Source organism: Mus musculus, chromosome 17 (genome assembly GCF_000001635.26).
Source record: "Mus musculus strain C57BL/6J chromosome 17, GRCm38.p6 C57BL/6J".
In the NCBI taxonomy this organism is placed as follows: Eukaryota; Metazoa; Chordata; class Mammalia; order Rodentia; family Muridae; genus Mus; species Mus musculus.
In genome coordinates, this window is record NC_000083.6 from 21,877,078 (window position 1) to 22,014,120 (window position 137,043).

The following is a 137,043-nucleotide window of genomic DNA, read 5'->3' on the forward strand; positions in this document are numbered from 1 at the left end:
ATTTAATCATGTCAAAGATTGAAGCTTGCCCATGGGATGGGTTTCCAATTGGACTAGCTATTGACTGGCCATTCTTTCAGTCTCTGGGTCCAAAGATTGTGAAAGGGATGGTGTCATTACTCTTCTACTGGGGGTCCTGCCTGGCTACTTGAAGTTGCCTCTTCAGGTTTGTGTCCCCACTGTTAGGCATCTTGGCTAAGGGCACCCACATTGACTACTGGGAATCTTCACCATTCCCAGGACTCTGGGACTTCCTAGAGATTCCTTCACTTCCAACCTCTCCACCTCCAGCAACTGCAGATTTCCATTCATTCTCCTGGCTCTCTCTAGTCTGTCCTCACACCTTATCCTGACTCTCCATTCCCCTCCCCATCCCCTCTTTCAAGCAGTTTCCTCCCTCCCTCTGCCTCCTATGACTATTTTATTCCCCCTTCTAATATATATTAAAATATTCTTCCTTGGACCTTCTTTCTTGTTTAACTTCTTTGCGTCTGTGAGATATATCATGGGTATTTTGTACTTGGTGGGTAGTATTCACTTATCACTGAGTATATAACAAGCATGCCATTTTGGGACTGTGTTATATCACACAGGGTATTTTCTAGTTCCTTTCACTTGTAGTCTGAATTTATTATCAATATTCTAAGACTTTTTGGCCTGGCCAAACGACTTTCGGTTCTTTCTTTTAGTTCTTCAAAATGACTTTTTAGGACACTTTGGGAGTTTTAAACTTTACTTGAACATGTACCTCATCTATTCTTCATAGGTTAGCTCTTTAAGGCTTCATGGTGTCATGGTATTTGTAGGAATGGAGTCACATCTGAAATTAAGATGAAGATACTACCTGAGTAATGCCAGTAATTCGGTTTTGTTTCAGGATGAATGTTCTGGGATGTGTATGGTATTAGCATGCTGGAAATTACTTAACAAAGTAAACTCAAATCTAATTCATTACTTGATGCATATAGAAATGAGTGTTAAAGTACAATAGGACAGAAGGACTCGACAATGGTTTGTAGTATTTGCCCATGGATACCTTTGTTCTGAGGGTTGAATTCAAGGAAGAGAGCAGCATTATTGCTCAGGCTCCCAAGGCATCTACATTCTGTCTGTGGGGAGCCATTTTAACTGGAACTAATACAACTATGGCAGAAAGCTTTAAACACTGAATAAAATCTTCCCTAATTTATTTAACAAAAATGGATTCTCTTTAGAACCCTGGCTCCAACTCTCCTAATTCTACATCACTTTCATATAATTTAAAGTACTCTTATGCAAGCAGACTCATGTGGAGACAAAAGAATGGTGTCTCACTCCTGAGACCACTGAAAATACATTTTCTTATGGTTTTTAACAACCCTTCTGAGACGTTCATTCCACCTATTAAGGTGTGGCTACCCAAGGTTTAAAAACATTTCTCTAATATTCATTTTATGTTACAAGTTTACAGACAATAATAATGGGTTCAGCGAACAACAATATGAACTAACCAGTACCCCGGAGCTCTTGTCTCTAGCTGCATATGTATCAAAAGATGGCCTAGTCGGCCATCACTGCAAAGAGAGGCCCATTGGACTTGCAAACTTTATATGCCCCAGTACAGGGGAACGCCAGGGCCAAAAAGGGGGAGTGGGTGGGAAGGGAATGGGGGGGGTGGGTATGGGGGGGCTTTTGGGATAGCATTGAAAATGTAAATGAGGAAAATACCTAATAAAAAATTATTTAAAAAAAACAATGGGTTCAGCACACTTTTGCCAGAAACATTTTCTTGGGAGATGCCACATATATATTCATCTACCCATCCCAAGTGGAAAATGGAAACAACGAAGTTCAACTTGTTAAACCAATGAGATTTATTGGAATTACATACAGGACTTAGGGGAAGCAGTTAGCAAAATGAGAGCACAAGGGACTCAAAGACAATTGCTATCCTGAAACTTAAAACCAGCATATAATGCAGATAATGAATACTAGACATTGGGAGCAAACCACATATCTGTAGGCACCTCTACAGGATAAAAAGCATCCTATCTTTGTAGCTCAGTTTGTCAAATCCTCTTTTTAGAAGTATAATTTGAGTATGTTCATTTGAGTTAAACATACAGAATGCTGTCAGTTTCATTAGCTATTTTGAGGCATGTATTTCACAGCTTCTCTTTGAAATAGATCATTTCAGTCTCTAGGAAAGCTTACACAACTCCATATTCTTCTAGCTTCTCCATCATGACATATTTGAAAGTGAACAAGTAAAAACTTTTAATGAAAGATTTCCTTCATTGTCGCATTTTCAGCTTCTCTCAGCATAAACACTGGGTAGTTCCTAAGATTTGAGGATTATTTAAATGTGTTCCCAACTTCCTCACACATATAATAATTCTCTAGTGTGGAGCTTCAAGTGTTGCAAACAATACCGCTTGGATAACGCACATGCCATTTTTTTTTCCAGTGGACACTTTTTTCTGAATATAAATAACCAGGTATTTTCTTAGGTCTGAAATTTGGGTAAAGTCCTTTCCTTATATATCACATTCATAAGTTTTTTTTTTTTTTATCCTGGATGCATTCTTTGATGTATTTTAAGTGGTGAACCAACAGTAAAGGATTTGAACATTTACTATACTTATAAGTTCCTTCTCCTATATGTAGTCTCTGATGAATTCTAAGATGATCTTCCTTGGAAACAGATTTTTCTCATTCTCTTCATTTGTGAAGGTGTCTACTGTGTGCATTCTCTGATAAGAGCTAATATTGTTTCTGGCTAAAGCATTTGTCACATTCAGTATATTTGTAAGGCTTCTCTCCTGTATGAATTCTCAAATGAAGATGACGATTGAATTTTTGGGTAAAGCACATGTCACATTCACATTTGTAAGGTTCTTTCTCCTGTATGAATTCTCTGATGTTTTCTAAGATCTCCTTTATAGGAAAAGCATTTGTCACATTCACTACATTTGTAAGGTTTCTCTCCTGTATGAACTCTCTGGTGGACATTAAGACTGCCTTTTTGGGTAAAGAATTTGTCACACTCACTACATTTGTAAGGTTTCTCTCCTGTATGAATTCTCTGATGAATACTAAGACTGCCTTTGTGGGAAAAGTATTTTTCACATTCACTACATTTGTAAGGCTTCTCTCCTGTATGAATTCTCTGATGACTTCTAAGGCTGCTTTTGTACCTAAAGCATTTGTCACATTCATTACATTTGTAAGGTTTCTCTCCTGTATGAATTCTCTCATGTCTTCTAAGATCACCAACTTGAATAAAACATTTCTCACATTCACTACATTTGTAAGGTTTCTTGCCTGTATGATACATCTGATGAATACTAAGACTGCCTTTTTGGGTAAAGGATTTGCCACATTCACTACATTTGTAAGGTTTCTCTCCTGTATGAATTCTCTGATGTTTTCTAAACCAGCATTTCTGGGCAAAACATTTGGAACATTCACTACATTTGTAAGGTTCCTTGCCTGTATGATACATCTGATGAATACTAAGACTGCCTTTTTGCGTAAAGGATTTGTCACATTCACTACATTTGTAAGGTTTCTCTCCTGTATGAATTCTCTGATGTTTTCTAAACCAGCATTTCTGGGCAAAACATTTGGCACATTCACTACATTTGTAAGGTTTCTTTCCACTTTTGGTTTGTTTCAACATGAGGACTTCTTTAGATTCAAAAACCTTATCAAGCTTTGTACCATTGTATTCTTTCTTTCCTATGTTGATTCCTTGATTTAGACTAATGGTAGAGCACAAATTTAAACAGTTTGCATGGTTTTTATATTTGCAAGTTAATCTGTTGTTTTCAGTTTCATGTCTGCTTAGGTTTGATGATTCAACAGATGTAGCCCTGAGGTTAGTTTTAGAAGGTGTACTTTCAGTGGATTCATGAATGATTTTGCCAAGCTCATGACATTCATAAGATTTCACTTGGATATTTACATGCTCGTGGACAATATGCTGTAGGTCTTGATCCAACATGTCCTCAAATTTAGGACACATGCAATGATTCTCTGAAAAAAAAAATGCATTTAGAGATGACAGGGATTAGTGGATGAGTAAGACAAAATGTCATGTTTCCTGAAGTTTTCTAATGTAAATTAGTGATTCTCAAGGATGGAACTCTCAAAAGTGGACTTTCTTGTTTCACAATCATTACATGGATACTTAGAACAATCTCAAAATTCATGCATCAAATGACAGGAAACAATAGCCTTCTATTTCTTATTTACCACTATGCTTGGCAGAAAGTAAAAAGAATAGGTGATGTAGAAGTAAAGGACTTTGAGAATGGACCTCCCTGAATGACCATGTAAAGAAAGTTTCTCTATTTTCTTGTTTATGTTTTGTGATCGAGTAACAAAGTATAGCTTGGGTCAGCTAGGAATTCATTATGTAATCCACATTGGCATGGAACTCATGATGTAAAAGCCATGCTGTACCAGGACTAAACATAGAAACCACAAGTCAAAAACTAAATAAATAAGTAACAACAAAATTCACACAAGCAACAGCTCTTTCTCTATTTAGAACTTTCCTGATTTTAAAAATTCATAAACAACTGAAGACTTTAATGAAACAGTAAAATTACTACAGTTGTAGCAATATATTTTCTTGCTCTGACTATTCAGTGGTTTTTATATTTTGAAGTTTTGATTAAAAGTAGATACTATGTTTTGAGAGATTACACAGAATATAATACTGGATCCTCTTCCAAAGAATGAAGAGAAATGTAAAGGAAAAGCAATGAAGACCTTCTGTTGGTAACCAGGATTTCCTTTATTCTGGGAGTCTTTAGATATGTCAGAGGGTTTATATAAGCCAATAGTAGGTAAATTCAAAGAATGAGTCAGGAATTCTACAAAAATATTCTTACCCACAAAAAATAGATTGTTATAATTCTCCAACATCACATCCATGTACAATGCCCTCTGAGCACAGTCAAGACATTCCCATTCCTCCTGTGAGAAGTCCACAGCCACATCCTTGAATGTTATCTGAGTCTGTAATAGAAAATTACCTGTTCATCATATGCTGCTGGACAAAAGTGTTTTCCTAGATAGAAACGACCAAAAGAATAAGAGGCACATTGTGATAAAAATGAGTCATGGGAAATTTTTGAGGACAAACAACATCTTCTAGAAGTGCTATAGACATGTATCAGAAGTTAAGCATTGTTGCTTTATGAGACAATGCATAGGATGACATACTATACTGAGTCCATTCCTAAGGTCTCTCTCCTTCATGAATTTTCTGGTGTTTCCTAAGACCTTAGCAACAGATAAAGATGCCACTATTACTTCATTTGGAAATTTGTGTCCAGTTGGGATTCTATAATTCTAAATTGTTTCCAAGCACACACACAAACTACACAGCAAACTTTTATTTCTAATCCTTCAAAATCTAATACTGTCTTCTGAACTCAACGAGATGGAGTAAAACATAGCAACATATGCATACATCAGGGAAATGTACCAATATACATAAAAGAAAACTGAAATTTAATTTTTAAAAAGGATGTTACTTATAAGAGTTATAGTCTATTGTACTCTCATTTTTTCTGGAACACGATTACATGAGGGAGTCATAAACAGCAAACTTTCAGGTAATATAACATACACATGTGAGGTCCACATGGAAGAATGTACCATTATGAAGTATGGGTTTCTATCAAACAGAATCCCAGTGTCACATCACAGATGGTCAAGTTACAAGGAGTAAAACTGTGCTTCTAAATTCTACAGCTGTCAGCCTTGCTCAACTATGAACACTGTATCACTCTTGTCTTCAGCTGGGTCTCACCTGACTCTATTCTAAAATGCTTAGGTGCAATGCAGCCTAGGTGCAATGCTGTACTCTTTCTAGAACAAAGAGGTAGAATGTGAATGCAGAATTGTCAGATAAATTAAGAACCACAGTTTTTTTTTAAACTGAAAGTGTAATATCAGTAAACCATTCAACAGTCCAAAGGACACACAGATTCAAGTACTTTGTAAAGCTATTTTATGAAACTATATCCATAACAATAAAGATGTAAAAGAAAAACAGATTTAGACAGATTTAAAATTATTTAAAATTTTCTCTAAGTTGACATATGTAATACCGATAATAACAATTTGATAACTTCCATATGGTCTTTTAATACAGAATAATTAGACATGTATGTATAAATAAATGGTATATGTGATGATACACTCAGATGAAGTAGAATAATTTTTTTTATCAAATTGTGTTTTGAAATTGAGAGAATTATACTAAATCTTTTATTTTTATTTTTTTTATATTTATTTATTTATTTATTTATTTATTTATTTATTTATCTATATTAGATATTTTCTTTACATACATTTCAAATGCTATCCCGAAAGTTCCCTATAACCTCCCTCAATTCTGCACCCCTACCCACCGACTCCCGCTTCTTGACCCTGGCATTCCCCTTTATTGGGGCATATAAAGTTTGCAATACCTAGGGGCCTCTCTTCCCAGTGATGGCCGACTAGGCCATCTTTTGCTACATATGCAGCTAGAAACATAAGCTCTGGGGATACTGGTTAGTTCATATTGTTGTTCCACCTATAGGGTTGCAGACCCCTTTAGCTCCTTGGGTGCTTTCTCTAGCTTCTCCATTGGGGGCCCTGTGTTCCATCTTATAGATGACTGTGAGCATCCACTTCTGTACTTGCCAGGCACTTGCAAAGCCTCATACAAGACAGCTATACCAGGGTCCCTTCATCAAAATCTTGCTGGCATATGCAATAGTGTCTGGGTTTGGTGGCTGATTATGGGATGGATCCCTGGGTAGGGTAGTCTCTGGATAGTCCATTCTTTCGTCTTAGCTCCAAACTTTGTCTCTGTAACTCCTTACATGGGTATTTTGTTCCCTATTCTAAGGAGGAATGATGTATCCACCCATTGGTCGTCCCTCTTCTTGATTGTCTTGTGTTTTGCAAATTGTATCTTGGGTGTTCTATGTTTCTGGGCTAATATCCACTTATCTAATGACTTCTTTTGTGATTGGATTACCTCACTAAGGTAATCTGTGTGTCCTCACAAACAAATCAATGTTACGGTCAGAGAAAGCTACATATTCCTTCCATCATCTGTGCCTCTATAGAGTTGAAATATTTACTGTTAGGATTCAAGACAGTGATTATATTCTAATTCTACTTCCCCATAAACTCTACTCATCCATATATCCATATCCTCCAGGTACTTCCATTTGTCCAAGAATTTCATAAATCCATTGTTTTTAATTGCTGAGTAGTACTTCATTGTGTTAATGTACCAAAAATGTGTCTATTCTTCTGTTGAGGGACATCTGGGTTCTTTCCAGCTTCTGGCTATTATAAATAAGGCTGCTATGAACATAGTGGAACAGGTGTTAATATTACCCATTGGAACTTCTTCTGGGTATATGCCAAGGAGAGGTATTACTGGATCTTCCGGTAGTATTATGTCCAGTTTTCTGAGGAACCTCCAGACTGACTACCAGAGTGGTTGTACAAGCTTCCAATTGCACCAGCAGTGGAGAAGTGTTTCTCTTTCTCCACATCCTTGCCAGCAACTGCTGTCACCTAAATTTTGAATCTTAGCCATTCTGACTGGTGTGAGGTGGAATCTCAGGGTTGTTTTGGTTTGCATTTCCCTGATGATAAAGGATGTTGAACATTTTTTCAGATGCTTCTCAGCCATTCGATATTACTCAGTTGGGAATTCTTTGTTTATCTCTGTACCCCATTTTTGATGGGGTTATTTGAATTTCTGGAGTTCAGCTTCTTGAGCTCTTTGTATATATTGGATATTAGTCCCTTTTCATATTTAGGGTTGGTAAAAATCCTTTCCCAATCTGTTGGTGACCTTTTGTCTTATTGACTGTGTCTTTTGCCTTACAGAAGCTTTGCAATTTTATGAGGTCCCATTTTTCAATTCTTGATCTTATCGTGCAAGCCATTGCTGTTCTGTTTAAGAATTTTTCCCCTGTGCCCATATCTTTGAGGCTTTTTCCTACTTTCTCCTCTATTAATTTCAGTGTCTCTGGTCTTATGTGGAGGTCTTTGATCCACTTAGAATTGAGCTTTGTACAAGGAGATAAGAATGGATCAATTCGCATTCTTCTATGTGGTAACTGCCAGTTGTGCCAACACCATTTGTTGAAAATGCTGTCTTTTTTCCACTGGATGGTTTTAGCTCCCTTGTGAAAGATCAAATGACTATAGGATGTGTGGATTCATTTCTAGGTCTTCAATTCTATTCCATTGATCTACCTGTCTGTCATTGTATCAGTACCATGTAGTTTTTATCACAATTTGTTCTGTAGTACAGCTTGATGTCAGGCATAGTGATCTTTATTGTTCTTTTATTGTCGAGAATAGTTTTTGCTGCACTAAGTTTTTTTTTTTTCAGATGAATTTGCAAATTGCCCTTTCTATCTCAGTGAAGAATTGAGTTGGAATTTTGATGGGGATTGCATTGACTCTATAGATTGCTTTTGGCAGGATAGCCATGCCGATCCATGAGCATGGGATATCTTTCCATCTTCTGACATCTTCCTCAATTTCTTTCTCCAGAGACTTGAAGTTCTTATCATACAGATCTTTCACTTCCTTAGTTAGAGTCACACCATGGTATTTTGTATTATTTGTGACTACTGTGAAGGGTATTGTTTGCCTAATTTCTTTCTCAGTCTATTTATCCTTTGTGTAGAGAAAGGCTATTGACTTATTTGAGTCAATTTCAAATCCAGCTACTGCACTAAAGCTGTTTATCAGGCTTAGGAGTTCTCTGGTGGAATTTTTGGGGTCACTTTTATATACTATCATATCATCTGCAAATAGTGATATTTTGACTTCTTTCTTTTCAATTTGAATCCCCTTGATGTCCTTTTGTTGTCTGATTGCTCTGGCTAGAACTTCAAGTACTATATTGAATAGGTAGGGCGAAAGTGGGTAGCCTTGTCTAGTCCCTGATTTTACTGGGATTACTTTTAAACACATTATTGCTAATAAGAGTGACTTTTCTGAAAACTTACATCATCTAGTTTTAACTTTCTTTTCCTTCCTTTCTACACACATTGCTGCTAACTAGCATGGCTGTCTTCAGTGTCAAGAGACTGATGCTGAATTCAGGATTTCACAGGCATGTCACTCACTATACATAAAAACATACAGACGACCACTTATATACTTAAACACTTAAATAAAACATTATTGTAAAGAAGCAGTGCCATAACTCCTCAGAGTTTTTCCCTATGCAATACATAGCTTGGAAGAGAGGGAAAACATATCAATATGGTGGATGGAGCATTCTTCCCATTTAAGAAAAAAGAGAACAAATTAAGAGGAACATTCATTCATGATTGAAATTACATGGCTTATAGGAAGTAATAAGGTAATACTCCAAGAAAAATCCTACTAATATATTCTATAAATAAAAAGGTACACACAGTAGTGCTTACACTACTTCTAAAAAATGAAACAAAGGAGAAAAAGAAAATATTCATCTGTATATTGAGAACTGACCACACTGAGCACTGTGCAGCCTCTTAGAGACAAACAGATTTCATTTGTCACCAGTGATCACTGTGTAACACGAAATGCCAAAAAGAGATGCCAGAATACTGCAATCTGCATGTCCTCACAAACACATCAATGTTACGGTCAGGGAAAGCTACATATTCCTTCCATCATCTGTGCCTCTATGGAGTTGAAATATTTACTGTTAGGATTCAAGACAGTGAATATATTCTAATTCTACTTCCCCATAAACTCTACTCATCCATATATTGCTCCGTGATGTCAGCGACCATGTATTTGAAGATCTACATTCAGAAAGATGTTTCTAGAAACCTTACTATTCTTGCAATGCAACTTATGTAGCATCTGAGACCTCCCCTCCCCACTAATATAAAAGGGCACCAATGTAGAAATTAGTCATCAAATTATTATTTGAGCATCATCTACAATACTTTCTCTACCAGAACTGCAGGTCTTCATTCCTTGGAAATTTATGTTCTCATAGTATAAAATCCAGTGAAAATAGAACAGCACAAGGCTGTGCTTGTCCCATTTGAAGTGAAAGATCTAAAGGCTTAATTTTGACCATTGGTGAGGAACAAAGATAAATTAAAGAAGCCAAACACTTTTGGCAGCATTACCAGAGGTAGAGAACTAAAGTTTCAAATGGTTTAAATAATAAGAGGAATTTTTAAGAAATGTAGACAGGACACTGACCTGAGGAGCATTTATGAGAGAAGCATTCATTCTTTTTGTTACTCTCACCTGAAAAATTAAAAGTGAAAATAAATACACCTCCGTTATGAACAATGCTAAACCATATAAAAAAACATAAAAATGAAAATGATACCAGAAAACTTGTCAACATTCCTACAGAAAGGAGAACATGGAATGATATATTTAATGTGGCAAGGAAAATGAATACAATCTGAGGCCTTTTTCTAACCTCAGCAGGCAGCAGGCACAAACAGAGCACAGAAACACTTGCTATAAAACACTACTACTCAGAGTGATTACTTTCAAGGAAACTTTCAAGGACTAGAGTCATAGGCAAATGGCTAGTGGGGACTAACATGGATGCTGAGCATTAAATAGAGGTTCATTAGTCATCACACTAGAACACAATATTTGATCCTTTGGTCACATTTCATGTCATTCTACGTTGCAGATACAGTACATGTTTTCCATGTGTGTCCTGCTGTCCTGCTGTACAGACACAGATTCAATCCATCAAATATCATGTTTTGGGTTTTTTTTCCCAAACTGATAAATCATCTTCAGGTCGAGTTACAGCCACTTCCATCATCATCTAAGAAGGCATTACATTGTTCCTGAGGTAAAATTCATCTTTCCAATAACTCTTCCTTTCAATGTGGAATTCTTTTCTAAATTGCATGCACACCTTTGTTGGGGAATATTGATTACTAAAATGTATGTGAATGCATTTATAAGAAGGATATTACAAAGCAGGACACACCTGTCTTTAAATGGACTGTCCATGTGTTAAATGTTCTAAGCCAGTGGCTCTAGGCCTTTCTAATGCTGAAACCTTTTAATACAGTACAAGGAACTCATGAATTAATGTATGTACATGTAGTAGGCCTATCTGTAGATTGATATAAAAGGGGTGTATCAGTCCCTAAGGCAATCAGAAATATATCATTTATGGTAGCCCTAGGTGACTCCTGTGAAAGAGTCTATGCCCCAAGGCATCATGGCCCTCAGGTTGAGAACTGTTCTAGGTAATGCCAAGGCAGAATCATCAATCAAGATGCAGGTATGGCAGAAACTCTCTGAGGGCTGCTACTCATAAGAGGATATGCATGAAGATAAAGTGAATCATTTCCATAGTACACGCAGATTTATAAAGTACTCATTCTATATCATCTTTTGCCTGAGTATATTTTATTCCATATCTTATTTAATCTTCATGGCTCCATGGGAAAACATAATTTTCAGAAAAATAATACCCATTATGATAGTGCAATTTTAAAATGAAACAGAATTTAGTATTTTTTCTATTTTTATGTTTCATAGCTTTTAGCAAGGCTTTGCAGTATTTTTTCAGCATCTACCTTTTTTTTTAACTTTACCCAATATTTATTTTTTATTTACTTTTAAGGCATTTTTTATTAGATTTTTCTTTCTTTACATTTCAAATGCTATCTCCAAAGCCCCTATACCCTCCCCTGAACCCTTTTCCCCAAACCACCCACTCCTGCTTCCTGGCCCTGGCATTCCCCTGTACTGGGGCATATAATCTTTACAATACCATGGGCCTGTCCTCCCACTGATGGCCGACTAGGCCATCCTCTGCTACATATACAACTAGAGACACAGTTCTGGGGGAACTGGTTAGTTCATATTGTTGTTCCTCCTATAGGGTTGCCGACCCCTTTAACTACTTGGGTACTGTCTCTAGCTCCTTCATTAGAGGCCCTGGGTTCTACCCAATAGGTGACTGTGAGCATCTAGTCAGAATAATTATGACTAATACTTTTCTGTATTCTAAAACCAAATCAGCTCAACACAGACAACATAAAATATTGGCTAAAATATATACTTTTAGAATAACTACAAAATAGGGAATATCATGAACTTCAAATTATTTCTAAGTAGAAAAATAAATAGATTATGTGAGTGTAAATTTAGAGAGATAATATTTATTTCATGAAATATTACTATATTTTTATATTAGTGTCAAAGAAAGATTCAGTGTGAGATTATCAAGACAGTGTCTAAGCTTATATAGCAAGAGTGTAAAATTTTTTATTAAGAATAAACACATTGAGCCGGGAGTGGTGGCACATGCCTTTAATCCCAGTACTTGGAGGAAGAGGCAGGTGGATTTCTGAGTTCCAGGCCAGCCTGGTCAACAGAGTGAGTTCCAGGCCAGGGCTACGCAGAGAAACCCTATGTTGAAAAAACAAAAACAAAAACAAAAACAAAAACAAAACAAAACAACAACAACAACAACAAAAACAGATGAACAATTACAAAGCAAAAAATTATAGAGTAGTTGCAAGGATTTACATTAACAAACAGATTCTCTATAATGGATACAGAAAGGGAACAAGTTGATTTCATACCAACAATGTAAGACCGTTACAAGATCCACAACACAAACAATTCAAAGCACAAAATATGTACACCAGTGAGGGAAGACACACCACCCTGTCAACATATCCATAAAATGTCTGGGGCAAAATGTTACACTGGTTCACTATGAAAGCACTAATGAATATGAGGACAGAAGGAATATACCTCAGCATAATCAAGATATAGTCAACATTCTAACTCATCATTACATAATTTGAACACAGCCTCCATCATTCCACTGTATTCAGAAGAAAGGAAGGAACATGCAATGGCTTCACACTAACTCATAACAGTGTATCAGTGCTTACAAAGAGCAAGTAACACTTAGAACATTTTCCATGAACCAAAAAAGAAAACAAGGATGCATTTTTCCCAAATTACATAATTTATGAAACACGATTATTCAATTCAAAAACTGTAAACATTTCACAAGAAAGCTCCAATCTGATAAATACTCTTAATAAGCTATATAAAACTACAAGAAAATATCACTTGGTTTTATACATTGCCGGAGAATATGCTGAAAAATCAGCAGACCACTCATTGTGGTGTAGAATTCAAATTGCTAACAGGGCCTTGTAAGCTACTGGGCAAACAACTCATCAGGTGCTGTCCTCAGATACTGAATGCTAGTGCTGCAAAACAAACATGTCCAGCAAAGTAGGCTCAACAGCATAATAGTCCCAAGACAACTTTTAAGTAAGAGAAGACTTTCTGGTTTGGTCTGAGGTCAGCCACAAAGGAAATATATAGCTGGTACTAGAAACCAGCCAAAAGGTAATGTCTGGAAAGATCACAGGCCCAAGACAGAACCTATCCCTGATATATATATATATATATATATATAAACAAATACTGGAATTGCCTTGAAATGATTCTACTTACACCATAGCTTGGTGCTACATGAAAGCCTAAAAAAATCATAAAAACATAGTTTGCAACAAAAAAATTGTCATTTCAGAGACTACTGAGTATAATGAATGAGGTGGAGGGAGGGCCAAGGTGGTAAAAGCTGGAGGAAGGGTTATGGAAATCCATACTGTCATATACAGCACAGTTGGAATTATGGATACATGACAGCCTTGCTACCAATACAAAACCTGCTTCAAAACATACATTAAACATGAGTGGGACGAATAGGATGAAAATGTAACAAGGGATGGGAAAGGTGATTAAGATAGTGTCTTGCCCAGAGGCACTATGTGGCACTGTTGGGACTTTTTACAAATCTATGAGACACATGCCCACGTCCTCCTCTGTTCAGAACCATGGAGCTGCCTAGGTCCCACACACACTGGAGTGAGTGTGACAGTGAGAATTTCACTCAATGTGTTTGGTTTCAATGCACTTTGCATATGAACAACATGGAAGAGTTTGCTGGGTAGGACACAATTAAAACAGAACCCTTAATCCAACATATTGTACTAATGCAGATGCATTTTCCTGCATTCATTGTCTAAGAAAGTTCATGGACACTCTGGTGTAGAATTCAAATTGCTAACAGGGCTCTGTAAGCTACTGGGCAAACAACTCATCAGGTGCTGTCCTCAGATGCTGAATGCTAGCTAGTGCTGCAAAACAAACATGTCCAGTAAAGTAGGCTCACCAGTATAACAGTCCCAAGACAACTTTTAAGTAACAGAAGACTTTCTGATTTGTTAAATTACCCTAAAATTAGGATGGATCCTAATAAAACTTACTGCTACCTATCTACATCATCTATATGATAAAGCTTTGCCACATTACAATCGACATGAGATATTCGCCACTCTGGAGTCCATGTACAAAACAACTTTATTTATCACACACAGGGACCACTCTTAACTCTTCCAATGCTGACATGAGGGGGTCTGACAGCAATCCTGTTCCATATCCAGGCTCCATATTTAGTCCCACAAGAGGAGTGACAACTCTATGTTCCTTCCTTTACTGTTATCTTGACAGTTTACAATACCTCCAGATTTTATGTTGCTTCTTTTTTTAAATAAGGTTTATTATTTTAATTTGATTGGGGGAGTATTTTTTCCTCCTCGTTGGTCTGTGAACTTCATGCACACACAGCTTCCAGCAGGCAGAAGAGTGATGGAGTCTGAATTCTGAATAGATATAAAGTTTCCAGGTAAACACAGGGAACAGAACCTGGAAACTGGAAGAACAAGCACTCTTAACAGCGGAGCCACGTCATCTGCTCTTAATTATTCCTTAATTACCTGCTGTAGAGACTTAAATCAAAGAACAGTGAGATAGAATTCATGGAGCTCCAAGGACAATTTCTTACAGTGCCAGGGTGAGTGCCAGCTCAGGAAAGACAATCACACAGAAGTGATGTGACAGAGACACATTAAAAAGTTTGGCAGCTTCAAGTTTCTCTCCATTTAGTCTGATGTTGGCTATTGCTTTGCTGTATATTGCTTTTATTATTTTTAGGAATGGGCCTTGAATTACTGAGATTTCCAAGAAGTTTAATGTGAATGGTGTGTTGCATTTTGTTAAATGCTTTTTCAGCATCTAATGAGATGATCATGTGGTTTTTTTATTCCTTTGAGTTTGTTTAGCAAAAAGTTAAGGAGTTTATCCTTCAGATGTGATATCATTTACAAGCTAAAAGGATCCAATAAGGAACTGACCAACCATGGTCAGACATATAACATTTTTTAATTACATACACTTAGTTAAATTTAAAAAAATAGATGAAAGGGGTAGAATTGACTTTGTTTCTGCAGTTGCCTTCTGCATTATCTGTTCAAAAACTGTTAACCGAATTAGGAGAGGGTTCAGAGTTACAGGATCTGACAGGTACCCTATTGATATCAGGTTTCTTGATGCTGTCTATGCACCCCCTGCACCCACCCACACACATTAGAGTTAAAGTCTGAACATTCACTCACCCTTCCAATCACAGATGTGAAATTCTTTCTCCTGTTTAATGCATTTGTCTCCACATTTGCTCAATATCAACCTACATTTTTCTTTTACAAGAAACATAATGAAATGACAGATGCTGATGTACGATATCTGACAGTCAAGAACATGTGACAGCTCGTATGTGAGCAGTACTCATCATAGTTGGCTCATATTTTGTGATTCATTCTGAAATCAATCTTCTGTCTGGAATCTCCATGTTACACATCTTTAATAATAAACAACATTCTCAATTAATGTGCATGAAGAATCTCATTTCTGATAGTCAATGTCTGCACTCAAGGTTCTCTAGTAATTTATCTTTCAGGAAAAGCAACAGAAAAAGCTGAGGAACATAGAGTCAGTAGGGATCAAACTTCCTGCATTCACCTAGCAAGTCAGTGTACAGATTCTTCAATAAGGAAACAGCAAAGAATTCACATAAGTTTCAACTATCACAGGCGGTTTTGTATGAAATAATGTCTTCCTGTACATTCCTGAACTGATAAATACTCAGTGATCAGCATATACTTAACAGTAACAGCATATCAAAACAAATTACAGACATGACATGACACAAGGGTAGCATGTTCTCTTCCAAACACGGAAACACTGACAAGGTTTCTGATTTGTAAAGATTCAAAGCAATGTGTTTATGAACAAGGTAAACCTGACTACACGTAGAATTTTGAGAAAGCACATACCATTCAAGACCTTCAAAATATTAAACCAAGATTTCAAAATCAAAATTATTTCAGTTGAAACCATTAAGAAACAACAGGAGAAATCAATGGTAAGATAAGACAGTTTCCCATTCTGTAGATATACTAAACAATCCTTATCAAGGTCCTGCTAGCATTGTATCAGTAAAAGGGAAACTGACCACAAAAGAAAATATTGAAGCCTTCAAAGTTAAAAGATCAGGAAAGAAACCTTGAGGCAATAATGCTTAAATGAAGGTAATTAAATTTAGATATTATTGATATGTACACCAAAAAAGTGATACTAATGGAATAAGGATATCATCATACACATGCAGTCAAATAAAGTGTATTTTCTGTTAGTATTAATTATTACACAGAAAGTCAGTAATGTGTGCAATAGGCTAATCATGAGATGATTCACAGTAGAATATTCCAAAACCATTTCTATATAAACTGAATGGGGCAAAAACAATTTCATTTCACATTTGATCTCACTGCTTTAAAAATTGTTTACAATGTTTTTATTCTAGATTATGAGTAAGAGTGTTTTGCACCATGTATGTATGAGATCTGTGTTTGTACATGGTGGCTGATGAGGTCCAAAGAAGGCATCAGATCTCTCGGAACGGAAAGCAAAAATTGTTTGCGGACATAAAGGGGATGCTGAGAACTATACCCATGGCTCTATGAGATGAGGAAGTGCTGGTCACTACTGAGACATCTCTGCAGTGCTCCTCCCGTCCCATTTCCACTGTCACTTGAGCTCCCCACTGATTCTACCACAATTCCTCCAAAATATCCATGATCCCTTTGCTACAGTCTTTCTCTATACCTTATAGGAGTCTTTGTTCTGCTTCACAGTGGGTACAAGTTTGGCTAATCAGTTAGATCAACATATAAGAAAAACATTCTCCATCTGGTTTTCTAACATGTTACAGTGCCAGGAGACAAAGAGGATTCTATAAATGATTCTCCAACTGTGCTGTAGTGTATAAATACTGAAAATGCTCTGCAAGGATCTTGGAAACAGGAAATGACACATAGACCATGGAGGGGTGCTATTGATTTGCTTGCTTTACATGGTTTGTATCACTACATCACCTGAGCTGTCTCCACTGCTCACAACACTGTATCTAGTGTGCTCACATCACTGCTTTATCTACATGGCAGATCATAACCATGCACAATGTGATCTGATGCCCTCTTCTGGCAGGCATGTGTGCAGGTGTACACGCAGAGAGAGTGGTCATATACATAAAATAAACCTTTTTTATACTGTAAAAATAAAAATAGAATTTAAACAGATATTTCGAGGGTTATATAGAAATTAATGAAATTGACTCAAATATAATACAACCATATAGTTCAATATAACAGACATGTCTCTCTGCAGAGATTAGGTACTGACAAAGCAATACTCACCTACTTGAAACTAAAAGAGTGCCAGGCAGTGGTGGCACATGCCTTTAATTCCAGCACTTGAGAGGAAGAAGCAGGCGGATTTCTGAGTTCCAGGTCAGCCTGGTCTAAGCAGTGAGTTCCAGGACAGCCAGGGCTACACAAAGAAACCCTATCTCAAAACAAAAAACAAACAACAACAACAACAAAAACAAAAACAAAAGAAAGAAACTAAAAGAGTGATTCTCTGTATTAGAACTAGAGCTAAGAAGGGGACCTGGTAGAGAAGGTGGACAGTGTGGGAAGGGGAGTGCGAGGGAGAGGGAATCCTGATCTGATATTGGATGAGAGAAAAGACATGAAGCCATCCATGACAGCCAGCAAAAAGAATGTAAACAGGCATCCTCAGGAAATACAAGGTTGAGGGGATACCCCAGAATGTACCAGAGGCCTGGGAAGTGAGAGACTCCCAGGACTCAAAGGGATGGACTTTAGATGAAACACCCAACAGTAGGGAGAGGGAACTAGAGCACACCCCTACCAGGAAAAGAGGACATCAAGGGAGGGATGGAGTGGCCAACCCACAGTCACAACTCTGACCCATAATTCTTCCTGTCTGAAAGAATTACAGAAATGGAAAGGGAGAGGAGCCCAAGGAAAGAAGGTCTAGCAACAGGCCCAAAGTGGGGTCCAGCTCATGGGGAAGTCCCAAGGCCTGACACTATTACTGAGGCTTCAGAATGCTCACAAAAAGGGACCTATCATGACTGCCCTCCGAAAGACCCAACAATCAGCAGAAAGAATCAAATACAGATATTTTCACCCAACCAATGGAGAGAGAAGCAGCTGTCTCCTGTTGTTGAATTAGAGAAGGCAGAAAAAAGCTGAGGAGAAGGGCAATCCTCTAGAAGGAACAGCAGTCTCAATTAATCTGGACCTCTGAGATCTCTCAAACACTGGGCCACCAAACAGACACCATACACCAGCTGATATGAGGCCCCCAACACACACACACACACACACACACACACACACACACACACACACACAGTAGAGGACTTCTGGGTCTCTGTTCATTCAGAGATGATGCACCTAACCCTCAAGAGACTGGAGGCCCCAGAAAGTTAAGAGGTCAGGAGGGGTGTGGGGTGGGAGGAGGAGGTGTGGGATGTGGAGCAGACAGAGGGTGGGTGGGTGGGGGACGGGGGATAGAATTTGGAATGTAAAAAAAATAAATAAATAAAATTTAATAAAATGGGACACTGCAATGTTTGACAATGACATCAGTGTTACTATATGCAGGGCTGAGGAAGGTCTTACACAAGTGAATCAGAATTGAAGAGCTCCTAGAAATAAGTGAATAAGTCAACCTCTTACATTATAAAACTAGAACCCGCATCAAGCAAGGGCACAGACTGAACCAGGAAGGGTTTTCTCTAATGGTATCTGACAGATTAGCACAGAATTCTCCTTTCTTTAGACAAAGCTTATCCTAAACAAAAAAGCAGAATATTGCCATAAACACAAAAAAGAGGAACATTAGAAAGTCACCAAACAAAGCTGGTGTTACCTGGACACACAAAGCAGATGAGCCCAAACAAACATATGGAGAGAAAAATCTCAAACCAGTTGCCATGATTTACAGACACAGAGGCTGTTCTAAATTACACTGAAATAGAAGGAAAGCTGAGGAGCAGGTGAGGGAGCCATCTTGGGTCCCAGATCCCTCAGACTAGTCTGCATAGATGAGAGTGCAGACTACAGAAGCAACACAGCTTCTGGGACAGACCCCCATTTCGGGCTCCAGACATCCGGGCACCTTCCCTGCCAGAGGAGAGGTGTCCGCCCGGGAGGTCTCTTTCGGAGCAGGTAAGGGAGCCATCTTGGGTCCAGGATCCCTCAGAGACTAGTCTGTGCAGGTGAGAGTGCAGACTACAGAAGCAACACAGCTTCTGGGACAGGCAGAAGTGACACAGCTACTGGGACAGATTCCATTTCGGGCTCCAGACATCCTGGCACGTTCTTGGCCAGAGGAGAGGTGTCTGCCCCAAATGGTTCTGACCACCAGAGGAGGTGAGAGAGCCATCTTGTGTCCCATGTCCTTCCGAGACCAGTCTGTGCAGGTGACCTTGCAGTCTGCAGAGACAACACATATGGGACAGACCCTGTTTCAGGCCATCATCTTCAGCCAGGAGGCAGGTCTCAATGACAGATATCTGTGCATCTTCCCTGCAAGAGGAAAGCTTGCCTGCAATGAGTACTCTGACACTGAGACTCAGGAGAGAACTAGATTCCCAGGTCTGCTGACAGAGGCTAACAGAATCACAGGAAGAACAAGCTCTAGCCAGAGACAACTATAACAACTAACTCCAGAGATTACCAGATGGCGAAAGGCAAAGGTAAGAAACTTACTAACAGAAACCAAAACCACTGACTATCATCAGAACCCAGCACTCCCATCTCAGCCAATCCTGGATACCCTAACACACCTGAAAAGCAAGACTCAGATTTAAAACCATATCTCATGATGCTGGTAGAGGACATCAAAAAGGACTTTAATGACTCACTTAAAGAAATACAGGAGAACACTGCTAAAGAAGTAGAAGTTCTTAAAGAAATACAGGAAAACACAACCAAACAGGTGATGGAATTGAACAAAACCATCCAAGACCTAAAACAGGAAGTAGAAACAATGAAGAAAACCCAAAATGCGACAACGCTGGAGATAGAAACCCTAGGAAAGAAATCTGGAACCATAGATGCGAGTATCAGCAACAGAATACAAGAGATGGAAGAGAGAATCTCAGGTGCAGAAGATTCCATAGAGAACATGGGCACAACAATCAAAGAAAATGCAAAATGCAAAAAGATCCTAACTCAAAACATCCAGGAAACCCAGGACACAATGAGAAGACCAAACCTACGGATAATAGGAGTAGATGAGAATGAAGATTTTCAACTTAAAGGACCAGCAAATATCTTCAACAAAATTATAGAAGAAAACTTCCCAAATCTAAAGAAAGAGATGCCCATGAACATACAAGAAGCCTACAGAACTCCAAATAGACTGGATCAGAAAAGAAATTCCTCCTGACTCATAATAATCAGAACAACAAAGGCACGAAATAAAGATAGAATATTAAAAGCAGTAAGGGAAAAAGGTCCAGTAACATATAAAGGCAGGCCTATTAGAATTACACCAGTCTTCCCCCCTTTGAGACTATGAAAGCCAGAATATCCTGGACAGATGTTATGCAGACTCTAAGAGAACACAAATGCCAGCCCAGGCTACTATACCCAGCAAAACGCTCAATTACCGTACATGGAGAAACCAAAGTATTCCATGACAGAACCAAATTCACACAATATCTTTCCAGGAATCCAGCCCTTCAAAGGATAATAAAGGAAGAACACCAACACAAGGATGGAAACTACACCCTAGAAAAAAAGCAAGAAAGTAATCCTTCAACAAAACTAAAGGAAGAAAGCCACAAGAGAGGAATCCTAACTTTAACAACAAAAATAACAGGAAGCAACAATTACTTTTCTTTAATTTCTCTAAACATCAATGGACTCAATTCCTCAATAAAAAGACATAAACTAATAGACTGGAGACACAAACAGGACCCAACGTTTTGTTGCTTACAGGAAACCCACCCCAGGGAAAAGGATAGACACTACCTGAGAAGGAAAGGCTAGAAAACAATTTTCCAAGCAAATGGTCCCAAGAAACAAGCTGGAATAGCCATTCTAATATCGAATAAAATTGACTTCCAACCCAAAGTTATCAAAATAGACAAGGAGGTGCACTTCATACTCATCTAAGGTAAAATCTACCAAGATGAACTGTCAATTCTGAATATCTATGCTCCAAATACAAGGGCAGCCACATTCATTAAAGAAATTTTAGTAAAGTTCAAAGCACACATTGCACCTCATATAATAATAGTGGGATACTTCAACACCCCACTCTCACCAATGGACAGATCCTGGAAACAGAAACTAAACAGAGATACATGGATACTAACAGAAGTTATGAAAGAAATGTATTTAACAGTGATCTACAGAACATATTACCCTAAAACAAAAGGATATACCTTCTTCTCAGCAAAACCGGCCATATAATCAGTCACAAAACAGACCTCAACAGATACAAAAATATTGAAATTATCCCATGCATCCTATCAGATCACCATGGACTAAGGCTGATCTACAATAACAGCACAAATAATAGAAAGCCAACATTCACGTGGAAACTGAACAAACTCCAAAGATACCTTGGTCAAGGAAGAAATAAAGAAAGAAATTAAAGACTTTTTAGAGTTTAATGAAAATGAAGCCACAACATACCCAAACTTATGGGACACAATGAAGGCACTCCTAAGAGGAAAACTCACAGCCCTGAGTGCCTCCAAAAAGAAACTAGAGAGAGCATACACTAACAGTCTGACAGCATTCCTAGAAGCTCTAGAACAAAAGAAAGAAAATTCACCCAGGAGGAGTAGATGGCAGGAAATAATCAAACTTAGGGCTGAAATCAACCAAGTGGAAACAAAAAGAACTATTCAAAGAATCAACCAAACGAGGAGCTGGTTCTTTGAGAAAATCAATAAGATACATAAACCCTTAGCTAGACTGACTAGAGGGCACAGGGACAGTATCCTAATTAACAAAATCAGAAATGAAAAAGGAGACATAACAAGAGAACCTGAGGAAATCCAAAACATTATCAGATCTTACTACAAAAGGCTATACTCAAAAAAATGGAAAACCTGGATGAAATGGACAACTTCCTAGACAGATACCAGGTACCAAAGTTAAATCAGGATCAGATTAAATCTTAACAATCACTTTTCCACTAAAGAAATAGAAGCAGTCATTAATAGTCTCCCAACCAAAAAAAGCCCAGGACCAGATGGATTTAGTGAAGAGTTCTATCAGACCTTCAAAGAAGACCTAATTCCAACTCCCCTCAAACTATTCCACAAAATAGAAACAGAAGGTACTCTACCCAATTCATTATATTAAGCAACAATTACTCTGATACCTAAACCACACAAAGATCCAACAAAGAAAGAGACTTCAGACCAATTTCCCTTATGAATATCGATGCAAAAATACTCAATAAAATCCTCGAAAACCAAATGCAAGAACACATCAAAACGATCATCCATCATGACCAAGTAGGCTTCATTCTAAGGATGCAGGGATGGTTTAATATATGGAAATCCATCAACGTAATCCACTATATAAACAAACTTAAAGATTTTGCTGAAAGGACCCTGATATAGCTGTCTCTTGTGAGACTATGCCGGGGCCTAGCAAACACAGAAGTGGATGCTCACAGTCAGCTATTGGATGGATCACAGGGCCCCCAATGGAGGAGCTAGAGAAAGTACCCAAGGAGCTAAAGGGATCTGCAACCCTATAGGTGGAACAACAATATGAACTAACCAGTAGCTCCGGAGCTCGTGTCTCTAGCTGCATATGTAGCAGAAGATGGCCTAGTCAGCCATCAGTGGAGAGTCCCATTGATCATGCAAACTTTGTATGCCTCATTACAGGGGAACGCCAGGGCCAAGAAGTGGGAGTGGGTGGGTAGGGGAGTGGGGGGGAAGGGTATGGGGGACTTTTGGGATAACATTGGAAATGCAAGTGAGGAAAATACCTAATTAAGGAAAAAAAAGAAATTAGGGAAACAACACCCTTCTCAATAGTCACAAATAATATAAAATTCCTCGGTGTGACTCTAACTAAGGAAGTGAAAGGCCTGTATGATAAGAACTTCAAGTCTCTGAAGAAAGAAATTGAAGAAGATCTCAGAAGATGGAAAGATCTCCCATGCTCATGGATTGGCAGGATTAATATAGTAAAAATGGCTATCCTGCTGAAAGCAATCTACAGAGTCAATGCAATCCCCATTAAAATTCCAGTTCAATTCTTCACTGAGATAGAAAGGGCAATTTGCAAATTTTTCTGGAAAAATAAAAAACCTAGGGTAGCAAAAACTATTCTCAATGACAAAAGAACCTCTGGTAGAATCACCATGCCTGACATCAATCTGTACTACAGAGCAATTGTGGTAAAAAACTGCATGGTACTGATACAATGACAGACAGGTAGATCAATGGAATAGAAGTGAAGACCTAGAAATGAATCCACACTTCCTATGGTCACTTGATTTTCGACAAGGGAGCTAAAACCATCCAGTGGAAAAAAGACAGCATTTTCAACAAATGGTGCTGGCACAACTGGCAGTTATCATGTAGAAGAATGGGAATTGATCCATTCTTATCTCCTTGTACAAAGCTAAATTCTAAGTGGATCAAAGACCTCCACATTAAAACCAGAGACACTGTAATTAATAGAGGAGAAAGTGGGGAAAATCTTCGAATATATGGGCAGAAGGGGAAAATTCCTAAACAGAACAGCAATGCCTTGTGCTGTAAGATCAAAAATTGAAAAATGGGACCTCATAAAATTGCAAAGCTTCTGTAAGGCAAAAGACACAGTCAATAAGACAAAAGGTCACCAACAGATTGGGAAAGGATTTTTACGAACCCTAAATATGAAAAGGGACTAATATCCAATATATACAAAGAGCTCAAGAAGCTGAACTCCAGAAATTCAAATAACCCCATTAAAAATGGGGTACAGAGATAAACAAAGAATTCTCAACTGAGTAATATCGAATGGCTGAGAAGCATCTGAAAAAATGTTCAACATCCTTTATCATCAGGGAAATACAAACCAAAACAACCCTGAGATTCCACCTCACACCAGTCAGAATGGCTAAGATTCAAAATTTAGGTGACAGCAGATGCTGGTGAGGATGTGGAGAAAGAGGAACACTCCTCCACTGCTGGTAGGATTGCAAGCTTGTATAACTACTCTGGAAGTCAGTCTGGAGGTTCCTCAGAAAATTGGAGATAATACTACCGGAAGATCCAGCAATACCTCTCCTGGGCATATACCCCGAAGAAGTTCCAATTGTTAATAAGAATACATGCTCCACTATGTTCATAGCAGCCTTATTTATAATAGTCAGAAGCTGGAAAGAACCCAGATGTCCCTTCACAGAAGAATGGACACATTTTTGGTACATTTACACAATGGAGTACTACTCAGCTATTAAAAACAATGAATTCATGAAATTCTTGGGCAAATGCATGTATCTGGAGGATATCATCCTTAGTGAGGTAACCCAATCACAAAAGAAGTCAGTAGATATGCACTCACTGATAAGTGGATATTAGCCCAGAAACATAGAATACCCAAGATACAATTTGCAAAACACAAGAAAATCAAGAAGAGGGAAAACCAAAAGGTGGATACTTCATTCCTCCTTAGAATAGGGAACAAAATATCCATGAAAGGAGTTACAGAGACAAAGTTTGGAGCTAAGATGAAAGGATGGACTATCCAGAGACTACCCTACCCGGGAATCCATCCCATAATCAGCCACCAAACCCAGACACTATTGCATATGCCAGCAAGATTTTGATGAAGGGACCCTGGTATAGCTGTCTTGTATGAGGCTTTGCCAGTGCCTGGCAAATACAGAAGTGGATGCTCACAGTCATCTATAAGATGGAACACTGGGCCCCCAATGGAGAAGCTAGAGAAAGTACCCAAGGAGCTGAAGGTGTCCGCAACCCTATAGGTGGAACAACAATATGAACTAACCAGTACCGCCAGAGCTCGTGTCTCTAGCTGCATATGTAGCAGAAGATGGCCTAGTCTGCCATCACTGGGAAGAGAGGCCCCTTGGTCTTATAAACTATATATGCTTCACTACAGGGGAATGCCAGAGCCAAGAAGCGGGAGTGGGTAGGGGAGTGGGTAGGGGAGCAGGGCCGGGGCAGGGTATAGGGAAATTTCGGGATAGTATTTGAAATTTGAAATGTATAGAAAGAAAATATCTAATAAAAAATGAAAAAAGAAAAGAAAAAAAAGAGAAAGCTAAGTTCACACCAAAAATGCAAGACTGTCTGAATACTTACAAACTAATAAATGTCAGACACCAAACGAGTAGACTCAATGAGAGAAGAAAAGGGACTATGTCAAAAGACACATGAAAGCCCTGTGCTAAACTATGGCATTAGTGCAGTACAAAAGCTCTCAAGAATGTGAGGACAGAAGGAACATACCTCAGAATAATAAAGGCAAAGAGTAGACAAAGCTAAAGCAAACAGTGCAAAAAAAGGAAACTGTAATTATTCCAGTTCCAACTCAAAACAGTGCCTCAATTAGTACACAATTCCAGGACTGAGAAAACTTTAAACAGGACAATATAGTATACTCAAAAAGCCAGTGAAACTTCTTGAGGAAAAAAAAATACAGCTCAGATCAGACAATTCACATTTTCTACAAATGCCTAGGACACCCTGTCTGTAGCATTCATAATCTCAAAAAACTACTATGCAGACCTGGCCAGCGGGCAGAAATATCAATGGCCATCTCCAGATTTGGATCCTGTGTGGTACAATCCCACAATATGCCCAAGAAAGCCTATCCAGTGGAGTAATAGGGGTATCATAGATTATTTTGTGGGTTATTATTTTGTTTTCTGGTGCAATCTGAGGCCAGCTACACAGAACAAAAAAGTGTGGCCTATACTGGAAACCAGGCCAAGAGTCAATGATATCTATAGGCCTTACAAGGGAATCTACTACTGACCTTTGGAACATGTTCAAATGTTTCAGTTCACCACCATAGCCTGGTGCTGCTTCCAGTCTGGGTCAAAGACACTTTATTTAATGGGCAACAGTCATTTCAGAGCTTCAAAACTAACAAAATACCAAAAATACAGGATTACTTACTGTACAGCCTATAGCTGGAAATACATATTACCATACATAATATTATTCTCAGTGAAATTTTCTAGAATCATTAATTAAAGAGAAATGGGAAAATCTAATTTCATATCCACTTTCTCCTGTCACTTCAACCCACCCTTTGCTGAATTCTTCTATCATACCTGGTTCCTTGGCTATAGTCTCCTCTGTGTTCACCATCCAGGGCTCTTAGTCCTGATTCACAGGTGAGCAGATTGACTGAGCAGTAGGAGACCTTCTGTGGGGAATTGCAGGCTGGATTCCACTCGAGCTGAGGCCTGAACCCCGATGGTCATAATCCACCTACATGACAAGGTAGGTGTTCCCTCATGCTCCTGGAACTCTGGCCCCTGACTAAGGTACCACCTCCCATAGCCCCCACAAGAGAAGCATGGTCAGTAGTCATGTAAGCAATGGCCCAAGCTTCTGACCTTCAGGCTAAACTCCTTCCCAGTTACCTAGCAAAAGTGAAGACCATAAAAAGGAGTGCTCATCCCGCACCTCCCTCTCTTATTCCTTTGTCCTCTCACCTCTTTCTTCTCTTACTTCTCTTTCCTCTTCCCTTTCTCTTTGTCTTCTTCTTTCCTCTCTTCTCTCTTCTCTCTCTCTCCCTCCTTTCTACTTTCTCTCTTTCCCCTGAATTTCTATAATATAAGCTCTAAAACCATAGTCTCTGCTTTACTCCTTCAAGTTCCACTGCACACTCTGGTCAGTGTTGGAAACTTCTTCCGTCTTCCCTCTCTCCCACAACCATGGTGGCTTTAGCAAAATAGCTCCGGGGGCAGGGCTGCCCCTTGGCCACCCACTGAAGAGTGGGATAGAGGAATGCCCACCCAGGGATGAATGGATAGGGTAGATAGCAGCCCTCCCACGCCTGACTGACCAGAGAACAGGGACACTCTGGTGGGGGGTGAGCATCTTTTTCCTTCCATTCTTCCCAGCCCCCCCCCCTTTTTAAAATTTTGTTCCCAACAACCTGCATATAAGAAGGACATACTGCTGAAAATACCTGGAACTTTTCATGGAACAAAAATGAAAGAAGCTCACATCTGTCAAAATGATAAACACAAAGGAAAGAGAAAAATACCAGGATAAATGTTTCTGAGAGCAAGTGAAAGACTTGTAGAATAAAAACTTCAATTCTTTGAAGAACCTGAAGACAATATTAAGAGATAGAAAGATTTCCCATGCTCACAGAGCAAGAGAATTACAATACTTAAAATAAATAAATAAATAAGCCATCCTACTAAAAGCAATCTTCAGATTCAAGGCATTTCTCATCCAAATTCCAACACACGTCTTCATGAATTTTAAATGGGCAACTGCATTTTCATATACATAAACAAAAAAATGTACAATAGCTAAAACAATCCTGAACAATAATAGAACTTCTACAGTTCTCTCAACATTTCCAATTTCAAGTTTTCTACAGCACTATAGGATAAAAACCTCGAAAATATTGGCAGAAATAGCCACAGTGATTAATGAATATGAATTGAAGACCTAGACATAAATATATTTGGCCACCTTATTCTTGATAAAAAGGACAGAAATACAAATGGAAAAAATATAGCATCTTCAACAAAGATTGGTAATGGATCCATACTTATTCTTATGCCCAGATCTCGAGGTCCTCACAGATCACCAGAGACAACCAGGAATTCAACTCATTCACACAAAACCAAAGTAATTTTATTTCAGCTTGAACTTGGACCCTCCAACCTCTCCCATGCAGCAGAAGGGTGCTAAAGCCTTGCCTTCTCGTCACCCTTAGAGCAGAGTAGGAGAATTTCCAACTTTACAGTTACATGATTGATTGACTTGTGAAAATTGCAGCTTGATACATTTGTATTGGCTACTAATTATTTCGGCTAGATAAACAGTGGTTGCTAGCTTAAGCAATCTCTTTTGAGACATCTGGACCTTTTGGAACTTTGCTCCTAAGAGCTAATTGGCTATCAATAGGGAAGGAGTAGAGGATGCTATGGATGTCTCAGATCCTAGAGCAAGTTGATGTTTTTTTCAGTGGCTAAGTTCTATCTAAGGGCAAGTTAAACATAAAATGGAGCCTAAAAGTAGCACGGGTTTTGTGCAGCTAAGCAGAGCCATTCACTTATAACCCAGCACAAACCACAAGTACAAGTGTTTGGTATAATGTAAAACCAAACACATTGAATCTGACAGAAGATAGAGTGGGGAAGAAAAGTGAACATATTGTCAGAGAAGACATTATTTAAAAAACAAAAAAATCAAAACAAACAAAAAAAGACAAAACACCAATAGCATAGGCACTGAGATCAACAATTAATAAATGGGATCGCAGGAAACTGAAAAGCTTCAATAAGACAAAGGGTCCTGCTGGGTGGTGGTGGCGCACGCCTTTAATCCCAGCCCTTGGGAGGCAGAGCCAGGCAGATTTCTGAGTTTGAGGCCAGCCTGGGCTACAAAGTGAGTTCCAGGACAGCCAGGGCTATTCAGAGAAACCCTGTCTTGAAAAAACAAAACACAAACAAACAAACAAACAAACAAACAAACAAAAAAGACAAAGGACACCATTGTTGGGACAAAGCAGAAACCTATAGAGTAGGAAAAGATTGTACCAATTCTACTTCCAATAGAGAACTAATATCCAAAATACAGCAAGAACTCAAGAAACTAGATGTGAAAACAACCCAATAATCCAATTAAAAATGGGTTACAAATCTAAACAGAGGATTCTAAATGGAGAAAACTCAAGTGGCCAAGAAACACATAAAAATATTCTTCTCTCTTAGCCTTCAGGGAAATGCAAATCAAAATTACTTTGAGATTCCCGTCTTACACTTGCCAGAATTTCTAAAATCAATAAAACAAGTGACAGCTCATGGTGGAGAGGATGTGGAGCAATACAAACATCCTTCCATTGCTAGAGGGAGTGCAAACATGCACAGCCACCAAGGAAATCAGTGTAGCAATTCCTTAAATTGATGGGAATCAAACTACTTCAAGATCCACCCATAGTGCTCTAGGATGTATACCCAAAGTACACTCCAACCTACCCAAGGACCCTTGCTCAAACATGCTCACTGCATCTTTATCTATAATAGGCAGAAATTGAAATCAACCTACATGATCCTCTACAGAAGAATAAATAAAGAATATATGGTATATTTACACAAAAGAGAATTACTCTGCTATTTAAAAGAAACAGAAAAATGTGACACAATGCTTCATGTCTCCAGAGCCACCAATGCCTCTGAGGCTATCACTATGCACCATTACAACGTCAGTAACTTTATTAAAAAAATAAGGAAGACTATTAATTGGTAAGACTCAACGAAGTTTTTTAAGGACTTGCTGTTAGGAGGGTTGGAAACAATTATCGTAGGTAAGAGGAAAAGCAAAAACAATCAACTTATAAACAAAGTATATTAACAAAAGATCAAATGGTATATTTCCAGAAAACTCTATGATCAACATGAATGCATTTCACAAAAGTTTCCAAATGTATTAAACAATCATGACATGATTGTAGGAAGCAGATAGATGGTGATGCAGATAAGCTTCAATATCTACCATTTGGAAAGACAACCATGAACGGCGCTGAAAACCAGTATTGAGTAGCACAGCTCTGGAAAACCATCCACAGGACAGGAGAAGAACAATCTTCTCAAACCTCATGCAGAAGTCTCAAGTGTGGTCATGTCAGGACAAGTCAGAAAGGCCAGGTGGTGCAAGCCTTTTACCCCAGCACTGGAGAGGCTGCGGCAGCAGATGTCTCAGTTCAAGCACTGGCTTATTTTCTGAATTCCAGAACTTCCGGGACTACCTAGACAAAGTGTCTCAAAAAAGAAAAATAACAACAAAGAAAAAAATTCTTCAAACCTACTAAAGATTGCAGAGTAAAAAAATGTCTTCTCCACACCTAACCCTCAAGAGACTTGAGGCCTCAGGGAGTGGGTAGGTCTAGTGGGTGGGGATGAGAGGTGGGGATGCAAATCTTGCACAAATGATAAGAAGACAGACTACAGCGGGTATCAGTGGGAAGGTAATATAGACAGAGTTTAATACCTTGCAAAGTTACTAAACAAATCTTATCAAAATCTTGCTGGCATTATTTTAGGTAACTGAGAAACTAACCGTAAAAGATAAGACAACTTAAAGGAATTACATAATGCTCTAAAACTCTATGAGCAGAAAAAAAAAAATAACAGGCATCAAGTGTTCTGACTAAACATTACATAAGAATATAACAATAAAAATGTTTAATATTGGTAGGAAGATATGATCAGGAATGTGAATGGGAAGGGGACAATATCTCTCACATACAAACCAATGAAATTACATTTGCCTCTGTGAATTACTTCTTACATAGAAAGTCTTCTAAACCCTACAGTGGGGATATTCTGATGTTATTCTCACTGCAATTATCTAGAAATATTTAGAATGAAATAGAATCTGGCGAAACAAATCTCATGTCCTCTTTGTACTGGGATTTGAGCCCCTCCCCATCCCTTCTTCACTCCCTCTAACATACCTGGATCTTTGCTAGTTTCCTCTCTTCACCATCCAGGGCTCTCAGTTTCACAGGTAAGCTGAACTACCTGAGGAGTGAGACACTTGCACATGGGAAAGAGTCTTCAGAAAGCACCCAGAACTTTTCATGGAACAAAAATGAATGATGCCTAAAAAAGGATAAACATGAAGGAGAGAGAAAATATCAGAAATATAAATGTCTCTTTTCCTCTAAGCATGTAGGCTCAGACACATGCACATTCATTCTCCCTTGAACCCTGAGGAGGAGCTAGAGAGACTTCAAGAAAATTATTGTCACTCACAGAAACCAGACTGCTGCACTGTCCAAAAGAGATCTCTGCCAAAAGCCCTGTTTGCAGGGTCTAGGAATTCCCATTTCTCCTACAAGAAGTCCACTGACACAGCACTGAATGATAACAAACCCTAGAGTAAAAAACAACAGCTTGGCCACCTATGTGAGGGCAGAGTGCTTTCCTTCAACCAAAGAGACAATTTTCTGATACAGGGGAGTGATCATAATTATTCAAAAGATGTTTTCTAAAACTTTATTTTAATGTATAGTGTGTCGAAGAGACTCCAATATTGGGCTTGCCTGGACCCAAGGAGTAACATAAGAACTCAGCATATGAAGACATAGTTCTGAATGTTTTACTTACATCCTAAACTGCATACAACTCTGATTAAAAAGTTCATGGCCACTAAAATGTCTGCTTAGTAAATATTAGTGTTTACACCCATAACAGTAGGGCTCGATAAAGTATATTTTTTGGTTCAATAAATCTGCACTGGTTCCTCATATAATAGTATATACAAAGCTCTCTGGGGATGCCTATTAACCGGGCCAAAGGCATTCTCTTGAATAAGCAATTAGTAAAACAAAGCAAGAAAGCAAGAACAAATTCACTTTCCACTATCTTTGTAATTGGCACATTAGGAAATAGATGGTGCAACTGCCCTTTTACAAGTTTTTTTTTTCCATTTTTTTATTGGGTATATTTTTACATTTCAAATGTTATCCCCTTTCTCAGTTTCTCCTCCACAAACCCACTATCCCCTACCCCTGCCTCTAAGAGTGTGCTGCCCCACCTACACACTCACTTCTACCTCATCGCCCTAGCATTCCCCTACCCTGGGTCATTGAGCCTGCACAGGACCAAGGGGCTCCCCTCCCAGTGATGACCAATAGGGCCATTCTCTGCTACAAGTGCATCTGGAGCCATGGGTCCCTGCATGTCTACTCTTTGGTTGGTGGTTTAGTCCCAGGGAGCTTGGGTTGGGGCGGGTAGGGTGTTCTGGTTTAACAGTGATTTTATGACTGAATATTCCTGTAACTGTAAGATAAATTTTAAAAAATCACGATAAATCCCAGGTCACAGGATCTCAAACTTCTGGTCAGTGGTAAGATATCTACAACAGAACTGTGAGAGCGGCATCCATAAAAGCAGCTGCGGAAAACATCCCCCTGCTCCGCTCCCTCCCGTTTCCCAGCCCCGCAGCTCCTCTGACCTGGGACCTTCCGGGGCCGCCGGGCTGCGGTGCCCGCCGCTGCGCTGCTGACTCTCCCAGGTCCACAGTCACAAAACCGCGTCTGTGGAGACTTTTCCGGGTCCAGAAAGGGCAAGGATGCGGAAACCGGAAGGTAGAAAGACGATCGGTGGAAGTTCCTGTCACTCAGGCCTGGATCTTAGGAGCTGCTCTCCTAGACCCGCCCAATAAACCGTGGTTATGGTCACGTGGTCCCCCAAATCAGTTTGAGAGCAAGAGCTTTCCCCTCCTTAATTACTACTGCTTTTTTCCTGTTCTGGTCAATGTCCTGGTCTTGCCTTTATCCCTGCCCCGGGGATTCCATTCCCTCCTGCTCAGTCATCAGCTTCCTGCCACACAGCTCCACCTGCGGACCTGCTCTGCACAACCTCCCTACTGCTTGCTGACAGACTAGAAAAAAACTGGTTCCATAGGAAGCTGAACTCTTGACATCTGAGAGTGAGTTCTGAAACCCTCAGATAATAGAGAGGCAGCCTAACTTCTTACCTTTGGACACTAGCCTCCTAGGCTACAATCGCACAGCAAAATATAACCTAGACCCTAAATTCTTTTTTTTTTTTTTTTTTTTTTGTGTAGAGTAGAGTTTATTTAGGGCATGGGGTGGGGCTTTAAGAGAGTAATGGAGGCAAAGAAAGACAGAGAGAAGGAGAGAGTAGGTAAGTGGAGACTGGCCTTGCCCTCCTGGAGAGAGGGTGGAAAGGAATGGAGGGCAGAGGAAGGAACAAGGGAGGAAGAGGCCAGAGAGACAAGACTTTAAGAGATAAATTCCAATTTCTATGTTGCACCCCAACACACAAAACTAAAAATGAGTCCCAAAATTTGGCTTCCTTCCAAAGCATGTATCAAAGCATACATGAAGTATAAGAGGGACCACTGAGATGAAAATGTGGATAAAGACAGATGGAACAGAGAATGGTGGGAGGGTGCTCTGCAAGCTCTCTGGGGAGCTCCAGGGACAACGGTCACTCTGTGGAAACAACAAGGTGTACAACAGGGCAGTTGGAAAGCACTGATAAAGTTAAACTCCAAGAGATTTGTCATGGCCACAATAGCAAAGAAAATAGATAATGCAAATAGTTTGCACAAATATTTTCCTACAAATAGTCTGACAACCATAACATGAATGAAAACATCAGCGTCAGCCCCAGTTCATGTAAGCAAAAATACAGTGATAGCACAACAGAATTTTGATAGCCAGGAAAAATAAAATGCCTTCTGACGTGAGTTTATAGTACTTAAAATTCCATGCAGACGGGAATCGTGGTCAGAATCAGAACGGTAAGGAAAATGGACGTAATAATACTTGAATTCTCAAGGGAAAGGGCATTTGTGTCTGACACATCATTTTATCACTCTGGTCTATAACACAGAAGCTGGTATTTGGGTAAGGAATGCATTGAATATATATTTTTCTTTTGGTAGGATGGCCAGTTTTACTATGTGAATCCTCCTCATCCACAAGCTTGGGAGATCTTTCCACATTCTAGTATATTCTTTAATTTCTGTCTTCAAAAACTTGATTCTTTTATCATAGATGTCTTATACTTGCTTGCAATGTGGTGTGGAAAACATATAATCTCAACTGTTGTTTCTACCCAGGTTTTGATTATTCACTTTCAAGGTAAAAGACATACACAATCTTCATAATATGCCTTTATCAGCCCTAGTACTAGGAATGTATATATCATCTATGCTATTAGTATGTCTATCTCCCAACTATTAATCCCACTATATTTTGCCATGTTTTATTTTGGTTGCTTTGAACTCCAATTAGCCAGCCAACATGGCCATTATCGAAGACTCTTAGCTCATGGTGGCTTCCTCTTCTTCCACCTTCTTTCTCCCCAGGGTTCTTCTCTGACACACCTCCCCACCAAGCCTATTTCTCTTCTGCCCAACTATTAGCTGAAGGCATCTTTATTCACCAATCAGTGATCACTTTGGGGGTAAGGATAAAGAACATCACTTGAGTCTCTGCAGAATCTCTGATCCCTAGGAGGCAACCAGGCCTTGGGCCACTATTTAGCATTACAATATGAGCAAAACACAGAACCTCAACAGCATAGAGTTAACACCAACATACTTTATATTTTTTGAGGCTATTGTGAAAGGTGTCGTTTTCCTGAATTTTTTCTTTTATTCAGTTTGTCATTTGTATAATGGAAGACTATTGATTTTTGTGCATTAATTTTGTATTTAGCTACTTTGGGGAAAGTGTTTATGAGTTATAGAAGTTTCTTGGTGGAAATTCTTGGGTCACTTATGTATACTATCATATCAATTATAAATAGGGTATTTTTAATTCTTTCCTTGCCATCCAAATTGTATCTTCTTATTCTCCTTCAGTTGTCACACTGCTCTAGCTAAGACTTCAAGTACTATGTTAAATAGATAGAGATTTTACTGGAATTGTTTGAGTTTCTTTCCCCTTAATTTGATCTTGGTTCTATGCTTGCTGTAATCTGCCTTTATTATGTTCAGTTATGTCTCTTGAATCTTTAATACCTACAGAACATTTATGGAGAAGGGGTGTTCTATTTTGTCAAAGGCCATTTCTGCATGTTATGAGGTGAACATGCCTTTTTTTCTTCAGTTCTTTTTTCGGTATGGTGGATTATTTTTATTGATTCTTGTATTTTGAACTATCCCTTCATCTCTGAGACAAAGTCTGCTTGATTGTGTTTAGGGATACTTTTTATTCTTGGAAGTATTTTATGGGTATTTTTGCATGTATATTCATAAGCTTCCGTAATTCTCTATACCCACGTTTTTGGTTTGCTATCTGGGTTAACTGGAGCCTCATAAATTGTGGGATGTTCCTAATAATTTGAAGAATATTAATTTTAACTATTTTTTGAAAGTTGCAGAATTTCTTTTTTTTCCATTTTTTATTAGGTATTTAGCTCATTTACATTTCCAATGCTATACCAGAAGTCCCCCATACCCACCCACCCCCACTCCCCTACCCACCCACTCCCCCTTTTTGGCCCTGGCGTTCCCCTGTACTGGGGCATATAAACTTTGCATGTCCAATGGGCCTCTCTTTCCAGTGATGGCCAAATAGGCCATCTTTTGATACATATGCAGCTAGAGTCAAGAGCTCCGGGATACTGGTTAGTTCATAATGTTGTTCCACCTATAGGGTTGCAGATCCGTTTAGCTCCTTGGGTACTTTCTCTAGCTCCTCCATTGGGAGCCCTGTGATCCATCCATTAGCTGACTGTGAGCATCCACTTCTGTGTTTGCTAGGCCCCGGCATAGTCTCACAAGAGACAGCTACATCTGGGTCCTTTCGATAAAATCTTGCTAGTGTATGCAATGGTGTCAGCGTTTGGAAGCTGATTATGGGGTGGATCCCTGGATATGGTAGTCTCTACATGGTCCATCCTTTCGTCTCAGCTTTAAACTTTGTCTCTGTAACTCCTTTCATGGGTGTTTTGTTCCCACTTCTAAGGAGGGGCATAGTGTCCACACTTCAGTCTTCATTTTTCTTGAGTTTCATGTGTTTAGCAAATTGTATCTTATATCTTGGGTATCCTAGGTTTTGGGCTAATATCCACTTATCAGTGAGTACATATTGTGTGAGTTCCTTTGTGAATGTGTTACCTCACTCAGGATGATGCCTTCCAGGTCCATCCATTTGGCTAGGAATTTCATAAATTCATTCTTTTTAATAGCTGAGTAGTACTCCATTGTGTAGATGTACCACATTTTCTGTATCCATTCCTCTGTTGAGGGGCATCTGGGTTCTTTCCAGCTTCTGGCTATTATAAATAAGGCTGCTATGAACATAGTGGAGCATGTGTCCTTCTTACCAGTTGGGGCATCTTCTGGATATATGCCCAGGAGAGGTATTGCTGGATCCTCCGGTAGTACTATGTCCAATTTTCTGAGGAACCACCAGACTGATATCCAGAGTGGTTGTACAAGCCTGCAATCCCACCAACAATGGAAGAGTGTTCCTCTTTCTCCACATCCACGCCAGCATCTGCTGTCACCTGAATTTTTGATCTTAGCCGTTCTGACTGGTGTGAGGTGGAATCTCAGGGTTGTTTTCATTTGCATTTCCCTGATGATTAAGGATGTTGAACATTTTTTCAGGTGCTTCTCTGCCATTCGGTATTCCTCAGGTGAGAATTCTTTGTTCAGTTCTGAGCCCCATTTTTTAATGGGGTTATTTGATTTTCTGAAGTCCACCTTCTTGAGTTCTTTATATATGTTGGATATTAGTCCCCTATCTGATTTAGGATAGGTAAAGATCCTTTCCCAATCTGTTGGTGGTCTTTTTGTCTTATTGACGGTGTCTTTTGCCTTGCAGAAACTTTGGAGTTTCATTAGGTCCCATTTGTCAATTCTCGATCTTACAGCACAAGCCATTGCTGTTCTGTTCAGGAATTTTTCCCCTGTGGCCATATCTTCAAGGCTTTTCCCCACTTTCTCCTCTATAAGATTCAGTGTCTCTGGTTTTATGTGAAGTTCCTTGATCCACTTAGATTTGACCTTAGTACAAGGAGATAAGTATGGATCGATTCGCATTCTTCTACATGATAACAACCAGTTGTGCCAGCACCAATTGTTGAAAATGCTGTCTTTCTTCCACTGGATGGTTTTATCTCCCTTGTCGAAGATCAAGTGACCATAGGTGTGTGGGTTCATTTCTGGGTCTTCAATTCTATTCCATTGGTCTACTTGTCTGTCTCTATACCAGTACCATGCAATTTTTATCACAATTGCTCTGTAGTAAAGCTTTAGGTAAGGCATGGTGATTCCACCAGAGGTTCTTTTATCCTTGAGAAGAGTTTTTGCTATCCTAGGTTTTTTGTTATTCCAGATGAATTTGCAAATTGCTCCTTCTAATTCGTTGAAGAATTGAGTTGGAATTTTGATGGGGATTGTATTGAATCTGTAGATTGCTTTTGGCAAGATAGCCATTTTTACAATGTTGATCCTGCCAATCCATGAGCATGGGAGATCTTTCCATCTTCTGAGATCTTCTTTAATTTCTTTCTTCAGAGACTTGAAGTTTTTATCATACAAATCTTTCACTTCCTTAGTTAGAGTCACGCTGAGATATTTTATATTATTTGTGACTATTGAGAAGGGTGTTGTTCCCCTAATTTCTTTCTCAGCCTGTTTATTCTTTGTGTAGAGAAAGGCCATTGACTTGTTTGAGTTTATTTTATATCCAGGTACTTCACCGAAGCTGTTTATCAGGTTTAGGAGTTCTGTGGTGGAATTTTTAGGGTCACTTATATATATATACTATCATATCATCTGCAAAAAGTGATATTTTGACTTCCTCTTTTCCAATTTGTATCCCCTTGATCTCCTTTTGTTGTCGAATTGCTCTGGCTAATACTTCAAGTACTATGTTGAAAAGGTAGGGAGAAAGTGGGCAGCCTTGTCTAGTCCCTGATTTTAGTGGGATTGCTTCCAGCTTCTCTCCATTTACTTTGATGTCGGCTACTGGTTTGCTGTAGATTGCTTTTATCATGTTTAGGTATGGGCCTTGAATTCCTGATCTTTCCAAGACTTTTATCATGAATGGGTGTTGGATCTTGTCAAATGCTTTTTCTGCATCTAACGAGATGATCATGTGGTTTTTGTCTTTGAGTTTGTTTATATAATGGATTACATTGATGGATTTTCGTATATTAAACCATCCCTGCATCCCTGGAATAAAACCTACTTGGTCAGGATGGATGATTGCTTTAATGTGTTCTTGGATTCGGTTAGCGAGAATTTTATTGAGGATTTTTGCATCGATATTCATAAGAGAAACTGGTCTGAAGTTCTCTATCTTTGTTGGATCTTTCTGTGGTTTAGGTATCAGAGTAATAGTGGCTTCATAAAATGAGTTGGGTAGAGTACCTTCTACTTCTATATTGTGAAATAGTTTGTGCAGAACTGGAATTAGATCTTCTTTGAAGGTCTGATAGAACTCTGCACTAAACCCGTCTGGTCCTGGGCATTTTTTTGGCTGGGAGACTATAACTGCTTCTATTTCTTTAGGGGATATGGGACTGTTTAGATGGTCAACTTGATCCTGATTCAACTTTGGTACCTGGTATCTGTCCAGAAATTTGTCCATTTCGTCCAGGTTTTCCAGTTTTGTTGAGTATAGCCTTTTGTAGAAGGATCTGATGGTGTTTTGGATTTCTTCAGGATCTGTTGTTATGTCTCCCTTTTCACTTCTGATTTTGTTAATTAGGATTTTGTCCCTGTGCCCTCTAGTGAGTCTAGCTAAGGGTTTATCTATCTTGTTGATTTTCTCAAGGAACCAACTCCTCGTTTGGTTAATTCTTTGAATAGTTCTTCTTGTTTCCACTTGGTTGATTTCACCCCTGAGTTTGATTATTTCCTGCCGTCTACTACTCTTGGGTGAATTTGCTTCCTTTTTTTCTAGAGCTTTTAGATGTGTTGTCAAGCTGCTAGTATGTGCTCTCTCCAGTTTCTTCTTGGAGGCACTCAGAGCTATGAGTTTTCCTCTTAGAAATGCTTTCATTGTGTCCCATATGTTTGGGTACGTTGTGGCTTCATTTTCATTAAACTCTAAAAAGTCTTTAATTTCTTTCTTTATTCCTTCCTTGACCAAGGTATCATTGAGAAGAGTGTTGTTCAGTTTCCACGTGAATGTTGGCTTTCCATTATTTATGTTGTTATTGAAGATCAGTCTTAGGCCATGGTGGTCTGATAGGATACATGGGACAATTTCAATATTTTTGTATCTGTTGAGGCCTGTTTTGTGACCAATTATATGGTCAATTTGGGAGAAGGTCCCGTGAGGTGCTGAGAAGAAGGTATATCCTTATGTTTTAGGATAAAATGTTCTGTAGATAACTGTCAGGTCCATTTGTTTCATAACTTCTGTTAGTTTCACTGTGTCCCTGTTTAGTTTCTGTTTCTACGATCTGTCCATTGATGAAAGTGGTGTGTTGAAGTCTCCCACTATTATTGTGTGAGGTGCAATGTGTGCTTTGAGCTTTGCTAAAGTTTCTTTAATGAATGTGGCTGCCCTTGCATTTGGAGCGTAGATATTCAGAATTGAGAGTTCCTCTTGGAGGATTTTACCTTTGATGAGTATGAAGTGTCCCTCCTTGTCTTTTTTGATAACTTTGGGTTGGAAGTCGATTTTATCCGATATTAAAATGTCTACTCCAGCTTGTTTCTTCATACCATTTGCTTGGAAAATTGTTTTCCAGCCTTTCACTCTGAGGTAGTGTCTGTCTTTTTCCCTGAGATGGGTTTCCTGTAAGCAGCAAAATGTTGGGTCCTGTTTGTGTAGCCAGTCTGTTAGTCTATGTCTTTTTATTGGGGAATTGAGTCCATTGATATTAAGAGATATTAAGGAAAAGTAATTGTCGCTTCATTTTATTTTTGTTGTTAGAGTTGGCATTCTGTTCTTGTGGCTGTCTTCTTTTTGGTTTTTTTGAGGGATTACTTTCTTGCTTGTTCTAGGGCGTGATTTCCGTCCTTGTATTGCTTCTTTTCTGTTATTATCCTTTGAAGGGCTGGATTCGTGGAGAGATAATGTGTGAATTTGGTTTTGTCGTGGAATACTTTGGTTTCTCCATCTATGGTAATTGAGAGTTTGGCCGGGTATAGTAGCCTGGGCTGGCATTTGTGTTCTCTTAGTGTCTGTATAACATCTGTCCAGGCTCTTCTGGCTTTCATAGTCTCTGGTGAAAAGTCTGGTGTAATTCTAATAAGCCTTCCTTTATATGTTACTTGACCTTTCTCCCTTACTGCTTTTAATATTCTATATTTAGTGCATTTGTTGTTCTGATTATTATGTGTCGGGAGGAATTTCTTTTCTGGTCCAGTCTATTTGGAGTTCTGTAGGCTTCTTGTATGATTATGGGCATTTCTTTCTTTATGTTTGGGAAGTTTTCTTCTATTATTTTGTTTAAGATATTAGCTGGCCCTTTAAGTTGAAAATCTTCATTCTCATCAATTCCTATTATCCGTAGGTTTGGTCTTCTCATTGTGTCCTGGATTTCCTGGATGTTTTGAGTTTGGATCCTTTTGCATTTTGTATTTTCTTTGAGTGTTGTGTCGATGTTCTCTATGGAATCTTCTGCACCTGAGATTCTCTCTTCCATTTCTTGTATTCTGTTGCTGATGCTGGCATCTATGGTTCCAGATCTCTTTCCTAGGGTTTCTATCTCCAGCGTTGCCTCGCTTTGGGTTTTCTTTATTGTGTCTACTTCCCCTTTTAGTTCTAGTATGATTTTGTTCATTTCCATCACCTGTTTGGATGTGTTTTCCTGTTTTTCTTTAAGGACATCTACCTGTTTGGTTGTGTTTTCCTGCTTTTCTTTAAGGGCCTGTAACTCTTTAGCAGTGCTCTCCTGTAATTCTTTAAGTGACTTATGAAAGTCCTTCTTGATGTCCTCTATCATCATCATGAGAAATGTTTTTAAATCTGGGTCTAGATTTTCGGTTGTGTTGGGGTGCCCAGGACTAGGTGGGGTGGGAGTGCTGCGTTCTGATGATGGTGAGTGGTCTTGATTTCTGTTAGTAGGATTCTTACGTTTGCCTTTCGCCATCTGGTAATCTCTGAAGCTAGCTGTTATAGTTGTCACTGTTAAGAGCTTGCTCTTCAGGTGACTCTGTTAGCCTCTATAAGCAGACCTGGGAGGGTAGCTCTCTCCTTAGTTTCAGTGGGCAGAGTATTCTCTGCAGGCAAGCTCTCTTCTTGCAGGGAGAGTACCCAGATATCTGGTGTTCGAACCAGACTCCTGGCAGAAGTTGTGTTCCACTCACTAGTGGCCTTAGGATCCCGTGTGGAATCCTGGGTGGGCCCTTGTGGGTGTCAGGCGACTCCGCTGGAAAGGTACCCTGGGGCTCGAGTGGAGCAGAAGGGGCTTGTGCCCCAGGTCAGGCCCCGGGTAGTCTGCTTCTCTATTTCCCGCGGTCTCAGGTTCCGCGGGATTGGACTGGGGCAGGTGCTGTGTTCCACTCACCAGAGGTCTTAGGATCCCATGGGGAATCCTGTGTGGGCCCTTGCGGGTGTCGGGCGAGTCCGCTGGCAAGGTACCCTGGGGCTCGAGTGGAGCAGAAGGGACTTGTGCCCCAGGTCAGGCCCCGGGTAGCCTGCTTCCCTATTTCCTGTGGTCTCAGGTTCTGCGCGATTGGATTGGGGCAGGTGCTGTGTTCCACTCACCAGAGATATTAGGATCCCGTGGGGAATCCTTTGTGGGCCCGTGCAGGTGTCGGGCGAGTTCGCTGGCAATGTACCCTGGGGCTCGAGTCCATTTTTACTATATTAACCCTGCTAATCCATGAGCATGGGAGATCTTTCCATCTTCTGAGATCTTCTTTGATTTCTTCCTTCAGAGACTTGAAGTTCTTGTCATACAGATCTTTCACTTCCTTAGTTAGAGTCACACCAAGGTATTTCATATTATTTGTGACTATTGTGAAGGGTATTGTTTCCCTAATTTCTTTCTCAGCCTGTTTATCCTTTGTGTAGAGAAAGGCCACTGATTTGTTTGAGATAATTTTATATCTAGATACTTAGCTGAAGCTGTTTATCAGTTTTAGGAAGTCTCTGGTGGAATTTTTAGGGTCACTTATATATACTATCATATCATCTGCAAATAGTGATATTTGACTTCTTCCTTTCCAATTTGTATCAACTTGATCTCCTTTTGTTATCTAATTCCTCTGGCTAGGACTTCAAGTGTATATTGAATAGGTAGAGAGAAAGTGGGCTAGTTGTCTAGTTCCTGATTTTCGCTTCAAGTTTCTCTCCATTTAGTTTGATGTTGGGTACTGGTTTGCTGTATATTGCTTTTATTATGTTTAGGTATGGGCCTTGAATTCCTGACCTTTCCATGACTTTTATCATGAAGGGGTGTTGGATTTTGTCAAATGCTTTCTCAGCATCTAACGAGATGATCATGAGATATTTGTCTTTGAGTTTGTTCATATAGGGGATTATGTTGATGGATTTCTGTATATTAAACCATCCCTGCATCCCTGGGAAGAAGCCTACTTGATCAGGATGGATGATCGTTTTGATGTGTTTTTGGGTTCGGTTAGCGAGAATTTTATTGAGTATTCTTGCACCGATATTCATATGGGAAATCGGTCTGAAGTTCTCTTTCTTTGTTGAGTCTTTTTATGTTTTAGGTATCATAATAATTGTGGCTTCATAGAATGAATTGGGTAGAGTACCTTCTGTTCTATTTTTTTAATTATTACTTAAGAACTTTATTAACAGGTACTTGCAGTTTGTTGACTTTTTTCTTTGAAAAAATCAAGTTGCAAACTTTATTACAAATTAAAAATAAAGTTCTTAAAAATCTCAACTTGACCAGATATGAAACAATTTAAAAACCGTTAAAGGTGTATTGAGAAAAACCAGGCCATTTTTTTTTCTTAAAAAACACGTTTGTCATTACTAAAAAGAGACATCTTTAGGTAAAAATAATAAAAACCCCATGCTGCATAGATAATGCAGATAGTTCTAATGTTATCTGGTCAGCGGAAGCACTTAAGATCTTCCGCTCCAATCTTTGTTCATTTCTTATTGCTGGAATTTCATATTCATTTCTTCTTGTTGGATGACCAAACCGGATGATGTTAGAGATGGTAAGCAGGCATTTACTCAGCCCCGCCCTGCTCAGCCTTGGGAGCAGACGCATTCTCAGCTGGTGGATCGGCTGCTTTTGTCTCTTTGCCATCTTGTGGTTTAGGGTTCTCTGGGCGTCTGCGTCTGTAATTGAAGTTGCGGCGATACTGACATTGAGGTAGCTGCTGACCTTGGGTATCATATCCTTGATTTTCTTTGTCCTCTTCATTGCCATCCTCTTTAGGCTGTCTTTGGCGAGGAGGGCCCCTTCGGAATCGTGGTCTGTAACCCCGATACATATTCTGTCTCACGGGTCTACCTTGCTCTCCTGTACCCTGGTTGTCAGCACCCTCCATCACTTCTCCTTGCACAGCGGGGTTGGAATACTGTGGTCGACTCGCATAGGGTCTCCGCATGTAGTAAGGTGGGAACCTTCGCCTGCGATAGGGTCAGGTTGTTGGGCCTGGCCTTCAGGAGTGCTTTCTGATCCCTCGTTCTTTGCCCCACTCTCACTATTCTGATAATTTTGCAGGTAATTGCGTGGAGGACCACTACGACGTGGATAGCGTCTATAATGGTTATGGTCTGCTGGGTATTTACTGCCTTGAACTGGAACTCCACCAGGGCCTGTAACATTTGCTGCCTCTGCACCCTTTTCTCCTTCAACAACATCAAACTCCACAGACTCTCCATCACCTACACTGCGAAGGTACTTCCTGGAGTTATTCTTCTTTATGGCAGTCTGGTGTACAAAATATGTCTTCCTTGGTGTCATTCCTGTTGATGAAACCGTATCTGTTCCTTACACTGAACCGTTTGACTGTTCCCAAAACCTTCGTTGCGATGACCTTTTTGTCCCTGCCGGCGGGCGTCGCCGATGTGAGGCCATCTGGGCTGCCACTACATTCGCTGCTGCCTGTGGAGCAGGGCTTGGTGTCGGCAGCGCTGAGGGCGGCAGCGGGGGCGGTGGGCGGCTGCTGCGTCTCGGCCTCAATGCTCATGGTTGCGGTGATGGTGAGTGGGGCGGCAACAGCTGTGGCTCCTCCCGGGTGTGATGGTGATTAGGCCTGCGGAGGTGGTGGGGCTCTCAGGGGTCCGCTCTCCGCTCCCGCTACTGATGGAACTCCTGTTTCTATTTCTTGGAATAGTTTGAGGAGTATTGGAATTAGGTCTTCTTTGAACATCTGATAGAACTCTGCACTAAACCCATCTGGTCCTGGGCTTTTTTGGTTGGGAGACTATTAATGACTGCTTCTATTTCTTTAGGAGATATATGACTGTTTATATGGTTTATCTAATCCTGATATAACTTTGGTATATGGTATCTATGTAGAAAATTGTCCATTTCACCCAAGTTTTACACTTTTGTTGAGTATAGGCTTTTGTAGTAGGATCTGATGGTGTTTTGGATTTCCTCAGGTTCTATTGTTATGTCTCCTTTTTCATTTTTGATTTTGCTAATTAGGAAACTGTCCCTCTGCTCTCTAGTTAGTCTGACTCAGAGTTTATCTATCTTGTTGATTTTCTCAAAGAACCAGCTCCTCGTTTGGTTGATTCTTTGAATAGTTCTTGTTTCAACTTGGTTGATTACCACCCTGAGTTTGATTATTTCCTGCTGTCTACTTCTCTTGGGTGAATTTGCTTCCTTTTGTTCTAGAGCTTCTAGATGTGCTGTCAGGCTGGTAGTGTACACTCTCTCTCGTTTCTTTTTGGAGGCCCTCAGGGATATGAGTTTTCCTCTTAGGACTGCCTTCATTGTGTCCCATAAGTTTGGCTATGTTGTGGCTTAATTTTCATTAAACTCTAAAAAGTCTTTCTTTCTTTATTTCATCCTTGACCAAGGAATCATTGAGTAGAGTGTTGTTCAGTTTCCATGTGAATGTTGGCTTTCTATTATTTATGTTGTTATTGAAGATCAGCCTTAGTCCGTGGTGATCTGATAGGATGCATGGGATAATTTCAATATTTTTGTATCTGTGGAAGCCGGTTTTTGACCAGTAATATGGACAATTTTGGAGGAGGTACCATGTGGCACGGAGAATAAGGTATATCCTTTTGTTTTAGAATAAAATGTCTGTAGATATCTATTAAATCCATGTGTTTCATAACTTCTGTTAGTGTCCATTTGTCTCTTTTTAGTTTCTGTTTCCAGGATCTGTCCATTGGTGAGAGTGGGGTGTTGATGTCTCCCACTATTATTGTGTGAGGTGCAATGTGTGCTTTGAGCTTTACTAAAGTTTCTTTAATGAATGTGGCTGCCCTCGTATTTGGAGCAAAAATATTCAGAATTGAGAGTTCATCTTGGTAGATTTTACCTTTGAGGAGTATGAAGTGCCCTTCCTTGTCTTTTTTGATAACTTTGGGTTGGAAGTCAATTTTATTTAATATTAGAATAGCTACTCCAAGTTGTTTCTTGGGACCATTTGCTTGGCAAATTGTTTTCCACTCTTTCCCTCTCAGGTAGTGTCTGTCCTTTTCACTGAGGTGGGTTTCCTGTAAACAACAAAATGTTGGGTCCTGTTTCTGTAGCCAGTCTATTAGTCTATATCTTTTTATTGGGAAATTGAGTCCATTGATGTTAAGAGAAAATAAAGAAAAGTAATTGTTGCTTAATGATATTTTTGTTGTTAAAGTTAGGATTCTGTTCTTGCGGCTATCTTCTTTTAGATTTGTTGAAGGATTACTTTCTTGCTTTTTCTAGGGTGTAGTTTCCATCCTTGTGTTGGTGACTTCCTTTTATTATGCTTTGAAGGACTGGATTCATGGAAAGATATTGTGTGAATTTGGTTCTTTCATGGAATACCATGGTTTCTCCATCTATGGTATTTGAGAGTTTTGCTGGGTATAGTAGCCTGGTCTGGCCTTTGTGTTCTCTTAGAGTCTGCATAACATCTGTCCAGGATCTTCTGGCTTTAATAGTCTCTGGTGAGAAGTCTGGTGTAATTCTAATAGGCCTGCCTATATATGTTACTTGACCTTTTCCCCTTACTGCTTTTTATATTCTATCTTTATTTAGTGCATTTGTTGTTCTGATTATTATGTGTTGGGAGGAATTACTTTTCTGGTCCAGTCTATATGGAGTTCTGTAGGCTTCTTGTGTGTTCATGGGCATCTCTTTCTTTAGGTTTGGTAAGTTTTCTTCTACAGTTTTGTTGAAGATATTTGCTGGCCCTTTAAGTTGAAAATCTTCATTCTCATCTACTCCTATTATCCGTAGGTTTGGTCTTCTCATTGTGTCCTGGATTTCTTGGATGTTTTGAGTTAGGATCTTTTTGCATTTTCTTTGATTGTTGTGCCGACGTTCTCTATGGAATCTTCTGCACCTGAGATTGTCTCCTCCATCTCTTGTATTCTGTTGCTGATGCTTGCATCTATGGTTCCAGATTTCTTTCCTAGGGTTTCTATCTCCAGCGTTGTCTCACTTTGTGGTTTCTTGTTTCTACTTCCCTTTTTAGGTCTTAGATGGTTGTGTTCATTTCCATCACTTGTTTGTAATTCTTTAAGGACTTCTACCTCTTTAGCAGTGTTCTCCTGTATTTCTTTAAGTGAGTTATTAAAGCCCTTCTTGATGTCCTCTACCAGCATCATGAGATATGATTTTAAATCTGAGTCTTGCTTTTCGGGTGTGTCGGGGTATCCAGGACTGGCTGAGGTGGGAGTGCTGGGCTATGATAATAGTGAGTGGTCTTGGTTTCTGTTAGTGAGATTCTTATGTTTGCCTTTCTTCATCTCGTAATCTCTGGAGGTAGTTGTTACAGTTGCCTCTGGTTGGATCTTGTTCCTTCTGTGATTTTGTTAGCCTCTTTCAGCAGACCTGGGAATCTAGGTCTCTCCTGAGTCTCAGTGGTCAGAGTACTCTCTGCAGGCAAGCTCTCCTCTTGCAGGGAAGGTGCACAGATATCTGGCATTTGGAACTGCCTCCTGGCTAAAGATGAAGGCCTGAAACAGAGCCTGTCCCAGAAGCTGTGTCACTTCTGCAGTCTGCTCACTCACCCTTTGCAGTCCGTGAGCTGACCTGCACAGACTGGCCTCTGAGGGACCCAGGACCCAAGGTGGCGCCCTCACCTGCTCCAACAGAGCCCTCCCGGGTGGACACCTCTCCTCTGTCGGGGAAGGTGCCCAGATGTCTGCAGCCAGAAATGGGGTCTGTCCCAGAAACTGTGTTGCTTCTGTCTGTCCCAGAAGCTGTGTAGCTTCTGCCTATCCTAGAAGGTGTGTTGTTTCTGTAGTCTGCACTCTCACCTGCACAGACTAGTCTCTGAGGGATCCGGGACCCAAGATGGCTCCTTCATCTGCTCTGAAAAAGCCCTCTCTGGAGGACCCCTCTCCTCTGCTGGGGATGGTGCCTGGATGTCTCTCCTGTATTTCTTTAAGGGAGTTATTAGTGTCCTTCTTAAAATCCTCTTCATCATGATATATCATTTTAAATCGGAATCTTGTTTTTCCTATGTTGGGGTATCCAGAACTTGCTGTGGTGGGGAGTACTGGGTTCTGAAGATGCCAAGGAGTCTTGGTTTCTGTTAATAAGATTCTTATATTTGTCTTTCACCATCTGATAATCTCTGGTGTTAGATGTTCTAGGTGTCTCTGGCTGGTGTTTTTCCTCCTGTCAGTCTGGTAGTCTCTTTTAGCACTCCTGGGAGACCAGCTCTCTCCTGAGTCCCGTGGGGTCAGAGCACTCCCTGTAGGCAAGCTCTCCTCTGGCTAGGAAGGTGCACAGAGGTCTGAGGTCAGCTCCACATCCTGGCTGAGGATGAAGGCCCAAAGTTACCCTGTCCAAGAAGCTCTGTTGTTTTTGCATCCCCTGCCTCTCCTATGCAGACTAGCCTCAGAGAGACCCCAGATAGAAAATCAGTATGCAGCTTTTTAACATGCAAACAAGCAACAATATATGTAAGATTCAAATATATTATACATGTAGTTAAAATGACTAACTGAAATATTCTTCCAAAGAGAGGAATTGGATAGGTGTAGGTGTAGGTGGTAGGCACAGGGCTTGAGGTTGGGAATAGGGGTAGGGACAGGGTTAAGTGTAGGAGTAGGGTTAGGGACCTCAGTCTCTCTTCTGATTCCGCGCATCACAAACCTGTTCCAATCAAGTAATGGTTCCTCCTATCAACTCCAGTTGCCTCCCTTCCCCAAGCTGTTCCACAGGATGATCTGCAGCTGAAGTGTAGCTTTTCTGTTTCTGAAAGGTACTGAATCCGGACCAGTTCCTAAAAACAGCCTGTGGAAGTTCCTCTAGGAATGCTCATCAGCTTCCTGTAATATGGCTTTTACCATGGTCTTATATAAATGCAAATGCAAGTTCCAATTTCACAGACTGTTTCATTGGCCATCAACCCTCTGATATGGTGATTGTGTCTGCCCCATTGAATTGCATATTTCTCACTCTGCACAAGTGCTTTTCCACATACCCTCCGCTGGGAGTCTACCTGAACCTATTTTGTGCACTCTCATCATATGCTTGCTGCTTCTTAAGACAAGAAATGTGTATAAAAAGGGCCAGTAAAGACACCTAACTTTTAATTGCCTGCGTTGTGAGCCCCAACATCCCTGATGTAGCAAATAATAGGAATTATTTGTGAGCAATTGAAAGTATGAACCTCTGTGTACTCAAGATTTTACCAACAAGATTATCTTTCAACAATCTCTCAATACTGAGAACAACACAATATTCTAACTCAGTGGTTTCTCATGAGCTTAATTAATTCCTTATTTTTGAAAATCAGGGAAAATTATGTAATGATATAGTTTCATAATATACCACCTTGTGCAGGGTCCAAATTTCCTGAGTATTTCTGAATTTATTATCAATAATCTAATATAATGGTTTGCCTTGCTGTGACAATTTTCTCTTTTTGTTTCAGTATTTCAAAATGATTTTCCACAATTTTGAAATTTCTAAACTGTACATCAACATGTACCCGATCTATTGTTCACTGGCTAGCTCATTAAAGCTTTATAATCTCATATATTTTAAAGACTGGACCCAACCATGATGTTAAGAATTGTCAGTTATTGAATCTTGTTTCAGGATGAAATGTTCTCAGATATATAGGATATTACCATTCTGTAAATTAGTTAACAAAAAGAAATAAAATCTAATGCATCCCTTGTGATATATAGAGTGATGAGCTACAACAGGACAGGCTACCACAATGGTCTGTAATATTTGCCCATGGGCAGCATTGTTCTGAGGGTTATTGAAGTTGAATCACTTGGTGTTAATATGAGTTAAGAGCCACATAAAGACACAGTCCAGTGAATTTTGTCACTGACAACCTTGAAGCAATAGTAGTTTCATTTGATCTTGGTAGAGAACTTTCTCTCACTCTTCTTGGAATTCAAGGTAGAAAGCAGCCTTATTCCTCAGTCAATGGCAGTAAGGTAGGAGTATGGAACAGTCTCCCTTATTTTAGTTAACACAATTGTGTTCTAATACAATGGTTCTAACATTCCTAATAATACAGCACTGTCATAAAATCCAAAGTATATTGATGTAGGTGGATTCATCTAGAGAAAAAGGAATGATGTTTCACTCCTAAGATCATCAGAAATATCTGTTTTCCTATGGTCTTCTGTAACCTGTTAGAAGTTCATAATACTCCCAAAGGAGTTTCTATTGACAGGTTGAAAAATATTGGTCTAGTTTTAATTTTATGTTACAAGTATGGAGAAAATAGTAATGGGTTCAGCATGTTGTATGAGAGACATTTTCTACAGAGATGCAACACACATATCCATCTACCTATCCCAAGTCGAAACTGAAAACAACCAAGTCCAACTTGTTCAATCAATGAAATTTATTGCAGTTATATATACACGACTGTGGGGAAGGAGTTGGTGATCAGAGCCCAAGGGACTCAAAGACAGTTTCTATCCTGAAACTTGAAACCAGCATATGATACAGATTATGAATACTTGACACTGAGGGCAATCTCTATCTGTAGGAATACTGGCATTTTGATGGCTCAGTTTATCAAATCCTCTTTTAACAAATATGATTTGTCTGAGTTTCTTCATTTAAATTAAACATACAGAATGCTTACTGGTATCACTCTTTTGAGAGTCATATTATCCGCCATATTCAGATTTCCTCTCAAATGGATTGTTTCAGTCTCCATAGAAGTGTTACAGATTCTTCTGGCTTCTCTACTTTGTCTTTATTATGGAATATTTGCTAGTGAACAATTTGAAAATTTTTCTCCATTGTCACATTTTCAGAGATTTTCCAGCATACATGCTTCATAGTTTCTAAGATTTAAACACTAAAATGCTTTCACAAGTTCCTAATATTCATAATTAACTCTAGTGTGGAGCGTCAAGTGTTGTAAAGAATTCCGCTTGGGTAAAATATATGCCACATGTTTTCCGGAAGAAACTATTTTTCAGGTAAAGTTCTTTCCTCGTGTTACATTTGTGAGGTTTCTCTCCTGTACAAATTCTCTGATGTACTGTGAGATAAGCTAAGAATAAAGGATTTGAACATGAACATTGAAAGGTCACTCTCCTGTATGTATTCTTTGATGACTTCTAAGATGATCTTTCTTGGTGAAGGGTTTGTCTCATTTGCTTCATTTGTAAAAATTCTCTAATGTGTACATTTTCAGATGAGTGCTAAGACTACATTTATGTCTAAAGAATTCATCACATTCATTACGTGTATAAGGTTTCTCTTCTGTATGAATTCCATAATGAATACTAAGACTGTATTTGTTAACAACACATTTGCCACATTCACTGCATTTATAAGGCTTATCTCCTATATGAATTCTCTGATGATTGCTAATCACCTTTGTGATTAACACATTTGTCACATTCACTACACTTAAAAGGTTTCTCTCCTGTATGAATTCTCTGATGAATTCTAAGATTGCTTTTCTGGGTAAAAGATTTTTCACATTCACTACATTTGTATGGTTTCTCTCCCATATGAATTCTCTGATGAATTCTAAGATCAATTTTTAAAGGTAAAGCATTTGTCGCATTCACTACATTTGTAAGGCTGCTCTCATGTATGAATTCTCTGATGACTTCTAAGACTGAATTTGCGGGTAAAGCATTTGTCACATTCACTACATTTATAAGGTTTCTCTCCAGAATGAATTCTCTGATGACGTCTAAGATCACCTTTGTGAGTGAAGCATTTGTTGCATTCACTACATTTGTAAGGCTTCTCTCCTGTATGAGTTATCTGATGAATACTAAGACCGCCTTTGTGGGTAAAGCATTTGTCACACTCACTACATTTATATGGTTTTTCTCCTGTATGAATTTTTTGATGAATAATAAGATTACATTTTCGGGTAAAGCATTTGTCACATTCACTACATTTGTAAGGCTTCTGTCCTGTATGAATTCTCTGATGATTACTAAGAGTGTGTTCGTAGGTAAAGCATTTGTCACATTCACTACATTTATAGGGTTTCTCTCCTGTATGAATTCTCTGATGAATTCTAAGATGGCTTTTCCGGGTAAAAGATTTTTCACATTCACTACATTTGTACGGTTTCTCTCCTGTATGAATTCTCTGATGAATTCGATGAGTATTTTTGAAGGTAAAGCATTTGTCACATTCACTACATTTATAAGGTTTCTCTCCTGTATGAATTCTCTGATGAATTCTAAGGTTGCTTTTCCGGGTAAAAGATTTTTCACATTTACTACATTTGTATGGTTTCTCTCCCGTATGAATTCTCTGATGAATTCTAAGAACACTTTTAAAGGTAAAGCATTTGTCACATTCACTACATTTGTAAAGTTTCTCACTAGTATGAAATCTCTGATGAATACTAAGACTGTATTTGTAAAAAAAGCATTTGTCACATTCACTACATTTGTAAGGTTTCTCTCCAGTATGAATTGTCTGATGTTGTCTAAGCTTACATTTCTTGGTGAAGCATCTGGAACATTCACTACATCTGTAAGGTTTCTTTCCACTATTGGTTTGTTTCAGCCCAAGTATTTGTTTAGAGTCAAAAACCTTATTAAGCACTGTCCCATTGTGTTCTTTCTTTCCTATGTGGAGTCCTTGATTTAGACCAATGGTAGAACACAAATTTAAACAGTTTACACAATTTTTATATTTGCAAGGTTCTCTGGTGTTTCCAGTTTCATGTCTGTTTACGTTTGATGACTCAACATGTGTATCCCTGAAGTTATCTTGGTAAAGTACACTTTGGGTGTATTCCTGGATGATTTTGCCATGCTCATAATATTTATAAGACTTCTTTTGGATAGTTACATGCTTGTGAACAATATGCTGTGTGTCTTGATCCAAGCCATTCTCATATTTAGGAAAAATGCAAAGATTCTCTGAAAAAAAAAAGTACAATTAAAGACCATAGGGACTAATGGATAAGTAAGACAATATCCCATGTTTCCTGACATTTTTCTAATGTAATTTAATGATTCTCAAGAATACAGCTCTCAAAAGTGGTCTTTTTCACAATCATTACATGGATGCTTAGAACAACCTTAAATCTTTATAACAAATAACAGGAAATGATAGTAGACTCAAAACCCTTATTTAAACAGTGTATTTTGGAGAAGGTGGAAAAAATAGCTTGAGCAGTAAACTTTGAAAAAGGAGCAAACTAAAATATCATATCAAAAATTGTTTCTCTATTTTGTTGTTTATGCTTTATGACAGTGACACTATGTAGCTTTGGTCAGCTACAAACTCATTATATAATCCACATTGGTGTGGAATTCACAATTCAAAGACCATGCTGTGCCAGTACCAAACATAGAGACCAACATATAAAAAAGTGAAGAGGTAACAACAAAACTCTCCAACCAACAGCTCTTTCTCCATTTAAAACCTTGTCCATTTTTAAAATTCATAAGTAAGTGAAGACTTTAATGCAATAGTAAAATTAAAATATTCCAACTATTATGTGTGTGGCAATATATTGTCTTGCTCTGAATAGTCAATTTTTTTTTTTTTTTGAACTCGGAAGTTTTGATTAAAAGTAGACATTAAGTTTGGAGAGATTACCGAGAACATAACACTGGTTCCTCTTCAAAAGAATATAGAGAAATATAAAAGAAAAATAATGAAATGTTATGTTGGAAACGAGAATTTCCCTTATTCTGGGAGTATATAGACATTTCAGAGGGATAACATAAACATACAATAGGTAAATTAAAAAAAATATATCAGGAATTCTACACGAAAAGTATTCTTACCCACAAAAAATAGATTGTTGTAATTCTCCAGCATCACATCCATGTACAATGCCCTCTGAGCACAGTCAAGACATTCCCATTCCTCCTGTGAGAAGTCCACTGCCACATCCTTGAATCTTAACAGACCCTGAAATGGAAAAATACCTGTTTACTATGTGCTACTGGACAAAAGTGATTTCCTAGGTAGAAAAGTCCTAAAGAATTAGAGGTAATTTGTGATAAAGCTAAGCCATGATAAATATTTAAGGACAAACAACATCTTCTAGAAGTGCTTAGAAATGAGTCATAAGGTAAGCATTGCTGCTCCTTCAAAGGCAATGTATATAATGATATATTATATTGCTTACATTCACAAGGTCTCTCCCCTTCATTAACTTTCTAATGTTTTCTAAGACCTTAGCAGTAGATGAAGGTTTTGCCACTATCACTTCATTTGAAAATATGTCTGTACTTTGTGTTTTATAATCTAAAGTTGTTTCCCAGTACACATATGGAACTACACAACAGATTTCTAAACCCAATTCTCTAAAATGCAATGCACTCTTTTGAGCCCTACAGGCTCAAGGAATATACAACACATATGCATGCATTCAGCCATATGTACCAACAAACATGAAAGAAAATTGAAAATTAGTTTTAATAAACGATGCAAAATAGTCTTAATTTTATTTTCTATTTCTCTGAAACAGGATTACAGAATTGTAATCAGAAAACTTGTAGGGAATATAAAATACACATTTCTTGTCTAGATTCAGGAGTGTAGCTTTCTGAAGCATGGGTTGCTATGAAAAAGAATCCCAGTGTCACATCACAGATGGTCAAGTTCAAATGAGTAAAACTGTGTTTCTAAATTCTACAGCTCTCAGTCTTGCTCAACTATGGACACTGTATCAATCCTATCTCTAGCAGGGGCTCACATGACTTTATTTTAAAATTCTCAGTTGGCATCCTGAGACCTAGGAACAATGCTGTACCCTTTCTAGAACAAAGACGTACAATATGAAATTCAGAATTATTGAATGAATTAAAGATCACATTTTTCTTTAAACATAAAAGTAGTTTAACATCAGTGAGCACATCAACATTCCAAACAACACACAGAATCAAATACTTTGTGAAGTTATTTTATGAGATTATATTCATAACAGTAAATAAAAATGCTAGTATTAGACAGCATAGAATTATTGAAAGTTTAATCAAGGTTGATATATGCAATACAATAATAACAAGGTCATAAATTACATATAGTTTTTTCTATATAATAATTAGGTATGTATATGGAAATAAATGGCACATGTGACAATGCATTCAATTGAAATAGAATCATTTTTTGATCAAATTGAGTTTTTAAATTGAGAATTATACTAATTCTTCATGAATTTTAAAAAAAATTCATGAGATTGACTTAACTGAAAATTTTAGTCTTGTAATTTTAACTTTATCTTCTTTTGTTTCTACACACATTGCAGCTCACTATCATGTTTAACTTCAGTTCCAAGGGCTGGATGCTGAACTCAGGATTTCAGGGGCATAAGGTATCATTCAATATACATAAAACTATGATTATAAAAACTTATGTATTTGAAAAAATATTATTGTAAAGAAATATTGCCAAAGCCCTTCCCCCTATATAATACATAGACGGGGTGAGAGAAAGGCATAGGGTGGATGGAACATTCCTTTTGCTAAAGAAAAGAACAAATGAAGAGGGACATTCATGCATACTGAAAATGTGATGGCTTATGCATAGTACCAAGATAATATTTTCCAGCAAATTCTTACTAATATATGACATTTGCCGAATACAAAGGCACACACAGTAGTGCTTATATTACCTCTAAAAAATGAAACAAAAGGGAAGAAGAAAACAATCATCTGTATATTGAGAACTGAGCACACTGAGCACTAGGCAGTGCCTCTCCTGAGACAAAGAGATTTCAAGTGTCAACAAACCCAAGATGACTATGTGACATAAAATGCTGAAAAGAGATACCAGAATACTACAACCTGCATCTCCTCACAAACACATCAATCCTATGGTAAGAGAAAGCCACTATTCCGTTCATCATCTATGTCTCTAGGGAGCCGAAATGTTGTCTATCAAGTTTCATTCAAGACAGTGAATAGTCTTCTAATTCTACAATTCCATAAATTCTATTCTTCCATACATTGCTCAGTAACATCAATGTCCATGTATTTGCAGATCTATATTCACAAGGTTATTTCTGGAAACCTGACTATTCCTGAAATGCAGTTTATGTGGCACAGAAGACCTTCCATTTCCAGAAATATTAAATGACAGAAGGCCAACGAATATAGAAATTAAACATCAATATATTCTTTGAACATCAATTATACATTGTCTTTCAGAACTACAGGTCATCGATCCTTGGAAATCTATGTCCTCACAGTATAAAACCCAGTAAAAATATAATTGGACAAGTCTGTACTTGTCCCATTATAAGTGAAAAAGTACTAAAAGACATAATTTTGATTATTGGGGAAGAATAAAGATAATGAGAGAAAACCAACACTATAGGTAAGATTAACAGAGAAAGGAAAGTAAAGTTTCGAATGGTTTAAAATAATGAAAGGAATTTTCAAAAAAATATGGACAGGACACTGACCTTGGGAGCATTTACCAGGGAAGCATTCATTCTTCTTATTGTTCTTCTCCAAGTTTCTATCTCAGGAATTTAAACTGGAAGTCTTATTGAAATTTCACATCAAGGTTTCCAAAATTAAAAGCTAAAATTAATACAACTCAGTTATGGACAATGGTAAAACAAATAAACACACACCAAAATCAAAATGATAACAGAAATCTTGTCAACATTCATATAGACAGGAAAGCATGGAATGATATATTTATTATGGAAAGGAAAATGACTATAATCTCAGGCTTTTTTCAAACCTCAACAGGTACCAGGCACAAATATAGAATATATGTATACCTGATGCAAGAAAACTACTACTCAGGGTTATTACTGGGAACTTATGATTCAAGAACTAGAACCAGAGGCAAATGGCTAGTCGGGCCCTAAGATGGATGCCTAGCATTAAATAAAGTTTCATTAGTTATCACACAAGAATATAACATCTGACCATTGGTCATGTTTCATTTCCTTCTATCTGGCACATAAAGTACATCTATTTTCCATGTGTGCCCTGTTGTCTTGATGTAGAGGCATAGATTCTATCTGCCAATATCATCTTTTGCTTAAATTGATAAATCATTATCAGGTTGAGTTACAGCCATTTTCATCATCATCTAATTTCACACTGTTTGTGAGGTAAAATCTATGTTTCCGTTTACTCTTCTTTCAATGTGAACCTCTTTTCTAAATCATCTGCACACCACTTTGTGAGAATATTGATCACTTGAAACCAACACAAATACTTTTCTAGGTAGAACATTACAATTACATGTCTTTAAGTGGAATATCCATGGGCTAACTGTTCTAAGACAGTGGTTCTCCACCTTTGTAATACAGTACCAGGAACTCTTATTAAATTATCTACATATAGCAGATCCACCTAGATTGATATGGGAGTGGTATATCAGTTTCTAAAAACATCAGTAATATATGTTGTATAGTAGTCTTAGGTATGACCTCTGTGAAAAGGTCAATTGACCCCCAAGGGGTCATGAGCCACAGACTGAGAACAACTGTTCCAGCAAATGTCAAGGCAGAATCATCAAGAAGCTGGCTTGGGAGAAACTCTCTGAGGGCTGCTACTCATAAGAGGATATGCATAAAGATAAGTGAATCATTTCAGGGTGTGCTCTTGGGATGATTCACTCATTTTGTCAGATCCGTCAAGATCCTATCACAGTTGGAAACATCTTCCTGGACATGTATATATTTGTGTCTTGGTATTGTTCCAGGCAGTTTTCAGCTTCCCAATCAGCAACAAATATGAGTCCAGTGAGACCCTTCAGTTCCTGGCTATTAATGGACTTCATCTATGATGATAACCCTTGTAGGTCTACCTGAAAGTTAAGATTGTGTTATATGGGACTCCTGTCATATATACCTATATATATACATCCACATGCATCCATATAAATATACGCATAGTTACATATATGTATATAATTTTTTGCATAAGTCTCAAAAATAATGACTCATTCTGAATATTGAAATACTATGACTATACAAAGTGTCATGACCATGATATATGGCATATATGTGCCTCTTTTTATGTATTAAGTTGACCTTATATTTCTATCATATAATATAGTTGTCTGTGCCCTCCCCCAGCCTTGAGTGGGCTGGACCAGACCTTGTTTGCCAAGGTTGGCTAGCTCACCTAGGGTGGGGTCTTCCCACCTAGGTAAAGTCTATTGTCCTGCCAAGTCTGCAGCTTCTTACAAGAAGCCACTACCTGCTGAGCTGCTGAGCTTGTCTTCCTAAAGAGAACCCAGCAAAGCAATGAGATCCTGGCAAGGTGGAATATAGGTTCTTCCCCTTTATATTCACACCTTAGAATTAAAACATCAAGCCTTGATCAGAGAACTTTGTCTTGGCTCGTTATTTCTCTCGCCATCCTTCCCATCCATCCCTAGCTTACCTTTCAGGAACCCAGTAGCCTGTGGCCATTGGTGGCTACATTTGTCCAGATATTTAACGGACACTTGGAAGGTCTCTTTCTAATGCCACTGTCCAAGTAGTTCAGTGTGTCAATAGGAAATAGCAGATGGATGACATGCTATGGACTCATATAAAATTAAAGAGAATTGAAAAGGAAAATGATGATTTTCTAGAGCCAAGTGAATATCAATGTTTTATGTCATAAAACCATGCCAGGCAATGAGCAAGTGCTGACACAGAGTTTCCACGAACAATGTCTGAGGACTGGACAGACTCAGCAATGAATTCTCCAGTTTGTTCAGAAAAACCTGTAATAGTGCTGCACAGAGAATATTGCACACAAAGCTGGCTTTACCTTGATATAAAAAGGAGATGAGAAAAAAAAAAGATTTTCAAAGAAAAAAAAATCATAGACCAGTTGCAAGGATGTACATGGCAAAGAGATTCTCTCTAATGAATCCAGAAAGGGAACTCAACTTGATTTTATGTCAAGGTTGCAAAACTGTTTCAGTATCACATACCAAATAACTTACGGCAAAAAATATGTCAGGGACAGAAGCCACACAACCATGTCAATATATCCATGAAAGACATGGGGCAAAACAGCACATTGACTCAATATGAAAGCACTGAAGAAAGAATGTGAGAACAGAAAGAACATAACTCATCATAATCAAGACAGTAGCCAACAACCTAAATCTGTCCTTACAAAATTTGAAGACAGATGTCATTATTGTACTATACAAAGCATGACAAGGATAGGTAGGCTATGCCTCAACACTAATTCATCACAGTGCAACAGTGCTTACAAAGAGAAAGTAAGACATATAACACTTTCAATGTGTTAAATAAGAGTATGAGGAAGACATATTTTTCCAAATTTCATGATTTGGGAAACATAATTCTTCAATTCAAAAACTAAAAATATCCCACAAGAAAGTTCAAATCTGATAATACTCTTAATATGCTATATAAAACTACAAGAAAATATCACTTGGTTTTATATATCCCCAGGGAAAATGCTGAGAAGTCAGCAGATCACTCATTGTCTAAAAATACTGGTGTAGCATTCATATTGTTAAAAGGACTCTGTAGGTTGCTGGGCAAAGAGAATCATCAGTGGCTCTCCTCAGATGCTGATTCCTAGTGCTGCAACACCATCCTGTCCAGCAATGTATGCCCACCAGAGGAATATGGCCAAGATTTTTGTAAATGACAGAAGCCTTTCTGGTTTGAACTAAGGTTAGCCCATAAAGGAAATTCATAGCTGGTACTAGATGCCAGCTAAGTCAATGACTGGAAAAAATCACAGGCCCAGGATGGGATTCTATGACTAATAGAATCCCATTATGGGTACATGTCAGAATACTGGAATTTCCTTGAAATTCTTTTACTTACAACATAGCCTGGTGTTCCTGAGAGCCTAAATCAGACAAACATGGTTTGTAATAGAAAACTCATTTCAGAGACTGCTGGGTAGTAAGACTGAATGAAGTAGGGTGAAGGGAAAGGTTGTAAGAGCTGAAGGAAGGGGAGTGAGGTATACAAATCCACTATCATATACCATGGCAGCTGGAATTATGAATACATGACAGCCTCGCTACCAATCCAAAACCTGCCTCCAAGTATACGTGAAATACTAGAAGGAGAAATGGGATGAAAACATGAATAACAAGGGATGGGTTAGAAAAATCAAGAGAGGGTATTTCCCAGGTGCCCCATGTGGCACTGTGTGTGTGTGTAGGGGTGTTCACTTACTGATGAGAAAAATGCCTACACCCTTCTCTTCTGTTCTGAAAAATGTGGCTGCCTAGGTCCCACATGCTCTGGAATGAGTGGGAGAGTGAGAATGTCACTCAGTGTGCTGGGCTACAATGCCCTTTACTTTTGAACAGCACGGAAGAGTTCGTTGGGTTTGACTTTGGGCACATTACCATGGAACCCTTAATTCAATTTATTGTATTAAGGCAGGTGCTGGATAACAGCATTTTCCTATATTATAAATTCCACAATTATAGTAGTTCCTCATAAATGTTACTGATATGTACCTAACCACATCATCAATATGATAAATCTTTTGTCACATTCCAATGGACATGGGATGTTTTCCACTCTGAATCCCATGTACACAAACAATTTTATTTATCATACACAGATTCATTCCTAACACTCCCAATGTTGATATACAGTATTAGCTGTCCTGTCACAGATCTAGGATCCATATTTAGTCTCACATTAGTTATAACTCTATATTCATTCCTGTACTGTTATCTTGACTGCTTTTCTTTCTTTAAAAAAAAAAAAAATTTTTTTTTTTTTTTTGGTTTTTCAAGATGGGATTTCTCTGTGTAGCCCTGGCTGTCCTGGAACTCACTTTGTAGACCAGGCTGGCCTCGAACTCAGAAGTCCGCCTGCCTCTGCCTCTGCCGCCCAAGTGCTGGGATTAAAGGCATGCTCCACCACTGCCTAGCTTGAAGGCTTTTCAATACTTCCAGATTATTTGCAGTTTCTTTTTTAAAAATAAGGTTTATTAATTTTAATTTTTTACCAGGGATATCTTTACTTCCATGTCATGTTGAGGACCAACCTCATTTAGAGAGGGGTTCCTCTCGAAGATATGGACACAGGGGAAAAATTCCTAAACAGAACAGCAATGGCCTGTGCTGTAAGATCAAGAATCGACAAATGGGACCTCATAAAATTGCAAAGCTTCTGTAGGGCAAAAGATACTGTCAATAAGACAAAAAGGCCACCAACAGATTGGGAAAGGATCTTTACCAATCCTAAATCTGATAGGGGACTAATATCCAATATATACAAAGAGCTCAAGAAGCTGAACTCCAGAAATTCAAATAACCCTAATAAAAATGGGGTACAGAGCTAAACAAAGAATTCTCAACCAAGGAATACCGAAGGGCTGAAAAGCACTTGAAAAAATGTTCAACATCCTTAATCATCAGGGAAATGCAAATCAAAACAACCCTGAGATTCCACCTCACACCATCAGAATGGCTAGGATCAAAAATTCAGGTGACAGCAGATGCTGGCTTGGATGTGGAGAAAGAAGAACACTACTCCATTGCTGGTGAGATTGCAAGCTTGTACAACCACTCTGAGAATCAGTCTGGCAGTTCCTCAGAAAACTGGACATAGTACTACTGGTAGATCCAGCAATACCTCTCCTGGGCATATACCCAGAAGATGTTCCAACTGGTAATAAAGACACATGCTCCCCTATGTTCATAGCAGCCCTATTTATAATAGCAAGAAGCTGGAAAGAACCCAGATGTCCCTCAACAGAGGAATGGGTACAGAAAATGTGGTATATTTACACAATGGAGTACTACTCAGCTATTAAAAACAATGAATTTATGAAACTCTTGGGCAAAAGGATGTATCTGGAGGATATCATCCTGATTGAGGTAACCCAATCACAAAAGAAGTCACTTGATATGCACTCACTGATAAGTGGATATTTGCCCAGAAACCTAGAATACCCAAGATACAACTTCCAAAACACAAGAAAATCAAGAACAAAGACCAACTCGTGGATACTTCATTCCTCCCTAGAACAGGAAATAAAATATCCATGTAAGGAGTTGCAGAGACAAAGTTTGGAGCTAAGAGGAAAGGATGGTCCATCCATAGACTGCCCATCCCATAATCTGCCACCAAAAGCATACACTATTGCATATGTCAGCAAGATTTTGCTGAAAGGACCCTGATATAACTGTCTCTGTGAGGCTTTGCCAGTGCCTGGCAAATACAGAAGTGGATTCTCACAGTCATCTATCTATAGGATGGAACACAGGGCCCCCAATGTAGGAGGTAGAGAAATCACCCAAGAACTGATGGGGTCTGTAACCCTATAGGTGGAACAACAATATGAACTAATCAGTATCCCAGAACTTGTGTCTCTAGCTGCATATGTAGCAGAAGATGGCCTAGTCGGCCATCATTGGGAAGAGAGGCCCCTTGGTCTTGTAAACGTTATATGCCCCAGTACAGGTGAAAGCCAGAGCCAAGAAGTGGGAGTGAGTAGGTAGGGGAGGGTATAGGGGACTTTTGGGATAGCATTTGAAATGTAAATGAAGAAAATAGCCAATAAAAAAAAAAGAAAAAAAAGGAAAGGAAAAAAAATAGAGAGGGGTTCCTGAGGAAGTGGTGTGTGGGAGCAATGGAAGAAAACAAAGTCAGTGATGAGTGAAAAATGACAGCTCTATTTTCTGCTCGAGATGGCCCTGTAGATAGCTCTCTGCATAAGATAGTTCTCTGTTCTGGACAGCGCTCTGCTGGACAAAAAACAAACAAACAAACAAAAAAACTGAAAAGCTCTGGATAGCTCATGGGTTTTCTGATCAAAGTAAGAAATGCTGTTACAAAAAAAATATTGGATTTTCTGATCAAAGTCAGAAAAAAAAGAGCTATTTCAATTCTGAAAACAGTTCTCTCTAGGTATCCCTCTCTATGCAGTTCTGTCCATGAAGTTCTTTCTTGCAGACCAAAGCCCATTATTTTATTTGCATGAGCAATAAATAAAAGCAAAATCCTTAGGAATTTAAAGGTGTGTACCACCATGCCTGAACCTAAACTTGCTTTGTCTCAGGCTCACCTTAAATTGAGAAATCTGCCTGCCTTTATATATACAAACAATGAGCTTAATTGGGTGGAATCCTGCCCTGAGATCATCATTACCTCACTCCCTGCTCCTGCTCCTTTGATATCTGAACCATGACCCTTGTTTTTGGTTTTGTCTTAGTTTTTTTTTTTTTTTTTTTTTTTTTACTATTTCTTCCTTTTACTGACACATTAGTGCAGCTGCCTCTGTTCTTTCGAGTTCATGAAGCCCCTAATACAGTTCATATTTAAGCCTTACATTGAGAAATCCTGTTCATATTTTCTTGAACTTGTGTTTTCGGAGTTCCTTCCCACAGCTTTAAGAGCTGTCCTGAAGGTCACAGCATTTAAAATTTTGCAGAGAAATATTAAACATATTCTCACCTCCTGGACTCATGCTGTTTCTAATTATCATGGAGTCATTAAACTTGGTAGGGAGAACACCCCCATAACTTAGGCAGAGAGAACATTTCCCGAAGGAGGAACGAAACAAAATATACAAACAAGCCCCATGCTTACAGCAATTGTCAGCACTTGTGGATGGCCATACCCTACTGGCTCTGCTCTAGGGACAGGAAACCATGTCACACCATCCCTTCCAGGGCCATGCAAGACTCAGCAATGTAGGTCTCTGCATGCCATGTACACAGAGCCTACAGAAGGCCAAAGGGGGTTAGAACCTGACATGTGGATAAATATAAAGTCCCAAGGCTGGTATAGGGAATAGAACCTGAAAACTGGAAGAACCAATGCCCATTATTACTGTCCATCATCTCTTGCTCTTAATTGTGTCTAATTACCTGCTATAGAGACCTAAATCAAAGATCACTGAGACAAACTTCATGGAGCACCAAAGACCTTTTCTTAGAGTGCCAGATTGAATGCCAGGTAAGGAAAGACAATCAGACAAAGATAACAAAGACACATAGAAACGTTTGGCAACAAGAGACACTGGTTGGGATGGATACTTGTCCAAGATTATGTGCCCCAGGGCTGAAAAAGGTGAAAAGCAGTCAATCTAAAGTAGTATGTACAAAGATAATAGTAAGGTCATGTAGAAATTAATGAAATAGATGTAAAGATAATATAAACATTCAACACAACAAACTTGTCTCTGTGCAGAGACTAAAGTACTGACATTTTTCACCTACTCTAAACTAATAGAGTAACTCTTTATGTATAAAAACTAGACATATAAATGGGGACACTGCAAGGTATAGCAATGATGTCAGTATTATATTATGCAGTGTTGGGGAAAATCATACATGAATAAATCAGAATTGAAAAAGAAATGTGAGTTCTTAGAAAAAGTGAATAAATCAAATTTCTACATTATAAAACTGCAAGATGCATCAAGCAAGTCCTTAGCTGGAAACAAGAAGTTTCCTCTAACAGTGACTAAGAACTAGACAGAGTAGCATGGAATTCCCCTTTTCTTAGAACAACCAGGTACTGTCAAAAAGAGAATATTCCCTAAAATACAAAGAAGAGGAACACTAGAAATTCATCACACCAAGCTGGCTTTTCCTCAATGTCAAAAGCAGAGGAGCTCAAACAATTATTTGCAAAGACAAATCTTTGACCAGTTATCAGAATGTACACAGACACACAGATTGTCTCTAAATTCCATGGAAATGGAAGGAAAGCTGAGTTAACACCAGAATGTAAGACTCTTTCAACATCTACAAACTAATGAAATGAAACTAATGTGAGAAACAAAACATGTAGAAGTAGTGAGAGAAGAAAAATGATCATGTCAACAGATGCATGAAAGCCCTGCCTTAAGACATTTGCCTAGTATAAAAATCCCAAGAATGTGAAAACAGAAGGAACATGCCTCAGAATAATAACGACAAAGAGAAGCACAGCTAAAGAAAACAGTACAATAAAAAGGGCAATTGGAACTCTTCTCTACTCCGGACTAATTCAATATAGTGTTATCAGTGTGTACACATTTCAAGGACAGGAAAATTTCAAGAGGTCAATACAGCAGAGTCAGAGAGCAAGTGGACCTTCTTGAGAAAAAACAACTCAGATCAAAACACTCATACTGTCTACAAATATTTTGGACACCCTGGTGGTAGCATTCATAGTGTTAAAAACAACTATGCAGACTGCAGCAAGAAGCAGAGTTATAAAAGTCCATACCCAGATTTAAATCCCATGTGATACAATTCCAATCAGTCAGGAAAGGCATACCCTCTGGTGTCACAGTGTCAGGACTATTTTCTGAGTAACAGAAGGATTTCTGGTTCAATCTGAGGGAAGCTCCACTGAAAAAACAAAAACAAAAAACAAGACAAAACAAAACAAAGGGTTACACAGGGAACATGGCCAAAAGCTAATGTTAAGGAATGTAACAGGACTTAGAAGAAAATCTGATGTGTTCTACCACACTCATAGCTAGTGTGTGTTCAGCTGGGGTCAAAGAAACTTCGTTTCAATGAGCAACAGTTATTTCAGAGATTCAAAACTAATCAAATGAGAGTAACTGTTTGCTTATTGTACAGCCTAATATGAGAAATCCATGTTATCATATCTACAATTTCCTCAGTGAAAAGTTCCAGAATCATTAATGAAATAAAACCTCACAAAATGAAATTCATGTTCTTTTTCTATTATCACTTGAGGCCCATCTCATCCCTTGCTCAATCGCCTTTCTCTTTACCATCCAGGGCTCTTAGTTGATTAATAGGTGAGAATTTTGCCTCAACCTATAGTATATCTAAAAACAGTAAAAAGAGTGTGACCTGATATCATCTCAGAGCATGCATATGCACTCTCTACTCCAGTCTCTGAGGTATAATATTAAGAACTAACCATAAGAAACAACATTTCTCAAAATTCTGATGTGGTATTTGCATCCTAGAATACATACAAATCCCAAAAAATTAATTGCAGAAAAAAGTTCCCTTAGTAAAGGTTAATGTTTACAACCATACCTTTAAAGCTTGCTAAAATAAACTTCCTGATTCAACCAAACTTACAGCAGCTACTTATGTGATTATTATCTAAAAAGCTCTCTGGGGATGCCACATCACCAGGGGGAATTTGCCTTGAATAGGCAAATTGCAAAAGAGCAGAGTTAGAAATAATGGATGGAGTTAAACTCCAGGATCTTTGCAACTGCCAATGTCCAAGAGGACCATGTTTTCAGACAACAGGTAAGGCAAATCCTCTACCACGTAACGCTCCTATGACTATTATCAGGGTCAGGTAACCAGCACCTGGCTAGGGACCAGGTTGGAATGGTAGATTTTCTTGTCACTCAGGCCTGGATCTTTGTTTTGGAGTAGTTCTAGACCTGACAACTGGTTCCAATCACGTGAATCCCCTAAAAACTTTCAAGCCAGGTACTTATCTCTTTCTTAATTATTTTGTAGAGTCCACCCAGCTTTTTCTTTTCCCTGTCACTCTCCTGGTACATGAGATTAACCCTGCCCCACAAAGAAAAGTCCTTTCCATTCATTATTAGGCTTCCTGACATACAACTACAGTTTTCCAGCTACCCTGAACCCACTTTACACAGCATTGCCTCACACTTGCAACCAGCCTACACCTGAAGTGGATCGAGCAGGATGCTGTTGCACCTGATATCTGAGCATCATAGAGAGTTCTGAACCCCCCAGATAAAAGATAGGCAGCTGGAGTTCTAAGCTAGAAATACAAGCCTCCTGAGCTAAAAAACCACACAAGACAACAAAAATTCTAAATTCATATTTCTTTTGTTCCTATTCCCAATACAAAATACTGAAAATAAGACAAGATGTACTGTAATCAAACCATAACGATAGCAGTATCTCCTAAAAAGAACAACTTAAGTGATATCTGAAATTCAAACCTCCGAGTCATGAAGAACATAACTGCAAGCAAAATGACTAATGGGCACAAAACCATGAGCACACGGCTGAAGGAAGTAGGGACAATGCAGGATAAGAAAAGTGACTTGAAGTAAATAGGTAAAAACAATGAAAAAAAATCTAAAATGAGATGAAACAAGATATGAAAATATAAAGAGATATGCAAAGGAACGGAAACCAGTGTGGCAGTTCCTCAAACTGAAAAAAATAAAACTACTTCAAGATTCAGCCATTCCTGTAACTCTAGGGCATATAGCCAAAGGACACTCCAACCTTCCAAGGATCCTTGTTCAACCACACTCACTGCCCTTTTATTTTTATTTATTTATTTTTTAAAAGTTTTATTAGATATTTTCTTCATTTACATTTCAAATGCTATTCCAAAAGTCCCCTATACCCTCCCCATCCACTCCCACTTCTTGGCCCTGGCGTTCACCTGTACTGAAGCATATAAAATTTGCAAGACCAAGGGGCCTCTCTTCCCAATGATGGCCAACTAGGCCATCCTCTGCTACATATGCAGCTAGAGACACAAGCTCTGGGGGTACTGGTTAGTTCACATTGTTGTTCCACCTATAGGGTTGCAGACCCCTTCAGCTCCTTGGGTACTTTCTCTAGCTCCTCCATTGGGCCCTGTGTTTCACCCTATCAATGACTGTGAGCATCCACTTCTGTATTAGCCAGGAACTGGCATAGCCTCTCAAGAGACAGCAATATCAGGGTCCTTTCAGGAAAATCTTGCTGGCATATGCAATAGTGTCTGTGTTTGGTGGCGGATTATGAGATGGACCCTCGGGTGGGGCAGTCTCTGGATGGTCCATCCTTTCCTCTTAGCTCCAAACTTTTTCTCTGTAATTCCTTCAATGAGTATTTTGTTCTGTATTCTAGGGAGGAATGAAGTATCCACATGTTGGTCTTCCTTCTTGATTTTCTTGTATTTTGCAAATTGTATCTTGGGTAATCTAAGTTTCTTGGCAAATATCCACCTATCAGTGAGTGCATATCAAGTGACTTCTTTTGTGATTGGGTTACCTCACTCAGGTACCTCCAGATACATCCTTTTGCCCAAGAATTTCATAAATTCATTGTTTTTAATAGCTGAGTAGTACTCCATTGTGTAAATATACCACATTTTCTGTATCCATTCCTCTGTTGAGGGACATCTGGGTTCTTTTCAGCTTCTGGCTATTATAAATAGGGCTGCTATGAACATAGTGGAACATGTGCCCATATTACCAGTGGAAACATCTTCTGGGTATATGCCCAGGAAAGGTATTACTGGATCTTACCGTAATAATATGTCAAATTTTCTGAGGAAGTGCCAGACTGATTTTCAGAGTGGTTGTACAAGCTTGCAATCCCATCAACAATGGAGGAGTGTTCTTCTTTCTCCACATCCTCACCAGCATCTATCTGCTGTCACCTGAATTTTGATCCTAGCCATTCTGATGGTGTGAGGTGGAATCTCAGGGTTGTTTTGATTTGCATTTCCCTGATGATTATGTATGTTGAACATTTTTTTCAGGTGCTTCTCACCCATTTGGTATTCCTCAGCTGAGAATTCTTTGTTTAGCTCTGTACCCCATTTTTTAAATGGGGTTATTTGAATTTCTGGAGTTCAGCTTCTTGTGCTCTTTGTATATTTTAGATATTAGTCCCCTATCAGATTTAGGATTGGTAAAGATCCTTTCCCAATCTGTTGGTGGCCTTTTTGTCTTATTGACAGTATCTTTTGCCTTACAGAAGCTTGGCAATTTTATGAGGGCCTATTTGTCAATTCTTGATCTTACAGCACAAGCCATTGCTGCTCTGTTTAGGAATTTTTCCCCTGTGCCCATATCTTCACGGCTTTTCCGCACTTTTTCTTCTATAATTTTCAGTGTCTCTGGTTTTATGTGGAGTTCTTTTTTCCTCTTAAGACTTAATCTTTGTACAAGGAGATAAGAATGGATCAATTCCCATTCTTCTACATGATAACCGCCAGTTGTGCTAGCAGTATTTGTTGAAAACGCTGGTTTTTTTTCCCCACTGGATGGCTTTAGCTCCTATGTCAAAGATCAAGTAACCATAGGTGTGTGGGTTCATTTCTGGGTCTTCAATTCTATTCCATTGATCTACCTGTCTGTCGCTGTACCAGCACCATGCAATTTTTTATCACAATTGCTCTGTAGTACAGCTTGAGGTTAGGGATGGTGATTCCCCGAGAGGTTCTTTTATTGTTGAGAAAAGTTTTTGCTATCTTAGGTTTTTTTGTTATTCCAGATGAATTTGCAAGTTGCCCTTTCTAACTCAGTGAAGAACTGAGTTGGAATTTTGATGGGGATTGCATTGATTCTGCAGATTGCTTTCGGCAGGATAGCCATTTTTACTATATTAATCCTGCCAATCCATGAGCATGGGAGATCTTTCCATCTTCTGAGATCTTCAATTTCTTTCTTCAGAGACTTGAAGTTCTTGTCATACAGATCTTTCACTTCCCTAGTTAGAGTTACACCAAGGTTTTTTTTTTTTTTTTTTTTTGACTATTGTGAAGGTGTTTTTTCCCCCTAATTTCTTTCTCAGCCTGATTATCCTTTATGTAGAGAAAGGCCATTGATTTGTTTGAGTTACTTTTATATCCAGCTACTGCACTGAAGCTGTTTCTCAGGTTTAGGAGTTCGCTGGTGGAATTTTTAGGATCAGTTATATATACTATCATATCATATGCAAATAGTGATATTTTGACTTCTTCCTTTCCAATTTGTATCTCTTTGATCTTCTTTTGTTGTCTAAATGCTCTGGTTGGACTTAAAGAAATATATTGAATAGGTAAGGAGTAAGTGGGCAGCCTGGTCTAGTCCCTGATTTCAGTGGGATTGTTTCGAGTTTTATCCATTTAGTTTGATGTTGGCTACTGGTTTGCTGTAGATTGCTTTTATTATGTTTATGTATGGGCCCCGAATTCCTGATTTTTCCATGACTCTTATCACGAAGGGGTGTTGGATTATGTCAAATGCTTTCTCAGCATCTAATGAGATGATCATGTGATTTTTGTCTTTGAGTTTGTTTATATAGTGGATTACGTTGATGGATTTCCATATATTAAGCCATCCCTGCATCCCTGGGATGAAGCTTACTTGGCCTTGATGGATGATCGTTTTGATGTGTTCTTGCATTTGGTTTGCGAGAATTTTATTGACTATTTTTGCATCGATATTCATATGGGAAATTGGTCTGAAGTTCTCTTTCTTTGTTGGATCTTTGTGTGGTTTAGGTATCAGATTAATTGTGACTTCATATAATGAATTGGGTAGAGTACATTCTGTTTCTATTTTGTGGAATAGTTTGAGGAGAGTTGGAATTAGGTCTTCTTTGAAGGTCTGCTAGCACTCTACACTAAACCCATCTGGTCTTGGGCCTTTTTTTGATTGGGAGACTATTAATGACTGCTTTTATTTCTTTAGGGGAAATGAGATTGTTAAGATTGTTAATCTAATCCTGATTTAACTTTGGTACCTGGTATCTGTCTAGGAGGTTTTCCATTTCATCCAAGTTTTCCAGTTGTGTTGAGTATTTCATTTTGTAGTAGTATCTGAGTTGTTTTGGATTTCCTCAGGTTCTGTTGTTATGTCTCCTTTTTTCATTTCTGATTTTGTTAATTAGGATACTGTCCTTGTACCCTCTAGTTAGTCTAGCTAAGGATTTGTCTATCTTGTTGCTTTTCTCAAAGAAGCAGCTCCTGGTTTGGTTGATTCTTTGAATAGTTCTTTTTTTTTCACCACTTGGTTGATTTAAGCCCTGAGTTTGATTATTTCCTGCTGTCTACTTCTCTTGGGTGAATTTGCTTCTTTTCATTCTAGAGCTTCCAAGTGTGCAGTCAGGAAGATAGTGTATGCTCTCTCTAGTTTCTTTTTGGAAGCACTCAGGGCTATAAGTTTTCCTCTTAGGACTGCTTTCATTGTGTCCCATAAGTTTGGGTTTGTTGTGGCTTAATTTTCATTAAACTCTAAAAAGTCTTTAATTTCTTCCTTGTCCAAGGTATCATTGAGTAGAGTGTTGTTCAGTTTCTACGTGAATGTTGGCTTTCTATTATTTATGCTGTTATTGTAGATCAGCCTTAGTCCGTGGTGATCTGATAGGATGCATGGGATAATTTCAATATTTTTGCAGTTCTTGAGGCTTGTTTTGTGACCAATTATATGGTGAATTTTGGAGGAGGTAACATGAGGTGCTGAGAAGAAGGTGTATCCTTGTTTTAGGATAAAATGTTCTGTAGATATCTGTTAAATCTATTTGCTTCATAACTTTTATAAGTTTCAATGTGTCTCTATTTAGTTTCTGTTTCCAGGACCTGTGCATTGATGAGAGTGAGGTGTTGAAGTCTCATATTATTTTTGTGTGAGATGCAATGTATGCTTTGAGCTTTACTAAAGTTTCTTTAAGGAATGTGACTGCCCTTGCATTTGGAGTCCAGATATTTAGAATTGAGAGTTTATCTTCGTATATTTTACCTTTGATGAGTATGAAGTGCCCTCCTTGTCTTTTTTGATAACTTTGGGTTGGAAGTTCTACTGGCTGATTTTATGTATCAACTTGACACAGGCTGGAGTTATCAGAGAGAAAGGAGATTTGGTTGGCGAAGTGCCTCCATGAGATCTAGTTGTGGGTTATTTTCTCAATTAGTGATCAAGGGGGAAAGGCCCCTTGTGGGTGGGAACATCTCTGGGCTGGCAGTCTTGGGTTCTATAAGAGAGCAGGCTGAGCAAGCCAGGGGAAGCAAGCCAGTAAAGAACATCCCTCCATGGCTTCTGAATCAGCTCTTGCTTCCTGACCTGCTTGAGTTCTAGTCCTGACTTCCTTGGTGATGAACAGCAGTATGGAAGTGTAAGGTGAATAAACCCTTTCCTCCCCAACCTGCTTCTTGGTCATGATGTTTGTGCAGGAATAGAAACCCTGACTAAGACAGAAGTCAATTTTATTCCATATTAGAATGGCTACTCCAGCTTGTTTCTTTGGACCATTTGCTTGGAAAATTGTTTTCCAGCCTTTTACTCTTAGGGAGTGTCTGCCTTTGTCCCTGAGGAGGGTTTCCTGCAAGCAGCAAAATGTTGGGTCCTGTTTGTGTAGCTAGTCTATTAGTCTATGTATTCTTATTGGGGAATCAAGTCCATTGATTTTAAGAGAAATTAAAGTAATTGTTGCTTCATGTTATTTTTGTTGTTAAAGTTGGGATTCTGTTCTTGTGGCTGTCTTCTTTTAGGTTTGTTGAAGGATTACTTTCTTGCTTTTTCTAGGGTGTACTTTCTATCTTTGAGTTGGTGTTTTCCCTTTATTATGCTTTGAAGGGCTAGATTCATGGAAAGATATTGTGCGAATTTGGTTTTGTCATGGAATTCTTTGGTTTCTCCATCTATGGTAAATGAGAGTTTTGCTGAGTATAGTACCCTGGGTTGGCATTTTTGGACTCTTAGGGTCTGCATAATATCTGTTCAGGATCTTTTGGCTTTCATAGTCTCTGGTGAGAACTCAGGTTTAATTCTAATAGGCCTGCCATCATATGTTACTTGACCTTTTTCCCTTATTGCTTTTAATATTCTCTTTATTTAGTGCATTTGTTGTTGTGATTATTATGTGTCAGGAGGATTTTCTTTTCTGTTCCAGTCTATTTGGAGTTCTGAAGGCTTCTTGTATGTTCATGGGCACCTCTTTTTTTAGGTTTGGGAAGTTTTCTTCTATAATTTTGTTGAAGTTATTTGCTGGCCCTAAGTTGAAAATCTTCATCCTCATTTATTCCTATTATCCTTAGGTTTGGTCTTCTCATCGTGTCCTGGATTTCTTGGATGTTTTGTGTTAGGATCTTTTTGTATTTTTCATTTTCTTTGATTGTTGTGTCCATGTTCTCTATGGAATGTTTTGCACCTGAGATTCTCTCTTCCATCTCTTGTATTCTGTTGCTGATGCTCACATCTATGGTTCCTGATTTCTTTCCTAGGGTTTCTATCTCCAGAGTTGTCTCCCTTTGGGCTTTCTTTATTGTTTCTACTTCCCTTTTTAGATCTTGGATGATTTTGTTCAATTCCATTACCTGTTTGATTGTGTTTTCCTGTAATTCTTTAAGGGATTTTTGTTTCCTCTTTAAGGACTTCTACCTGTTTAGCAGTGTTTTCCTGTAATTTTTTAAGGTCTTCTACCTGTTTAGCAGTGTTTTCCTGTAATTTTTTAAGGCCTTCTACCTGTTTAGCAGTGTTCTCCTATATTCCTTTGAGGTATTAATACCCTTCTTAATATCTTCTACCACCATCATAAGATATGATTTTAAATATGAGTCTTGCTTTTTGGGTGTGTTGGGGTATCCAGGACTTGCTGTGGTGGGCGTACTGGGTTCTGATGATGCCCAGTGTTCTTGATTTCTGTTAGTAACTTCTTACGTTTGCCTTTAACCATCTGGTAATCTCTGGTATTAATGTTCTTGCTGTCTCTGGTTGGAGCTTGTTCCTCCTGTGATGCTGTTAGCCTCTGTCAGCACTTCTGGGAATCAACTCTCACCTGAGTCCCAGTGGTCAGAGCACTCTCTGCAGGCAATCTCTCCTCTTACAGAGCAGGTGTCCAGAAGTCTGGAGCTCTGATCCACTTCCTGAGTCCTGGGGTCAGAGTCCTCCTGTAGGCAGACTCTCCTTTGGTAAGGAAAGTGTCCAGGGGTCTGGGTCTCAGCTCTGCCTACTGGCTGAGGATGAAGGCCCGACAGCACCCTGTCCAAGAAGCTCTGTTGCTTCTGTCACCCACATGCTCTCCTGTGATCACAAGGTCCTGGATTTCCTAGGGGTTCTGCTGCGTGGAGAGTCATGGAGAGTCCTCTGCGGCCCTCGATGCCCTTGGCCACCCTTTTATTTACAATAGCCAGAAACTGGAAACAACATAGATGTCCAGGAACAAAACAATGAATAAAGCAAATGTGGTACATTTACAGAATGGAGTATTATCCATGTGGTTTCTTTAAAAAGACATAATGTGAAGGGTGTTGGTTCTTTAATTTCTTTTTCAGCCCATGTATCATCTGTATAATGGAAGGCGGTTGATTTCTTTCAGTTAATTTTATACCCAGCCATACTGCAGAAGTTGTTTATCAACTTTAGGAGTTCACTGGTTGAATTTTGGGGGTCGTAATGTGTACTATCATATCATCTGCAAATAGTGATACCTTGACTTTTCCTTTCCAATTTTTATCTCCTTGATCTTCTATTGATGCCTTACTGCTCTAGCTAGAACTTCAAGTATTATGTGGAACAGACAGAGAACAAGTGGGAAGTGTTGTCTTGTCCCTGATTTTAGTGAGATTGCTTCAAAATTCCCTCCATTTAATTCGATGTTGGCTACTGGTTTATTATATGTTGCTTTAATTATGTATAGGTATCTGCCTTGAATTCCTGATTGCTCCAAGTCTTTTACGATGAAGGGGTATTGTATTTTGTCAAAGAATTGTTCAGCATCTAAAGAGATGATCATATCATGCTTTCCTTTGAGTTTGTTTACATAGTAGATGATGTTCATGGATTTTTGTACAATGAACCATCTCTGCATCCCCGGGGAGAAGCCTACTTGATCATGGTGAATAATCGTTTTGGTGTGTTTACGAGAATTTTACTATTTTTGTGTCAATGTTCATAAGCAAAACTGGTCTGAAGTTCTCTTTCTTTGTGTGGTTAAGGTATCAGAGTAACTGTGACCTCATAGAATGAATTAGGTAGTGTTCCTTCTGTATCTATTTTGTGGAATAGTTTAAGGAATATTGGTATTAGCTCTTCTTTGAAGGTCAGGTAGAATTCTGCACTAAAACCATCTGGCCCTGGGCTTTTTTTGGTGGATAGGATTTGAAGATTGCTTCTACTTCCTTAGGAGTTATGGAACTGTTTAGTTTACCTGATCTTTAACTAACTTTGGTATGTAGTATCTGTCTTGAAAATCATCCATTTCATCTAGATTTTCCAGTTTTGTAGAGTATAGGCTTTTGTAGTAAGAATATTTCATCAGTTTCTGTTGTTATGTCTCTCTTTGCACTTCTGATTTTGTTAACAAGGCCTTTGTTGACATAGCCTCCAGGAGAGATGGGGATACCAACCCACCTTCAATAGTTTCAACCCAAAATTATTCCTGTTTAAAAGAAGAGCAGGGGGAGGGTATAGGGAACTTTCGGGACAGCATTTGAAATTTGAAATGTATGTAAAGAAAAGATCTAATAATAATAATAATAATAATAAGAAGAAGAAGAAGAAGAAGAAAAAGAAGAAAAAGAAGAAGAGGAGGAGGAGGAGGAGGAGGAAGAGGAAGAGGAAGAAGAGGAAGAGGAGGAGGAAGAAGAGGAGAAGGAGGAAGAGGAGGAGGAGGGTCAAAAATAGAGCAGAGAATGAAAGAATGGTTGACCAATGACTGGCCCAACTTGGGATCCAACCCATGGGCAGGCACTAAACCCTGATACTGTTACCCATGCTATTTTGTGCTTTCAGACAGGAGCCTAGCGTGACCAGCAGCTGACTGAGACAGATACAGATACTTACAGCCAAGCATTGGACTGAGGTCAGGGATTCCTATGGAAGAGTTAGGGGAAGGAATATAAGAACTAAAGGGGATGGCAACCCCATAGAAAGACAACCATGTCAACAAAACTGGACCACTGGGATCTCCCAGAGACTAAACTATCAACCAAAGAGCTTACACAGACTGGTCTGAGGCCCCAGGCACGTATGTAACAGAGGACTGCCTAGTCCTGTAGAGAATTGATGCCCCAGGGAGGGGAAATGTCCAGGGGAAGGGTATCCTCTCAGAGGTGAAGATGAAGGGGGAACTGGGAGAAAGCAGAACATTGAGATGTAAATACATTAATAATAAAAATATTTTTCAAAAGTAGCATAATGAAATATGCAGGTAAATGCATGGAACTAGAAAAAATTCATCCTGAGTGAGGTAACTCAGACCTAGAAAGAATACTATGTATTCACTTAGATGTGGATATTAAGCTGTTATGTAAATGGTAATAAGCCTATTACATCCATAGACCCAGAGAGGTCTAGGGAACAAATAGGTATCCTTTAGAGTGCAGAAGAGAACAGAATTAAATTGGTGGTGGTGGTGGGGGTAGTGTGCAGAGACTGGAGCCAGGTCAGGCCAGGACGAGGTAAGGAGCAAAAGAAGAGATAGTATTGAGGGAGGCAATATGGGACAAATAGTTGGAATTGAGGGGCAACCTTTTAGTCCCCCAAGACTCGAGAGATATATGCCAGTCTACTCTCCCTGTTCCTCTGTTGTAGAGGGGGAAACTGTTTCGAGATGAATGTCAGATGCAGGCTAGAAAAGAATAAATTATATAATCAACAAATAGAATTACAAGCCCCTCACCCCTGTTCAGTTAGTAAACTGGAATTATGACCAGCTGTTTGGCCAAGGTGACTTCTCCACAGAGATTCACAGGCATTACTCCTTGCTAGCTGATATGAGTAGGCTCACTTATATGCACTCTAGGCCTGGGACCATTTAGGCCCCTTGTCCATAGGGCCTGGAGAGACTGTTTTACTAACGTTCTTAAAACAAAAACCAACTGAGACTCTCTTGGATTTTATACTAAGGGTGCTAGCCAGTTTAGACAGAAAAATAACAGATGCTACAGCCAAAGCAATGCTCCTAAAAAAATCCTAGGAAATAGGTAAATAAAATGAATATATGTAAAGAAAAATCACAGACCAGCTGCCATGATTTACAGACATGAGTACTATTTCTTAAGTTATACTGAAATGGAAGGAAAGCTGAGTTCACACCACGAGTACGACACAATTTCAATATTTACAAACTTAATCAATGTCAGAGACCAAAGATGTGGATGCAGTGGGAGAAGAAAAATGACTATGTCAATAGATACATGAAAGCCTTGTGGTAAAGTATCTTTAGAACAACAGCTCTAAAGAATGTGACGACAGAAGGAATATACCTCAGAATAATAATGACAAAGAAACACAAAGCTAAAACAAAACGTATAAAAAATGAAAAAAAAAAAGGGAAACTATAATTATTCTACTCTAACCAGGAACAACTCAACATAGTATATCAATTAATCCGCAATTCAAGAGAAAAAAAGTCAACAAAAAGGAAGATCTATGGACCTTAACAAGGGATTTCAATACTGACATTTGCTACATGTTCATAGTCAGCCAGATCCTGCTTTTAGTCTGGATTAAATAAACTTTATTTTCAATGGGCAACAGTCATTTCAGAGTCTCAAAACTAATCAAATACTGAGAATAACCAACTGCTTCCTGTGCAGCCTATAACTGGAAATCTACATTACCACATACAATATTTTCCACAGTGGAATTGTCTAGACTCCTTAATTAAAGAGACACTGACAAATGCAATTTCATGTCTTATACTCTTTCTACTATCACCTGACACCCACACCATACCTTGCTCAATCCCTCAAACATACCTGGATCCTTGGCTATAGTCTCCTCTGTCTTCATCACCCAGGGCTCTTAGTTCTCATTCACAGGTGAGCAGAACTGGCTGAGCAGTGGGAGACCTGCATGTGGGAAAGAGATTCTTCAGAAAGCACCGGGAACGTTTCATGGAACAAAACTGATAGATGCTCACACCTGCCAAAAGGATAGACATAAAGGAAAGAGAAAATATGACAAATGTCTATTTTATTATAAGGATTTCACTTTATTCTGTGAGATGTGGGATTCATTCACATACACAGTTCACACTCAAAGTTGTTTTTCCCTGAACTCTGAGGAAGAGCAAGGGAGACTGCAAGAAAATTATTCTGACCTACAACATTCAGACTGTTGCACTCCTCCTAAGTGAGGTCTCTGAACAAAATCCTGAGTGCAGGGTCTAGGCATTTCTACTTCTGTAAGAAGTCCACGGTCAACCAATCATGAAATGAAAACAAATCAGTTAAGGTACATGTGCATGGACACAGTGCTTTTTTTCTAATGTAAATGAGCAATCATAATTATTAAAAAAGTGCTAATTTTGTGTTAATTAAAACTGAGTTTTCTAGCTAAAAAAAAAAAAAAAAAAGATTAGCAAGATGTAATTCACATGCATACTAGGCTGGCCAAGACCTTATTAGGTCTCAAAGAAACTCTGGATAAACTGCTAACTCGGGTGCCCATTAACATATCTAATAGGAAGGAAAGAGAATATGTTCATATTGGTGAAATCAGCCAATTCTACCCAGATTAGAATATATTAAAAGCAAATTTATTGGGAAGCTGGTCTTGGTTGAGTTCACTGGCCCCAATGATTGATGCCAGGGGAGTTGCCATAGGAGTGGAGGGGGAGCATGGGAGAAAGAGCAGGCTTATAGAGAGAAGAAAAGGGGGAGGAGGAACAGAAGGAAGGAAGAGGAGAAAGAGAAGGAGGAGGAGGAGTGTTGTGGGAAATACTAAAAAACAAACTGGCACGTTCCCACAGTTTTGCCTCTGCCCTGGCGGGCTGACTTGCATGCACTGGCTTGCAACGGCCGACCTTTTATCTCATGGAGATTGTGATTAAGAGCTCCAAATTCTCTCAATCCAGCTCCATAGATTCCCACTGGTGGGTCCCACTGGCAGGATGTTACCAGGCCAACCCTGTGCTTCAAATCTCCCACATCCTTTGTGATGCTCATCTGGCAAACCCACGCTTTGCCAATGTACCTTTCTCTCTTGAACCTAGGCGATCCGTGGTGTGGAGGAAAATGCAATACAAACTTAGTTCAGAAACAATGATAACTCAATCTCTGGGTGCAACCCTGAAAACCTAAACTTGTAAGCCTTATTAAAATCCGATTCTTCTGGTGGTTGATCCTTGCAGATCTGCCAGGATACAGAGAAACTCTAGCAGCTACATCTTACCCATATGCTGTCCTGGTTCCAAAAGGGCCTGACTCTCTCCTGTTTCCTCTCTTCCTCTGTCCAACCCAAAAGTCCCCTGTACTTACCCAGTGATTTTCTCATTAGGGGATTGGTTCACAAGAACAGCACCAGGCCCATCCACAACAGAGGAGGAGGAGGAGGAGGAGGAGGAGGAGGAGGAGGAGGAGGAGGAGGAGGAGGAGGAGGAAGAGGAGGAGGAGGAGGAGGAGGAGGAGGAGGAGGAGGAGGAGGAGGAGGAGGAGGGAGGAAAAGTAGAGGAAGAGGAGGAGGAGAAAACCAAAATATCTGGATTTTATAAGGAAGAGCCTCTAGTGGAAGGGCAACCTAGTTGCTGGGCTGAAAAGTTAGGATTGAGGGCAGGGCCTCTCAGGTTGGCAGAACCCTGAGGTCAGGTCTGCTTTAATATGTAAAGTATGCACCTCAGTCCATTGTCCTGGGATCCAAAACCAAACAGTATCAAAGGGGACAGACAACTTTGGCTAGGTATTTTCTTGGCTGCTGCTTCCTCTCTTGCCCCCGACTCTCTCTTCCCTTCGTTTCTTTTGTTCAACTCCTCTCTCTTTCCATTCACATCCTGGTTCACTCTGGACCCTTACTTTATTAGTCAGTCAAGTCTACACTAGTCATCTTATTACTACTTCCTACAAAACTCTCTGTGGATTCCTATTTCCTTGGCCAAAGGCATAGGCAAATGATGAATGGGGGAGTTAAAATGCAAGGATGAATTTGAATTCAAGCTTTGTAACTGCTGTAGTAAAGACAAATCCTTGTGCAAACTACACATACTGCAAATGCCCTAAGATATAAGGTTGGAAACTACTCTTGTTAGCATTCCTCCTAGGCTCTACCCCACAATTACCTGGCAATAGCCACATAGGTCTGGCTTAATATACAAGGGGCTGTTTGGCCACTACTCACTTTCTTATTGTCTCTAACCCTTCTCTCCCTGAACCCTTTCCTCCTTCTCTCCCTGCCCCCTTCTCTCCATGTGTTCCTGGCAGGCCTCTTCTCCCTTCTACACTTCTATCCCTCTAGCCCCACTCCCTTCTCAACTCTCTTTCCCATGTCCTAAATAAACTCTATTCTATTCTATACCTGTCATATGGCTCTATACTACATCTGTTGTATGGCTATACTTAAGAGGGAAAGGATGCCTCAGCATGGGCCTGCTGAGGGCTAAGGCACCCTCCCACCTCAACACAGCTGGAGCTATCAAACATATCCTTGGCCCTTTCTCTTTTTTATAAAACACAACAACTTTAGCATCCATAAGATAAATGGAAAATCATGTTAAACCCCAAGTCACACGATCTCAACCTAATTGACAATAATAAGATATTCCAAATAGAATTGTGAGAGCTGAGAGCTGCTTCCTTAGGAGCAGCTGTTGGAAACACAACCCTGCTTCCCTTCTGCCCTTTTCCCAGTACCTCATTTCCTCTGACTTGGGAGGTTCCAGGGCCACCCAGCTGTGGTTCTTGCTGCAGCTCAGCTGTGTGCTGACTTTCCTCCCATAGCTAGGAAACTGCATCTTTGAATAGTCTGGGAGTTTCTAGACAGAACCAGGCCTGGGTAAAATGTCTGCAGTTAGGGAACACATGGCTTACCCAGGTAGTAAAGGGAATGGAGGAGTTTCCTATCACTCTAGCCTGGATTTTTGGAGCAGCTCTCCTAGACCTCCACAACACAACCCTATTACAGAAGCTCTGAACTTTTTCAGGCTGGAGTCTTTCTCTTCCTTAATTACCTCTGTAGAGTCCATCCAACTACTTTCTTTTCCTCTTCATTCTTCTGGTCTAAAATAGTATCCCTGCCACTTGGAGACCATTCTCTCCTACTGAGATACAGGCAGCCTGCCACACAACTCCAGCCACCAGTCTCCTTTGGACTTTCTCCATATAGACTACCCATACACTTTCTGACAGCCTAGACCTGTACTGGATCTAGTAGGGCACTGTATCGCAATATCTGAGCCACATAGTGAATACTCTGGAAGTCAGTGAACTCTCAACCAATCCAACCCTAGTGCAGAATTCATCCTGTGCTGTAGCTTTCATCACTAGATGCTGATATTGGGGTAGTGCTGCCTCAGGAAAAATTTTATCTACTGGAAGCATGCTAAAGGAGCTCTAATATGCAGAACAGAAAATCACTTTTGAAAACTCAGTACTTTATGGAGAAGCTTGTGGTTGTCTAAGATGCAGAAATAAACAGTGTGTTTGGCTCAGTCTTAAAGAATTCTGTTATACCATACTCACAAACAAATGGAAACTGAACAACTCTATATCATTAAAAAAAATAGGTTAAGACAGAAGTAAGAAACAAACTAAGCCTGCACAGATGTCATATTAGCAACTGAGGAGGAAAATGAAAACTCTCAAACACAAAAAGGTAATCACACCCCCAAGAGGAGTAGACAGCAAGAAATAATCAAAGTCAGGGCTAAAATCAATAAAATAGAGATAGAGAAAAAGACAAGAAATCAAAGGAAAAGAATTGGTTTTGTGGGGAAAAAAAAAATGAAATCAACAAGATAGAACAAGCCTTATCCAAACTAACTATAGGAATGAGAGAAAATGGCTAAATTAAGAAATTCAGACACAACAATGGGCGCATAACAACAGACATGCATAATCCAGAGACTCATAAAACATATTAAAAACCCCTACTCCACTAAATTTTAAAAATCTAAAAGAAATGTACAGTTAAATCAATAGGTATCACATCTTAAAGTTAAATCAACATCAGATAATCAAATAGACCTATTTAACCCCTAGTAAAATAGAAGCAGTCACTAAAAAATTCCCACTCAGATGGAATTTGCCCAGAATTCTATGACTTTCAATGAACAGTTAAAATTTGTGCTCCACAAATTATTCCAAAAGAAAAAGAAGGAAAAATTTATTTTATGAGGCCAGTTACCCTGATACCCAAACCACATAAAGATGCAACTAAAAAGGAGAATTATACACCCTTTCCCTATGAACATACTTGCAAAAATACTCATAAAAGTACTTGCAAAGAATTCAAGAACACACCTGGAAATCACCGATCATAATCAAGCAGGATTTGTCTCAGGGTTGAAAGGATAGTTGAACATACAAAAAACAGCAAGTATAATCTACCACATAAAACCAACTGGGAAAAAAATGACCATTTTATTACCCGTACAAAGGTCTTTGACAAAATCCAACACCATTTTACCATAAAATCCCTGTAGAGATAAAATATACAAGAAATAATCCTAAATATAATTAAGGCAGATTACAGCAAGCCAAGATCAAATTAAATGAAGAGAAACTCAAAGCAATTCCACTGAAATCAGCAACAAATCAGACTGTTCAATCTCTCCATATCTATTTCATAATAGTACTTGAATTCTTAGCAAGATCAAGAAAACAGCTCAAGGAGATCAAGATGGTAAACATTAGATTACAAAGAAGAAGTCAAACTCTTATTTGCAAAGGATATGATTTATACACACACACACACACACACACACACACACACATATACATATACATATATACACATACACATCCTGAAAAATTCCACCAGGAACCTTAAACAACTGAAAAAAAATTTCCCCCAAAATAGTTCAATACAAAATAAATGCACAAACACCAATAGCCTTCCTATATACAAACGGCAAATGGATTTAAAAAAAAATTAGGAAAACAATACCTTTCACAATATCCTCAAATAATATAAAATATGTTGATGGCATGCAAGTGAAAGACTTGTATATAAAAACTTCAAGTCTATGAAGAAATGAAAGAAGATTTTAGAAGATGAAAAGATCTCCCATGCTCACAGATCAAGAGGATTAAGATATTAAAAAAGGACATCCTAACAAAGGCAATCAATCTACAGATTCAAGGCATGTAACATCCAAATTCCAACATATGTCTTCACAGGTTTTTAAATAGATAACTTCAATATTATGTTAATGAGAGAAAAAAGGGAAAATTGCTAAAACAATCATTAACAATAAAAAAAATTTCTGGAGTTCTCACCTTTGCCATTTTCAAGTTTTCTTTAAAACTACAGTATAAAAACCTCAAAATATTGGGAGAAAACCAGCCACATTGATCAATGAAAATGAACTAAAGACCTAGACATAAATATACATGGCCACCTGGTTTTTGATAAAGATGCCAGAAATACAAAATGAAAAAAAAGATTTCCCATTTTCAACTAATAGTGCTGGTCAACCTGGATGTCTGTATCTAGCAGAATTCAAACGGATCCATACTTATAACCCAGCACAAAACTCAAGTGCAAGTGGATCAAGACCTCAACATAAAACCAAAGACATTGAATCTGACAAGAGAATAAAAGTGAACATACTGTCACAGAAGAAGACGTTCTTTAAAACAAAAGAAAAAAATAACATAGGTGCTAAGAAAAACAACTAATATATGGGACTTCAGGAAACTGAAAAGTTTCTATAAGGCAAAAGACACCATCATTTGGAGAAAGCAGCAGCCTACAGAGTGTAAGAAGATTTTTACCAATTCTTTTTATTTTATTTTATTCTGATGCAAGTACATGGGATTCTTTATTCAAGCTTGTGAGCTTGGGCCACAAACTTTCCTGATGCAACAGGATATGAAAAGTAACTACGAGGTCTAGGGTTTCTATATCCAATAGAGAATTAATATCCAAAATTACAAAAAGAACCTAAGAATCTAGCTGTGAAAAAAAAAAAAAACAACAACCAAATATACAATTTATAAATGGGTTGCAAATCTAAACATGGAATTCTAAATGGAGGGAACTCAAATGGCCAAAATATACTTTAAAATATTCAACACTTTTAGCCTTCAGGGAGATGCAAATCAAAACTATTTTGAGATTCCATCTTATAATCGTCAGAATAGCTAAAATCAACGTCACAAGTGAAAGCTTATGCTGATATAAATGTGGAGCAATAGAAACATCCCTCCATTGTTAGAGGGAGTGCAAAATTGTACAGCCACTAAGGAAATCAGTGTGGCAGTTTTTCAAACTGATGGGAATCAGACTACTTCAAGATCTACTCAGTCCAGGGCATATACCCAAAGGACACTTCAATCTACCCAAGGACCCTTGCTAAACCAGGCTCATTGCAGCTTTATTCACAATATTTAGAAACTAGAATCAATCTAGATGACCTTCAACAGAAGAATAAATAAAGAACATGTAGTACATTTGCACAGTAGATTATTACTCAGCTGTGAGCAGATCTAGCTGAGCAGTGGGAGGCCTGTATATAGGAAAGAAATTCTTCAGAATGCACCTGAAACTTTTCATAAAACAAAAATGAAAAATGGTTACACTTGTCCAAAGGAGACATGGAGGAAGAAAGAGAAAATATCATGCCAAAGTCTCGTTTTCTGTGAGGATTTCATTTTACTCTATGAGATGTGAGACTCATTCATACACAGTTCACACAAATGCAGAGTTGTTTTCCCAGGACCTCTTAGTAGGGGCAAGGAAGACTACAAGAAAACTATTCTGACCCACAGAATCAAGGCTGCTGCACTTCTCTAACAGGTCTGTGAAAAAAAGCCCTGACTCTAGGGTCTAGGTGTTCTCACAACTACAAGAAGTCCAAAGTCTGAGAAACTACTAACAACAAACTATGAAACAAAAATAAAAACAAAATAAAACAAAACAAAAAAAAATAGTTTGGTCACATGTGCGTGGACACAGTGCTTTTCTTGAACTAAGGAGACATTTTTCTGATGTAAGTGAGCAATCACAGTTATTCAAAAGATGCTTTCCTATTTTTAAAAACTCTATACTGACTTTTCTATCTATAAAAACATCTTCCTCTCACAGCATGCATACTGGGCTGGACTATATCACAAGAGGAATGGCTAACTTAAGTGCCTATTAACACATCAAAGTCGACATTTTTGGCTAGAAGCTTTCCTGGCTCCTGGTTTTTCTCTTGGTCCCTCCCTGACCCCCATACCTAGTTCAGTCTGGACTCTTCAAGTGGCCTCTGGTTGTTTTCTGGTTCATACTGTAAAACCCAAAAATACCGTGTAAGCACCACCTTCGCAAGAACCAGGTACCTTCTTGGAATGCTGGGAGTTTTAGTTCTTGAGAAAATTGCAAAACCTCATGCATGGGAAAGTATGGTGGCCTATAGGTTTGTCTTTATAAAGCTCTGGAGCATGTGACCAAAGTCCATCTCTTGGTTAGTATTTAACAACCCTTACTCAAATGGTGGAATTGTTTGTTTGTTTGTTTTCTCCAGCTAATCTGAGCATTATCATGACCTACAATTAACCTTCTCCTCAGCCACACCTTTGGACAGTCATCATCTCATTTTCATTCAGCCGTAAGGTGTGATGTTAATAACTAAGCATATGAAGACACATGTCTGAATGCTGTATTTACATCAAAGAGAGCATGCATCTAAGATGGAACTCTAACGGGGAGCAAAACTTTGGTCAGTAAAACTTAATGTTTACAGTCATAATTTTGGTGCTTCGTAATGTATATTTTCTGATTCACTCAAATGTGTACTGGTTCCTCATAAGACTAATATCTACAAAGCTCTCTGGGAATGCCTATTTCCCAGGCCAGAGGCCACTCTCTCCTGAGTAGGCAAATGATGGGTCAAGGGAGTTAAGAAATCTAAGTTCGAGAAGCTTTGTAACTGCTGTAACAAAGAGAACCCCGTGTGCAAACTACAGTACTGCAAATGTTCTACGACACTATTTTCGGAAACCATTCTGGTAACCATAAGATAAATGAAACAAACAAACAAACAAACAAACAAACCACGATACACCCAGTTCATAGGATCTCAAACCTCCTGACAATGATAAAAATCCACAGCAGAATTGTGAGCGCGGCGTCCTTAAGAGCAACTGCAGAAAACAAGCCCCTGCTCCGCTCCAGCCCATTTCCCAGCCCCGCAGCTCCTCTGACCTGCAAGGTTCCAGGGCCGCCGGGCTGCGGTGCCCGCGGCTGCGCGGCTGATGGCTGACTCTCCCAGGTCAGCACAGGAAACCGCATCTGAGGAGAGTTTACGGCCTTCGAAAAGAACCAGGCCAGGGTAAGTCGCCCGCAGTGGGAGTAGAGACAACTTGGCTCCAACAGGTACCTAAGGGGACGCGGTTCCCAGTCTCTGGCCACGATCTTTGGAGCGGCTCCCCTAGCCCCGCCCAGGACACCACGGTTCCGGTCACGTGACAGCGCTAACGCCTTCAGGCCCGCCGCTTTCACTTCCTTAATTACGTTGGTAGAGTCCGTCCAGCTGCGTTCTCTTCTAGGTCGCCAGCTCCAAATGTCCAGGCCAGAATGACGTGAAAAGCCACCATTCCCCTTGCTACCTGTGTAATCCATGTGTACTCGAACTGAGCGCTGGTTTTTCGGCCCCAGTTTCCTCCGGAAACCGGAAAGCTCCTCAGACGCAGTTTCCTGGCTGCGGACCTGGGAGAGTCAGCAGCGCAGCGGCGGGCACCGCAGCCCGGTGGCCCCGGAAGGTCCCAGGTCAGAGGCGCTGCGGGGCTGGGAAACGGGAGGGAGCGGAGCAGCGGGGTGTTTTACGCAGCTGCTTTTATGGATGCCGCTCTCACAGTTCTGTTATCTTACCGTTGTCGGGAAATTGAGATCCTGTGAACTGGGGGTCTATCATGATTTTTTTTTTCATTTATCCTCCAGTTATCAGAATATTCAGTTGTAAAATAACTCATTAAAAATGATAGAGCAGTTGCATTATCTGCTGTTTGCTATTGTGTCAATCACAAAGCATACGGGACGTAAATGTATTCATGTTTCTAACACCCGTGTTTTACTAATTGCTTATTCAAGAGAATACCTTTTACTTCGCTAAATAGAACTTTGTATTTATACTAACCATATGAAGAACCAGTACAGATTCTTTTTTTTTTTGAACGAGAAAATATACTTTATGTTATGCTATGGTTGTGATTGTAAACATTAATATTTACTAAGTAGACTTTAGTGTTGTATGCAGTTTCGGATGTAAATAAAGCATTCAGAAGTGCGTCTTCATATGCTGAGTTCTTATGGTACACCTTAGGGCCAGGCAAGCTCACTATTGCTATGTGAGTGTATCAGACCACTCTATTGTTATGATTAGAAAACCCAGTATAGATTAAAGTTTTAGAAAGCATCTTTTGTACAACTACGATCACTCTCCTGTATCAGAAAAAAGATCTCTGTGGTTGAAGAAAAGCGCTCTGCACCTACATATGTGGCCAAGCTTTTTTTTTTTTTTTTTTTTTTTTTTTTTTTTTTATTGTAGGGTTTGTTATCATCAAGTCCTGTGGTTGTGGACATCCTGTAGGAGTGGGAATGCTTAGACTCTGCTGACAGGGATTTTTGCAGAGATCTCCCTTTGGACAAGTGTAGCAGTCTGGTTTCTATGGGAGACAATAGTTTTCTTGCAGTCTCTCCAGCTTTCTTTTCAGGATTCCTGGGAGAATGACTCTCTTTGTGTCTGAGCTATGTGTGAATGAGACTCACATCTCACATAGTTAAATGAAATCTTTAGATTAAAAGGGACATTTTTATTTCTGATATTTACTCTTTCCTTCACAGTTTCCTTTTTGGAGGCATCATTCATGAATGTATTTATGTATTTATTTATTTACTTTCAACACAGCAAAAGCTTTATTTGTACAATCTTTACTGGACAATTTGGGGCTGTGTTACTGAGTAAACACCTGTCGTCTCAGGCCTGTTACTAAAATGGTAATAGATACAAATCAGACTTACTGGTGACAGTCCTTTTGGTCCTGTCTTATTTATAACAGTTTCTATAGCACTGCAGCCTTCAGTGGTACTGTACCACTCTGGAAAAGATACCTTCAGGCTCCTTTCCATCCCCCAAAGCTGCAGCAAATCCTTCCTGCTGCCTCCTCTTAGCCAAAGCAGCCAAAGATTTAAGCGTCTATGGTTCGTAGATGGCCAGGTCCACAGGTACTTTCCGGTTGAGCTCCACCTGGCACTTCATTAAGTTGACAGTGAATTCGGGGTACTGTAAGCCATGCTCCTGGGAGGCAGCTGTAATTGGATTAATCCAGAGGGTCCTCAAAGTTCTGCTTCTTAAGTCTGTGGGACTTCGTACACGAAGGCTCTGGTCACCGCCCTGACTGCCAGCAGGTAGCAGTGATTCTTCCTTCCCCTAAAATCTTAAAATGTAGAGCATGTTTCAGCACCTCCTATACCTGCCAATAGCGACCAGTGAGGCGGTTCCGCAGCCACAGCCACGTCATAAGGAATACCATGATGGGCTCCCGAATCCTGAGGACGCATCATTTATTTTTGTACCATGAAAAGTTCTGAATGCTTTCTTATGAATCTTTCCCATATGCAGGGGCCCCCTGCCCAGTCAGTGCTACTTACCTGTGAATCTGAGAGCCCTGGATGGTGAAGAGAGGAAAGAGTAGCAAAGGATCCTGTATGTTAGAGGGAATGAGGAACGATTGGGAGGGGCTTCAAGTCCCAGTAGAAAGGGGACATGAGATTGGTTTGGCCAGATTCTATTTCCTTCCAAATAGTTCTGGATATTTGCACCATGAATAACATCAGAATATTCCCATTGTAAGTAGTAGAAGACTATGTAAGAATTAATATACAGAGGCAAATATAATTTAATTTGGTTTTGTATGTGAAGAATGCTGTTTCTTTTCCATTCATATCTTCTTATTATAATTATGTTTGTCAGAACAATGGATGCCTCTTAGTTTTTCTTGATATTAGAGTTTTGGAGCATTTTGTATTTCCTTTAGGTTCTCTTGTCTTTTATGGTTAATTTCTCCATTTCCTAAAACAATGCCAGCTCAATTTTGATAACATTTGATTAATATTTCTGCATAATATTAAACCTATCTATATTACCTTTCCATTGATATCTGCTGTTGTCTGTCTTCTTGTCAACTGTCAATATTTTGCTATAATTTTAATATATTTTGAAATCACCCATGATTTTGATTCTTCTCTAATTTTTTAAAGTCTTAATGGTTTCACATTTCATGAATGTGCTTGGAATAATAGAAATAATTCTCTATTTATATTTCAAAATGTCTGTAGGATTTTGGTATTTCAAATCTTAAAATCATCCTTTTATATTTCTTCACATGATTAAATAAGAACATTCTAGCTGTGACTCAGTATTTGGGTCTTTTTTGGGTCTTTTATGTATACTCTGTCTTCTTTTGATGTCAACATTCAAGATTCTTAATGATAAAATTTTCTAAACTCAGGTCTTTACTAGATTTGAAGACTTTTTTGTTTTTGTTACTGCTATTTATTTATTTATTTATTTATGACGCTTTGTCTATGTAGTCCTGGCAGTTCTGTGACTCTGTAGATAAGGCTTCCATTGTACTTAGAGATCTCCCTTCCCCAGCCTCTCAAGAGCTGGGATAAAAGATTTGAACCACCTGGCCTTCCTGACTTGTTCTGACGTGGACACAGGGGACAATGCTGCATGAAATTTAAGAAGATTGTGTGTCTTCTGCTGTTGTCTGGGTGGTTTTCTAGAGGCCTGCTACTCATTACTGGTTTTTTTATTTTGTGTGCTGTAAAATGTAAGAGAAGGATCAAAATCAGTGGTAGACATTGAGGCTTACCTGTATCACTGTATATTTGTTTCATACAGTTCTGTCATTGCTTGTTTTATATATTTGGAAACTTTTGTGAAATGCATTCCTGTTGATCATATAGTTTTCTGGAAATGTACCATTTGATCATTTGTTAATATTCTTTCTTTTGTAAGTTGATAGATTCTGCTTTTTCTCTTACCTGCCATAATTGTTTTCAATCTTCCTTATAAATTTCCTTGAGTCTTAGCAATTTTTAACTTTTTTAAATTTCTGCAAAAATTTATTTGACCAAAATGTAGAAAAAGTGATACTATTACGTATGATACAATAGCAAGAACGTAAAGAACAGAGTAGATTTTATCAATTGCACAGTTTACTCAAAGTTCATCTCCCTGGTAGTGTTATACTTAATAAATAGGAGTGAGGGGCAGGGGTTCAGATAAGCTAGAAGCAGGGTGACTTTCAGTCAGGACTGTAAACTTGAGTTGGCCCTGCACTGCTGGGGAATGTGGAATGTTTCAATGTGAGGTGTTAACTGAGAAAGGAAAACTACAAAGCCAAAAAAAAAAAAAAAAATGTGCAGCCTACAGAGCACTCCACATCCAGTTCAATCAGGAGGTCTTGGTCTTTTATGAGTGTCATTCCTGAAGGAATTCAAGTCTTGGCAAAGTCAAGCTTCCATTTGTTGTTCCCTGAACAATGGAGATGAAGTTAAGCCAATTTTTTTTTCTATCACTACTTTGCTGCTGGCGAGACCTTTTGTTGCCCAACAGTTGGTATTAGAATGATGCTCAATGTATTGAAGGCTGGTAGCCTTTTTATTATTTGAGGCAGAGTTTCGCTGTGTAGCCCTGGCTGAAAAGGGTTGGACTCTGCCATATTCCCTGCTGAGTATATCATTAGACCACAGCAGAAAAGTCCTGGAATAAGATGCTTGCTCCTCAGAGAATAATTCTGGAGTGAAGGAAAGATGTAACATGGAACAGCATTAAAGCTCAATCAGAAGGCACATGGGCAACAATGATCACCCCAGCATTCTCGCTTGGAATGCTTAAAGACAATCTTTTCTGTACGTGGGAGTGTGGAGCAGACTCAGTATGATCAGGCTAATCTAGTTGTGCTTTATAACTTCCCATAGAAGACTGTTAATTTTTGCTCTGGGTGGAAAATTTCTACATAATTTCTTGTGACAACCCCTAGCCTCACAAAACTTCCCCAACAGCATCCAGCTACGATTGGATACTTGAACCTGTGCTTCAAAGTGTGGAGCTGACTAATTCCCAAGAACCAAATGCCCTCAGCCTTAAGCAACTATACTCAGTGTAAAATTCCCTGCCTATTTTAGGAATAAATGCAATTTAAGAATAAGAATAATCAGAGGAGCTGGTACCATTTGAATGGAAAAGGAAAGAATTAAACATAATTGGTGTTCAAAGCTTGTCTAACAAAATATTTGGTCATGAATTAATTATCTGCTTGGCATTTCCTGCAAGGTGGAGACCTGGTAATAAGCAGAACTTCTTACAAAAGAGGAAGACAGGGCACACTCCCTGGAGTGGAGTTGGTGTTAAAACAGACTTTTCTGGTTTAGTTTATATACAGTTAAGTTCGTTTAGTGTCTGGTCCAGTGTCTGATGTAAGCCCACATTCTCTTCTTTGGCCTGGGCAAGTTTTTCTTCCAGGTCATCGATTGTCTTCTCCAGTTTAGAAACTGTCCTTTCTGCAAACTCAGCTCGGGTCTCAGCCTCCTTCAGCTTGTCAGACAGAAGCTTGATTTCTTCTTCATATTTATCCTCCTTTTCAGAATACTTTTCAGAAGCAGCCTCCAGTGATTTCAGATTGTTAGTTACATACTTGAGCTCTTCTTCCAGGTCACCACACTTTAGTTCAGATACCTCCGCCCGCTCCTCTGCTCTCTTCAGCTCACCCTCCAGGATGACCAACTTATGAGCGACCTCCTCGTACTTGCGGTCGGCCTCCTCAGTGATGTGCTTGGCTTCTTTGAGCTGCATCTCCAGGATCTCCATCTTTTCCTCATCTTTCATGGCTCGGTTCTCTATTACCTTCACGCCTCTCTCACTCTCATCAGCAGCCTTCTCTGCCTCTTCCAGATTCTGCAGGGCTATGGCCAGCTGCTCCTGAGCCAGGTCCAGTTCCTCCTCCAGCAGTTGGATGCAGCGGTTGAGAGCGGCTGCATCTCCTTCAGATTTCTCCCGCCGCTCGTGCTCGCCTTCCAGTTCCGCAATGCAGGCCCTGCGCACTATTCTCTGCATCGTCTGCCTGCTGCTGCAGGGCCTGGATCTTGTGCTTCACTGCCTCCAGTGAGTTGAGGCCGGCCATAGCCCCATCGTTCTGCTGGTCTCTGGCGACCAATTTGTATTCTTTTTAATGTATTTTTTTTTTAAATAAAGTCAGCAGCATTGTAATGGGCAGTGGTGACAGCCTTAGGAGCATTGGTGGCACTCTAGACATGATCAAGTGTAATGAGTAAATTTACACTTTTAATAATAATCTTTCAGGTACCATACAAGCTATTCAAATGATACAAAACTAGTTTTTAGTGTCTTTTCAACTGAGAAGGACCCTATTCAGCATGCTTCTCCTCCTGAGGTGGCTCACTTTGAGCAAGTTTTGCTTTCAGTTTGTTTCTTTTTGTCTACAGTAGCTTTCTCTATCATTTCTGCCAGTTCTAGGCAAAGCAGCTCTATTTCTGGGTTTTTCATGGTAGCAGCTCCTAAATGATACTTTAAAAATTCCAGAGCACTGGCCCGGTTCTGTGGTTCTTCATTTAAGGCTACCAACACTTATGCCACAGTGTCCAGCACCCTGGACCTCCACTAGTACCTCTATAACTACTTGTGCTTCCAGTCTGAAATTGGCCATAGTGACAGCCACAGAGGAGTAGGTGGCTCTGAAGACCTGAACTATTATGCCCCTTTTTATTTTTTTTAAACATCTGAGTAATAAAAATAATCTGTTATGTACTACATTTTCTTTATTCTTCTGTTGATGGTAATCTAGGTTGATTCTAATTCTGGATATTATTAATAAAGCTGCAATCATCATGATTGAGCAAAGGTTTTTGCGTAGGTTGGAGTGTACTTGGGTATATGCCCTAGAGTGGTATGGGTGGATCTTGAAGTAGTTGGATTCCCATCAATTTAAAGAACTGATTTCCTTGGTGGCAGTATGAGATTGCACTCCCTTCAGCATGAGCTGTCACATGTGTTACTGATTTTAGCTATTATAACAAGTATACAATAGGATCTTAAGGTAGTTTTGATTTGCATTTCCTTGAAGGCTAAGGGTGATGAGCATTTTCTATGGGTTTCTTGGCCACTTGAGTTCTCTCCATTTAGAATCCTCTGTCTAGATTTGTAACCCACTTTTAATTTGGATTATTGTTTTTTGTTTTTTTTTCCACATCTAGTTTCTTGAGTTTTTTGTTGTATTTTGGATATTAGTGTTCTCCATTGGAAGTGGAATTGGTAAAATCTTTTCCTATTCTGTAGGCTGCTGATTTGTCCAAGTAATGGTGTCCTTTGCCTTATAGAAGCTTTTCAGTTTCCTGAGGTCCCATTAATTAATGGTTAATCTCAGTTCCTATGCTATTGATGTTTTTTTTTTTCCCTTTCCTTTTCTTGTGATTTTAAGAACATCTTCTGTGACAATATGTTCACTTTTATTCTCTAGTCTATCTTCTGTCAGATTCAATGTCTTTGGTTTTATGTTGAGGTCTTGATCCACTTGCACTTGAGTTTTGTGCTGGGTTATAAGTATGGATCCATTTGAATTCTGCTAGATGCAGACATCCAGTTTGACTAGCACTATTTGTTGAAAATGGTTTAAAAAAATTTCATTTTGTATTTCCAGTTTATTTTTTTTAATCAAAAATCAGGTAGCCACGTGTATTTATGTCTAGGTCTTTAGTTCATTTTTTTATTATCAATGTGGCTGTTTCTCTCCCAATATTTTGAGGTTTTTATACTGTAGTTTTTAAGAAAACTTGAAATTGGGAAAGGTGAGAACTCCAGAAGTTTTTTTCTTATTGTTAATGATTGTTTTAGCAATTTTCCCTTATTTATACAAAATTGAAATTGGCCATTTAAAATCTGTGAAGACTTGTGCTGGGATTTGGATGCCACGTGCCTTGTATCTGTAGATTGCTTTTGGTAGGATGGCCTTTTTCATTTCTTAATCCTCTTGATCCATGAGCATGGGAGATATTTCCATCTTCTAAAATCTTCTTTCATTTTTTTCATAGACTTGAAGTTTTTATTATACATATTATTTGAGGGTATTGTAAAAGGTATTGTTTTCCTGATTTTTCTTTTTTGAATCCATTTGTCATTTGTATATAGGAAGGTTATTGGTGTTTGTGCATTAATTTTGTATTCAGCTTTTTTTGGGAGGAAATTTTTATCAGTTGTAGAAGTTCCCTGGTGGAATTTTTCAGGTCACTTATATATACTGCCATATCATTTATAAGTAAGAATATTTTGACCTTTTCCTCTGTAATCCAATGTGTATCTTCTTTATCTCCTTCAGTTGTCTTATTGCTCTACCTAAGAATTCAAGTATTATATTGAGTAGACACAGAGAGAGTGAAAAGCCTTGTTTCTTCCTGATTTTAATCAATTGCTTTGAGTTTCTCACCATTTAATTTGATCTCAGCTCTAGGCTTGCTGTAATCTGCCTTTAATATATTTAGATATGTCTCTTGTATCTTTATCTCTACAGTACTTTTACAGTGAAATGGTGTTAGATTTTACCAAAAGTGTTTGTGCACATGAGATTGTCATGTCTTTCTTTTTTCAGTTTGTTTTTTATGGTGGATTATATTTATTGATTTTTTTTTTTTTGTATATTAAACTTTCCCCTTAATCTCTGAGACAAAGCCTGCTTGATCATGGTTGATGATGTTCCTGAAGTCTTCTTGAATTTTCTTTTGCAATTATTTCTATGAGTATTTTTGCAAGTATGTTCATAGGGAAAGTGGTGTGTTCCTTTTTAGTTACATCTTTATGTGGTTTGGGTTTTAGGGTAACTGTAGCCTCGTAAAATTAATTCGGTGATGTTCCTTCTGTTTTTGTGGAATAATTTGTGGAATATTAAATTTAACTGTTCTCTGAAAGTCGTAGAATTCTGAGTTAAAACCATCTGGCCCTGATTTTTTTTTTTTTTTAATTTTTTGGTTGGGAGACTTTTAATGACTGCTTCTATTTCAGAAGAAGTTAAGTAAGTTTGATTATCTGATGTCAATTTAACTGTAGGATACAGTACCTGTTGATAAAATTATCCTTTTCCTTTATATATTTAAAATTTGGTGAAGTAGAGGTCTTTATATGTTTTATGATTCTCTGGATTTCATCCATGTCTGTTGTTAAGACCCCATTTTGTGTCTGCTTTTGTTAATTTAGATATTTTCTCTCAGTCTTATAGTAAATTTGGATAAGGGTTTGTGTATCTTGTTGATTTTGTCAAAAAATCAAGTCTTTGTTTCATTGATTCCTTGTATTGTTCTGTTTCTATTCTATTGGTTTCAGCCCTGAGTAAGATTATTTCTTGCTGTCTACTCTTGGGTGTGATTACTTTTTTGTGTGTGAGAATTTTCAGTTGTGCTACTGTGTTGTTAGTATGACATTTGTGCAGGCTTAGTTTGTTTCTTATTTCTGTCTTAACCCATTTGTAGTGATATAGAGTTGTTCACTTTCCATTTGTTTGTTAGTATAGGTATAGGTAAATTCTTTAAGGCTGAGCCAAATACACTGCTTATTTCTCCATCTTAGAAAGCCACAAACTTATCCATAAATCACTGCATTTTCAAAAGGGACTTTCTGTTCTGAATACTAGAGCTCCTTTAGAATGCTTCCCAGAAGACAAAATTGCTCCTGACTTAGTACTACCCCAATATCACTATCTAGTGATGAAATCTACAGCACAGGATGAATTCAGCACTAGGGCTGAATTGGTTAAGAGACCTCTGATATCTTAAGAATTCACTATGAAGCTCTGATATAGGGTTGCAGCATCCTACTAGATCCAGTTTAGGTCTAGGCTCCCAGAGAGCATGTGGGGAGGCTGTGCAGAGAAGCTCCAAAGCAGCCTGGCAGCTGGAGGGAGCACTGTGGAGCCTGCCTGACTCTGAGTAGGAGGGACCAATCTCTGTGGAGGGTTGAGGGATATTATCAGAGCTAGGAGAGTGAGGAGGACAAGAAAGTAATAGGATGGACTCTACAATGTTCATTAAGGAAGAGAAAACTCCTGGCCTGGAAGGATTTAGAGCTACCACATTTCTGGAACCAGGCTGTGATGGGGATCTAAGAGTTCTGCTCTGAAGATCCAGGCCAGAGTGACAGGAAAATCCACCAATCCCTTCCTGACCTGCAGAAGCCACTTGGTCCCTAACCTAGGGCATTTTACCCTGGGCGATTCTTTCTGCAAACCTGAAATCTAGTCAGAGATGCAGTTTCCTGGCTGTGGGCTTGGGAGAGTCAGCAGCACAGCTGAAGGAACTGCAGCATGGCTACCTTGGAACCTCCCACCCAGGTCACAGGAGATGCAAAGCTTGGAAACTGGCCTAACTGTAGCAGGGGTCGATATTCCATAACTGCTCTGAAGGATACAGGTCTCACAATTCTATTTCGGATCCCTTATTGTCAGGAAGTTTGAGACCCTATGAACTGGAGTTTAAAGTGATTTTTTTTTTTAATTTTACTGTTGGTAGAATAGTTTTCTACATTATGTCTTAGGGTATTTGTAGTGTGTGTAGGTTGCACAAGGATTTGTCTTTGCTACAGCACTTATAAAGCTCTAATTCAAATTCATCCTTGCATTTTGACTCACCATTTACCTATGCAAGAGAGGGGCCTTTAGTCAGGGAAATCAGGATCCTCGGGGAGCTTTGTAGATAGTAGTAATAAGAGGAACCAGACTGAATCAGGCTGTGAAGGGTGGGATTATTTGTTTTTGTTTTGTTTTTTCTGGAATTGACTTGTTTTGGACTTTTCCTGTTCTGTTTAGAAATTTAGGCCTAGTCTCCCAAACTGCCAGTTTGCAGCCTATTATGGCATGAGCCTGGCTCTGGCTGACTGAGTCTTCTTATTTCCACTTAGTGCTATAGTTTTCCTCTTACAACTGCTTTCATTGTGTCCCATAAGTTTTGGCATGATGTGTCTTCATTTTCATTAGATTCTAAAAAGCCTTTGTTTCTTTTTATATACCAAGGTGCAATTGAGTAGAGAGTTGTTCGGCTTCAATGTGTATGTGTGCTTTCTGTTGGTTTTGTTGATATTTAAGACCAGCCTTAGTCCATGGTGAACTGATAGGGTGCATGGGTTTATTTCAATCTTCTTGAATGTGTTGAGGCCTGATTTGTGACGATTTTATATATATGTTAGGTATTCTCCTCATTTACATTTCCAATGCTATCCCAAAAGTCCCCCATACCCTCCACCCCACGCCCCTACCCACCCACTCACACTTTTTGGCCCTGGCGTTCCCCTGTATTGGGGCATATAAAGTTTGCAAGTCCAATGGGCCTCTCTTTCCAGTGATGGCCGACTAGGCCATCTTTTGATACATATGCAGCTAGAGTCAAGAGCTCCTGGGTACTGGTTAGTTCATAATGTTGTTCCACCTATAGGGTTGCAGATCCCCTTAGCTCCTTGGGTACTTTCTCTAGCTCCTCCATTGGGGGCCCTGTGATCCATCCAATAGCTGACTATGAGCATCCACTTATGTGTTTGCTAGGCCCCAGCTTAGTCTCACAAGAGACAGCTATATCAGGGTCCTTTCAGCAAAATCTTGCTAGTGTATGCAATGGTGTCAGCGTTTGGAGGCTGATTATGGGATGGATCCCTGGATATGGCAGTCTCTATATGGTCCATCCTTTCCTCTCAGCTCCAAACTGTGTCTCTGTAACTCCTCCCATGGGTGTTTTGTTCCCAATTCTAAGAAGGGGCAAAGTGTCCACACTTTGGTCTTCGTTCTTCTTGAGTTTCATGTGTTTAGCAAATTGTATCTTATATCTTGGGTATTCTAAGTTTCTGGGCTAATATCCACTTATCAGTGAGTACATATTGTGTGAGTTCTTTTGTGATTGGGTTACCTCACTCAGGATGATGCCCTCCAGGTCCATCCATTTGCCAAGGAATTTCATAAATTCATTCTTTTTAATAGCTGAGTAGTACTCCATTGTGTAAATGACCACATTTTCTGTATCCATTCCTCTGTTGAGGGGCATCTGGGTTCTTTCCAGCTTCTGGCTATTATAAATAAGGCTGCTATGAACATAGTGGAGCATGTGTCCTTCTTACCGGTTGGAACATCTTCTGGATATATGCCCAGGAGAGATATTGCGGGATCCTCCGGTAATACTATGTCCAATTTTCTGAGGAACCTCCAGACTGATTTCCAGAGTGGTTATACAAGCTTGCAATCCCACCAACAATGGAGGAGTATTCCTCTTTCTCCACATCCTCCCCAGCATCTGCTGTCACCTGAATTTTTGATCTTAGCCATTCTGACTGGTGTGAGGTAGAATCTCAAGGTTGTTTTGATTTGCATTTCCCTGATGATTAAGGATGTTGAACATTTTTTCAGGTGCTTCTCAGCCATTCGGTATTCCTCAGGTGAGACTTCTTTGTTTAGCTCTGAGCCCCATTTTTTAATGGGGTTATTTGATTTTCTAGAGTCCACCTTCTTGAGTTCTTTATATATATTGGATATTAGTCCCCTATCTGATTTAGGATAGGTAAAGATCCTTTCCCAATTTATTGGTGGCCTTTTTTTCTTATTGACGGTGTCTTTTGCCTTGCAGAAGCTTTGCAATTTTATGAGGTCCCATTTGTCAATCCTCAATCTTACAGCACAAGCCATTGCTGTTCTATTCAGGAATTTTCCCCCTGTACCCATATCTTCTAGGCTTTTCCCTACTTTCTCCTCTATAACTTTCAGTGTCTCTGGTTTTATGTGGAGTTCCTTAATCCACTTAGATTTGACCTTAGTACAAGGAGATAGGAATGGATCAATTCGCATTCTTCTACATGATAACCACCAGTTGTGCCAGCACCATTTGTTGAAAATGCTGTCTTTTTTCCACGGATGGTTTTTGCTCCCTTGTCAAAGATCAAGTGACCATAGGTGTGTGGGTTTATTTCTGGGTCATCAATTATATTCCATTGGTCTACTTGTCTGTCAGTATACCAGTACCATGCAGTTTTTATCACAATTGCTCTGTAGTACAGCTTTAGGTCAGGCATGGTGATTCCAACAGAGGTTCTTTTATACTTGAGAAGAGTTTTTGCTATCCTAGGTTTTTTGTTATTCCAGATGAATTTGAAGATTGCCCTTTCTAATTCGTTGAAGAATTGAGTTAGAATTTTGATGGGGATTGCATTGAATCTGAAGATTGCTTTTGGCAAGATAGCCATTTTTACTATATTGATCCTGCCAATCCATGAGCATGGGAGATCTTTCCATCTTCTGAGAGCTTCTTTAATTTCTTTCTTCAGGGACTTGAAGTTCTTATCATACAGATCATTCACTTCCTTAGTTAGAGTTACTCCAAGGTATTTTAAATTATTTGTGACTATTGAGAAGGGTGTTGTTTCCCTAATTTCTTTCTCAGCCCGTTTATCCTTTGTGTACAGAAATGCCATTGACTTGTTTAAGTTAATTTTATATCCAGCTACTTGATTGAAGCTGTTTATTAGGCTTAGGAGTTCTCTGGTTGAATTTTTAGGGTCACTTATATATACTATCATAGCATCTGCAAAAAGTGATATTTTTCCTTCTTCCTTTCCAATTTGTATCCCCTTGATCTCCTTTTGTTGTCGAATTGCTCTGGCTAATACTTCAAGTACTATGTTGAAAAGGTAGCGAGAAAGTGGGCAGCCTTGTCTAGTTCTGATTTTAGTGGGATTGCTTCCAGCTTCTCTCCATTTACTTTGATGTTGGCTACTGTTTTGCTGTAGATTGCTTTTATCATGTTTAGGTATGGGCCTTGAATTCCTGATCTTTCCAAGACTTTTATCATGAATGGGTGTTGGATTTTGTCAAATGCTTTCTCCGCATCTAACAAGATGATCATGTGGTTTTTGTTTTTGAGTTTGTTTATATACTGGATTACGTTGATGGATTTCCGTATATTAAACCATCCCTGCATCCCTGGGATGAAATCTATTTGGTCACGATGGATGATTGTTTTGATGTGTTCTTGGATTCGGTTAGCGAGAACTTTATTGAGGATTTTTGCATCGATATTCATAAGGGAAATTGGTCTGAATTTCTATATCTTTGTTGGTTCTTTTGTGGTTTAGGTATCAGAGTAATTGTGGCTTCATAGAATGAGATGGGTAGAGTACCTTCTGCTTCTATTTTGTGGAATAGTTTGTTAAGGAATGGAATTAGATCTTCTTTGAAGGTCTGATAGAACTCTGCCCTAAACCCATTTGGTCCTGGGCTTTTTTTTTTTTTTTTTTTTTTTTTTTTTTAATTTGGAGACTATTAATGACTTAAGACTGTGAGCATCCACTTCTCTATTTGCTAGACACTGGTAGAGCCTCAAAGAAGACAGCTATATCTGGCTCCTGTCAACAGGCTCTTGTTGGCGTCTGCCCAATGTCTGGGTTTGGTGGTTGTTTATGGGGTGGATCCCCAAGTGAGGCATTCTCTTGATGGTCATTTGTTCAGGCTCTGCTCCGAACATTGTCTCTGTAACTCCTTCCATGGTATTTTGTTTCCCATTCTCAGAAGGAACAAATTATCCACACTTTGGTCTTCGTCCTTGAGTTTCATGTGTTTTGCAAATTATATCTTGGGTATTTTAAGTTTCTGGGCTAATATCCACTTGTCAGTGAGTGCAAATCATGTGTGTTCTTTTGTGATTGGGTTACCTCACTCAGGATGATATCCTCCAGATACATCCATTTGCCTAATGATTTCATAAATTCATTGTTTTTAATAGCTGAGTAGTACTCCATTATGTAAATGTACCACATTTTCTGTATCCATTCCTCTGTTGCGGGACATCTGGGTTCTGTCCAGCTTTTGGCTATTATAAATAAGGCTGCTATGAACATAGTGGAGCATATGTCTTATTACAAGTTGGAACATCTTCTGGGTATATGCCCAAGAGAGGCATTGCTGGATCTTCTGGTAGTACTATGCCCAATTTTTGGAGGAAACGCCAAACTGATTTCCAGAGCGTTTGTACAGGCTTGCAATCCCACCAGCAGTAGACAAATGTTTCTTTTTCTCCACATCCTCACAGCATATGCTGAAAACTGAATTTTTGATCTTAGCCATTCTGACTGGCGTGAGGTGGAATCTCAGGGTTGTTTTATTTCGCATTTCCCTGATGATTAAAAATGTTGAACATTTTTTCAGGTGCTTCTCAGCCATTCGGTATTCCTCAGTTGAGAATTCTTTCTTTAGCTCTGACCCCATTTTTTAATGGTTTTATTTGATTTTCTGGAAGCCAGCTTCTTGAGTACTTTGTATATATTGGATATTAGTCCCCTATCAGATTTAGGATTGGTCAATATCCTTTCCCAATTTGTTGGTGGCCTTTTTGTCTTATTGACGGTGTCTTTTGCCTTACAGAAGCTTTGCAATTTTGTGAGGTCCCATTTGTTGTTTCTTGATCTTACAGCACAAGCCATTGCTGTTCTGTTCAGGAATTTTTCCCCTGGACAAATTTTCCCCTATATCTTCGAGGCTTTGTCCTCTGTAAGTTTCATGGTTTTATGTAAAGTTCCTTGATCCACTTCAGCCTTGAGCTTTGTACACCAAGATAAGAATGGATCAATTCCCATTCTTCTACATGATAACCGCCAGTTGTGCCAGCACCATTTGTTGAAAATGCTGTCTTTTATTCCACTGGATGGTTTTATCTCCCTTGTCAAAGATCAAGTGACCAGAGGTGTGTGGGTTCATTTCTGGGTCTTCAATTCTATTCCACTGATCTCCCTGTCTGTCGCTGTACCAGTACCATGCAGTTTTTATCATACTTGCTATATAGTATAGCTTGAGATCAGGCATGGTCATTCCCCCAGAGGTTCTTTTATTGTTGAAAATAATTTTTGCTATCCTAGGTTTTTTGTTATTCCAGATGAATTTGCAAATTGCCCTTTCTAACTCTGTAAAAAATTGAGTTGGAATTTTGATGGGGATTGCATTAAATCTGTTCAATGCTTTCGGCAGGATAGCCATTTTTACTATATTAATCCTGCTAATCCATGAGCATGGGAGGTCTTTCCATCTTCTGAGATCTTCTTTGATTTCTCTCTTCAGAGACTTGAAGTTCTTGTCAGAGAGATCATTCACTTCCTTAGTTAGAGTCACACCAAGGTATTTTATATTATTTGTGACTATTGTGAAGGGTGTTGTTTCTCTAATTATTTTCTCAGCCCATTTATCCTTTGTGTAGAGAAGTGGTACTTATTTGTTTGTGTTAATTATATATCCAGCTACTGCACTGAAGCTGTTTATCAGGTTTATTAGTTCTCTGGTGGAATTTTTAGGGTTACTTATATATACTATCATATCATCTGCAAATAGTGATATTTTGACTTCTTCCTTTCTAATTTGTATCCCCTGATCTCCTTTTGTTGTACATTTGCTCTGGCTAGGACTTCAAGTACTATATTGAATAGGTAGGGAGAAAGTGGGCAGCCTTGTATAGTCCCTGATTTTAGTGGGATTGGTTCAAGTTTCTCTCCATGTAGTTTGATGTTGGCTACGTGTTTGCTGTATATTGCTTTTATTATGTTTAGGTATGGGCCTTGAATTCCTTATCTTTCCAAGACTTTTATCAGGAATGGGTGATGAATTTTGTCAAATGCTTTCTCAGCATCTAATGAGAGTATCATGTGTTTTTGTTTTTGACTTTTTTATGTAGTGGATTACATTGCTGGAATTCCATATATTAAACCATCTCAGCATACCTGGGGTGAAGCCTACTTGATCATGATGGATAATCTTTTTGATGTGTTCTTGGATTCGATTTTCGAGGATTTTATTGAGTATTTTTGCATCGATATTCATAAGGGAAATTGGTCTGACGTTCTCTTTCTTTGTTGGATCTTTGTGTGGTTTAGGTATCAGAGTAATTGTGGCTTCACAGAATGAATTTGATAGAGTACATTCTGTTTCTATTTTGTGAAATAGTTTGAGGAGAATTGGAATTAGGTCTTCTTTGAAGGTCTAACAGAACTCTGCACTAGACCCATCTGGTCCAGGACGTTTTTTGGTTAGGATACTATTAATGACTGCTTCTATTTCTTTAGGGGGTATAGGGGTATTTAGGTCGTTAATCTGATCCGGAGTTAACTTTGGTACCTGGTATTTGTCTAGAAAATTGTCCATTTTATCCTGGTTTTCCAGTTTTGTTGAGTATAGCCTTTGGTAATAGGATCTGATGATGTTTTGTATTTCCTCAGGTTCTGTTGTTATGTCTCCCTTTTAACTTCTGATTTTGTTAATTAGGATACTGTCCCTGTGCTCTCTAGTTAGTCTGGTTAAGGGTTTATCTATCTTGTTGATTGTCTCAAAAACAAAAAACAAAAAACAACAACAACAAAAAACAAACCCAGCTTCTGATTTGGTTAATTCTTTGTATAGTTCTTTTAGTTTCTACTTGATTGATTTCAGCCCTGAGTTTGATTATTTCCTACTGTTTACTCCTCTTGGGTGAATTTGCTTCCTTTTGTTTTAGAGCTTTTAGGTGTGCTGGCGAGCTGCTAGTGTGTCCTCTCTCTACTTTCTTTTTGGCAGCACTCAGAGCTATGAGTTTTCCTCTTAAGAATGCTTTCATTGTGTCCCATAAGTTTGGGTATGTTGTGGCTTCTTTTTCATTAAATTCTAAAAGTCTTTAATTTCTTTATTTATTTCTTCTTTGACCAAATTTTCATTTTGTAGAGTGTTGTTCAGCTTCCATGTCAATGTTGGCTTTCTATTATTTATGTTTATATTAAAGATCACCCTTAGTTCGTGGTAATCTGATAGGGTGCATGAGATAATTTCAATATATTTGTATCTGTTGAGACCTGTTTTGTGACCGATATGGTCAGTTTCAGAGAAGGTACCATGAGGTGCTGAGAACAAGGTATATTCTTTTGTTTTAGGGTAAAATGTTCTGTAGATATCTGTTAAATCCATTTGATTCATAACTTCTGTTAGTTTCAATGTGTCTTTGTTTAACTTTTGTTTTGAGTATCTGTCATTGATAAGATTGAGGTGTTAAAGTCTCTCACTATTTTTGTGTGCAGTTAATGTATGCTTTGAGCTTTACTAAAGTTTCTTTAATGAATGTGGATGCCCTTGCATTTGGAGCATAGGTATTCAGAATTGACAGTTCATCCTGGAAGACTTTTCCTTTGATGAGTATGAAGTTTCCCTCCTTGTCTTTTTTGATAACTTTGGGTTGGAAGTCGATTTTATTTGATATTAGAGTGGCTACTCCTGCTTGTTTCTTTGGACCGTTTTTTTTTTTGGAAAATTGTTTTCCAGCCTTTTACTCTGAGATAGTATATATCTTTGTCCCTGAGGTCGGTTTCCTGTATGCACCAAAATGTTGGGTCCTGTTTATGGAGGCAGTCTGTTAGTCTATGTCTTTTTATTGGGTAATTGAGTCAATTGATATTAAGAGATATTAAGGAAAAGTAATTGTTGCTTCTTGTTATTTTTGTTGTTATAGTTGGGATTCTGTTCTAGTGTCTATCTTCTTTTAGGTTTGTTGATGGATTACTTTCTTGGTTTTTCTAGGGTGTCCTTTCCCTCCTTGTGTTAGAGTTTTCCTTTCATTATCCTTTGAAGGGCTGGATTCATTGAAAGATATTGTGTGAATTTGTTTTTTTCATGGAATACTTTGGTTTCTCCATCTATGGTAATTGAGAGTTTTACTGGGTATATTAGCCTGGGCTGGCATTTGTTTTCTCTTAGGGTCTGCATAACATCTGTCCATGATCTTCTGGCTTTCATAGTCTCTGGTGAGAAGTCTGGTGTATTTCTGATAGGTCTGCCTTTATATGTTACTTGACCTTTTTCCCTCACTTCTTTTAATATTCTATCCTTATTTCGTGCATTTGTTGTTCTGATTATTATGTGTCGGGAGAAATTTCTTTTCTGGTCCAGTCTATTTGAAGTTCTGTAGGCTTCTTGTTTGTTCATGGGCATCTCTTTCTTTAGGTTAGGGAAGTTTTCTTTAATTATTTTGTTGAAGATATTTACTGGCCCTTTTGTTGAAAATCTTCATTCTCCAAAATTAACCATATAATCTTCATTCTCATCTATACCTATTATTCTCAGGTTTGGTCTTCTCATTGTGTCCTGGATTTCCTGGATGTTTTGAGTTAGGATCTTTTTGTATTTTGCATTTTCTTTGATTGTTGTGTCCATGTTTTCTATGGCATCTTCTGCACCTGAGAGTCTCTCTTCTATCTTTCGAATTCTGTCTTTCCTAGGATTTTTATCTCCAGAGTTTTCTTCCTTTGTGATTTATTGTTTCTACTTCCATTTTTAGATCCTGGAATGTTTTGTTCAATTCTTTTTCCTGTTTGGTATTGTTTTCCTGTAACTCTTTAAGGGATTTTTGTGTTTCCTCTTTTAGAGCTTCTAGCTGTTTACCTGTGTTTGTATTTCATTCTTAATGTCTTCCATCATCATCATGAGAAGTGACTTTAGATCCATGTCTTGCTTTTCTGGTGTGATGGTGTATCCAGGACTTGCTATGGTGGTAGAGTTTGGTTCTGATGATGCCAAATATCCTTGGTTTCTTTTGCTTCTGTTCTTACCCTTGCCTCTTGCAACCTGCCACCTGATTATCTCAAGTGCTTATTTCCCCCAGTATATCTGATTGGATCCTGTCCTTATAATTCCGGATGATTCAGGACTCTTCAGAGTCCAGCTTTCTCTGTGATCCTGTGATTTTGGGCTCCTGTGAACCTGAGATTCTGGGTGTGTCAGAGTTCTTGGCAGTCAAGCTTCCTCTGAGACTCTGAGATCCTGGTGTGACCAAACTCCTGTTATCCTGGGATCCTGGAATCCTAAGATTCTAGGCGTGTTACAGCGCCTGGAAGTGATGTCTCCTCTGGGGACCGGGCTGTCTGGTATGTTCAAAACCAAGGTATACCAGCACCAATCAGAAGGAACCAAACTGCTGGTCAGGCAGTGCTCCTGTGTCCTTGCTCCTGCTGTCACAGGCCCATCACAATTGGTTTGGAACAGATGTTGTGTTCCACTCACCAGTGATGTTAAGATCCCATGGAGAGTCCCCTGGGGACTGTGGGACCATCTGCTGAATTCACGCCCAAGGTGACCCAGAGCTGGTACCAACTGGAAGGGTGACTATAGAATCCTTAAGTTTATACTAGTCATTATTGAACCCTTTATATAAAGGGCTACAATTAAGACCCTGCAAGTCTTCATGTGTCATAAAAGCTATTTCCAACTAGGAAATAATATAGGCACAAAGCAGACTTACAATCTTTAAAAATATTCTTTGCTGCTCTAAAACCATTATCTCTTAACTAACAGCCATAAACTGGGAATGAACTTTTTATGGTAGATACAAGAACAGAAGATAAAGTATTGACTAAGTCTATCTTCTGTACTTCAGTACTAATGAGACACTAGACAGGTGTTTTATCTGTTAACATAGCGTGTTAACTTAGACCTAAGAATTATAGATTTAAACTCTCGATGAACCTGTGGAGGTAATTGTGAGCCTCAGTACCAGAGGTTTTCCACGGAGATCTCTGGCCAAGCCTGGTTCAAGGGTTCCAGGCCTGGTGCGAGGGTTCCAGGGAAGGCATGCAGGGAGGGGAAGTCACTCCCCCCCCCACTCACCCCCACCCCCGTGTCCTTCAGCTCTACCTCCGTCTCTGCTGTGCCAGACCTATGCTATACTGGGACCAGGCTATCTGTGCACAGTCCACCACCCCACAGGTAATGGCAGATAATGTTTAGTTAGATAACAAGTCTTAATTGAAACTTATATAAACGTCTCCGGTGCAACTTCTTATTCAATTTATGGTTTGAATTTATTTTTGAACTTATTGTTACCATCTAAAAAAAGATGCTTGAAATACCATGTGATCATGTATACAAGAACAAGGAATGATGAGACAGAGCAGAAGAATAGAGGACAGAGAGAACAAAGCAGAGAAAAGCAGATAAATATAACAGGGCTGAGAAGAGAGCAGTGTAAAAGAGAGAAAGGGAGAGAGATAGGTCTTTTCTTAAAGTTAGGCTTTTCCTTAAGATCAAGAAAGAGACAGGTTCCCCCCCCCCAGGCTTTTCCCCCCTTTTTTTTTCTCTCAGAAATAATAAAAATAATAATAAATAGTAAAAGTTAAAAGCTATTTCAAAGTGGTTGTTTATTTCTGCAACAAACTTTAGCTGACAAGAAGTTAATGAAATCCCCAGCCTCAGGACTGGGAAACTTGGAGTACTTCCATGGGGGAAGGGGGCACAAAGAATGTCTTTACTTAATGTTTTGCTGTTTGAGTGTTCATTGCCTGAGGTCTTTGGCTTCTGGCCTCAGAATAACTTAAGAGTCAAGACTGGTAAATGTTATTTTATAGTAAGGTTAAGTAAAGGTTATTTATTATATTAACCTTTAGTTCACAAAACTGAATTTTTCTTCCTCCTCCCCACTGATCCTGTACCACCGATGCTTCTCCAATTGGCTTCATTCCAGGAAGATTACATGAGCAGGGCAGGCTCCTGGCAACCTCCGAAAGTGTAAGGAGCTACAATGAAATGCTTGTCTTTATGAGATTTGTAGTGGTCATAGTGTCTCTTCAATGTAATAGAAACCATAAGTCTAGGTCTTTAATCCACTTGGACTGAAATTTATGCAGGTTGATAGATTTGGATCTATTTGCATTCATCAACAAGGAAGTTCAGTTAGACCAGTACCATTTGTTGAAGATGCTTTCTTTTTTCCATGGTATATTTCTGACTTTTTTTTTTTTTAATCAAAAATCAGGTGTCCATATGTAACTGGAGTTTAGTCTGGGTCGTTCATGTATATAATTATATAACTTAAAAATAATGATATTTTGACTTCTTTCTCTCTAAGTTTTTTTTTCTTGATCTCATTTATTTCTATTCTTACTCTGACTAGAACTTAATTTACTACATTGAATGCACCAGGAGAGAGTGGACAGCCTTGACTTGTTCCTAATTTTAGTAGAATCACTTTGAGTTTCTCTTCACTTAATTTGCTTTTAACTATTAACTTGCTGGAGCTCACCTTAAATATGTTTCAATATGTTCCTTGTGTTCCAAATCTATACATGGATCATGTCAAAGGCGTCTAATGCAATGATAATGAGGATTTTTTTCTTTCAGTTTGTTTATCTGACAGATTACATTGATTTTATGCTTCCTGACTTGATGATATGGACTGAACTTCAGACCTTGTATGCAACCCCAATTGAATGTTGTCCTTTATAAAAGTTGTCTTGATCCTGGTGTCTCTTGACAGCAATGGAAACTCTATAACTACAATATACGTGTAGCAGTACATCAGTCATAGATTCCCTTCTTGATCTTATGATCTTTCCAGTTGTTGACTTTTGGCTGGCTTCCAGTGTCAGCTATGCATTTCTTTTGTGGGCTGACCTCAATTTAAGCCAGAAAGGCTTTTGTTATTTACAAAATAGTTGTGGCACTATTGTGCTGGTCAGCATACTGTGCCCCATGGGTTGGTATTACAACACTAGAGGTTAGCATGTGAGGATAGCCACTGATGATTTTTTTTTTTTTTTTTTGCCCAGCAGTTTACAGAGCACTTTTAGTAGTTTGAATCCTATACTAGCATATCTATAACATTTTTAGACAATGAATGGTCTACTGACTTCTCAACTTATTCTCTAAGAGTGTGTAAAACAAAGCAATATTTTCTTGTATTTTTATATAGCTTATTAAGAGTATTATCAGATTGGAGCTTTCTTGTGGAATGCTTGTAGTTTTTGAATAAAGAATTGTGTTTCCCAAATTATGTAATTTGGGAAAAATGCTTTCCTTCTTATTTGTCACATTGAAAATGTTGTAGGTCTTGCTTGCTCTTTGTAAGCAATGATGCACTGTTACGGGTTATTGTGGAGCAATTACACATCCTTAATTTTCTTCTGAGTATAGTCGAATGATTGTTGGCTACTATCTTGATTATACTGTGGTATGTTCCTTCTGCTCTCATGTGGGGTGATGAACTGTGCCAGCAAACATGGTAAAGTAGAGCGAGTCTGAGACTCCACTATTCAGGTACCCACGTGAGAGATGATAGGCACCTCCCTGCTACCTCTTAGATTTCTGGCCAGGAACACATGCCATACTCCTATATTGGTCATGTAGCCAAAAACGGAGTTCTCCATGCTAATGAGGTACCTAGAAGCCTTGAGGGTTTAGCCAATAAGCTTCTCTTGCCAGACATTTCTTCTTGCAAAAGGTATTTAATCTTTGTTCCACCCTGAGAGGTTGGTACACATCCATTTTCCACGATGAACATGGATAAACATGGACTGTCTCTTTCCTTGAGAACCACCATGGGGAGCAAGGAGAAGGCCATTGCCTATAGAGCTGCAGTTTAAGTCTTTCCTAGAAGGTCCATCTGTGCCCCTAGACAACTGCTGCCAAGCTAAGGAAATCACCAATGAGCTAAGCTGGAACTCCTATTTACCCCTAACCTTGGGCTAGACATCATCCTCAGCTTGCAGACCCCTGACTCCACTCTCAGCTTCTAACAACTCAGCGATGCCTAGATGTCCAGGAGTTTGGGAGCCCAGGTCCGGACCTTGTTGCAGGCCTGTGGACCCCTACACTTTGTCCCCAACATTTCTGTGTGGTTCTTCAAAGGCAACTGTAGGGCCAGAAGTCAGGGAACTCTAACTTTAGCTCCCTATCTTAGACTGTGTCTTCCCAACCCCAGAGAAGTATATCAGTGCTTCCCTGAGGCCCAGCACCCAAGCGCTCCAGTGTTGGGAAAACACGGACTGATAATGCTAACATTCTTCAGTGCTTTCATAGTGATCTAATGTGGTAATTTACCTAAGGCATTTCTTGGATATGTTGACATGGTTTTGTGTCCTCTTGTCACTTACTACATATTTTGTGCCTTGAATTATTTGGTTTGTGTGTGGTTGAAACAGTCTTGTATTCTTGGAATGAAATCAACTTTAGTTCCCTTTCTGTATCCATTAGAAAAAACCTCTTGGTCAATGTACATCCTTGCAACTGTTCTATGATTATTTGTTTTGGGGGTTTTGCTTTTTGTTTATTGTTGTTTTGCTCATCTGCTTTCTGTATCAAGGTAAAGCCAGCTTTTTGTGATGACTGTATAACATTCTTTTCATTCTGTATTATGCAATATTCTCTTCAAGATTATTAGAGCTTTTTCTAAAAGAATTGCTGAGTCTGACCAGTCCTCAGACATTTTTACCTGAAACACTGAGTCAGCACTTGTGGGGCCTAGTTTTAGGACATAAAAAGTTTATTTTCAATTTTTTAAAGGAAACTAGAGTTACCTCTTTAATTCTCAGTAGTTTTGTATAACTTTCTACAGCATGTCATCCTTCGGGTGTTTCCCATTGTCAACCTAAATTATATAGGCAGTGGCATAGAATGAAACCATATAAGTGTTTGTTAAATGTCTGGAGAACTATTTAATATGAGAGAAATATAAGGCCAATATAATACATTGAATGAGTTTCATATATTGCTAATTTTATGGTCATGACAACTTTGTGCAGTAATAGTATTTTAACATTCAGAATGAATCATTATCTTTGAGACATACATAAATGTATGTATATATTTGTATGCTTGAATGTAGGTGTATATGTATAGGTATATATGACAGGAGTCCCATTTCACACATTCTTATTTTCATGTGCAACTGTATGGGTTATCATCATAGGGGAAATGCACAGCAGTCAGGAACTGAGAAGTCTCATTGGAGCCATTACTAAATTGGAGAACCAGAGAACTGACTGGAGCAATATTCTAAGACACAGATGTATGCATGTCCAGGATAATGTTTCCAAAAGTTATAGGATTTTGATGGATCTGACATAATGAGTACACCTTGCCTCCAAGGGCATATCTAGTAACGATTCACTTTATCTCTGTACACATTCTCTTATGCATAGCAGCCATCAAAGAGTCTCTGCCATGCCTACTTCTTGATGATTCTGCCTTGACATTACCTAGAATAGTTATTTTCCACCTGTGAGTTGTGACCTTTCAGGGTTAATTGACTCTTTAATAAGGGTCACCTAAGCCTACCATAAACACATTTCTGATGGTATTAGTAACTGATATACCACTCCCATAGCAGTCTACAGGTGTGTCTACCACAGTAACTTACAGGTGTGTTACAAGTGTATTAAAAGGTCATACCATTTAAAAGATAGAGATCCACTGGCCTAGAACATTTAGCTTGTGGACATTCAGTTTAAAGACATGAGTGTCCTGAATCGTAATATTCTACTTATAAATGCATTCATGTGGATTTCAAGTGATCAGTATTCCTACACAAAGGCAACTTAGAAAAGAGTTCAATATTGAAAGGAAGAGTAAATTAGAAAGATATATTTACTTTAGGACCAATGATGGTGAAAATGGCAAAACATGGTACTTGGCAGGTAGAATCTCTGTCTGTACTCCACAACAACAGGAAACAATGGAAAATAGATGTACTGTATAAAATGACATTTGAAGAAAGGGTCAGATACTGTATTCTAGTGTGATAGCTAATCAAACTCCATGCTAGATATCCATCTTAGTACCCACTAGCCATGTATCCCTGACTCTGGTCCATGAATCATAAGTTGCCAGTAGTAACCATGAATAGTAGTGTTTTGCAGCAGATATACATATGCTTTATGTTTGTGCCTCTTAACTGCTGAGGTTTGAAAAGGCCTGAGATTGTGGTCATTTTCATTGCCACATTAAATGTTATTCTATGCTCTCCTGTCTGTAAGAACGTTGACAAGTATTCTTGTATCATTTTCATTTTTGGGTCTCTTTATGTGGTTTAGAATTGTCCATGATAGAACTGTATTAATTTTAGCTCTTAATTTTTGCAACCTTGATGTAAAATTTCAATTTGAATTCCAGTCTATATTACTGAGACAGAAACTTGGAGAACAGCAAGAAGAATGAATGCTTCTCTGGTAAATGCTCCCCAGGTCAGTGTCCTGTCTGCATTTCTTTGAAAATTCTTTTTACTATTTAAACTGTTCAAGATGTTAGTTCTCTACCTATGGTAATGTTATCTAAAGTGTTCATTTTCTATGATTTATCTTTGTTCCTCGCCAATAATCAAAATTAACTCTTTAGATCTTTCACTTATACTTTCAGCCTTGCCCAATTATGTTTTCACTGGATGTTATACTATGAGGACATAAATTGTGAAGGACTGAAGACCTGCAGTTCTGAAAGACAATATATTGTAAATGATGTTCAAAAATGTATTTATGACCAATTTCTACGTTAGATAAACTTGTTTCCTTTAATATTAGTAGGAAAGAAAGGTCTCATGTGTCATATAAATTGCATTTCAGGAATAGTCATGTTTTCAGAAGTAACTTTGTGAATATGGATCTTCACATACATATAGATTGACATCACAGAGCAATATATGGAAGGGTAGAATTTATAGAAGAATAGAATTAGAATTCACTCACTGTCTTGAATTCTAATAGTAAATATTTCAGCTCCCTAGAAACACAGATGATAGAAGGAATATGTGGCTTTCTCTTGTAATAACTTAGATGTGTTCTTAGGTTTGATGCAGATTTCAGTAATCTGGTATCTCTTTTTGGCATTTCTATGTCACACAGAGACAATAGTTTTGTATTGACACTTGAAATCTGTCTTGGGAGACATTCTGCCCAGTGTCAGTGTGTGTGGTGGTTTGAATATGTTTGGCCCATGGAGTGGCCTTCTAGAGTAGGTGTGGCCTTGTCAGATGAAGTGTTACTATGGGGAGTGGGCCTTGATACTCTTCTCCTGGCCAGTTTGTTCCTGGATTCCTTTGGATGAATATATAGAACTCTTTACCTCCAATACTAGCACTGTCTTAGGGTTTTACTGCTGCAAACAGATACCATGACCAAGGCAACTCTTATAAGGACAACATTTAATTAGGGCTGACATACAGGTTCAGAGGTTCAATCCATTAACATCAAGGTGGAAACATGGCAGCATCCAGGCAGGCATGGTGCAGGAGGAACTAAGAACTCTACATCTTCATCTGAAGGCTGCTAGCAGAAAACTCACTTCCAGGCAGCTATGACTAGGATATTAAAGCACACACCCTCAATGATAGACCTACTTTAACAAGGCCATACCTCCTAATAGTGCCACTCCCTGGCCTAAGCATATATAAATCATCACAAGCACTGTGTCTGCTTTGACTCTGCCATGGTTCCCATCAGAATGATAATGACTGAACCTCAGAAACTATAAGCCAGCCCCAATTAAATGTTGTCCTTTATAAGAGTTGCCTTTGTTTTGGTGTCTCTTCATAACGATAAAACCCTAAGACAATGAGGAAAGATCTCAGATATAAATGGTTATTTTCTTTTTCTCTTTGGTTTCATTTTTTTAAAAATAAATAGTATAAACACTATTGTCTCTAACTTTGTAGTGCAGCACATAGAATATATTAGTAAAAATTTTCTGGAGTGTATTGCCTTGGTCCTGTGGAAAAGTCATCAACTTCAAGTATGAATGAATGTTCGCTATTATATTGTTCTCTCTTTTTTCTTTAGCAGAAAGAATGTTCCATCTACCCTATGTCTTTTCTCTCTCCCAAGCTATGTATTACATAGGGAACGAAATCTGAAGGATTGTGGTGATGTTTCTTTGCAGTAATATTTTAAGAATATAAGTGTTCATCTGTATATTTTTATGTACACTGAATGATACATTATGCCCCTGATTTCCCAAGTTCAGCATCAAGCCCTGGGGACTGAAGTTACCCATGGCAGTGAGCTACAATGTGTGTTGAAAGAAAAGAAAATATATTTAACATTTCAAGATTCAAAATTTCAGTTAAGTCAGTCTTATAAGCAATAATGTTTTTTAAAAATTCTGAATAATTAGTATAATTCTTTCTCAATTAAAAAACTTGATTAGATCAAATAAAATGATTCTACTTCATCTGAATGCACTGTCACATAGGCCATTTATTTACACATACAGTAATTATTCATAGTGAAAGACCATATTGAATTTATGGAATTATTAATATCTGTATTGTATATGGCAAAGTTGAGAAAAATTTGAATAATTTTAATGCTGTCAAATATTGTTTTTTCTATTTACTTTATTCAGAATTTTGTCTATGAGAATTTTAGATAGCATCTTTTATTAAAATTCAGATTTAATTTTCTTTTATGTATGCTGCTACATTTGCTTGAATGTTTGTACATGTCATATGTATCCCTCTAGCCTGTAGGGTTCAGAAGAGTGCATTAGATTTCAAAGAATTGGGATTAAAAATCTGTTGTGTAGTTCCATGCAGATGCTGGGAAACAACTTTGGATTATAAAATCCAAATTTCAGACAGAATTTCAAATGAAGTAATGGTAGCATATCCTTCATCTGTGGCTTAGGTTGTAGAAAACATCAGAAAATTCTGTAGGGGAGGGACATTATGAATGTCAGGAATATAGTATTTAATTCTATACATTGTCTGTATAATGCTTAACTTCTAACACATTTCTTCAACATTTGTAGATGTTTGTCTTGACATATTTGCCATGACTCATCACAATTTATTCATATTCTTTAGGTCTTTTCTACCTAGGAAAAGACTTGTATCCAACAGCTTGGTAAACAGGTATTTTTCCATTACAGGGTCTGTTAACATTCAAGGATGTGGCTGTGGACTTCTCACAGGATGAATGGAAATATCTTGACCGTGCTCAGAGGGCATTGTATGTGGATGTGATGTTAGAGAATTACAAAAATCTCTTTTTTGTGGGTAAGAATTGTCTTCTTGTAGAATTCCTGATTCATTCATTGAATTTACCTAGTTTGTTTATGTAAACTCTCTGAAATGTCTAGAGACTTCCAGAATAAGGATAACTCTTGTTATCAACAAAACTTTTTCATTTTCTTTCCTTTATATTTCTCTCCATTCTGTGGAAAAGGAACAGGTGTTATATTCTGTGTAATATCTCCAATCTGTGTATCTACTTTTAATCAAAACTCCCCAGTTTGAATTCTTTGAAAAGAACTTAATATTGAGAGCAAGAAAATATATTGCCATATACATATTAAATAGAATATTTTAATTTTATTACTTAAATTTAGGTATTTAGTTATGAATTTTAAAAATGCAGAATATTTTGAATAGAGAAAGATCTGTTGGTTGTGAGAATTTTGTTGTAGTTTATTTATTTACGTTTTTACCTGTGGTCTCTATGTTTAGTATTGGTACAACATGGTTTCTTTTTGATTTTGCTTTGTTTTTTTATTACCTTTATTTTTTAAAGTCCAGTTGTTACCCTCCTCTCAGTCTACCCTCCCATAGTTCCTCATCCCATTCCTCCTCCTCACTGTCTTCAAGAGGATGTCTTCCCCACTCCCAGCCCTTGCCACTCTCTGGGGCCTCAAGTCTCTTGAGGGTTAGGTGCATCTGAGATCTGTCCGACATGGAGCCACCAACCAGGCAACATACATGAGCTCCTTCTAGGCCCCTGACAAATATACAGCAAAGGACTGCCTGGTCTGGCCTCAGTGGGAGAAGATGTACAACATGGTTTTTATATCATGAGTTTCATGCCAATAGGGATTACATAATGAATTCCTAGCTGGCCAAAGCTACACAGTGTTACTGGGTCACAACATATAAAGAAGAAAATAGAGAAATTTTGTTTATGTGATCCTTCAATGAGCTCCTTTTTCAAAGTTCTTTATTGCTCAATCACCTATTCATCCACCCTTCTGCTAAGGAATGTGTTAAATAAAAATTAGAAGGTCATTTTATATAGAAGACATTTGTGGTTCTTCTAAGCATCCATGTAATGATTTTGAAACAAGAAAGACCTCTCTTGAGATCTCTATCCTTGAGAATGGCTAATTTACCTGAGAAAACTTCAGTAAACACAGGATAGTCTCTTACTCACTGGTTGATACTTGTCGTTTCTAATTGTACTTTTTTTCAGAGAGCCATTACTTAACTCATAAATATGAGAACATCTTGGATGAAGACACACAGTGTATTGTCCACGAGCATATGAATCTCCAGTCTTATAAATGTCATGAACTTGGAAAACTCATTCATGAACACACCCAAAGTACATCTTACAGAGCTAGTCATAAAAATATATCTCTTGAATCATCATATGTAAACAGACATGGTTCTATGAACACCAAAGAACCTTGCAGATGTAAAAACTGTGTAAACTGTTTAAATTTATGTTCTATCATTAGTCTTTATCAAGGAATCCACATAGGACAAAAAGAACATAACACAGAGCTTGATAAGGCTTTTGACACTAAACATGAACTCATGCTTAAACAAACCAATAGTGGAAATAAACCTTACAAATGCAGTAAATGTGACAAATGCTTCACCCGTAAAGGAGATCTTTGGAGTCATCAGAGAATTCATACAGGAGAGAAACCTTACAAATGTAGTAAATGTGACAAATGCTTTACCCGCAAAGGAGACGTTATTATTCATGAGAGAATTCATACAGGAGAGAAACCTTACAAATGTAGTGAATGTGGCAAATGCTTTACCCACAAAGGTGGTCTTAGAAGTCATCAAAGAATTCATACAGGAGGGAAACCTTACAAATGTTGTGAATGTATCAAATCTTTTAACCGGAAACGCAATCTTAGAATTCATCAGAGAATTCATACAGGAGAGAAACCTTACAAATGTACTGAATGCACCAAATGCTTTACACGCAAAGGAGATCTTATTATTCATCATAGAATTCATACAGGAGAGAAACCTTACAAATGTAATGAATGTGAAAAATGCTTTACTGTCAAAAGTGACCTTGGAATTCATCAACGGATTCATACAGGAGGGAAACCTTACAAATGTAGTGAATGTGTTAAATCTTTTACACAGAAAGGCAATCTTAGAAGACATCAGAGAATACATACAGGAGAGAAACCTTACAAATGTAGTGAATGTAACAAATGTTTCACCCAGAAAGACATTCTTAGAAGACATCAGAGAATTCATACAGGAGAGAAACCTTACAAATGTAGTGAATGTGACAAATGTTTCACTCAGAAAGGCGACCTTAGAAGACATCAGAGAATTCATACAGGAGAGAAACCTTATAAGTGTAGTGAATGTGACAAATGTTTTGCCCTGAAAAGTGAGCTTAGAATTCATCAGCGAATTCATATAGGAGGTAAATTATACAATTGTAGTGAATGCGACAAATGTTTTACCCAAAAATGCAGTCTTGGTATTCATCAGAGAACACATGCAGCAGAGAAACTGTATAAATATGGTGAATGTGATAAATTCCTAACCCCGAAATGTAATCTTAACATTCATCATTAACATTCATACAGTAGAGAAACACTACAAATTAGGTGAATGATACAAATCTGTTACAAAGAAAAATCATTTTAGAAGTCATCAGAGAGTATGTACAGGAGAGAGACCTTACAAATGTAGTAAATGGGCAAATCCTTCACTGTTGACTTATCTCTTAGAAGACATCAGAGAACACATAGAGGAGAGAAACCATGCAGAAACTCTGTATGAGGAAAATTCTTTTCCAGAATCTCAGGTCTGAAAAAAGTATCTTGTATTCATGGTGGGGAAAAAGTTTCCACTTTGAAAAGTCTGGTATATGCTTTATGCAAGCGGTATTTTTGTGGCACTTCAGGCTCTGCACTAGAGAATTGTTATGAATATAAGAAACTTGTAAAAACCATTATGTAAATGTTCAAAACTTATAACTATCAATCACGTATGCTAACAGAATCTCTTGAAATGTGACAATGAAAGAATTTTTTCTTTAAATTTTTTTACTTGCTCACTCTTCAAATAGTTCATAATAAAATTCAAGTGGGGAAGCCAGAAAAAATGTGATATTCTATGACAGTTCCTTGGAAACTGAAATATCCATTACAAAGGGAATTACCCACTGATTAAGATTGGTAATACTCATCTCAAAATAATGACACAATAGCATTCTGTATGTCTAATTCAAATGACAAAAACTCAAACTTCTTAAAAGACGATATGGCAAACTAAGCCACAAAGATAGGATGTTCTTTATCCTGTAGATGTGCTTACAGATATGCAGTTTCCTCCAAATGTCCAGTATTCATAAGTAATCTATATCATATGCTGGTTTCAAGTTTTAGGATAGCAACTATGTTTAAATCTTTTGGCTTTGACCACTAACTCCTTGCCCATACTCCTATGTGTAACTCCAATAAATCTCATTGATTCAACAAGTTGGACTTGTTTGTTTTCAGTCTCCACTTGGGGTGTGTAGATGAATCTATATGTTGCATTTCCCCAGAAAATGTCTCTCATAAAACATAGTTGAATCCACTAAGATTTTCTGCAAACTTGTAACATAACAGTAATACTAGAGCAGTGTTTTTCATCCTGTGGTTGGCAGCCCCTTTGGGGGTGGAATGACCTCATGAGGATTGCTCAACACTATAGGAGAACCCATATTTTCGATGGTCTTAGGAATGAGATACCATTCCTTTGTCTCCAGGTGTATCTGCATGCATAAGAATGCATTGAGTTGTGTGACAGTGCTGCAGCAGTAGGAAAGTTGGAACTACTGTACTAGAAAGAATGCTTTTGTATTAACTAAAATATGGAAGATGTATTGAGTGTTCCAGGCTTACTGCCATAGTAGTACTAGGTAATGTTATAATGACTCCACACTGACAGAATGTAGAGTCTTTGAGATCCTGAGTGAAAAGCCTCTTCTCTTTCTTGAATTCAAATACGATGGAACTACCAAAGAACAAATGAAAATTTTCATATTTGTCAGTGACAGGCATCACCCACTGGGTTGTGTCCCTGTGTGGATCTTCACTCATGTTAATAGGCCTCGATTCAACCCAAATCTAATACCCTCAGAACAACGGTTCCCATGGGCAAATACTACAGACCATTGTGGTGTCCTCCTGTCCTGTTGTACTCAATACTCCACTTTATGTGCTACAGAAAATTAATTAGATTTGTTGTTTTTGTTAAATAATTTACAGAATGCTAATATACACACCCCAGAATACTTATTGTGAAACAAAACTCAGTAACTGCTTTACAAACATACTTCCTTCATCTTAATTTCATGTGTGAGTATATTCTTACAAATATCATGAGATTATGAAGCTTTCAAAAGCTACCCTATGAACAGTAGATGAGGTACATGTTTACTAACAGTTTAGAAATCCCAAATATGTCCTGAAAATTCATTTTTAATAACTGAAAAACAAGGAGAAAATCTTCCCTTCAAACCAAACACTATATTAGAATATTGATAGTAAATTGAAAAAGACTTAGAAAACTTGGACCTTTAGGCAAAGTGGTATATTAATAGTGAACACATCCATATAATTACATAAGTTTTTGCTGATTTATAAAAATAAGGAAGTCATTTAACTCATGAGAAATCAGTTAGAAAATTATGTTGCTTTCTGTTTTGAGTTGTTGGTTGAAACATGAGCTCATTTTGAGTAGAATCTTGAGTACATAGAAGCCTCTCCTTTCAAATGATCATAAATAATTTCTATCAGTTGCTGCATGGCAGATGTTGAAACTTTCACAACAGGCAGTTGACAGTTAGGTGTTTGGACTGGCCCTTAAAATTCTGAAAATTGCAACCAGCTGGAATGTCTCTGGTGATTTCAATTTCACATGTTTAATGAACCTAGTACTCCCTGCTTGATGACCTTGGGATCCTTATCCTGAATCCTAAATGGTAAGTTTTTAAACTTTTATACAGTGAAAAGATAGGAAATTTGCAGGCAAATGGATGAAACTTGAGAATATCATTCTGAGTGAGGTAACCCAGTTCCAAAAGGATATACATGGCATGTACTCACTTATAAGTGGATATTAGCCTTAAAATACAGGTACCATGTTACACTCCACAGACCCAAATAAGCTAAACAAGAAGGAAGGCCCCAGGGAGGAAGCTTGACTTTCACTTAGAAGGGGAAATAAAATAGTCATAAGGGCAGTGGAGGGAAGAATGGGGAGGGAATGGAGGATGCAAGATCAGGTGTGGGGGAGGACAGGAGAGATGGATAGATGGCCATAAAAATGAATGTAAATCTGCATCTGATGGGGGTGAGGAGGTAGGGAACATCTCCAGAATGAGAAAGAGACCTGGGATAAAGGAGGTGCCCAAGAATCAATGGGGGTGACATTAGCTGTGACTCACTCACTGCGGGTATGGAACCTGAAGTGGCTACCTCCTGCAGGCAGACAGGAACACCAGTGGAGCAATAGAGACCCCAACCCACCCACAAAATTTCAATTCAAAATTTATACTGTCTATCAGCAGTACAGGCATTGGGAATGGAGCAGAAGCTGAAGGAATGGCCAACCAATAACTGGCACAACTTGAGACCCATCCTATCGGCAAGCACCCATCTCTAACACTATTAATGGTACTCTGTCATGCTGGCAGACAGGAGTATGTTGTCCTCTGAGATGCCCCACCTAGCAGCTGACTCAGACATATACAGACACAATAACCAAACAGTGGGTGGTGTTTGGGAACTTTTACACAAGAACAGGAGGAAGGATTGCGGTTCCTGAAAGGGATAGGAACTCTGTGAAGACAAGAGTCAACTAATCTGGATCCTTGGTTCTCTCAGTGTCTGAGCCACCAAAGAAAATATACAGGCTCAACCTACGCCTCCCTGCTTATATGTAACAGATGTGCAGCTTGTTCTTCATGTTGGTCTCAAATAACTGGCTGTGCCAAAAGCTGTTGCCTGTACTTGGGATATATTCTGCTAGTTGGGCTGCTTTGTCTGGCCTCAGTGGAAGAGAAAGCACTTAGCCTGGCAGAGAATAGGGTTGAAGGAATACCCAGGGTAGCCCCCATCCACTCAGAGAAGAAGAGGAGAGGTAGATTTGGGAAGGATTGTGGAAATGGGCGATGGGGTTGGGGACCAGTGGGCAAGATGTAAAATTAATAAGTTAAAAAAAAAAGATTGTAAACCACGGGATGTCTAGACCAAGGCCTAAAGTAAGCAGTTGAGTCAGTACAGCATTCTAAAGAGAAGACTGATCAAGAGTCCCTGGTACATTTTACAAAACTGTTCCTGCTTCCTCTTATTGTTTAACTGTTACCCTAAAATATTAACAAGATGCTAATTCTAATTCTGTAATGTTGACTAAACTATGATTGCTTTAAAAAAAAAAACAAAAAAATCTAAAGCAATTACATAATTGTGTAGGAGAAAAATCTACAGAGTTGAGACAAATGTAGTTTATGTATTTAATAACTCCAGCCTTGGTTTCCACCTTTTGCAACATCTCTCCAACTGGCAAAGGAAACAGATTTGGTTTTGATCTTTTAAATTAAATTTCATCCTGTGGGTTCTTTCTCAGAGATCTTGAAATCTACAAGAGAAGAAAGCATAAATGATCATCAATTCCAGAAGTTTTGTAATTACAAGAGCTTTTAGGATAGCCACCCCCTCTCCAGCTCCAGCTGTTCAGGACACACATGAAGACCAAGCTGCACATCTGCTGCATATGGGTGGGGATGACTAGGTCTAGCCTGTGTTCTTTGGTTGGTGGTTCATACTCTTGAGAGCCCCGAGGGCCCAGGTTAGTTGACTCAGTTCGTCTTCCTGTGGAGTTCCTATCCTTTTCTCGGGCCACAATCCTGTTTCTTAGCAAACTGTCCTAAGAAGCAAGCTAGAATAGCCATTCTAATATTGAATAAAATAGACTTTCAACAAAAATTAATTAAAGCAGACAGTGAAGGACACTTCATACTCATCAAAGGTAAAATCTACCAACAAAAGATGTTTTTAAGTGCTCAATATAAGCAGACCTGTTACCGCTAAAATTCCTGCTGTATGTTCTACATTAATACAATATCTTATAAAACTTGATCGAGTAAATAGCAGTATGAGGAGAATTACTAGGAAGCCAGATACTTATTTAGGTCATTATGTAATTGAAGTGACACTAAAAAGTCATCTTTATCCTTCCCTCACAGATTTCCACTATTAAGAGCCAACTATCAAATTACTTCATTGGCAACAGTGACTTTGGGGAAAACAATTCAGAAATTCTGAATTCTGTAAGGAAATAGGAAGTTGGTGGTCATCCCATTATTAATAGCGTAAAGCAGAATCCATTCTCCATGGTCCTAACAGTACCTTGAAATGATTAGCTAACACTCACACACATTTATCATTCAGAAGCCATTTTAAAGGCGCTTTTAGATAGAACAGATAATTTACTTTAAAAAATGCAGTGATGAATGCAGAGACTCATGGCTGTCCAAGATACAGAAAATAAGCAATATGTATGGTACAATCCTTGAACAAGTAAGTTATACCAGCCCACCTGTGTAGTTCTGGGAACACTGAAGAAGTGGGGAGGAAATAGGAATAGAGAGAGAATGGCCATGACATGCCATCCTCCTGCATCTGTACAGTTATTTTACTCAGTAATCCAGAGCAATTGTATTTCCCTTCTCTGGCCTCACTCTACACTGTCCTTAGCAGCAGTTTAGAAAAGGGCATGTTCATGGAGTCCTATGAGTTTTGTCTCTCAACTGTTATATATGGACATATTTTGAGAGAGTGTGTATACTCTGTGAATACTCTGCTGTGCCAACCAGGCTCTAACATATAGCAAGAAAATCATGATCTTAAAGATGCCCCTGGTTAACATTGGTGGATCACAAACAAAAAGGATAGATATGGGCATAATAGGGAGATTAGTTGGGAGTTTGGACCAGAGATATAGAAGGTGAGATTTGGAACCAGGAAAGGTATATGTACTTGAAATGTCAAAGGGAACAAAGAAAGAAACAAATTCAATGGATGACCATATCAGTCTGTTAGGTCATTTGGTGGTGGTGGTGGGGGATCTTACTTGGTTTTATGCCAAATAATAGTAACTTCTTAGAGTCTGGATGCCTACACTCTTCCTATACTTTGGAGTACTTTAAGTACCCTTGGTGTTTATTCTTTGACATTCTGAAACAACTCTGAAGTGAACCTAAATGGTCCTTGCCTTTTGTGGGAACGAATGTTGCCACTAATAGATAAATTTCTTCTGTAATTTGAAATATTTATTTCATGTTGGTTTACCTTGTCTATATGGTATGCATCCTATTGTTCATCCATATAGAGTTTCCAATGTAGTGCAATTGATGACTTTAAAGTCCACATCACATGAGATCCACATCATTAGTTACTAATTATGCTGTGTGTGTATCATTACTTGTTGGATTGTGAGCTAGAGCATTAACTTTGCAATCAGTCTATTCCTTCAAAAACATAACAGAATGACTAGAGGACAAATGCAGAGAACAGGTATATATATATATATATATATATATATATATACCTTTTCTGTGGAGAAGAAAACAAAAGCTTCACCCAGGAGAGCAAACTAGTGAGAGTAGTAAGTGCTGAAACCAACAAAGATAATCACGGCCAGAGGAGAGGTGGCTTCCAGGGATGGCTCTAACCTCCGGAGCAGGAGAGAGAGCCATCTTGTATCCCAAGTCTCTCAGAGCCCAGTCTACGCAGGAAAGCTTGCAGACTGCAGAAGCAACATAGCTTCTGGGACAGACCCCTTTTCGGGCCATCATCTTCAGCCAGAAAGCAGATCTAAGCTCCACACCCCTGCACTCCTACACCTTCTCGGCCAGAGGAGAGGTGGCCTGCAGAGAGTACTCTGACCACTGTGACTAAGGAGAGAGTTGGGCTCCCAGGAGTGCTGACAGAGGCTAACAGAACCACAGGAGGATCAAGCTCCAGCCAGAGAAATCTATAACAACAAACGCCAGAGATTACCAGATGGTGGAAGACAAATTTAAGAATCTTACTAACAAGCCGGGCGGTGGGGGAACAAGCCTTTAATTCCACACTTGGGAGGCAGAGGCAGGCGGATTTCTGAGTTCAAGGACAGCCTGGTTTACAACAGAGAGATCAAGACCACTCACTATCATCAGAACCCAGCACTCCCACCTCAGCGAGTCCTGGATACCACAACCCACCCGAAAAACAGGACTCATATTTAAAATCATATCTCATGATGATGGTAGAGGATTTTAAGAAGAGCATTAATAACTCACTTAAATACAGGGGAACACTGAGAAAGAGGTGGAAGCCCTTAAAGAATTACAGGAAAACACTGCTAACAAGTAGAAGCCATAAAAGAAGAAACACAAAAATGCCTTAAAGAATTACAGGAAAACATATCCAAATAGGTGATGGAATTGAACAAAACCATTTAAGATCTAAAAATGGAAGTAGAAACAATAAAGAAAACCCGAAGGGAGACAACTCTGGAGATAGAAACCCTGGGAAAGATATCAGGAAGCATAGATGTGAGCATCAGCAGCAGAATACAAGAGATGGAAGAGAGAATCTCAGGTGCGGAAGATCCCACAGAGAACATCAACAATCAAAGAAAATGCAAAATGCAAACAGATCTTAACTCAAAACTTCCCAGAGATCCAGGACACAATGAGAAGACCAAACCTAAGGATAATAGGAATAGATGAGAATGAAGATTTTCAACTTAAAGGGCCAGCAAATATCTTCAACAAAATTATTAAAGAAAACTTCCCTAACCTAAAGAGATGCCCATGAACATAGAAGAAGCCTACAGAACTCCAAATAAACAGAACCAGAAAAGAAATTCCTCCTGACACATAATAATCAGAACAACAAATGCACTAAATAAAGACAGAATATTAAAAGCAGTAAGGGAAAAAGGTCAAGTAACATATAAAGGCAGGCCTTTTAGAATTACACCAGACTTCTCACCAGAGACTATGATAGCCAGAATATCATGGACAGATGTTATACAGACCCTAAGAAAAGAAAAATGCAAGCTCAGGCTAAAATACCCAACAAAACGCTCAATTACCATAGATGGAGAAACCAAAGTATTCCATGTTAAAACCAAATTCACACAATATCTTTCCACGAATCCAGCCCTTCAAAGGATAATAAGGAGGAAACACCAACACAAGGATGGAAACTATACCCTGTAAAGAGCAAGAAAGTAATCCTTCAACAAACTGAAAAGATGACAGCCACAAGAACAGAATCCCAACTTTAACAACAAAAATAACAGAAATCAACAATTACTTTTCTTTAATTTCTGTAAACATCAGTGGACTCAATTCCCCAATAAAAAGACATAGACTAGTAGACTGGCTACACAAACAGGACCCAACATTTTGCTGCTTACAGGAAAACCACCTTAGGGAAAAAGACAGACACTACCTCAGAGTGAAGGCTGGAAAACAATTTTCCAAGCAAATGGTCTGAAGAAACAAGCTGGAGTAGCCATTCTAATATCAAACAATATTGACTTCCAACCCAAAGTTATCAAAAAAAGACAAGGAGAGACACTTCACACTATCAAAGGTAAAATATACCAAGATGAACTCTCAATCCTGAATATCTATGCTCCAAATGAAAGGGCAGCCACATTCATTAAAGAAACTTTAGTAAAGCTCAAAGCACACATTGCACCTCACACAATAATAGTGGGAGACTTCAACACCCCACTCTCATCAATGGACAGATCCTGGAAACAGAAACTAAACAGAGACACATTAAATCTAACAGAAGTTATGAAACAAATGGATTTAACATTTATCTACAGAACCTTTTACCCTAAAACAAAAGGATATACCTTCTTCTCAGCACCTCAAGGTACCTCCTCCAAAACTGACCATATAATCGGTCAAAAAACTGCCTTCACCAGATACAAAAATATTGAAATTGTTTCATGCATCCTATCAGATCACCCCAGACTAAGGCTGATCTTCAATAACAGCATAAATAATAGAAAGCCAACATTCACTTGGAAATTGAACAATACTCTACTCAGTGATACCTTGATCAAGAAAGAAATTAAAGACTTTTTAGAGTTTAATGAAAATGAAACCACAACATACCCAAACTTATGGGAACCAAAGAAGGCAGTCCGAAGAGGAAAACTCATAGCCCGAGTGCCTCAAAAAAGAAAGTAGACAGAGCATACACTAGCAGCTTGACAGCACACCTAGAAGATTTAGAAGGAAATGAAGCAAATTCACCATAGAGGAGTAGACAGCAGGAAATAATCAAACTTAGGGCTGAAATCAACCAAGTGGGGGAAAAAGAGCTATTCAAAGAATCAACCAAACCAGGAGCTGGTTCTTTGAGAAAGTCAACAAGATAGATAAACCCTTAGCCAGAAGAACTAGAGGGCACAGGGACAGTATCCTAATTAACAAATCAGAAATGAAAAGGGAGACATAACATCATCAGATACTACTACAAAGGTTATACTCAACACAACTGGGAGACCTGGATGAAGTGGCCAATTTACTAGGCAGATACCAGGTACCAAAGTTAAATCAGGATCAGATTAACAATCTAAACAGTCCCATTTCCCCTATAGAAATAGAAGCAGTCATTCATAGTCTCCCAACCAAAAAAGGCCCAGGACCAGATGGGTTTAAAGCAGAGTTCTATCAGCTCTTCAAAGAAGACCTAATTCCAACTCTCCTCAAAATATTCCACAAAATAGAAACGGAAGATACACTACCCAATTCATTCTAGGAAGCCACAATTACTCTGATACCTAAACCACACAAAGATCCCACAATGAAATGGAACTTCAGGCCAATTTCCCTTATGAATATCAATGCAAAAATACTCAATAAAACCGTTCCAAACCGAACCAAAACAAATCAAAACAATCATCCATCATGATGAAATAGTCTTCATCCCAGCAATTCAGGGATGGTTTAATATATGGAAATCCGTCAAAGTAATCCACTACATAAACAAACTCAAAACAAAAATCACACAATCATCTTGTTAGATTCTGAGAAAGCATTTGACAAAATTCAACCCCCATTCATGTTAAAAGTCTTGGAAAGATTAGGAATTCAAGGCCCATATTTAAACATAAGTAAAGCAATATACAGCAAAGCAGTAGCCACCATCAGATGAAATGGACAGAAACTTGAACCAATCCCACTAAATCAGGGACTAGACAAGGCTGCCCACTTTTTCCCTACCTATTCAATGTTGTACTAGAAGTCCTAGACAGAGCAATTCGACATCAAAAGGATATCAATGAGATACAAATTAGAAAGGAAGAAGTCAAAATATCACTCTTTTCAGATGATATGATAATATATATAAGTGGCCCTAAAAATTCCACCAGAGAACTCCTAAACCTGATAAACAGCTTCAGTGAAGTAGCTGGATATAAAGTTATCTCAAACAATTCAGTGGTCTTTCTTTACACAAAGGATCAACAGGATGAGAAAGAAATTAGGGAAACAACACCCTTTACAATAGTCACAAATAATATAAAATACCTTGGTGTGACTCTAACTAAGGAAGTGAAATATCTCTGTGATAAGAACTTCAAGTCTCTGAAGATAGAAATCAAAGAAGATCTCAGACGATGGAAATTCTCAACAATAAAAGAACCTCTGGTGGAATCACCATGCCTGACCCCAAGCTATACTACAGAGCAATTGTGATAAAAACTGCATGGTACTGGTATAGTGACAGACAGGTAGATCAATGGAATAGAATTGAAGACCCAGAAATGAACCCACACACCTATGGCCACTTGATCTTTGACAAGGAAGCTACATCCATCCAGTGGAAAAAAGACAGCATTTTCAACAAATGGTGCTGTTTCAATCTGGAATTATCATGTAGAAAAATTCAAATTGATTCATTCTTATCTCTTTGTATAAATTTCAAGTCTAAGTGGATCAGGGAACTCCAAATAAAACCAGAGACACTGAAAATTATAGAGGAGAGAGCGGGGAAAAGCCTCAAAGTTACGTGCACAGGGGAAAAATTCCTGAATAGAACAGCAATGGCTTGTGCTGTAAGATTGAGAATTGACAATGGGACCTCATAAAATTACAAAGCTTTTGTAAGGCAAAAGACACTGTCAAAAAGACAAAAAGGCCACCTACAGACTGGGAAAGGATGTTTACCAATACTAAACCAGATAGGAGACTAATATCCATTATCTATAAAGAACTCTGGAAGATGGACTCCAAACAATCAAATAATCTTACTAAAAAATGGGGTACAGAGCTAAACAATAAATTCTCAACTGAGGAATACCGAATGGCTGAGGCGCACCTGAAAAATGTTCAACATACTTAATCATCAGGGAAATGCAAAACAACCCTGTGATTCCACCTCACACCAGCCAGAATGGCTAAGATCAAAAATTCAAGTGACAGCAGATGCTGGTGAGCATGTGGAGAAAGAGGGACACTCCTCCTTTGTTGGGATTGCAAGCTATTGCAATCACTCTGGAAATCAGTCTGGTGGTTACTCAGAAAATTAGACATAGTAATACCAGAAGATCCAGAAATTCCTCTCCTAGGCATATACCCAGAAGATGTTCCAACTTGTATTAAGGACACATGCTCCACTATGTTCATAGCAACCTTTTTTTATAATAGCCAGAAGCTGGAAAGAACCCAGATCTCCCTAAACAGAGGAATGAATACAGAAAATTTGGTACATTTACACAACGGAGTACTACTCAGCTATTAAAAACAATGAATTCATGAAATTATTAGGCAAATGGATGGATCTGGAGGATTTCATCCTGAGTGAGGTAACCCAATCACTAAAGAACACACATGATATGCACTCACTGATAAGGGCTTATTAGCCCAGAAACTTAGAATATCCAAGGTTCAATTTGCTAAACACATGAAACTCAAGAAGAAGGAAGACCAAAGTGTGGATACTTCATTCCTTCTTAGAATGGGGAACAAAATACCCATGAAAGGAGTTACAGAGACAGAGTTTGGAGCTGCGACAGAAGGAAAGATCATCCAGAGACTACCCCACCCAGGGATCCATCCCATATACAACCACCAAACCCAGACAATATTGCATATGCCAGATTTTGTTGACAGGACCCTGACATAGCTCTCTCTTGTGAGGCTATGCCAATGCCTAGTAAATACAGAAGTGGATGTTCACAATCATCTATTGAATAGGACACAGAGTCCCTAATGAAGGAGCTAGAGAAAGTACCCAAGGAGCTAAAGGGTCTGCAACCCTATGGGAGGAACAACAATATCAATTAACCAGTATCCCCCAGAGCTGTGTCTCTAGTTGCATATGTAGCAGAGGATGGCCTAGTTGGCCATCAATGGGTGGAGAGGCCCTTGGTCTTGCAAAAATCATATGTGCCATTAAAGGAGAATGCCAGGGCCAGGAAGCATTCTGGGTGGGTGGGTTGGGGAGCAGGGCAGGGAGGGGTTATAGGGAACTTTGGGGAACAACATTTGAAATGTAAATGAAGAAAATATCTAATAAAAATGCCTTGAAAATTTCCTGTACTGTCATATTTTCAGAGATTGCCTCATAAATACTTGATATTTATAAGACTTGAACATTGTTAGCATCAGAAGATTTTTACAGCTATCCTCAGAACCCAGCAATGACATCATTCCTAAGTGACAAGGACCATCCTGAGTCTGTTGCCAAGTAAACTGCCACACAGACCCTGCGTATGCCTCACCCATGTGACCTGTGTGCATCACTACCTGGGTCACCCTGGTCACAGCCCTGATAAAAGAGAGAGCGCTAGACCCTCCTCTTTCTTTCCTCTTCCTCACTTCTCTCCCTCTGTCCTCCACTCCCCTACTTCAATAAAGGACCTCTCTCATGAGAACTGTGCTGACTTAGTTTGATCTGTCCAGGAATACACCCCTTTTAAAATAACAATCATACTTAAAGCTTTCACAAGATTCTCTCATGTTCATACTAATTCTCTGCAGTAGAGCCTCAAGTGTTGCAAAGACTAGAGCTTGGATAAAGCACATTGCTTCTTATGGAATGTTTTCTCCCTGATATGAATATTCTGATGGGTTCTTACACCTGGTACAGAGGTAAAAACAATCCCTCATACATTACTTTGGAAAGGTTTCTTTTATGCATGTATTCTATGATGTATTGTAAAAAAATGAGTCAACTATTAAGGATTTGTACATTCACTAAATTTGTAAAGTTTTTCTCAAATATGCAGTCTTTCTTAGTGAAGGATTTGTCTCTTTCACTTCATATGTTAGATTTCTCACCTACATGGACTATTTGATGATTTCTAAAATTAAGATAATTTTTGTTTTTTGTTTTGTTTGTTTTTGTTAAAGGATTTGTCCAATTACTACTTTTGTAAGGTTTCTTCACTGTATGAATTCTCTGAGGAGTTCCAAGACTATGTTTAAGGGTAAGTGATTATTCACACTCACTATATTTCTAAGCTATCTCTCCAGTATGAATTATATCATGAGTTGAGACTGTCTTTCTTGGAAAAGGATTTAACATACAACATGCACATTGCATTTGTAAGGTGTTTATCCTATATGAATTTTCTGGTGTCTTCTAAGATGGTCTTGCTGGATGAAGGATTTGTCACATTCACTGCATTTGGAGGGTTTCTTTCCTGTATGAATTCTCTGATGAATACTAAGATTGCTATTGTGCTTAAAGAATATGTCACATTCCCTATATTTATGTTTTCTTCTTGTATGAATTATCTTATGAATTATAAGATGGTCTTTTCAAGTAATGACTTTGTTACGTTTTCAGCACTTGTAAGGTTTTTCTCCTATATGAATTCTCTGATACTCTTTCTGGGTAAGGTTATTCTCACATTCACTATATTTGTAAGGTGTTAAATATCAGTTGAGTTTTAAAGCCTGAGGATGATGAAAGGAATTTGCCACATTCATTACATCTGGAAAGTTTATCTCCTATAATGGTATTCATGGTGTGACAATGTATAGAATGACCCAGAACTTTGATTTTATTCATATGGTCTCTTTGCTCCATGAATTTTTCTTAGGAATTCTAAGACCTGAGCAGCACAAAAAAGATTTTTTTCATAGTCACTACATTTGTAAATCTTCTTTCTGGTGTTCATCTTGTAATGGCTTTCAAAGTCTGGTAAAACATTTACCACATTCTGTACATTTGTATGCATATTCCCCATAATGGATTTTGTCATGTACTTTCAGAAATGATTTACTATAGTTTGAACAGTTATGAGGTTTCTCTCTAATATGAACTCTTTCATGCATATTGAGGCTTGAGTACATCTGGAAGCATTTTCCACATTTCCTGCACTTGTGTAGTTTCTTTCCACTATTTGTTCATTTCAACTTGAGTTTGTTTAGAGTCAAAACCCTCTTCATGCTCTGCCTTGTTGTGTTCGTTTTTCCTATGTGGATTCTTTGATTTAGACTACTGATGGAAGGGAAAGTTAAGCAAGCTATGCAATGTTTATATTTCCAAAGTTCTTGGGTGTTCCCAGTTTTTGTGTCTTTAGATTTGGTAATTGAACACAAAGGCATCCCCATTATTCGTTTTACAAGGTGTACTTTGGGAGGATTCATGAATCCTTTTGCCACATTTGTTACCTTCATAAGGTTTCTCTTGGACATTCACATGATCTTGGACAATATGCTTTATATCTTGATCCAAGATTTGCAATGTATGTGATGATTCTCTAACAAAAAAAGAAAGTAGGGATGGCAGGGATTGATGCATGAGTAACAGAATAAATAACAAATGCTTCTTATTGCTCTAGCTAGACCTTGTAGGACTATATTTAATAAATAGGAAGAGACTGGGAGCCTTGATTTGTTCTTGATTTTTTTCTTTTCGAGACAGGGTTTCTCTGTATAGCCCTGGCTGTCCTGGAACTCACTTTGTAGACCAGGCTGGCCTCGAACTCAGAAATCTGCCTGCCTCTGCCTCCCGAGTGCCAACATTAAAGGTGTGTGCCACCAACGCCCGGCTTGTTCTTGATTTTTGTTTCTTGACTTTAACTGCTGGATATTGCTTTTATTGTGTTTAAGTGTGTGCCGTGAATCCTGAATCTCTCCAAGATTTTTAAAATGGAAGGGTATTGGATTTTTTCAGAGGTGTATATAGCATGTAATGAGATGATCATGTGATTTTTTTCTTTCAGTTTGTTTATACAGTGGATTACATTGATGGTAGAATTCTGTATTAACACCATCTGGCCTTTGGCTTGTTTTGGTTGGAAGACATTTGATGACTGTTTCTGTTTTTTTAGTGGTTATAGGACAATTTAGACATTTTTAACTAATGCTGCTTTAACTTTGGTAAGTGATACCTCTATAGAAATCACCCATTTCATTTAGATTTTCCAGTTTTGAGGAGTACAGGCTTTTGAAGTAAGATCTAATGATTAAAAAAAATTCTCAGTTTATGTTCTTATCTCTTTTTTTATTCTGATCTTGTTAATTTGGATGCTGTTTCTGTACCTTTTATTTAGTTTTACTAAAGGTTTGTCTATCTTGTTGATTTTCTCAAAGAACCAGATCTTCATTTTGTGGATTTTTTTGTATTGTACTATATGTTTCTAATTGATTTCAGCCCAGAGTTTGACTCTTATCTCCCATTTAGTGCTCTTGGGGTGTGTTTGCTTATTTCTGTTCTAGAGCTTTCAGGTATGCTATTAAGTTGCTAGTGTGAGATCTCTGCAATTTCTATATGATGGCAATTAATGCTCTGAATTATGCAGTTAGCAATGCTTTCACTATGTCCCACAGGTTTGGATATGCTGTGCCTTCATTTTCATTGAATCCTACAAAGTCTTTAAGTTTTTAAAAATTTCTTCCCTGGCCAAGTGATCATTGAGTAGAGATTTGTTCAGTTTTCGTGAGTATATTTCTGTTGTTTCTGCTGTTGATGCAGTTCAGCTGTAATCCATGGTGATCTAATGAGATGTAAAGGGTTGTTTCAATCTTCTTATATCTGTGGGGCTTACGTTGTGCTCAATTATATGGTCAGCATTGGAGAAGGTCTTGAGAGGTGCTTAGAAGAAGGTATATTCTTTTGTTTTGGGGTGAAAGCTTCTTTAGATACCAATTAGATCCATTTGTTTCGTTACATCTGAAAGTTTCATTGTTTCTTTGTTTAGTTTCTATTTTGATGACACATTCATTGGTGACAGTGGGGTGTTGAAATCCCCCACTATTCTTTTGTGGGGTTAGATGTGAGATTTGATCTTTTATAAATCTTTTGTAATGCTTCTTTTATAAGTGTGCCTATCCCTGCTTTTGGGACATAGATGTTCAGAATTTGAACTTCATCTTGGTGGATTGGTTTTTATTTTTATTTTTTGGGTTTTTTTATGTTTATGAAGTGTCCTTCCCCATCTCTTTTGCTTACTTTTAGCTGAAACTCTATTTTTATCACATTTTAGAATGTCCAATCCAGCTTGTTTTGGAGGGCCCAAATGCAGAGAAAGTCTTTCTCCAGCCCATTGCTCTTAGGTAATGTCATCTTTTTTGCTGAGTTATGTTTCTTGTATGCAGCAGAATAATGGATCTTGTTTGTACATCCAGTCTGTAGCCTTGTGTCTTTTTATTAGTGAATTAACTCAATTATGTTGAGAGATATTAATGGTTACCCTCCTTGTTTTGGATTTTTCCTTCTGGTATCTTCTGTAGGGCTGGAATAATAGTTTAAATTCCATTTTGTCATGGAATATCATGGCTTCTCCACTTAAGCAAAACTTTCAATCATCAGAGTTGATAAACTGATCATTAGCTATTCATAAGATGATTGGTTAATAACCAGATAATAGAATAAAGAAAAATTGCAAAGGGAACAAATAGTAATAAAAAGACTATGTAAATGATTGCAATGAATCTTAGTAAAAGCAATTCAAACGAACTGTAAGTCCACAGTAACAATGCTCCTTGTAGAGTCACCAATCCATTTACATAGGGGGACACCGACCTGCTCAGAGAAGGGAAGGGGGGATGAGGGAAGGATTGTGTTTATGTGTTGAAGGGTATGTGACAGGGAAGGCACAGTGAACAGGATGTTAAGTAAGTAAAAAAAATAATAAATTAAGTTAAAAAAATAAGGACAAAGCATCACTGCCACAGTCAACACTTGTACATTTTAGTTAACTCAGTCAGTGTACATCTTAGCTTATTGGTAGTGTTATAAGGTTTTCCATTAACTAATACATGCCCTCATAGATGAATTAATGTCATCACCATGGGAACAAGATGCGGATTCATCAACTAAATTGTCCTTCTCATAGTATTCAAGTTTCTGATAACAAAGCAAAAAATCAAGATTGAAGGGGGGAAAAAGGTGAGTATTACATTGTCACACAAACCTCATCAGCACTTCAAATAACACAACAGAAAGGTTTTTCATGGGTTTCATGCAAAGATCTGACAAGATGGCCACAATATCTCTCAAAAGGGGCTGCTAGCCACCTTTCTCAGTTTGGATGCCAAAGAATATTTTCTCTCTACTCAACCCTCAGAAAGTGCTAATGTTGGAGGTTCAGGAGATGTGGTTGATGGGAACCTCTCTCCCAGGAAAATCCTCTTGGCAATATTCCTTAAAAAGTTGAAAAAAGATGAAGTGGTAGTAATTGTCCTGTTTCTCTTTGAGACTCCAAGGAATGAGTCAGTTCTGCATATGGCAAAAGGCCAGATAAGATTGGAAAATTTTCAATCTCTGGAGGGTAGACTTTTTTTTTAATATCACCCTCTTTGAATATATTTTAACACATAACGTATTCAACATCTATACTGTTTGGAAGAATATATTTGTGTGTTACAGCCTCAATCACTCGTGGGGTTAGACATAGGGCATGGGGATCACCCAGACTGTCACTCTCTCTTTTCTGAAACAAACAGGAAGTTTCATAAATTCAGTTTCCAAGGATATCTGGGTTCCAAATAAATAAAAAAATAAAAATTATTTCAAACGCAACTTTCCAAGGATTTCTCAATTTCATCTACAAGCTGAAGAGCAGTGGCTAAAAACTAAAAGCTCAGAGTGAAAACCATTAGTGTGATAAGAAGGCATGTCTGTATGTGTGTGTGTGTGTGTGTGTCTGTGTGTGTGTTCAATGTTACATGCAGTTATTAGAGGGAAGATAAGCCTTGAGATGGGGCTAAAAATATACCACTCGAACATGGTGACAGCACTTAACCTTTTGTGTGGTGCATAAATCTCATTTCCAATGAATTATCTACAGTGAAGTGGTCAGAAGAAAAAAGCATGATTTGCTAAAGCAGAAATAAACACTGGAAAGGTACAGTAGTTATAGCTTTTAAAATACCCTGCCAATGTGTCCAAAGTCAAAAATACCCGAAGGTGCTAGAATAGTACCCCTGTAGTTCCTAGCACCAGAATGCCTCACTGCTTTCTTTTGCTTGGCTGTAAACCATTCTCTTCCTCCCTCAAGGTTGCTGTTCAAGAAACATCAGGTATGGGTGACCAGCACTAGATATCACTCTAGGTTTATTCTTAGGTTTATTCTTCAAGCTAACTCTGGAAGTTCTAAGAATGTGTCTTGGTCTGAAGTGTTCCTTTTGTAAAACTATATTACCATATGATTGTTTTAGCTATAATATTTAATTATCCATTGCTCAGCAATATCTAGAGGCTTTTAATACATGATGCCCAGTATAATTGTGACAGACAATGGTTTGAATTTTACTGTGTAGTTTGTCTGAGAATTTTGATTATATACATTACACATAAGTATCCTTGGAAGGATTCTGCTGTCACTTGAAGAAGTCTACAGGTGAAGTTCTTCTGATGAGTGGATTTTCATGGAGCTTGAGTAGAAGCAAACAATGGAGTAGTCAGTTCCCCGAAATGTTGAAGGAGTTACTAGCTATCATCTTTGTCCATTGCTCTGGTGACATCTCCCAGACCTTTTTTGGAGGCAGTGTTTCATTGGGTGCGGGGGTGGGGGGCGTTGGGGGTCTCTTAGTACTTAGTACTTAGTACTTAGTACTTAGTACTTAGTTCCACACAGGATAGAAGACAGTCTCCTCCTGGCTGACTTCAGATCAAAATGTAGAACTCTTGGATTCTCCAGAATCAAGTTTGCCTGCACAGTGCCATGCTTCCCACTATGACAATAATTCTCTGAACCACTGCAACTGTAAGCCAGCCACCATGAAATGTTTTCCTGTATAAAAGTTACCCAAGTCTTATTGTCCCAGCAAAGAGACACTAAGTAGGTCATGAGTACTATAAGGAAACACACTATTGTAATTTACCTATAAAGACTTGATGACCAACATACTTGAAAATAATTGCTTGCATTCTGAGTAAAGTGTTGTGCTTAGGCATCATCCCTAAATCTTCTTGCTGATGATATCAGTCATAAGGAAAGAATCATGGGCTAAATGATATAGTAAAAGCTATCATATTTCCCTATGATAAGTGAAATATCTATATCATCCTGCACCCCAAAGATCAAGAAATTGTTATGGCTAGAGCAATCTGAAGCTTTCCTGAGTCCCTAATGTATGAAGGGAAAAAGTGGACACCAAGAATATTCTTGGCAGTTTCAAGAATGGTCTGAGCCAAGAGACTTTGAGAATGTGGCTTCTAACTTGGAGAACCAAATGCCATAATGGACTGGGAATAACTGTACCAAAATTACTTTGTGCTTTTCTCTGATGGTATTGAGATATCCTTGTGAACCAGTTTAATTCATTTCATTTTCTTGACATATCCCATTTTTACTTCCAGAAAATGTTTATAAGATGTTATACTTCTTAATAAACTTGCTTGTCAAAAGTTATAGATTGTATAAGATCTCTTTATCCTAATTATTCTACCTTCTTTACTCAGAGCCTCAGGAGAGGCTTCCAACTCAGGAGACATTCAAGGTTGACCTGCTGGTCCAGGATAAAGGAATGCCATAGATAAAATAGTTCAAAGAATGGTATAATAATAATAATTAGAATATGAGAAAGAATGCATGGAAAAAAATTGTACCAGATGTGCCATTCTTGAACAATGCCTAATGAAACCGGGACTATCAATATTTCATTATGGCTAAGAGAGGGATTGTAAAAGTAACTTTTTACTTCCTGGTAATTGTTTTCTTGGAAGCTTTTGCCTCTGTCTGCTAACTTGGGCCTAGACCTGGAAGCTTTTAGACTTCCTTCAATCTCATCTAGGCATAAAATATTTTCAGCCTTCCTGGAAATATTTGAGACTCACTGCTAAATGAGCCCATCCATCCCTGCCCAGTTGTTTATGATTTCTGGTTGGCTGGTTCAACTCTGCTGTTCTGCCTCAAACTCCTCAGCAAGCTGACTGACTTGATCAGGCTTCTCTCAGCTTCCCCTGCTTGCTCTGCTTGGCCTGATACTACCTTGGTCAGTCAGTCTGTCCAAATGGGACGGCTATTAAGTCCTTTCTGATGTCAAAACTGCAATGAGAACTCTGCCAGTCTTCAAGTGTCACTAGTTAATTGGTTCTGAGATAGAAAACAAGCATTTACAACTTACAACACATTCCAAGAGGTTGTAAAACAATTAACCAATGGTCATGAAAAGGACACAAACAATTTATTATATGCAAGTACAGAGGAAGACATATTGACTGGGTTTATTCTGTCTAATACATGAAATAAACTGGTAGAGCATTTGAATCATCTGTTGTTTGCAAATAGGGTTCCCTTTGCTGTTTTGGCAATTCCAGTACTCCTGGAGTTTACATTGATCCATGCTTTCTAACTCCCCATTTCCCCAGTATCCTATTCAAGAGAGTGGCTTTTCCCTTGGGGACTAGGCATCCACAGATAGCTTTGTAGATGACAATTCCTTATGAAATCAGTAGAGATACAATTAAATAAAAATATATATTTTATTGTGTGCCACAGATATGGTTGTATAATCATTAACATTTACTCAATAAACCTTTAACTCCCTATTAATTTTCCATCTGAAATATATACACTATGTAATCTAAATATGGAGAATCAGAAATGTTTCTTCATGTGTTGAGTTCTTACTCTATACTTTAGGTCCATGCAAGTGTACTATCCATCCTGTGAGAGCATATCAGGCCATAGTATTTCGTAGTTAGCAAACTCACTTTAGGCTGAAACAAAATTAGAAAACATCCTTTGAATAATTGTGATCAGTCAC

General features: G+C 38.5%; 3 protein-coding genes and 4 pseudogenes across 15 annotated transcripts; 1 reads left to right on the forward strand and 6 right to left on the reverse strand.

Moving 5' to 3' along the window:
• Positions 1 to 1,829: 1,829 nt before the first annotated feature.
• Zfp995 (zinc finger protein 995) lies at positions 1,830 to 33,008 on the reverse strand. 6 transcript variants are annotated; one of them, XM_030250041.1, is made up of 7 exons: positions 32,477 to 33,008; positions 30,972 to 31,119; positions 27,465 to 30,276; positions 26,298 to 26,758; positions 10,234 to 10,281; positions 4,881 to 5,007; positions 1,830 to 4,017 (listed from the first exon to the last, which is right to left on the reverse strand). In XM_030250041.1, exons 5-7 carry the CDS (start codon positions 10,261 to 10,263, stop codon positions 2,861 to 2,863), a joined length of 1,314 nt encoding a protein of 437 aa, XP_030105901.1. In that variant the 5' UTR covers positions 10,264 to 10,281; positions 26,298 to 26,758; positions 27,465 to 30,276; positions 30,972 to 31,119; positions 32,477 to 33,008; the 3' UTR covers positions 1,830 to 2,860. The 6 variants fall into 6 exon arrangements, with proteins under 6 accessions (XP_030105901.1, XP_030105900.1, XP_030105898.1 ...); XM_030250040.1 differs by having other exon boundaries at positions 27,453 to 30,276; XM_030250038.1 differs by having other exon boundaries at positions 26,298 to 26,407; positions 26,599 to 30,276.
• A 9,883-nt stretch (positions 33,009 to 42,891) lies between these two features.
• Gm6540 lies at positions 42,892 to 44,110 on the reverse strand (annotated as a pseudogene).
• Positions 44,111 to 49,882: 5,772 nt separating this feature from the next.
• Positions 49,883 to 85,426, reverse strand: Zfp942 (zinc finger protein 942). 8 transcript variants are annotated; one of them, XM_030250074.1, is made up of 6 exons: positions 85,179 to 85,417; positions 76,811 to 76,903; positions 64,649 to 64,773; positions 55,916 to 56,036; positions 53,289 to 53,415; positions 49,883 to 52,412 (listed from the first exon to the last, which is right to left on the reverse strand). In XM_030250074.1, exons 4-6 carry the CDS (start codon positions 55,943 to 55,945, stop codon positions 51,109 to 51,111), a joined length of 1,461 nt encoding a protein of 486 aa, XP_030105934.1. In that variant the 5' UTR covers positions 55,946 to 56,036; positions 64,649 to 64,773; positions 76,811 to 76,903; positions 85,179 to 85,417; the 3' UTR covers positions 49,883 to 51,108. The 8 variants fall into 8 exon arrangements, with proteins under 8 accessions (XP_030105934.1, XP_030105932.1, XP_030105936.1 ...); XM_030250072.1 differs by having other exon boundaries at positions 64,700 to 64,773; positions 76,811 to 76,976; positions 85,179 to 85,409; NM_001199048.1 differs by having other exon boundaries at positions 49,886 to 52,412; positions 76,811 to 76,976; positions 85,179 to 85,387.
• Positions 85,427 to 85,481: 55 nt separating this feature from the next.
• Zfp943 (zinc finger prtoein 943) lies at positions 85,482 to 117,289 on the forward strand. The gene is made up of 4 exons (NM_001025373.2): positions 85,482 to 85,742; positions 110,954 to 111,024; positions 113,702 to 113,828; positions 115,015 to 117,289. The coding sequence occupies exons 2-4, from the start codon at positions 110,995 to 110,997 to the stop codon at positions 116,379 to 116,381; spliced, it is 1,524 nt and encodes a 507-aa protein (NP_001020544.1). The 5' UTR covers positions 85,482 to 85,742; positions 110,954 to 110,994; the 3' UTR covers positions 116,382 to 117,289.
• On the reverse strand, positions 87,043 to 87,552 carry Gm7805 (annotated as a pseudogene).
• Gm7809 (predicted gene 7809) lies at positions 89,092 to 91,195 on the reverse strand (annotated as a pseudogene).
• Positions 129,116 to 130,599, reverse strand: Gm9772 (predicted gene 9772; annotated as a pseudogene).

Excerpts from the sequence above, each read along its gene's own strand:
- Zfp995 (XM_030250039.1), bottom strand. The coding sequence starts at position 10,263 with ATGAATGCTTCTCTCATAAATGCTCCTCAG. Across the intron at positions 5,008-10,233 it reads CTCTCATAAATGCTCCTCAG|ACTCAGATAACATTCAAGGA; the intron begins GTCAGTGTCCTG and ends TTTCTATTACAG. Across the intron at positions 4,018-4,880 it reads TAACAATCTATTTTTTGTGG|AGAATCATTGCATGTGTCCT; the intron begins GTAAGAATATTT and ends TTTTTTTTTCAG.
- Zfp942 (XM_030250073.1), bottom strand. The coding sequence starts at position 55,945 with ATGAATGCTTCCCTGGTAAATGCTCCCAAG. Across the intron at positions 53,416-55,915 it reads CCCTGGTAAATGCTCCCAAG|GGTCTGTTAAGATTCAAGGA; the intron begins GTCAGTGTCCTG and ends TTTCCATTTCAG. Across the intron at positions 52,413-53,288 it reads CAACAATCTATTTTTTGTGG|AGAATCTTTGCATTTTTCCT; the intron begins GTAAGAATACTT and ends TTTTTTTTTCAG.
- Zfp943 (NM_001025373.2), top strand. The coding sequence starts at position 110,995 with ATGAATGCTTCTCTGGTAAATGCTCCCCAG. Across the intron at positions 111,025-113,701 it reads CTCTGGTAAATGCTCCCCAG|GGTCTGTTAACATTCAAGGA; the intron begins GTCAGTGTCCTG and ends TTTCCATTACAG. Across the intron at positions 113,829-115,014 it reads CAAAAATCTCTTTTTTGTGG|AGAGCCATTACTTAACTCAT; the intron begins GTAAGAATTGTC and ends ACTTTTTTTCAG.